This window comes from Eupeodes corollae, chromosome 1, assembly GCF_945859685.1.
Source record: "Eupeodes corollae chromosome 1, idEupCoro1.1, whole genome shotgun sequence".
NCBI lineage: Eukaryota > Metazoa > Arthropoda > Insecta > Diptera > Syrphidae > Eupeodes > Eupeodes corollae.
In genome coordinates, this window is record NC_079147.1 from 116,761,694 (window position 1) to 116,875,900 (window position 114,207).

The 114,207-nt window shown below is 32.5% G+C and overlaps 1 protein-coding gene across 3 annotated transcripts; it reads right to left on the reverse strand.

The window, feature by feature from the left end:
• Nucleotides 1–3,924: 3,924 nt before the first annotated feature.
• Nucleotides 3,925–112,891, reverse strand: LOC129954222 (cell adhesion molecule Dscam2). Of its 3 annotated transcripts, none has more exons than XM_056067981.1 (34): nt 112,601–112,891; nt 97,014–97,119; nt 96,430–96,658; nt 93,323–93,465; nt 91,616–91,777; nt 82,837–82,986; nt 82,647–82,767; nt 79,394–79,511; nt 73,100–73,323; nt 70,898–71,025; nt 59,729–59,829; nt 59,110–59,314; nt 55,037–55,168; nt 51,991–52,140; nt 51,157–51,302; nt 50,960–51,095; nt 50,763–50,882; nt 33,908–34,060; nt 33,234–33,756; nt 32,954–33,164; nt 32,585–32,840; nt 32,353–32,496; nt 29,306–29,614; nt 27,311–27,466; nt 26,687–26,866; nt 24,898–25,272; nt 24,446–24,571; nt 20,250–20,559; nt 19,579–19,742; nt 19,181–19,432; nt 14,319–14,540; nt 13,888–14,086; nt 6,028–6,270; nt 3,925–5,102 (listed from the first exon to the last, which is right to left on the reverse strand). In XM_056067981.1, the coding sequence occupies exons 2-34, from the start codon at nt 97,045–97,047 to the stop codon at nt 5,051–5,053; spliced, it is 6,174 nt and encodes a 2,057-aa protein (XP_055923956.1). In that variant the 5' UTR covers nt 97,048–97,119; nt 112,601–112,891; the 3' UTR covers nt 3,925–5,050. The 3 variants fall into 3 exon arrangements, with proteins under 3 accessions (XP_055923956.1, XP_055923957.1, XP_055923958.1); XM_056067982.1 differs by having other exon boundaries at nt 111,942–112,891; XM_056067983.1 differs by lacking the exon at nt 3,925–5,102 and having other exon boundaries at nt 6,139–6,270; nt 13,879–14,086.
• Between the last annotated feature and the right edge of the window lie 1,316 nt (nt 112,892–114,207).

Consider the following 114,207-nt stretch of genomic DNA (forward strand, 5'->3'; position numbering starts at 1 on the left):
ATATTAAAAAAAAATCTACTTTAAATCTTTGTTTCAGGTCTAATATAGTTTCAGGACATTCATTCGCATAAAGTCTTTTTCCCCGTTGAGATCACAATGATAAAGCTTGAGGAAACATATTTAGTATTGCTAGCGAGCTACTAATACGCTCGGTTAATTGAACAAACCTACCCATATATTTTTTTTATCGTGCATTTCAACAGGTTATGCGGGCTCAGATTATAACAATAACTCAAGATAAGCTTTATGTTACTTTATTATAAAATCTATGTAATTTATTGAACTATCACGAATTTCTTTAAAATCTGTAGCCAAATACTTGTCTTTGATGAAGTAAACTATACATAACAAAGAAGGCACGTACAAAAGCCATGCTGCATAGAAGAAGATGATTTATAAAACATGGGCTGCGTGATACCAACGCACGCCCGGAAAGGCCTGAGGAGCAATTACAATTTATGTACACATTTAATATCAATAAATCACGTTTACAGTTATGCACCTTGCTACTTTGCTCAATTTTGTAACTGTAGCAGCGATTGCTAAAATCGATTTCCTGGATGTCGTTCTAGAGCTTAATGAAATACAAAACATTGTTAGCGTTATCTTACTGTACGCAAATGCGATCCAGGTTTGTGTCAGGCATGCAAAGCGGATCAATTTAATTTAACGAAAATAAAATGCAAAAATATAGCGTACAGGTGAAAAAACAAAAATATACTTATTTCTCTATAAACCAAGTCAGTTCAATTCCAATAATCACCTGCTTATGGTACCACCTTATGTAGCTGGATAAGGTAGATATTTTTCTCAAGGTAGACTCTGAATGTTGTGCTGATATTGTTTCCGATATGCGTTATATCCCGAAACTTTTCAATAATCTTTATTCCTGTAAGGTTCGGATAGGAGTTAAACATTGAAACGATTAAGACTCGTTGGTAAACGATCGCTGTCCTATCCATGGAGGGTAGTGAGCAGTTTCAGGCAAATAGAATCACCCACATGTATACTGCTTCCGAACCGATGGTAAATTATAAAAGTCTCCTCTACGATTCATATTGATCACAAAATCAACAAATTGAATATTTTATTTAACACCTTGATCCTTTATCAAGGTGTTCAATAAAATATATTATTAATTTAACTTCCACACATAAGTAGCTCAAACTCCTCAGGACGGAAAAGAATTTTGTTTAGGTAACTTGTTTGTTTTATTGATTTTACCTTAAGCTCGTTTTTTAATTTCTCTAATTTCTCCAAAAAATTATGGAGCTATAGGTTATTTTGAAAGTTTGCAAAGTAACATCTTTCTTTAACTGATTAGGCTTATCATGTGGGTACCCTCAAACTCGATCGATATCGATTGTCTATTCCGAAGTTTTCATTTTCTTATGAAACTTTTTAAAGACTGGTAGAGCTATTGAGGGGAGTGAACACCAATCTTGTTTCTTTTCAACAGATATGGGATTAGAACTCTATTTTCTCCCCTAAGAAAGCTTAAAAGTTTAATACATTCAGCATCGCTCAACAAAAATTTTTATTTTATAATTCCTTTTCCTTTCATTGAACATTTTTATGAGAACAGTTCCCCATCTTAATCTTTTTTCGAGACACTAAAGCTGTCTCATCATGCACTCACAATTGCTTCTTTTTACCAATAGTCCGTACTAATCGTGTAGTTGATTGTCAAATGTGGGAACTCCGTTTGGGCTGGAATGAACATTGCAGCGCCATGACTATTCTTATTCTGTCCCCCACATGGATCGTAGTAAAATGTCCTTTCAGATAAGTATCCGTAGTAGTAGGCTTTTCGGATGCTTGAAAAAACATGAAACGATTTCGTTACCTCCTCTTGTAACTTGGCATGTATACCACATGTAGTCCATTGATACTTTTGTAGCAGATGCGTGCATGTTAAGTTACTTTTGCATTTAAGGATGAATAATATACATATATACATATGTCATGTCCATTTCAATCTCTTTTTCTAAATAAACAGTAAGGTACTTGGCCTACACAACACAAGTCGTATCTGTACCGGCAGCGCACGACAGTTCACAAATCTTAAAAAAATTTTATTCAGTTCTACGAGTCATAAAGTAACGAACCACATTAAACACAATAAACTATCGAAAATCTGAACAAGCTTTAAAAAAAATGGTTTTATGCCGCAAAACAACACAACACATACATTAATATATGGTAGTTCTCTTTTATAGAAAATATTACCTTGAAGAAAAATATAAGGTACTTTTTTTTTTTAGTAGAAAATGACGACTTGGGAGTTTTTACTAGATGTAAAAAAGTATATCCATGTTTCATTGATGGACAAGAAAGTATGGGCACAGATAATAAATTTATTATCTGTGGTATGGGTCTGCAACCTAACGACTTTAACCTTCCGGCCAGCACGTTCGCAGTGAACAACTAGAAGTTGTGTTAACAACATCGGCTCTTGATCATCAATGACAAACTTAACGAACTCCACATTGAAACTAGCATATACGATGAATTCACTGACGAGACTTAAGGCCTAACTATAATAGACTTAACCGAAAGTAAGCTTATGTCAAAACCTAACGAAAAGTTATCGTCAAAACAAAAAGTAACCATAATGAATTCAAGTAACTTAAGCAAATTTGATATTTGCTTAAGCCAAAGCCATTTAAATGGCTCTTGCGTAATTGCGCGACAGTTAGCGAAATTTAACGAAACTGAGCAGAACGTCTATTAAGGTTAGTGACATATTAGTATGCGTACCTATTGGTTCGTTTAATTAAGCTGGCTTAAGCTCGGTTAAGTGTATTATAGTTGAGCATTTATATACCTTTAACACATTGCATTGACGTGACTATTTTTTAGTAACTCCGGACTTACTTAAAAACTGACTAACTGCGACACGCGGAATGCAATGCAATTCTACCTCCTCGTAGTGCATTCTGGGATATTTTAAATGAATTGCTTTACTCGACTCACAAAGATGAACTTATCATTCGACTTTGTCCTGAAAGTAAAAGTTTTAACAATCTCAAAAAGTAAAAATAAAGAAAAACCTTTTTCCTTGTCTGAGAATTCTTGTTAGAAATAAGAGTCTCGTGCGTATAGAGAGAAGAAACACTATATAACCGCATTAACTGGATTATAATCACAAAGGTGAGACAATTAAGTGGGGGAGGCATGGTTCCCCCTGCAACTCCCAGCTTGGCCAACTTTAAACTTTGGGTTGAGTTCATATTCGACTATTTTGCAAATTTTCTTTTAAAATTAAAGAAACTTTTGGGTTGAAGGAGTATACTTTGAATATTTTTCAATTATCTCAAAAAGTAGATAAAAAAGAAGACGTTTTCAATGTTTAGTAAAAATAAAATTAGTACAACATTTATTCCCTTTTTATCGGTGTCCATAATCATGAGGAAAATAATACTCAAAGTAATTTTCCAATTTGTTTTTTTTTTCATAATCTTTGACTTTGATATCAAGTTTTTCAAAAAGTATTGACTGACAAAAACCTTATTTCAAACTGATAGTACATATATTGTGACGAACAGGCTTTTAAAAAAGTATAATTAATATCTGTTTGTGTCGAGCCGTATATTATGTATGTATGTAAAAGATATTATTCCAAATATCATAAAGGAATGGAGAAAACAATTTGAAAACAAGTAAAATACATTATATTTTTGTTACTAAAAGTACAATATATCGTTTGGTACTTACTATAGTGAAGTAGTAATAGCTCTTTTGATGAAATTTTGAATACCATATGTTTTCAGTTCGTTGGTTTGTTTTTGTTTTTAAAATATAATTTCCAAATTATTTGGTATTATACATACATACATATATAAGCACCTACTTACCATATCGCTTATAAATAAAATAAAGTAAACTATATTAACAACTCATGCAGTTCATAGATACAACCAATAATCTTTAAATTCCTTTTATTTTGATATTCGTATTATACAAACTTTAAATACATTATGATTTAAACTTATATTAAATTATGTTAAATGGTGAGTTGTCACTGTTAGAAATTATGGATTAATTGTTCTATGGATTATGACCTAGATGTAATTTAACATTAATACATACATACATTTACGTTTTCATATAAAATTTGTTATTAGATTATCTGAACCCAACTACGTTAAATTAAATTCATAGTAAGGTTTGTCGAGGCATGAATCAAAGACAACAAGATGTTGGCAATAAGTTGGTCACAGGTAGGCAAGTAACCATATATAAAATGATGTTGAAATTTGTTTTCATGCCAAATGTAGAAGTAAGGTATCAGTCATTCCTTCTGTTTACAACTAGGCCACAAAGCTACTACACTACAACAAACTAAAAGATATCACTCGTGATATCTGGGCAGTGTTTCATTTAATTTACATATAAGTTATTGTTTATTTTAAAATAGTTTTTCTTATACCAGTACGTAATGTTAATAGGATGGTATTAATCATATCTTTAATTATATAAACGTAGTTTGTTGTTGTTGTTTGTACAGTCTCCTTTTTCGATAAAACAAATATTAGACAAGGGCCTTGACTAATTTTTATATATAAATATTTGCAATTAAAAATTAATTTCGTTAAATATATTAAAATAACTATATTTCCTTAGCACAGATAAATGTTTTAATAATAAGTTTCTTAAAATAAAATTATTTTATTATATTCTAAAAACTTAATGAAATAACCAACTAGTTTGTCGTGATAGTATAGTACAAAAAATCGTTTGAATTGGTTTTAAAACAAAAAGCGGTCAAACTTATAATATTCTTTTTGAAAACTTTTACAAACTATCAAAAGTTTGTGTGGAAAAAGAATATTGTAAAAGTGTATTATGTAAGCATGTATACAAGTTAACTATTCTTTTTTATAATCTTATGATGTTTAAACTCCCCTTGTTGAGATTTCAATGATATTATGTAGTCTTGAATTATTTTAAATTGAAAGTACAATAATTTCAGTAGGTAAAAAATATAGTTTGTAATACTTATTGTATTTAATTTTACACAGTAGAGTAGAGGCAATCTTTCCTTTATTTAAACATGAATAGTGTACTCTTGGCGCTCTTGTTCCTTTTTTTCATGATACCTGTAAAGACAAAGAAAACAAACATTTAAAATAAAATCATGTTATTCAATTTTGTTTTTAGTTTAGGTTGCTTTATTTCTGCAATACTTATTTTAGAAATTTTATAACAAGTTATAACAGATGATTTCTATTTGAAGTAATAAGTCAGTTAGTGGCTGCTAGATTGACCTAAATTTCAAATTTAAACTTCAAATATAAATTACATTGTACTTTAGTATGGTAGCACTGGTGATATCATAGTTTATCTCACCGAACAAATCTGTAAAGCGTAACCTTCCCCCAACGCCACTATCCATGGTTGAAACTTCATCTTTTGGAAACTGATCACCTACTCCTCTCCTAATTGCTCGCAATATGTCTCATCATTATAAGAATTGAGTGCGGGAAAAAACGTATTTAATTTGACTTTGACTCTATTAAAATGAAGTTAATAAAGGGATTTTAGTTGACCAGATAAAACACAAATACAACAAATGTAAAATGAACACTTCAAATGTCATTTACATAGGTTGCTTTGAATTTTTCAAAAGGGTCTGTTCATGTTTTTTGAGTTTTTTGCGAAAGTTTCTTAACTTCAATTAACTTTACATTGAAAAATGAAAGTTCGTGGTTTGAGAAATGTTTCTTTTATTAATGTTTTTGATATAAGGGTGTTTCTTATATAAACACACAATTCAAAATAAAAATATGTGGGGAAGTATGTACACGGTTCTTTTTTCAAGTTTCCTTTAAGCTAGGTTTACTTATAAAAAATCTTCGAAACTCATGCAACAATGTTGGTTTTTGTCCTTACATTGGCGCTACACCCTTCTGTACAGTGTACAAAATATGTTAATTTTAAACACATACAGAATATAAATAATAAATAAGAGATGTGACCCATTTACAACTTTAATTATTTTACTTGAAGTGAAATGCAACTTACCTTGCCAACAGTGAGGTTAATTCCTCCTTGCCCATTTTCTGTAACTGCCCATCCTTATTCTCCATCACTCTCTGCACTTCTAAATCTAACGCCAGTTGTTCTCTTTCACATTCTGCCTCACTGAACCCTCGAGAGTCTGTAAATATTGAAGGTAGAGGGAACCCCGAATGGTTAGCATTACCTTCTTTGGACGACGCTATAACAACTACTTTAGCTGTCTCCGAATTAACCTCACTGTCTAAACTGAAGGATTTGAAGAGTAACAGTTGAATACGCACAATCAAAGATGTAAAAGAGAAGAATAAAATTTTGAAAAATATTTAGAAAATAAAATTATTATAAAAGTACATTTTTTGTGTATAAGTTTCTACTAAATGCAAACATAAGCTTAAGATCATCGCACACTCGGTTTTGAAAAAGATTTCCTATACGAGAACAGATTGAATTTGTTATTAAGAACTTTTCCGTCAAAGATGATCATTGTAATGAATGATTTGTGTCAGCGTTGCCGCCAAAAAATAAATTTTCGTGCCACGTTTTTTGAAAAACCTGCCATTTATGAAATGTTCGTGCCATACAAAAATAAAACTCAAGTTGTTCTTTAAAAATAAATATAAATTGAATACTATTACTATTAAAAAAAATCACTGCCTCTATTCGTGCATGAGTAGGTACTATTATTAAAAATATGTATAAATAATATAAAAATATAAAGACGTAATAAAGCTTTGTTATAATAAGTTAAATAAATAAATTAGCTGAAGGTTAAAATTTTGACAATTATTAGGCCTAATAATTTCATTAAATGACATTATAGCATTAATTGTTTTGTATGACAATTTGTTTTAATATTATTTAGCCTTAAAAACACTCGTTTTGTTGATGCACTTCCGTGAGGCAAACTAAGAACAATCAACATAAATTTGGAAATATTAATGAACATTGCTTCATCAATTATATTTTTTTAATTTATACAACTTAAGCCTAAACGTGTTTAAATCTTCAAGAAAAACGCTATCCCAATCCAAAAAAATTTTCTTATAACATCTTTCTCGCACTATAATAGATGAAAAAATTCTGATATCAAAATATTGAAGTGTGGCAAAATATTTTTTATGTTTGGATTATTTTTTAAACGCATTTATAACATTAACATTAAATAAAGTTTTCTTTTAAATTCTTGTGAAATTTTTTTATAGAATATTTGATAATCTTTTAAAACATTTAATTTTTCGTTAGTCTCGAAATTTCGAACCTCTTCTGAACATTGAATTCCTAAAAAAATGTCATCTATTGGCTTACAGTTTTCAATTTCATAGCAAATATCATCTTCGTTTTATGAAGAATTAACATAATCTTTTTTTAAAATTTTTTTTAGGAAAATTTGGTGAAAAATAGTTATATTTGAAATTAATACATTTATTTTTGGGGCTTCGCTTTGAAATGACAATAAGTTTGTCTGTAGAAAGTAGAACGTAAACCAAAAACTTGAAAGACGATTTTATTCTGTTATCATTTAGTAGGTCAAGGAGTCTTTTTGCCTTTTCACTGTTTTCTTCTTTTGCAGCAAGTAGAAAAAACGAGACAAAACCATCCATTTTTTTAACAAACATTTAATGCACAAATGAAAGCCAGAGAGTTGAAATCATTTTTGGAATTTTGTTTTGTTTAATATTGAAATATTCTTGAAAAACTGCCATTTAACTTTGCCGTTTAGAACTGTTTTTTAAAAAACTATATACACCTCTGGCTAATTCATGTATTTCTTTCGGAAAAGTAGAGCACGCATTGGAAATACATATTTGCAACGAATGTAAAGTGCAACTGCTTGAGCAAATATTGAACTCCCCCTTTTTTACCAATTAAGTTTGATATGGGAATATTATAAGTTTCTAAAAAATTAAGTATGGTTCTTGATAAACTGTTCGTTTGATGAATATTGACACTGCGTTTACACTATGAGTTTAAATTTATGTAAAAGTGTCACCGTGCCACGAGAAAATTTCCGTGTCAAAATGGCGAGATCGTGCCACAACGCTGATTTGTGTTTTATGTCACTGTCAACAATCTTCAGTTTGTGCACCTTTTGAGGTTATCATGGTTGGATGCATAAATAATTATTAACTTCCCATAGGAAGTTATTGTAATGGGTCCGATTTGTCAAATTGAAAATTTTGACATTTCTCGACGTTTCAAGGTCAATAGAGTCGAAATAAAAGATTTTTAGAAAGATGTCTGTGCGTGCGTGTGTACGTACGTTCGTACGTCCGTACGTCCGTACGTTCGCGACGTTTTTTTTGTTGTCCATAGCTCAAGAACCAGAAGAGATATCGACTCCAAATAAATTTTGTTATACAGATAATAAGGCAGAAAGATGCAGAAAGGGCTCTCAAGAAAATTGCGTGGGTGGTTTTTTTACCATAGCAGTTTAAAAAAAAGGTGAACATTTTGGTTAACCCTAAATATCTTACGAACCAAAAACGTTAGAGACTTGAATTAAATTTTATATAATAAACTTTAACGTGATCTCAAAGACGTATATTTTTTGAAAAAAATCTATCTAACGGTTTTTTTTATAAATCAAAAAAACTGAAAAAAAAATTTGTCACCTCCAAAATTTAACGACTAAAATATAATTTCATCTCCAAAACAATTTTGAGCAACGGAGAACAATGTTTTTGAAATCTGACAAAATTTTGAGAAAAATCGAATTGACAGTTTTTTTTATAAAAAATAAAAATCTAAAAAAAACATTACTCAAAGTTGGTAAAAATTGAATATCGATTCAAATATCTTTTCAAAAACTTGAAGTTTAGGCTTCGACCTTATTTTATCTTATAACAAATATTGTTTTCAACATTCGATAAAATTTTGAAAAAAATGGAAGTGACAGTTTTTTTACAAAAAATAAAAACCTAAAAAAAAAATTAATAAAAGTTGGTAAAAATTCATTTCCTACTCAAATATCTTTTCAAAACTTTTGAATATTGGCTTAAATTCAATTTTATCTTTCAAAAAATATTGTTTTCAACATTCAGTAAAATTTTGAATAAAATCAAATTGATAGTTTTTTTACAAAAAATTAAAAACCGAAAAAAAATTATTAAAAGTTGGTAAAAATTGATTTTCGACTCAAATATCTTTTCAAAACTTTGAAATATTGGCTTCAAACTAATTTTATCTTATAAGAAATATTGTTTTCAACATTCGGTAAAATTTTGAGAAAAATAGAATTGACAGGTTTTTCTACAAAAAATAAAAACCTAAAAAAAAATGTATAAAAGTTGGTAAAAATTGATTTTCGACTCAAATATCTTTTCAAAACTTTGAAATATTGGCTTCAAACTAATTTTATCTTATAAGAAATATTATTTTCAACATTTGGTAAAATTTTTAAAAAATTCAAATTGACAGTTTTTTTACAAAAAATAAAACTCTAAAAAAAAACAATACTAAAACTTGGTAAAAATTTACTTTCGGTTCAAATAGCTTTTCAAAAATTAAAAATATTGGCTCCAAACTTTCACAGAAAATATTGTTTTTAATGTTCAGTAATTTTCATAAAATTTTTTCATAAAAAATAAAATCTACAAAAAATAGTACGCAAATTTGGTAAAATTGATACGAGTACATATTATAGACAAACTTTTAAGCAAGACAAATCGACAGGCGGGATGGGAAGTTATCAGTGTGGGTCGCATCCCAGCCTCTTTTTTTAATTTTTTAAATAAGCCGCGTTAAATTAATAGAAATTGTGGTGAGTTCTACACCGCACTCACCCCGAACGTTTTGCCTCAAATTACATTAAGCGTGGTAACCGGGAAACTGCCTTAGAGATGTTAAGAGCGCCCTTGTACAGTCAAAAATGTGTTTAAAAAATAATTAAAAAAATAAATACGCAATAATAATACATATACAACATTCTTCGATAAAAACTATATTTCCAAATCTATACTGTTAAATTTAGAGTCAATCAGTTGAAAATTAAATGAGTTATGAGTCAAGCAAACTTGAAAAAGGCTATCGGCATTCTTGCGATAGACGCAAATTTTGAATATACAAAAACCATTAGTTATTGTGAAATACCTTTTATACAAGAATTTGAAAACCGAGTACTAAAAGTTTTTTTCCTGGACATAATCTTTTTGCACAGTATTTTTGAGGGTGCTTCAAAATAAAAATTATAAATAAATATGTATAAACAGTCAATTAAAAAAAAACAGTCTACCTAGTGACTTACGACTCTCAACCATTCGTGTGTACAGGATTAGCGGTCCTGTATCAGACCGCATCAATCTAAGAGGTGGAATAAAGCCGTCGTCGTTAGGTTAGAACGCCCGAAAATTAAATTGTTGGTTGAAGACATAGCTCTAGCAACGTGACCTCGAACGAGTTTTATCACGAAATTGTCAATTCCGTTGTATGGACCCTCGCTCAAACAACCGAAACTTGTCCATCTAGGAAGGGGCAACGTTGAACCACACAGGACAACCATAACCGATCATCGGCCGTGTAAGGGCCATGTAGCAAATAATCTTCACTCTGGGGTCAAGCTGATTGCAATAAAACAGTCGTCAAAGCGAAAGCTCCTCTGGCCCTGGTCAGAGCAGCATTTATATGTTTGTCAAAATATAAATACTGATCTAACCAGATAACGAGGTACTTCACTACACTTTTGCTCGCTAATCGCTGCCGGTGAAGATCAACGATGACCATCTTGCGCCATACAGTCCAACGCACTAACCATCATGCCACGGGAATTGTGACCAACTTTAAAAAATTGACATTTTTGAACCTAACAAAAATAAAATATGGCCATACAGCACTGGAAAAAGTGAAATAAGGCCTCAATTTTCAATTTGGTTTTAATTCGCTTTAAAAAACGAAACAATAATAGTTTAATATTAATTCCATTTAATTTTTTGAAGAAATAGGAAAAAATCAGAAAGTAATGTCATCTTTTTTTCTCTTCATGCTAAATTCATCATTTATCCAACAATTCTGCCATTATTAAAATAAGTTCAAAATCTATCTTGTATATAATATTTCAATTACCAAATCGGATCTTATCACCTGCGTACATATGATTGTATACATACATATTGCCTTCCATAGAACTATAATAATCGAAAGACTAAAGCTTTAAGTCGAATGAGTGTTTATATAACTTACATTGTTTATGAATATGGGTAAATCTAAATCAATGTTCAGAACCAGTGCTCCACTATCGTAAACGCCTTTATTTTATTTTTCGTTCTGTAATAGTTGATGTTAAATGTTACTTATGTTTTGTATTTTGTGCGTATGTTAGGCTATAATTGTATTATGTTCTTACTAACAACTAACACATGCACTTATGATAAGTAGTGTAAAAGAAAAATAATTTATAATTATATTGGTTTGTATGTTTGGCTAAAGCAGTTGACGCAATCTCACTTCCAGAGGGCAAGTGCGTCTTTTGTCTATTTCCTGTATGTGTCTCGCTAATTAGGTGACCGATATCTAATTGATACATTTAATTCATAAGAAAAACATGGTTTTGAAATACTGGAAAATTTCTTCTTCCTCTTTAAACTTGAGGAACTTTAAAATATTTCATTAGTTTTTACATTTTTTAATCAATATTTAATAATAATTATTCTTACATCAAATTATAATCCCTTTTATTTTATACATAACTGTTAGTACCTGTTTCTAGAAAAAAAAATAAAAAAGAGGCTGGGATGCGACCCACACTGATAACTTCCCATCCCGTCTGTCGATTTGTCTTGCTTAAAAGTTTGTCTATATGTATTTTTACCAAATTTGCGCACTATTTTTTATGAAAAAACGGACTGTTGGATTTTTATATAAAAATTACTGAATATTGAAAACAATATTTTCTCTGAAATAAAATTCGTTTAAAGCCAATATTTAAAATTTTTGAAGAGATATTTGAGTCGAAAATCATTTTTTACGAACTTTTGTTAATTTTTTTTTCGGTTTTTAATTTTTTGTACAAAAACTGTCAAATCGATTTTTTTCAAACTTTAACTGAATGTTGACAATAAGATGTTTTAAAAGATAAAAGTAAATTAAAGCCAATATCTCAAAGTTTTGAAAAGATATTTGAGTCGAAAATCAATTTTTACCAACTTTTATACATTTTTTTTTTAGGTTTTTATTTTTTGTAAAAAAAACTGTCAATTAGATTTTTCTCAAAATGTATCCTTATGTTGAAAACGATATTTCTTATAAGAAAAAATTTGTTATAACCTATTATCTCAAAGTTTTTAAAAGATATTTGAGTCAAAAATCATTTTTTACGAACTTTTGTTAATTTTTTTTTGGTTTTTAATGTTTTGTACAAAAACTGTCAAATCGATTTTTTTCAAACTTTAACTGAATGTTGACAACAAGATGTTTTGAAAGATAAAAGTAAATTAAAGCCAATATCTCAAAGTTTTGAAAAGATATTTGAGTCGAAAATCAATTTTTACCAACTTTTATACATTTTTTTTTTAGGTTTTTATTTTTTGTAAAAAAAACTGTCAATTAGATTTTTCTAAAAATGTATCCTTATGTTGAAAACGATATTTCTTATAAGAAAAAATTAGTTAGAACCTATTATCTCAAAGTTTTTAAGAGATATTTGAGTCAAAAATCATTTTTTTACGAACTTTTGTTAATTTATTTTTTCGGTTTTTAATTTTTTGTACAAAAACTGTCACTTCCATTTTTTTCAAACTTTAACTGAATGTTGACAACAAGATGTTTTGAAAGATAAAAGTAAATTAAAGCCAATATCTCAAAGTTTTGAAAAGATATTTGAGTCGAAAATCAATTTTTTCCAACTTTTATACATTTTTTTTTTAGGTTTTTATTTTTTGTAAAAAAAACTGTCAATTAGATTTTTCTCAAAATTTTATCAGATATCAAAAACATTATTCTTCGTTGCACAAAATTGTTTTAGAGATGAAATCATATTTCGGTCGTAAAGTTTTGGAGGTGACAAATTTTTTTTTTCACTTTTATTGATTTATAAAAAAAACCGTTATATTGATTTTTTTCAAAAAATATACCTGTTTTGTGTCACGTTACAATATATTATATAAAATTTAATTCAAGTCTCTAGCGTTTTTGGTTCGTAAGATATTTAGGGTTAACCAAAATTTTCACCTTTTTTTCAAACTGCTATGGTAAAAAAACCACCCACGCAATTTTCTTGAGAGCCCTTTCTGCATCTTTCTGCCTTATTATCTGTATAACAAAATTTATTTGAAGTCAATATCTCTTCTGGTTCTTGAGCTATGGACGACGAAAAAAACGTCGCGAACGTACGGACGTACGGACGTACGGACGTACAAACGTACGTACACACGCACGCACAGACATCTTTCTAAAAATCTTTTATTTCGACTCTAGGGACCTTGAAACGTCGAGAAATGTCAAAATTTTCAATTTGACAAATCGGCCCATTACAATAACTTCCTATGGGAAGTTAATAAATATCATACTCAACAGTTCTTGGATTTTAATGATCGAGGTAAATATAGAAAGGTTTCAATTGTATGCAAAAAATCCTCCAACAAAAATTATATTTACTGGCTATAATAAAATTATAGCGGAGGCGACATGGAAGGTTTTCGAGGAATTGACAATTATTCTTATTTCTGTAGGTAAAATGTTGACAATATTTGTCTAACAGTGCAATTATGACATATTTCGGTAATCTCGGCTTCTTAATATTCAGTCAATTAAATGTACCTAGGGTGCGATGTCTTTTTTATTAAAAATGTTGCTTTGATGTTGCATTTTTTTAAGTTAAAATAAATAAGTTTACTGGATAAATGTTGGTTGGGGCTTAGGTACCTGAACTACCTGTTGTTACTTCCAGGGCAGACCAAGTCCAAAGAATGACCTTCTTTTGTGTGTTCAATTAACTGGTGGTTTCGGGATCCATGGGATCGATTTGATCGTTTCTCAACTCCACTTAAGTGGAGAGGTGTATTAATTCGTCGGTCAACTGGTGACGATTGGTCATTGTTTGATTCTGTACTGGAATCGGGTCGGAAAATATCTGTAAACGAAATTAAAGAATAGCATTTACTCAGTGCGAGCTATTTAAGCTAAGCACAATCATGTAGACGTAGCTGAAGTTCTTTGATAGGAAAGAAAACAGTCAAGAAGGCTAAACAATTTCAAGTTCTAGCTGGAGCTGTTGTTATAAATTTAAAGTGTCGTACGAGTTGAGTAGACTACATTTACATTTTCACTGATTTTACAAACAATATGATTTGTAATACACTTACCTCCTCCCCTTGAAGATTTTACAGGAACTCTGTATGTAGGCATATTGGAGAATTCAGTACTGGGACTTACACTGGTATCTGATTCAGAGCCACAATGGCTTGGGTCGCTATTAACTCTGCTTTGGCCTTTTGTGCGGGTGCCACTGCGACTCGATTTTTTAACGTGCCCCTGTGAAGAAGCTCCCGCCACCATTGTCATTGACTTACTAAGCGTTGAATCATCTTAAAAACAATTGTTCTCAGCATTAAGAAATTATATGAAAAATTAATAAATAAATAATTATTTGTACACTTCGTATTAAATAAATACATAATAAAGTATTTTTTTGACTTTTACTCGAATATATTTCACCAAATTTCAAATTTGTCATTTAATATAGTTTTATAAAGCGTGTATTTCACCATAGCAGAAATTAAGTCGTAATATTTATTTATTTCAATACATTATACCGATACGCTAACGTAAACTATGCTAATGATTAAAGGCTTAAAAATTACTTAACACCTTCATTTAATCTAAACAGTTAAAAAGCATTGTTTTTAATTTGAAATTCTTAAAATTGACATTTGATGAACTTACAATAAAATTTATCTAAGAGGACTAAAATCTATAAGAATGGTTCTTTCAGTCGTATGAGACGAATAAGAACCGATGGTGATGATATTGTTCCATTTATTATTGCTGCAGCTAAACAAAATTGTAAGAATTTTGTATGGTTTGCCAACGGAGGAAGATTAATACGAGTGAACCTTTGTAAATAAGGGAACAGAATATTTCCACTAAATCAAAGAGGAGAACCGAGACAAAAACGCAAAAACCTTCTCTGAATCGCTTCAATTCTCATTTGGTGTACAGAATAATAAGATGGGCATATTCTAGAATTGGCCTCACAGATGAAACAAAAAGTAGCTTGAGAACAAAAGGATCACGGAAATCGCTACCAAATCGCTCAATGAAGTCAAGGACTCTATTTCCTTCTTGAACAACAAAGCAAATATGCTAAGTAAATGAAGGTTTTAGACTCTTAAACTACTAACACCTAATTTGTGATGTTTTAATAGAGAAAATAAATTTACGAAATTTGTTCAGTGTGTAAGAATAGGAAGCGGGTCAAAACAGTGTATTCTGTACGATATTAAGGTGTTCACTTTTTTACATTGTCAAAACGATTTTTATTTTTTTTTTAGCGCTATGTGGTATTTTGATCATACATTTTTTTTGTACATACAGTGTTTTGATATACAGTATTTCAAAAACAGTATTATGAACTATACCGTATTTTGACGCCAACCCCTAGGACTATTCTGCAGGCGTAATTGTATGTGTAGTTTTTCCTAAAGTTTGTTTCTTCTACAAATTTATAAAAATGCGATGCGACGAGGTTAAGGTCGCGTGTCAAAGCATTAACTTTTTATTCATTTTTAAAATATAATTACTTTAGCTTCGTTTCAAGGACATTTTATATTATTTGAAGAAGAAACACACTTGTGAGAGAAATTACAAATGAACTGCTGAAAAAGAAAATAATTTCCCTTTGTAAAAAAATACAAAATTGTAATCAAATATTTTTACACCAAGCTTCACAAAGTATTACATTACACATTATGTTTTATGAAATTATTATTATGACTTTTTTAAAAAGTTCTTCGAAGTAATACTTCCATTTTACACATTTTCTTAATCGCAAGTATAAGATTTGAAATTTTTTAAAGTCATGTTAAGAAACATTTACAAAATTCTTGATGTTATATAACAAATATTCAAAATTTTAGGTACCGCTTTGTACCGATTGTAAGCAAACTATACGAAACTCAAGGCCAACAGAGAGACAGCTTTCATAGAATCCAAAATAATAAAAACATTGGTCCAAGGAAGAAAATAAAAAAATTAAAAAAAAGTTTGTCCTTGCTCCGGGCATCTGAACCACTCAAATTAATATCAAGTGGTTGGCGAATTAATTGGTTTTCGTGGGCGGTTGTACCATAGAAGTTTAAAAAATGGCGAAAATTTTGGTTAACTTCTAATATCTTACGAAATAAACTTGAATTTTTTATAAAATATATTGTAACGCAATACCAAACAAGCATATTTTTGTGCAAAATAACGTTTTAAACATCTGGTAAAATTTTGAAAGAAAAAAACAAATTGACAATTTTGTTTATAAAAAATAAAAACCTAAAATAACATTTCTCAAAGTTGGTAAAAATCAATTTTCGAATCAAATATCTTTTCAAAACTTTGAGATTATGGCTTCCAACTAATTTTATCTTATAAAATATTGTTTTCAACATTCGGAAATTTTTTGAAAAAAATCGAATTGACAGTTTTTTGACAAAAAATAAAATATAAAAAACAATACTTAAACTTGGTAAAAATTGATTTTCGACTGAAATATCTTTTCAAAACTTTGAGATATTGCCTTTAAACTACTTTTATCTTTTAAAAAATATTGTTGACAACATTCAGTAAAATTTGGAGAAAAATCCAGTTGACAGTTTCTTTTACAAAAAATAAAAACCTAACAAAAAAAAAAAAAAAAAAAAAAGAGGCTGGGATGCGACCCACACTGATAACTTCCCATCCCGTCTGTCGATTTGTCTTGCTTAAATGTTTGTTTATATGTACTCGTATCAATTTTTACCAAATTTGCGTACTATTTTTTGTAGATTTTATTTTTTTTATGAAAACACGGACTGTTGGATTTTTATATAAAAATTACTGAATATTGAAAATAATATTTTTTGTGAAATAAAACAAGTTTGAAGCCAATATTTTTAATTTTTGAAAAGCTATTTGAGCCGAAAGTAAATTTTTACCAAGTTTTAGTATTATTTTTTTACAGTTTTTTTTTTGTAAGAAATCTGTCAATTCGAATTTTTTAAAAATTTTACCAAATGTTGAAAACAATATTTCTTTATAAGATAAAATTAGTTTGAAGCCAATATTTAAAATTTTTGAAAAGATATTTTAGTCGAAAATTAATTTTTACCAACTTTTGTTAATTTTTTTTCGGTTTTTATTTTTTTTGTAAAAAAACTGTCAATTCAATTTTTTTCAAAATTTTACTGAATGTTGACAACAAATTTTTTGAAAGATAAAAGTAAATAAAAAATTAAAATCAATATCTCAGAGTTTTGAAAAGATATTTGAGTCGAAAATCAATTTTTACCAACTTTTATACATTTGTTTAGGTTTTTATTTTTTGTAAAAAAAAACTGTCAATTCGATTTTTCTCAAAATTTGTCCTAATGTTGAAAACAATATTTCTTATAAGAACAAATTAGTAAGAAGCTATTATCTCAAAGGTTTTAAAAGATATTTGAGTCGAAAATCATTTTTTACCAACTTTTGTTAATTTTTTTTCGTTTTTTATTTTTTTGTACAAAAACTGTCAATTCAATTTTTTTCAAAATTTTACTGAATGTTGACAACAAGATTTTTTGAAAGATAAAAGTAAATAAAAAATTAAAATCAATATCTCAGAGTTTTGAAAAGATATTTGAGTCGAAACTCAATTTTTACCAACTTTTATACATTTTTTTTAGGTTTTTATTTTTTGGAAAAAAAACTGTCAATTCGATTTTTCTCAAAATGTGTCCTAATGTTAAAAAAAATATATCTTATAAGAACAAATTAGTAAGAAGCTATTATCTCAAAGTGTTTAAAAGATATTTGAGTCGAAATCATTTTTACCAACTTTTGGTAATTTTTTTTTGCGGTTTTTATTTTTTGTACAAAAACTGTCAATTTCATTTTTTTCAAACTTTTACTGAATGTTGACAACAAGATTTTTTGAAAGATAAAAGTCAATTAAAGCCAATATCTCAGAGTTTTGAAAAAATATTTGAGTCGAAAATCAATTTTTACCAACTTTTATACTTTTTTTTTTAGGTTTTTATTTTTTGTAAAAAAAACTGTCGATTAGATTTTTCTCAAAATTTTATCAGATGTCAAAAACATTATTCTTCGCTGCACAAAATTGTTTTAGAGATGAAATCATATTTCAGTCGTAAAATTTTGGAGGTTACAAATTTTTTTTTTTAGTTTTTTTGATTTATAAAAAAACCGTTATATTGATTTTTTTCAAAAAATATACCTGTTTTGTATCACATTGCAATATATTATATACAATTTAATTCAAGTCTCTAGCGTTTTTAGTTCGTAAGATATTTAGGGTTAACCAAAATGTTCACCTTTTTTTTAAACTGCTATGGTAAAAAAAAACCCACGCAATTTTGTTGAGACCCCTTTCTGCATCTTTCTGCCTTATTATCTGTATAACAAAATTTATTTGAAGTCGATATCTCTTCTGGTTCTTGAGCTATGGACGACGAAAAAAACGTCGCGAACGTACGGACGTACGGACGTACGAACGTACGTACACACGCACGCACAGACATCTGTCTAAAAATCATTCATTTCGACTCTAGAGACCTTGAAACGTCGAGAAATGTCAAAATTTTCAATTTGACAAATCGGACCCATTACAATAACTTCCTATTAGAAGTTAACAAAAATGGATATTAAAGTTCGGTTTTCTATTTTGTATTGAAAATTAATAAGAGCATTGAATTAAAAAAAAAAACCGAGCACTATATTATTAAATGATATAAAATTTTGAAAAGAAAAGTAATTTTTTTTTAAATTTCGAGCTCAGAAATTAATTTTTAAAAAACTGTTCCCTCAAACAATTTGTTTTCTCTGTATGTTTAAAGGTTTAAGCCTCTTTGGTAACCTTATACCATAATCACCCTGTATGAAAGACAAACAAAATGTCTAGCCTTAAGGAAGTATACAAAACAACAGAAGTGCATAATACAACAAGAATGCACTTGCTAATTTAAAAAGCTAATAAACTCACCATCTGTATTATAATATCGTTGCTTGTGCCAACTGGATTTGGATTTAACGTGGCCAAAACCCGAGCTCGATAATATTGGATAGGCAGTCGCATTCAAATTTTCTCCCTCCGGGTGGCCGAACGTTTTGAACTGCATTGTGTAGTCCAAAGTAGAGGGCGTTACTCCCCGAGTTGGTGTCTTCGTCGGGTTGGAGGCACCTGTTCGGCCTCCATTAACACTGAATGTAGCATATGGCGATATCTCATACATTTCTAAATAAAAGAGTTAACAAAATCGAAATAATTTTACGCATCATTAAATTTTCTTGTGGCTCATTTTTCTGAAATTCGCTATGTGTAACACTTGTTAAAAAATATATATTTATTCATAAATCCTTGAACAGGTGGAACATTTATACCTGAATCGTTTCCCTTGTCTACTGTCTTTACCGGAGATGCACTGTAGACTTGCTGGTTTCCTCGATTATCACGATCTTCTTTGTAGTCGCCCGGGATTGCTCTTGATTCATATCCGTCGGAAATTGGTGCGCACAACGTCCTTCGATGCTTTATTATCAACCCACTGAATTGTGTGAATGTCATCGTTGTGATGAACCCAATATACAAGCAGCCAAATTAAGTACGACGACGACAGCCATAATGAGCAGCAGGAAAGGAAATGATACGAAGAAAAAAGAAATCCTATTAACCCCAGAGGTAAAAAGAAGTTGGGACGTAGCATCATTGTTGCCGGAATTAATAAACAACTTAACCGGGAATAAGATGAAAATGGGGAGCACAAGGCACAAAAAAGAATGAACAATGAAGTAAAACTTCGTTTGTTTGGTTAAGTCTGGTGAAATAGTCTATGACGGATTCCAGAATTTTAATTAGAAGATTACCTTGCTGTGTGTAGTGGTACTAGCATATATATGTAGGTATGTACCTAAACCACACAAATATTATTTCCGTATTAGGGATCCCATAAATAATTCTCAGCAGAATGGTTTGAGCATGAGAAATCGTTTTGTATCCTTTGGGACTCAGGGTGGTTTTTGGGAAGCGAGAAAGCAAACACACAGTTACTTACACAATAATGATGGCGATGGTTATGATGATGATTACAATCAATGTTGAAAACCAATCATTGGTAGGATTTACATTTATTAAATTGTTGGCCAAATCCGCCTCCGATGGAAATACAGGTGGTGGGGGAATTTTAACTCCGTCTAGGTTGGTTGTGGCAAAGTTATAGTGTTCCGTGGTCTTACCGGCATCATTTGTTCCTGAAATACGCAGTTGATACCATTTAGACGGCAAAAAATCGCAAAATATTAAATTTTCACGATTCTCTTCAGCGTTTGATATGTCTGATGTTACAACTGTCCATCTGATGTCGCCTGCATGGAATGGGTTTGAAATAAAAAAAAATTATACCAAAATGTAATTAATGAAATATTGAATTTTGTGGTTGTTTTAATGAGTATTGGTGTATGTTAAAATACAGAAGGTAGTAACCAGGGTGGTTTAAAAGGGGTTTAATCCAATATATCCCACAATGAAACCGCATAGAGTGAAATACTTTTTTTTCTCTCGGCTACTATGAGGAAAATAGACATCACATGCTATTTTTTGTTCTTTTGACCCAATTTAAACTTTCCAATAAGATACGCTTCATGAAAATCTCCCTGTTTTTTTTACATTTTCTATACATTCTTCCATTAAGTAAGTTGTACCTGTAGCTTGAAAACCCGAAGATTTACCCTCACGTTTTAAGACTCAAATAAGAGTTAATGAGTTAACTAAACAAAGGCTGGGATGTAAATTCTTTTAAGAGCTTCCTATTGGTACCAGGTTAAAAATTTAAAATAGTATAATTTATGTAACCAGTCTTTTTATTATCAAGACAGCCTAGATTTGCAATCAAAAATTTAAGTTTAAGCTGTTTGATGAGGGTATATTTTCGAGTTTCATCAATACATTTCTATAGGAAAGCGCTGCCTTTAACAAAAAGGTTAACAATACTATTTCTTTCGCATAAAACAACTTGGAAGTCAAAATCTTCTTTTATTCTAAAGATATTTAATTTAGTTTTTTTTTTAATTAGATATATTTTCTTGAAACTATAAAGTCATCTCATAAAAAACATTTTTTTTCAAAATTCATTGTTTTCAACATTCAGTATTTCATACAAATTAAATTACAATACAAAACTGGTAAAAATTGATGTTCGATTCTCAATATTAATTGAATAAGTTAAGGTATTGACTTCAAAGCGGTTAATTCTGTGTTCAATTTTTTTATTATCGTAAGATAATGGTCCTAGAAAAATCCAATCCGTATTTTGTTTTTATATAAAAAATATACACTTTCAAGAAATGCTAGTCAAATTGCAAAAAATGGATTTTCGAATAAAAATCTCGGGAGCAGAAACTTATTTTATTGTATGCCAAATATTGTATCTAACTATTAATTAATTTTTTAGACAGATTAAATTGACATAATTTTCGAATCAAGTATTAGCAGACCATACAAAGATAATGACTTCAAATTTTGAATCTCACACAAAATATTTTTATTAATATTTTGTTTAAGTCTAAGACAAATCGACAGACGGGTTGGATCAAAAACCATGATTTTAATCTTTAAAGTTCTTTCTGCATTTTTATGTGATATTATCGGCATATCAAAATGTATATTAAAAGTCGATATTTTTACTGGTTCTTGAGATATAGTTGACGAAAAAAGGTATCCTGATCAAAAAAACTGAAAAAAATAAGTGTCACCTCAAACACATTACAAAAAAAAAATTATTTCATCTCAAAAATAATTTTATGCAACCAAGAAAATCTCGATTGAACAATTTTTTTTACAAAAAATAAAAACCTAAAAAAAAGCATTATTAAAAGTTTTTAAAAATTGAATTTCGGCTCGAATATCTTTTCAAAAATCAAGGACATTGGCTTCAAACAAATGTCATCTTATTTCTATTTTCAATATACAGTAAAATTTTGAGAAAAATCTAAACTATCAATATTGTGAAATGCAGGGTTATTGATATAAGGAGCACTAAAAGGCTAGTGCGAGTAGGTTAGGTTCAGACATGCCAAAAATCGAATGGAAGGGGAAGTTTAGTTCTGCAAGTTCAGGAAGGATTTTGAATTATTATTTTTGAATGAAATGTCCACAAAAAGACTTTTTAATTTAAAATTATTATTTTTTCAAAAGTGTATGTGCAAGGTTTTTATTTGAAAATTCAATTCAATTTGTAAGTTTCAAGTTAAAAAATTATTTTTAAACAACTATTCACCCATCAGCTTTATTTAAAAGTTAAGTTAAAAAATGCATTTTTTTTGAAAATTGTCTCTTCCACGTAAAAAGGGGAAAGTAGACCTCTCTAACGAAGAATTTTTTTCATGTCGCAGGGCAGCCATTTAGCACTTTATACGAATCACACTGCATAAGTAAAGCTTACATCTTCTTCAAATTATAATCAACTCTGTAGTCTGATTTTTATCTCTGAGAAAAAAAATTGAGCAACTATAGAATTTGATTTGAGAGAATTTTTAGTTGATTGATATTTGGCCTAAAAACATTAATTTAAATCTAGAAGTTGAAATCATAGACACACCATATAAAGACCGGAATCTTTCGCACCCATATTTGTTTACATTGTTGTAAATTGCTGTGGTGAGAACTTTAGATTTGATTTTAGCTGTCAAATGACAAAATGAATTCCAATATTTGCATTTTTAACCATTTTTGATAGGAAAATACGAACATTGGAACTCACTTGGACCAATTTGCATAGTTTTGACTTGATTTAAAAACAAGCTAATAGACAAAAGTGTTGGCTTTAAAAAAATTTATAAAATTTAGTTGTAAGTATTACCATTATTGTTTCCATTTAACGTACATATGTTTTTAAATTGCCCCTAATGCCTAATGCCATAGTGAAAAAATGATTGTTTTTAACTGTTCAATACAAATCCGTCATTATTTGTCGACTGAGTTATTGTGCTTTTCCCAAAAAATGCAACAACTAATGTCGCCGTAGCCACTAGGTGCCTTCTATAAAGAATTTCACATCACTCTACTTTATTTTCGTGGTGAATTGACTTTAGCTGTGGGGAATTGATGTTACAATGAAGGGTGCGTGAAAATTAACGTTTCAGTTTGTAGGCAAGCCAGAATGGCAGATTGGTTTCCGGTCTTTATATGGTGTGTCTATGGTTGAAATTCTGTGTGTTCCACATTTATGAAATGGCCACTAGACACTTGGGGTTGTGACCTCTTTATGGAGTATGGAGAAAAAAGTGTAACAAAAAGAAAAAAAGTAACATAGTAACAAATACAAACAAATTAAGAAAGGTGTAACACTTTTGTTACACTTGTAACATTGTGGCAACGCGCGCTGGTTCTATTACCATTTTACCGCTTGTACACCTTGCGAAAGAAAAAAATAACGAAAATTCATGTATACCGGGCGATTGGTATAAGGTGTACCAAAAGGCTAGAGCGAGTAGGTTATGTTTAGACATGTAAAAAATCATATGTGATTGTTTAGTGTTAAATTTTCAAAAAAAAATTGAATTAAAATAGACAAAAATAATAAAACTTACATACATTTACAGATCCATTTTAAAGTGTTTTGAAAAGCCAGAAACCCACTCTTGAATTTTGTATTTAAATAAAATTGTCAATAGTTTTTGAAAAATTAATTTTAAATTTGAAACTTAAACGAGTTGGATAGACCCTCCATTCTAAAATATTTTTCTTGTATTAAACCAACCTACTTGCTGTAATCTTTTGTCTCAAATTAAGTCTTTCGTTAATTCATCCGAGGTAGTACTTCATGAAGAGATAGAATCTTTATATTTATTTGGAGCTTTTCGGTTGTATATTGATTACTTGTGGTTAGGTAGGGTATATAGGGTATTTTTTGGGGAGAAAGAGGCGATTTTGTATTTTGGTTATATTTTTTCAAAATAATTTTTATTTTCCTAGTTAAGCAAAATTAAAAAAATTGCAGAGTAATTTTCAGTGAGATGCCACTGTTTGTGGCCAAACAATATGTTTTTTTTTGATTTTGTCAAAAATGTCCAAAAATAGTGGCTTCACTAAAATTGTACGAGGCCTCCATCCTACACGGAGTTCTAAGAAGATTTAGTGTGTGCTGTATGTATCTAAAATATTACTTCAACTAGCAAAAACTCCATTTTGAAAAACAATATCACCGAAAATAGGAATAAAATACATTTTACAAGTGACCTAAAAAGAACTCACCTAATGGACGATGTTCAATAGCAAAGTGACTAATTGGACATCCACCATTGTTCCATGTTGCCAGCTTTAAATTAACGCACGTTGCATTGGTTACGATTAGTTCGTTGCCATTTGGAGCCTGGGAAACTGTAAAACAAAAGAAAGACCGAAAGCAAATATCAATATAGAATGTATGCATGTTAGATACAAATGTAAATTTAATTGGAATTGCGGGCGAAGCAGGAGAATTGAATGTTCCAATAAATGTTTGAATTTGAAAGTCAATGACCGCGTTAAAGCCACCAACAAGCATTCAGTTCCAGGTTCAGATATAATTCAAATCTACCCCCAACATCAATTGAACTGATTAATCAATAATAATTTAAATTGACTCAACCACAAAATTGAATTGCAGTTTATGTAGATATGAGTAGTGCACTCACAATGTGCAGGGTCTTTCACATACAACTCACCTTTTCCCTTGGTCCATACGTTAATCTCCTCACATGCCGTGCCACTGTCTACAATGTTATGAGCAGACATTTTGATTATGTATTGGTTGCCGCACTTCAGTCCTGTTATTGTATAAGCAGTATTTTCGGGCGTTAGTTCAATGGACGTCCATGTACCTCCAACCATTCTATAAGATATTGTATAGCCCTGAAGGGGTGCTCCCCCGTCTTCGGGAGCATCCCAGCTTATTCGTATACTATCTGCAGATGCGTATTGTACAATTATTTGAGGGGATGCTGGTGGTTTCATTGAAATCACTTGGTAATGAATTTCATCGCTGCCAAAAAGGTTATTTGCTGTGCAGGAGTAGTTTCCAGAAAGGCTACTTTCGATACCTATTTTAAAAGAAGTTTATTACAATATTAAAAAGTAATTTAGGTTTTTGATTCTATAATTCGTTATCATAATTGATATTACTTTATTCGTACTTGTATAAAATGAAATATGTCACAAATTGTTCCTTTTCTGAATCTCTCAATTTTGTATACAGAATATCATATGCAGGCACACATTTGTATATTAATTAGTATATAAATAAGGGCGACTTAAAAGAGCGTTTTTGATGATAAGAAAATAAGATGAAAGAGTTATCAAACTTTCTTACTTCAAGGATCGAAATGTCTGAGAGTTTATTTTTCTAAATACACTTAATAACTCTCGTTTTACTACTTTAAATACTTTTTATTTCATAGTTTTTGAATATACAATATGTACAATACAACGACATACATATGTATTTTTGAAATGTACGAAAATAGTATATAGTGCTGCCATCTAAAGCTGTGGATGCAGCAAGAATAGTTGATTTAAGAATATTAAACTTGTATGGTAAAAAAACCACCCAATTTTTTTAGAGTCCTTTCTGCATCTTTCTGCCTTATTACCTGTATAGCAAAATTTATTTGAAGTCGATATCTCTTCTGGTTCTTGAGCTATGGACGACGAAAATTCAAAATTAATTATTGTTAGAGAGCGCGTGTGTGCGTGTATATGTACGTTCAGGCAGATATCTCAAGAACAAGTAGGATCTATGCTAAATTTGCTACTCCAACTTCTCTCAATTAAACTCATAATTAATCCTTTTATTTTTAGACTAGGTATAATAATTTCATTACAATTCTCAACATTCTTTTATTATAAAGTGCAATTCAATTTAATTTTATAATTTTTCAATGATAGGTAAGTGTTTAAAAGTAAAAATGAAATTTTTATTTAAATTAATATTAAATATTTTTTAATACTAAATATAGAAACATCGATAATAATATGATTGTATTTATATAGGACGCTAACACAACTTATCAACTCAAAGTGATTGTGTAACAAAATACTCATGCATATCACATGTAGAGTCTATAAAATAAGGGTTTTGCCTCGAAATAAGAGATATCAACCTGGAAATTCGCTTACACATTCTTGTAAGTGTTATAAACAATACTTAAAGTCTAATAAAATTTCGTGTCTGCGTCGTGCGAGTGGGTTGCCAAAAATTTGGCGGCCACAAACAATTTAATTTAAAACAATTGTTGGGCGTTGCCCACCAGTTTTAATTTATTTATTTTGTTTTAGGAATTGGTATGCAGACACAAGATTTTATGAGACTTTCTACAAAATTATTAGAAAACCAATAGAAAGGAGGTATAAACAAATCACCAGCTTAGTTTCTTTCATTCCGGGGTTGACCTCTATTTTCGCCTTATTTTACTGCACTGGTATGTGTACAATACGTAAACATATAAGTATACTTACTATGTATTTTTAAGTTTCCTTCATTTGTAACCTCATAGAAAGGACTAAATGTTACCGGACGATCTCTTGTCAACCATCTTGCTCGAGGAGTAGGATTACCCACAGCCAAACATTCCAAAATCAAACCTGTTCCGACAGCCTTTCGTATTGTTTGCCCGAACGATGCTATTCGTGCCGGTGCTGCAAAAGAAAATTATTGGAAATGTTATTCTCTCATCCATTTCGCATGGCTGTACATGAATATAGCTAGGATGTTAGAAGCAACGTTGCTTTTCCAATAAAAGGTTCAAGTTTATTATGGAAGGGTATTCTGGGACGGAAATGTGACGTGGTTTTCCAGGATTGTTCTACTGAGGAGCCTTTCCGAGTAAATACAAAATTGTTTTGATCGGGATTTTGAAATTGCATTCGAAACCAATTTGAATATTGGCATACACATTTTATTTGTACGTACGAGTACATACGAGTGTTCATTTTATTGATGCCTTGGGCCATTTGAATTCAATTTTGACATCCCATTTGGATTTGTTTGAATTAGTGGCTATAAGGGGATCAGACAGGATAAGGCAGAGAAGGAATTGATGTCATATAATGATAAAAGAGAATGATGCATTCCACACTTACCTCGTGTATTAGTTGCTTGGGCGACCACTGACGTTGGCTCACCTTCCCCCACGGATGTTGAGGCTGAAACCCAAAACTCGTACATTTGGTTCTCGACAAGGCCTCTGGATTCGAATGTTATTGGATATCCGTTCTCGTCCACCCGAACCATGTGAGCTTTATCCGGTCAAGAGATTGGATGAGGGTAGATTAGAAATAAAGGAAAGACAGTGAATAAAAGCATACAAATAATTTATTACATCATTTTATAGTTTTTACAAAACAGAATGCCTTTTATTACTGTTTGGTTGATTTGCTGATAATCAGAATGATCTATTGATTACATATTTTAGTAAGTAGTATGATTTAAGTTATTTATTCCACAATATATGTACATATGTATATGATTGTATAATATAATTCAAAGTAAAGTGATTGTACTGAAACATTGCGTACTGATTGAACAAAATGTTTGACCCAGCTTAAATTTTATTGCGCAATATTTTTTTCTTACAAAGTAAATTCTTGATATTGTCTAATATTTTTTAATAAAGGTTGGTTAAATTTTGGGGTCGAAGTTGATTTTGAATACAAATTTATTTAAAAAACTATTGTAATTTTTTTTTGTTATGATAATATTGGTATCCGAGCAGGTTTATTTAATTTGAATTAATTGATGCCTAAATATTTTGTTTCGGATTTCAATGGAACTATTCTATTTTCAATTCACAAGAATAATTTCTTGCTCTCTTCAACAGCTTTTCGGTATCCTTTTCGATATGAGTTTCTGACACAGGTGAACCCACATTTTTACCTCACTAATCTCCCTGCGAAGGCCAACGGTGTCGTTCTTTGTAGTAGCATCTTTAAGTATTTGTTCAAACAATTTACATAAATCCTTGATGTTCATGGAAGATGAAGCTCTTTTTATTAAGTATTGGTTAAGGGACACACCCAAATGGAAGTTTATTCTTTGCACTAGACAATATAAAAGAAATTACGGAACGGAAATAAAAGGCTCGTGATTATATTATTCCCTACACCGTAAATTATTTAAATTTAAGCTCTTAGTATGAATGCAAGCTGTTAGTTAAACCAGGGAAAATTATGATCCCACTGTGACGCTTTAAAGTATAACGAAAAAGGCTTAACTCACTACAAATTAAATTTTTCTGATTCTTAAGAAATATTGCAGCAACGAAATTTAAAGATCTTCAAAGGCTTTTCCGATTCTCTTAAATAAAATCAAATTGTTTTTAAGACTTGCCACCATTAAGTGGGTAATAACTTTATATTTTCTTACTGACACGAAAAACAACCTTTACCTTCTTTCTTCCAGTCTTTTCAAGAATATTTTGTTGTTTATTTATTATTTAATTGAATTTTGTATTTCTTGTTTTCTAATCTGGCCTTGTTTTATGGAAATAATTTTAATTAATTTTCCAAAATATAAAATTAATATAATTGGTAGTCGTAGTAATAATAATTATAGTTGCCATTCGTTGTCTTTTGCAATTTGTATGAATTTTTACATCCTTACCCAACACCATATGTAGGTACCTGGTGTAAGTAACGCATGTCATAGATCGGAAAAAAATGATATTCCATTCTTGATGTTGATAAAAACAACTGATATCTTAAATGCATTTAATTTAAATTGACCAATAAGGGGTATAGTTTTTTGTTAAAAGAATCGTCGACCCATCAAAACAAATTTCAGTCCAGAGATGAATATAAATCATTTAATTATATTAACCCCGACATAAACCAATCAATTCAAAGAGCATATTATGTAACCTTTAGGCGCACACATAGTTGTTCGTCCTCTTTTATAACTAGAACTGCAAGGTTTTTACGTAAACACATGAAGGAACATCATCACAATATTGTAGAAGGAAACCTATATAGCCAACAACAAAGCTGCTGATGCTTCCCTTGCTACACGTTCAAGCAAACAGTTTCGAAGAGTACACATTTGTATATAATATAGTCGTATATATAACGTATTATACTAACATTTTGCTTGTCCCTTGCGTCCAGCCTCCCTCGAATATACCGTATAGTGCGATATTATTCCGTTTCGATTCTTTGGTGGAAGCCATGAAATCAAAATAGAGTCTGCTGTTAGTGCAGCTGCTTTTATGGCAGAAGGTGCATCTGGAACATCATCCTCTGTCTGGCAGTAGATTGGATTGCTTGCCAAGCCATCACCTGATGAAGTGTACGCTAGAACTCGTATGGAATAGTTTGTTGCTTTGTGCAATGTATGCAGGTATGTTTCTAAATTGGATGTTCTTTTAATTTCCATTTTTGAAGCAAAGTCGTCTACGAAAGAAAGATGAAAGTATTGGTGTAAGTTTTGAGTGAGTTTGGAAGTAAAAAACAAAATAGTCCAAGCGGCGATGTATTATTTAGCTATTAGCTCATTAGGTTATCGAATTATGTAGTTCAATCGATAGAACCTTATGACATATTAAAAAAGTATACCTGGATATATTTCAAAACATGTATTAGCAGTCCTAGCGGCAGGTCAAAGGGTCAAAAGCAAGCACTTTTTACTGTGGATTGGGTTTGGGGGTTTAGGCGATAGGGGCCATTTTATACAAAATTGACTTAGAATCTAAAAAAATGAGGCTGGAAAGCTACCCACTCTGATAACTTCCCATCCCGTCTGTCGATTTGTCTTGCTAACAGGTTTGTAGGTTTTTAATAACAATATTTTGCATAGGTATGATGAAATAGTTTGATTTCAAAATATATTTTTGAAATTAATTTGGAATCAATATCTTCTATTATTCACGAGATATTGAGAATCGAACGTACATTTTTATCAATTTTGCGTACCTACTATATTTTTTGTACATTTTAATTATTTATGAAAAAATTGAAGGTTGGATATTAAAAAAATACTGAATGTCGAAAACATTGTTCTTATGAGATAAAATTAGTTTGAAGGCAATATCTCCATTTTTTTAAAAAGATATTTGAGTCCAAAATCAATTTTTACCAACTTTTAGTAATGTATTTTTTTAGGTTTTTATTTTTTTTATAAAAAAACTGTCAATCCGATTTTTTTTAATTTTTAGATTTTAATTCATTTTTTGTAAAATTACCCCACCCCTTAAACGAGGGGAGATGGACCCCGCGTCTATAGTAAAAAGGGCTTGTTTTGACCCTTCTACAAACAAATGGAGGAATAAACACACTAAATAGAAAATTAAGGTTCACGAATTTGTTATCGCTTTATAGTAAGTTCTCGAAATTGGAGATACCCAGCTGTAAGTCTGTAAATACTTGTATATTGACACCTTAAAAGTTGTCTCAAAACCTAATATGGGAGCACGCATCTATTAAATTTCAAGGTCGAAGGTCACAAAAATCGTTGTTTCTTTGCGTTGTAAGTCACTAGGCCGGGTTGGCTACGAAAGACCGCAGATTAAAATCTTGTTCACAAAATCTCGCAAACTAAAATCTCGCAGACTAAAATCTTGTTTTTTAGAATCTCGCAATCACAAAATCTCGCTTCTGCAAATCCCGCAATTTTAAAATCTCGCAAACTATAATCCCGAAATTTGAAATCTCGCGTTTAAAATAAAATATTTATTTATTCGCGCGCGCGAAAATTGTACAGTTTTTTTATTTAATTTAGTTAAAAAAAATGTTTGTTGTTTGTAATAAAAAACATTATCGTTTAATTTTCTGTTAAATAAATGCAAAAAATAGTTTAATTGCTATATAAACATTAATCACTGGTTGACTTTTTCTAATATGCGAGATTTTGCACTGCGGGATTTTGTAATGCGAGATTTCGATAGTGTAAGATTTTTTGACACTAGCAAGATTTTCAAAAAAAATGAGTGATTTTGTGTTTCGAGATTTTGAAAATGCGAGATTTGAAAATAAGTTATTTTGAGAATGCGAGATTTCGTTATGCGAAATTTTTTCAAATTTGCGAGATTTCGTTAAAAGTGATTTTGGTCTGCGGTCAAAGGTAGTGCTCCCACTAGGCCCTAGTTTTCAACGGACTGTTGCGCCACCTATAAATAATATCGTTCAATACATTTATTTTTATTAAAATTAAAAAAATGCAATAAAGGTTACAAAAACTACAATTTATAATTTTAATCATCGTCATCCTCTTCATCGTCGTCTTCCGGCTGCTGGAAAATTTCAAACTGGTCTTCATTATCGCATTCAACGACATTTGTCTCAAGTTCTTCTATTTTTTCGCGATCAATGGATCCATCTTTGTTATAATGTCGCTCTGATATGGTAAAGCATTAAGACAGGCTTGTCCGTAACTTTGGCCACAAGCTAAAGAGCTAAGGAAACGTTTTCCTTTTTTTTCCTTTTTAAATAGCGAAGAAGTTTTGTCACAGCCACTTGATGCGTGCAGAAATAAAATATGTCTTATGGAATGAGAATAATTATCAAAAGATATTGTAGAAATGCACCTGACTCTGATAAGAAAATACGAGGAAGTGGGTGGTAAACTGCTTAAACTTTATACTGTACCGTATTGCTATAAGAAGCAGCAAATCCTAAACTAGATAGTAAATGGGAATATAATTATATTATGATTTAGATTTTTCCCCTTATTATTTTAAATGTTAGGAAAAAGATTAAATGCATGAAGAAAATGATAAATTATAATGTAATAGTTAACAAAAATTAACAAATATTTACAAATATTCAAGTATTTACTAACTTACAGCTGTGTATAGAGCATTTCGAGTTTCTTACATAATTTAAGCTTAAATGACTGGACTATTACATAATACCACAGCTTGCCTAAACTTATACTTTTTCTATATTAATTATTTTCCTCTTGTTTCGTTTTCTTTCCAGATTTTTTATTAGGTTAGGAAAAGTTTTAATTTAGGCAAGAGGTATGCAATATTACGAAATGTTCAAGTATGGCGGTTTGCTTCTATCTATTCTAAATATTTGAAAATTTTTCATTAAAATATAAATATATAATTCTAAAATTATTACCGACATCCATACATCTAAAAGGTTTAAATTTAAATAAATAGCTACTAAATTTAAAAATAGTAACTTACTAAGATCCACGCATGGCCGGTATAAAATCTTGTATCCTTGTATGATACCACCATGAAATTGCAATAATGGTTCTAACCAGGATATCTTTAGACTCTGAGAAGATAGTGCAGTGCAGTTGACTGTTTGTGGTGCAGCTTCCGGAACTTAAAAAGAACAAATGATATGAAATCGTTAGGATTTATTATTTGTTGGCTGAAAAAAAATGGATATATATATTTTAATGAGACCTACCCCCTTCTAGAGTAGTGCCCAGGACTGCTGAACTCCATGGCCCCGAACCAAAACTGTTTAGGGCACGCACCATTACTGCATATCTTGTATATTTTCGAAGATTACGAATAGTTGCCTTCGTGGTGGCCCAACCATTAACGACGACAGATTTTAATGAATTATTAACCACGCTAATGTAGTTGATATTTAGCTTTTCCTCAGTACAATTTACCGTGTACCCGATGAGTTCCCCATTCCAAGATTCTCTTGGAGGTATCTTTATTTTGTAATTACAAATTAATGTAATGTGAAAATTAATACTTATATATGTAATGAATGCTTTATGTACATATGTGTATGTTTACATCTACAATGTATAAATTGACAAACCTGCCATGTGACGATAAGCTCACTTTCTCCTCCAGTTTGAACCTGAACATTTGATGGTGCCTCCGTTGGGGCTTCTTCCTGCGTTTTAAGCACTATTGGTTCTGTAAACTGACTCCTTTCAATTTCATTTATTGCTTGCATACGAATAAGGAACGTAGTAGCTGGAGTAAGGCCCGTTACAATAGCATTTTCCCGTAGGTCAGTGTCATAGCTACCAAAATGTTGACTTTAATTCCAATGTAACCAAAACAAAAGCTCCTAAAAATAAAGGATACGATACCTCTTGCTGACACTCGTTGAGGGTAGAGTGACGTTAATTATATTTGGCCCATTCCATTCGTTTTTGGCCATGCCCAAGGCTGAATGGCTCTGGAGATATTTCAACGGCTGATATTGTACGAGATAGCTAAGAACGGGGGAATTACCATCGAAAGGCCGACGCCAGGAAAGCTTGACCGTTCGACTGCCTACTTCAAAAACCTCTAAACTAGATGGGATGTCAGGTCGCTCTTGTACGGCAAGGAATATAATTTGTTCACTTCGCCCGTAAGGATTTTCCGCTATGCATTTGTAAAGTCCAGAGTCATGTCGGTCCGAGCGAGATATAGACAGCTGAGAGTCAACACCCTTGTCTGTTTTCATTTCGGCAATACTGAATCGATAGTTGTTTAAATCGATGCGACCGTTGTTGTGCGTCCATGAAATAGTTATGGGTTCATCGCCCTTGGCATGACATTGTAGAGTAACTGGATCGTTGCGGCGGGAAGAAACATTACGCGCAGGTTGCTCGAATCTAGCAGGTTCTGTTTGAGGATTATATTTGAAGGTTACAGTTTAAGATAATTTGATTTATTTTAAAACGAACAAATATTTATGTATATTAAATGAAGAAGGAGTATTTACACAATAATTTGTATAAGATTTTTCAAAATGTGTGTATGTAAATATGCTTACCATTCACGTTAATGCGAATTATTTTCTTTAGACCAGCACCGATTTCATTTGCAGCCTGACACATGTAATATCCTTCGTCTACATCAGTTGCTAAATTAAGTACGAGCGAGTTATTTCGCATGTTGAGCGGTTTAAAATCCTTGGATTGTTTTCCTGAGCAAAAAATATTTGTTAACAGTAACCTTATGTGAAATTGAAAAAATACTGAGCTTCCGAATAAATAACATGAATAAAAGAACCGAATATTAGAATAGCGGGATCATCCACAATTTTATAAAATTGCTTTTGAGTAAAAATATTCGCAAGATAATTTTGTCAAAGTTCATAATTAACATACAAAATTTAAACTAACAATAAGGAGTTAATATCTTATTATTCTTCTTCTTGCATTATTTTAAAAGTTTTCTCCTTTTTATACGTGATATTTGAAAGATAAATTTTGAAATAATTGTACCCTCAGCTCATACGATTTTTTTTTCATCTTTTAGTCCAAATAATACAAGAACAAAAAAAAATTGTCCCTTAGGGTTAAGATCGTTAATAAAAGAAACAGACAGAAGAAGGATTTGCGATTTTGTGCTTGGCGCTCGTGGTTGGAAACTTTTATTTTATACACATATCACCGAATAATCAGAACAGCTCAATTAAGTGAAAGGCCTCGTTCCAATCAAAAGAAAAAGTTACTGAACAACAAAATATTACGTTGACTTCAAATAAAAGGCGTTTTTCACATTTTGGTATAGTTTAAAGAAAAATCATCACTGAAAATACAAGTTCTAGGAAACACTTTTTGAAAATGCTTCATATCTGTCCTAAAGACAACAATTATTATAAATTTGAAGACACACTCTTTAACCGATTTTAAAGATAAGCCAACATAGTTCCGAAGGATTGAATTTTATTTAAATTAATCAAACGTAGACGAAAATGCCTTTTATAAGATAAAACAATTTTAAAACCAATATCAATATTTACCAATTTTTAGTACCAATTTTCTAAAATTTCTACCAGATATTAAAAACAATATTAATAAGTACATACAATTATTTTGGAAGTTATACCTTTTTTTGTTGAAAAACATCGACAATATTAAATTTTTTTTTTTAGTTCTTTTATTTATAAAAAATTATTAATTCATTTTTTGTTCAATATTATACTGTTTAACTATGAGGTCACTTAAAATGGTCTTCAACAAGGATCGGTGAATTCGCCGATTCTCTCCAGCATTTACACCAGCGATCTGATAGGAAGTCTTACAAAGGCAATTGAGTACGCCGAAGATCTAATTGCGTACAGAACGGCCGAAAGGTTGAGGTTATTAGAATTCTCTTGCAGCGTGATTTCGACAAGATTCAGCGATATTGCGGTGACTGGAAACTGAAAATAAATGTCCGGAAGTCGGAGACAATTCTGTCCCGGACTCCGATGGATAGGGCCACGAGGGATACGTGTAAGAACTGGCGCAAGATGGGCCAGCCATTAGCAAGCAAAAGTGTAGTGAAGTACTTCGGTATCTGGTTAGATCAGTATTTATATTTCGACAGACATATAAATGCTGCTCTGACCAGAGCCAGAGGAACCTTCGCTCTGACGAAACGGCTGTTTTAGAGCAGTCGGCTTGACCCCAGAGTAGGGTGTACATAACGTGTTTGAAAAAAAGAGAACATTTTCAAAAATTCAAACTTCTACTGTTATACTCCGCCCGCTCACCTCACCATCATCGAAATAAAAGATATGATCAAATGTTCGTTTCATAAAAATATATATTTATGAGAGAAGCATTAATTACAAACTAATAATAATAAATAATAATAATTAGTAAAACTGAAATAAATTAGGTACCTGCACTACATAGCATATGTATATTAAATTTATTTATAGATAAAAAAATTCTTAAAAGAAGTTAAATAAGTTAAATTTAATTTATTGCTAGAATATTTTGTCATAAAAACAGCAGAAAAGATTGGGTCACTTTTATTTTTGTATGAATTCAGGTCTAGATAATATTTTTTGCGTTTAAATAAAATAAATAGGGTGGCGCAACATTTCGTTGTGAACTAGGGCCAATGATTTACAACTCTTAACCATTCCTATTAGCGAGTAATGTTGTCAGAAATGGAGGGGACCTACAGTTTATATGCTGAATCCGAACGGTCAATTTGAGAAAGCACTTTTTCATGACAAGAGTTACTCTTGGAGAATTTGTCAATTCCTCGCAAGAGGCAGTACCCCTGAAAAGACTTTAGATGACATAGGCAGGGATTGAACCCAAGACCCAACGCACTAACCATCATGCCACGGGTACTACTATTTTTTGCGTTTAGATTGATGAAATGTCAAATAGAAATGGAAAAACAGAAAAGAAATACAACGAAAATTGGGTGGTGAGTGTATGCAGACGGTTAAAAGAGTACATTTAGAGTTATTTTATAGGACACTTCAAAGTTTTTTTTTAATGAAAAGGGAGTAAGCTACTTGGGTTCAGTAGGGCTGTGTCCGAAGGACCGAACTGATAGGGTGGAGCAGGAGAACCAGTTTTGGTGGCTTCAATTAAAAAAAAAATATCAGGTCACATTACAAGATATACAAACATTTGCATGGTCTACAGATTGTCGCTTGATACAGAACTAATGGAGCATAGATCATTGGTGGTAGGAAATATTATAGGATTTCAAAAAATATTGTTTAGTTCATTTGCATTTATTGAGATTTTAGTATGAACAAAGTTAAAATAATTATTAAAAAAACATTATACAGTGGTTCACAGTTATTTGATACAATAATTAGAACAAAATAAAAACCAATTAATTACCAAAGTTTATAACAGCACATACAAAAATTGTACGTAGGCTTATAGATTCATACTCAAAGTATAATTATTATAATCATTAAATGGGTACCAACATATACCACATACTTACTCTTTTCGCTACAAAAAGTAGCAATTGATCAAAACAACACATCACAGTTTAATTGATACGCGTATAATTTAACCTACCTTAACTTTTTATTTGCCCGCAATTGGTTGTTGTTTTCTTATTATTATTGTTGCTATGGGTATTTGAAACTGTTTTTTTATAATTTTTTGTGTGATATCGTGAAACGTTGTATCAATTTTAGTCTTTTTAATAAAATGGGTCGTAGAACAACTGTTGAAATCCGCGAATTGGTTATTCAGCATTATAAAAGCGGAAAATCTGTCCGCAAAATTGCCGAATATGTTGACCAACCCCATAAACGGTGCAACATGTAGTGGAGCGGTTTGTTCATGAAAATCGCACCAAGGACAAAGGAAGAATTCCACGAAACAAAATTTTCAATCTTGCTGATGAAAGATTTATCGTAAAAAAAAACTTGCTGCTGAGGTTCATGAAGAATTAGGGAAATCTTGTAGCGCTGAAACCATCCGTCGTGTGCTTCGCGACCATGATTTTAGTGGGAGAGTTGCTCGAAAGAAACACCTAATCAGCCAAACAAATCAAAGAACCCGTTTATCTTTTGCTAAGGACCAAATCACCAAAGACAACAGTTTCTGGGATTCAGTTTGATTTTTTTCCAAGTGATAAAAAGTTAAAAATTCGTTCGAATTTTCGATTTAACCAGGACAACGACCCGAAACACAGATCAGGAATGGTGCAGACCTGACTGATTTGGAATTGCCTCCACTTGATGACGAAACCGGCACAGTCACCTGACTTTAATGTCATCGAAAACTTATGGCCATTATTAGACAACAACATTTGAAAACACAAGATTTCGGACAATAACGAACTGAAAAAAATAATCTTAGAAGAATGGAGAAAAATAACACCGGAAGTGACAAGTAAGTTAGTAGATTTTATACTCACAAGACTGCAAGCGGTTGAAAATGCGAAGAGTTATCATATATTAAACTGCCACAAGAAGCTCTTAATTTTTAATTTTTATATAAAATATCTTTGCGAATTAAATAAGCTGTGACTTACAATCAAGCACTGTATCAAATAAGCTGTGAGCCATCATTGATTCAATAGGTTTTCTGATAAGTCGTCTTCTTCATCAGTCTCTGGTAAAACATCAACAATAACAATGATTTCTCGGTATTTCTGAACATACATACCTTTCGTGGATAAACTTCTTCTTGATGAGCACTTCTAAGTCATTTTTCTTTGGCCCCGATATTGGATAAATATCAGGCTCATCGAAATTTGCAAGACATTTGACTTTATTTCGAGTTTGGCACAAATCCAACGTATATGAAGGTGGTCAGAGGATGACTTAGAGAACAACAAAATGTTGGATCCGGATATTTTAAAATGAGTCTGTTCCCTTGTTTTTTCCAGTCGCGAAAATCATCTATTTAGTTTAATTACCTCTTCCTTCGATTTATACTTGAATTGGCAATCATTGTTATCCATTCCGTCGGCGTCTTAGTTGTTCTTTTTTGACGAATCACCTTATGGTCGCTTTAATAGAGTCAACAGGAATATAAGTATGTCCTGGCAGAAGAAAGGTTTGAGAGATTTCATATATGTTCTTAGCATTCTTTTAAAGAAACAAAAAATCATTGAGGCAATCTGACGATTTTTGTTTTGGCAGGAGCAGCTATCGCAAAACATTGCAATGGAAGTCACAGTTTGTCTGTCATCAGCAATAGTTATGAAGTTTAAAAAGAGAATGGAACAAATTTCATTTGCTCCCCGCATTCCATAAATCTCACCCCAAGGAAAAGCATAGCCATTATGAATTCCACTTTTAAGGATAGTCTCGTTATAATATGAGTATACTTCCTTGAATAATAAGCGAGCATGCTTTGCGTATGTGGAACGCTTAAGATTTTCTGTAGATCAAAACTAGCACACATGAATGATCGACAGTTTTTGGCCTTTTCCTGATCACTAATAACTTATTTTTGTATGTTTTGGGCTTCTAAACAAGAATTTTGTCTTTGTCCTCCAACACATTTGATTCAGGTGCTTCACAAAAAGTGCACTGCTGCTTTAATTTCTTCTGAAGTTACATTTTCCAGAACAGTTTTACCTCTTTTATTCGTTGCTGATATATTTAATGCAGTTTTATTCAAAAGCGTACAACACAACTCGACTCGAAATATTTAGGGTCTTAAGTAAGAATTGCATACAAACTTGTTCTTTCTTCCCTTCAAAGGTAATGAAATATTTTCTTGTTTCTGTTTTTTTTTTTTTTGGGAATCGTTGGTTCGTCGTCTTTTGTTGGGAACCTGTTCAACAGAAGACAAAAGCCAATCTATTCGCTGGATATACCGCAGCTTCCAATACAAATTGAAAACGCCTTCCCTTTGCGAATTTGTAAATATATACAGTTGGACTCAAATTTGAGCGTACACCATTAATAATTTTCAAAATTATTTCTTTTAAGTACCTAGTAAGATGAACTTTTTTGATAAATTGAACTGATTCAATTATATTGTTGATATTTTTTTAAATATATTTCAGGAAAATGTATCTTTAAAGGGCCCTAAAGAAAATTCTTTTTCAATATGATGAGATACTGATCGTGCGAAAAATAGCAGAAAACCCAAAGAAAAGTGTCCCAAAATTGACATAGGAAATCGCGGTACGCATCGAAAGACCTTGTCAACTGAAACCGTACGGCACGCGCGTTCTTCAAAAAAAAAACAAATTCAACGTTCGCAAGAGACACTTTTTTCAATCCTTAACAAAAAAAAGCGTTTAGATTTTGCTACAATGTTTCGTAATAAGCCACAAAGCTTTTGGAATAATGTTTTGTTCACAGATGAAACCAAAATAAATCTTTTTGGATCGGACGATAGACAAATTGCTTGGAGGAAGTCCAACACTGAGCTCAGTGTTTGCCCAACGGTAAAACATGGAGGTGGTTGCATAATGTAAGGGGGTCTATGACTATGGCGGATAATGGCTACAATTATTTCGAGTTCATAGAAACCATCATGGACAAACATAAATATCTTGAATCCTGAAGCGAAACATGTGTCAATCCGCCAAAAAATTAAACTTATCAGGAATTTTTACTTTCTACAAGACAACGACCCTAAGCACACGTCGCTTATTGTGAGGGAATGGTTGCTCAACAATACAAAAAAAAACCAATTGAAAACTAAAATCTGGTAGGTGGTCCTACCAAATATTGAACATTTCAATTTTTTATTTTTAGTGTTTTTGTTAACCTTTCTTGGCTTTTAGAAAAATACTTTAGTTTAAATGTACGACCAATTTTGTGTAACCAAATTGATTAGTTTTTAAGTGTTTTTTATCTTTTCGAGGTTTTAAATCGCACTTTAAGTTTTTTTAATTATGTTGAAAAAAAATTAAAAAGCATGATGAAAGAAAAAATAAAATTATTACTTTAATTACATCAGTAAAAACAAGATATCTTTTTTTTTATTTGGTGTACGCTTAATTTTGTTAGTAATTGTACCTATATACCTTCTTTATTTGGGGAAGAATTTGCATCAGTCTCAAAGGGCTTCTCATCCTGATTTGGATAGCGTTGACGAACTTAGCACACAGGGTGGAATAGTTTCCAAATGCGTTACATTAGAAATAAAGATTATTTACCGTATTACTAGGCATAATTCAAATACCACGTTAATACGTTAATCCCCTTAATTTAACTAATTCACGTTGTTCATTCAATTTGCTTTTCTCTACCAATTGCAGCATTAGTTTGCCTCTTGAAGCAGGCAAATAATTTTTTTTCAAACCAGAGAATGTAATTGAATTATTTCCACTAATTTTAAAAGCAAAAACTTTCTTCTACAACAATTTTATTTTCTAAAAGCCTCGTAAGACGTAACAATAAAAACAAATAAAATTAAAATAAATTCCGAAACTTAAATTAGTTTCGCTCCTGTATTAACTTCAAACAATGCGGCAACTAAAACTTTAACATTAACAATGAGAAAATGAATAATGCAATTTTTAAAGAAATTTGAAATAGGTTACTAGATTAATTATTAATGTTGCTGACTACTAGATGAAATTGTTAAAGCAAATGGAAAACATAAAACAATAGAATAGTAGAATGAAGTTAAAAGAAGTATAAAAGCAGAATTGTAGTTGCATTATTAACCATTAAATCTAAGAATTTTTCAAAACAACTGTTATTTGTATATAAAAAAGTATCAAGCGACAACAGATGGAGCAACTTTCTGGTGGCAACATGTTCTAGGCGACAATATCGGTTGAACTAAGGCCATCTAACACCATTTTTTTTTATTGAAGTTGGGTTGCTTGAGACATAATTTGACTAGCCGATAATGCGAATTATAGAGAGCAACATTATTCCAGGGAAAAAATTTGGCTGTTGCCACAATTTTTGTGTCTCTATTTTCTTTGTTTACATGAAAGGGAAGCAAAACCCAGGCCAAAATATGGTGCTTAAATTATTGTATAATTCCTCATCAAAAACTCAATTGAGATATGGACGAGCAAATTTGGTATCCCAAATGGAAGAACATACGTACACACGCACACAGAGACATCTTTCTAAAAATCATTGATTTAAATTCTGGGGACCTTGAAGCGTCGAAAAATGTTAAAATTTTCAATTCGACAAATTGGACCGATTACAATAACTTTCTATAGAAATTTAAAAATATTGATAAATATGTACATACATACATTACATGACTGCCACATAAAACTGCAATTCACAGTTGAAACGGAAATCAACAACACTATACTATACTTGCACATGAAACTACTTAGAGCGAAACACAAAACAAAGTTCTTATGGGCTGTCAACAAAACCGATGAAGTATAAAATCAATAGCGTTCAAATTCTAATAAAATTATCGACAACGGCCAGCCACAGTTTCACATGAAAAATAACAACAGAATGATTGCAATACTAAAAATGAACAATTATAGTCAATGGTGAAAAACAAAATCTTCTACAAACATTAAAAATAAATGGACCTGGCAATACTTTCTACTCTATATTTTGTATACGCGGACTGAATGATAAAATCCTTTACAAATCATTAGACATATTAAAAAAAAAGAAGAGAAAGAAAGAGGAAAAACCATATTCGCACACAGATATAACTCTACGCTAAACAAAATACTCACAAACAACAAACTACCGAAACCAATGAGCAACACAATGTCGTATACGAAAATTCATGCAACAATGCAGGGGGTGGAATTTTTGACATTGTTTCTACTGTCGAATACTCTTTTCAAGACTCACAGAGCACCAAGCTGATATATACGAAAGAAGCGAACACCATCAACTCTAGCGCGGCATATACTCGTACTAGAGACAGTGCTGGCCTCCTACTACACTCGTAGTGTTTTTGCTACATTTTAGTCCTGAGAAAACTTACTTCGCACTCTACAAAGTCTACACTTTATCTTACATTACAAATAACTGTATTCTCAAAAACAAATACTGTGTGTGCAGATTAAAATCTTAATCAATATTCTGTGTATGCTGAAAACATCAAACTCAATTCACTTTAACAATTCACATTATCGCGAACTTTTGACAGTTCATACTGATTTAATTTTTTCTTAAATAATTGCATCTAATATATTCCTTTAATTTTTAATTCTATTTAGAAAGTACCGTTTTAAAACTGATATGTGAATACTCGAATTCGTTTGCTAATTTATATTAATAAATTAATGAAAAATAAAAATTTATTTTTCAGGTGTAAGTCATAGGAAACATATGTATGTATGTATGTATATAGTTTGTGTTTATGTTGTGTTAATGTGCGATTTTATATTTAGGAGCAGGCAAATTAACGAACCTGAAAAAAGAATCTGGTGAATCTTGTGATGAGCCAAAGTCTTATAAACAATGATATAAAGCCATGTAGGTGGCTGCTTTGGGTGGATTAAGTGTAGGTATAAGGTATAAAGCAGTTGAAATAAAAAATGTCTTCGCCAAAAAAAGCGAACAAAATTATTATTCAAAACCTAGGGTTGAAATTAAGTGTGTTACGTTCTGCCTTCAGCATAATCTCTCCTTGCCTTTGACGTATTATTTGCCAATTTAATACAATCTGTTTGCCCGAACCGACTCCCAGTGCTGTCGTTTTAGAAAAGTCCAAAGCAGTACATTCCAAAAAAATTTGCATAATTTTTTGACAAAAGCAATACGCATAGGTAAATTGTTTGTAATAAATATTTATTTTTATTTTTCTTTATTAAAAAAAATAAGCTTGGATACATATCTACTTTATATATCTATGAACCTTTTAGTTAAATCGCTTAGTCTTTTTTGAACATTAATATTTTATTAATTTCACTTTTTTATAATAAAAGTAAATATATATTAAAGCTATATATCTATTATACAAAAATAAATGAATTAAAATAAAATAAAAATATCGCAGTTAATTTCAATTCATATTTGTGAATTTTTTAAACACATTATATTTTTTTATAGATACTCAACACAAAATTATATTTTAAATTCAAGCAACTAGAAACAATTTTGGAAGGCAAAAATCGTTATTGAATTTTACATTATTTGTATTTTGATAAAATTTCTTTAAATGGAGCCCACTCCATGGCGCTGCTATGCCTTATTAATTCCTTTGCCATTAAAAGTGAATAGACTGTGGATATCAGTAAAGTTTATTTTTTATCGTTTATCAAAGCTACTTGCGAATATATGCGCTCTGCACTTGCACTGCTATGCGGAATGCATAAAATGGACCCAACAAATATTTTTAAAATGAGAAACAATGGAGCATTTAATGCTTTTTTTAAGTTAAAGAATGCTCCAATAATCTTCGAATTTCAAATCTATACTTATCATTCTTTTATGTAAAAAAGCCCTCTATTCATCATCAAGGTCATCGACAAGTTCTTGAATTAAATTTGTAAACAATTGTATAAGCGGTGTAATTCCTGGGGATTTATTTTTTGGATCAATTATTTGCACGGCTTCTAAAACTTAATCTCGGAACTTAATTCTTTTTCTTATTTGCGTACATAACTCGATGTAGAAATCAGTACACTTTTTTATATTTTGTATAACTTCCCATAGCAAACTAAAATATTAGCTTGTGCGCCAAGGAAGATTTGTATGAACAACGAATTTGAAGAAGTAATACGAAAATGAAAATGCAGTACAAAAAACAAGTGTGCAGTACAGCAGTACGTGCCAAGATAAAGCAATACAAATATTAATTTTGCAGTACGTTCGACAGCATTGCCGACTCCCTTGCATCAGATAATGCATCTGCAGAGCCAGATTCAGGGGAGGGCAACCGGGACGGACACCCAGGGCCTCCACAAACGGGGGGCCCCACAACACAACAGAAACTTCGGAACATTTTTGTTTCAATTTCCAACTAGTAAGCACTGGTAAACTTCTTTTCCTTTCACCACCCTGCCACCCTGAAAAGAAGTGGCAAATACAAGGGGAAGCTGGCTCTAATTTAGGAGAAAAATCATTTATCGGCGTTTGTACCTTGTTTTAGTCATTCTCTGAATTAAGTGGGAAAGGCAGTACAGAGCGGCACCGAAATCTGATTGAAAAATTATCGTAGAAAAAAAGAGGCCAGTTTTTAGTCTTGCAAAAGCTTAGCGACAGTCGTTGGTCTTGTCAAGCTGAACCTACGAAAGCCTTAGTCAACGGCTATTCGGAAATCGAAGAAGCTCTAACCAGCATATCTTCTAATAAAGAGCAAAAAGACATCGTAAGGAATGAAGCAACGCACATTCTACAGAAGATGAGTGGTCTCGAAACCGCATTATTTGCAACATTTTGGAACGATATCTTGGAGCGATTCAACGCTACACACAAGATGTTGCAAGACCCGAAAATGATTCTTGAATCGGCAATACGTGCAATAGAATAACTGAAATCATTAGTGGAATCTAAACAAAATGATTGTGATAAATACGAGGAAGCAGCCAAAAAAATGTCCCATACTGATGAATATGTAGGTACAATCACGCACCCGCACCAGAACGAGAAATGTGAGGTTGAATCCGCTCGATTACAGGAAAGCAGGAGACTCAAATCTGTCAAACAAGGAAAAATACAACGTATCCGACTTCATACCAGTAATTGACCAGCTATCCATTTTTCTTACTGAAAGATTGCATGCCTATGAAGATATGGATTGCTGAATCACTTCTAGAAGATGGATGCTGAAAATTTTCATGCTGCAACAGAGGCATTGGTGAAAGTGTATCCGGATGATTTAGAGCCTAGTCTTGGTTATGAGTTGGTTCAATTTGTGTCTTTGATTGACTTATACAAAAAGAAAAAGGACTATGGAATAAATCAATCGCCGGAATTATTCCTAAAAAATTCTCGAAAATCAAAATTCAGAGCTACATTCTCAAATCTTGAAATTGCATTGAGAATGTATTTGGTTTTGATGGTAACAAATTGAACAGGAGAGCGCTCATTTTCAAAAATGAAAACTTTATAAAATAGGCTTCGAATCACGATGGGACAAAACCATCTACCGAAGCTTTCTCTCCTAAGCACTGAAAGCGATGTACTGCAAAAACTGGATTTCAACGATATCATCAACGATTTTTCGGCGAAGAAGCTCGAAAGGTTCCGTAAGTTAACCCTAAAAATTAATTTTAGATAATTCGTTTTTCCATTTATGTTTATAGGTATGTGTTTGTTCAATTTTAAAGGAAAATACTTGGTTTCACAATAAATTATTTATTAAAAAAAACTCGAGTGAAACAAATTTGTGGCGAGGGGCCTCCGCTTCATTACTGCCCCGAGGCCTCTGGACCTCTAAATCTGGCCCTGTGCATCTGTGATGCGGGAGCAGCGTTACCAGATTTGTTTGCGGTCAAATCGGGATTATGAAACCTTTTTAAAGAAAAAACCGCGATTTCCACTTCGAAAGCAGGACATGAAAAAAAAATAGGCAGATATTTTACTGTTACTTTTTCCTTTTTTTTAAATCCCAATTTATTTTGAAACGTAAGCCAGAAATGTTTGTTATGAAAAATACAAATGCAGACAAGATTATATATGTATATGAATATATACAGTGCTCCACAAAGCTGCGTACAACGATTACATATTGAAAAAAATAGCTATTATTCACAAACGATGAGTGATACATTTTTTTTGGAACGTATGTACATATATATGTATATTTCATTAAATAAATGTTTTGGTATATACTAATATAAATCAACTAAATATTCTCTATTAAAATAAAAACAATCGTCCACAAAAGTTTGCGTAGAAAATATTTTATACTTGCATTACATACTATTTAAGTAAACGTTCATTTTTTAGCAAAAGAGCTTTGTTTCTTCGGCCTTTGTTTGTGCTTATCACTTGTGAAAAATAGTTGTTTGTAATTTTTTTTCGAAAAAAAGAAATGGCTAATAAAGAATTAAGTTTAAGTGAACGGCAGTTGATTATTTATTTAAACTTAAAACAAAAAATGTCCTACTGGGAAATATCAAAAATAAATTCAAGAAGCCGGCCAACGTTCACAACGACCATAAATCGCTACAAAATCAAATTTCGGATCTGGCCGACCATCGAAGCTCTCTGTAAGAAATAAGCGTATAATAACGCGGATGGCGAATCCCTTCACAACGGCTAACTCAATAAGCGTACAACTTAAAAAACATAACAACATCCAAGTTTATCCAGAAACGGTAAGAAGAGCAATAGCTCAAGGGGGGTTAAAGTCATGCACACCCAGGAAAAAACAATTTTTCAATAAGATCAACAGGCACAAACGACTCTTGTTCAGAGTAAGTTAACAAGTCTCCGGACTTCTGGCCAAAAGTTATATTTTCCGACGAGTTGAGCCCTTAATCCTAAGTGCTTTATCAAGACTGTAAAGCACGGTGGTGGAGGTGTTATGGTATGGGGCTGTATGGCGTCTTCAGGGGTCGGAAAGCTGAAAATAATCGAAGGGATCATTGATCAATATATTTATATTGACATCCTCAAACGAAATTTAAAAACAATTGCCGAAATTCTGGGTATTGCAAACGATCACTATTTCCAGCAAGACATCAACACCAAACATACCGCACATAATACACGTATGTGGCTGGCATACAACACTCTCCACTTGCTACGATCCCAACCACAGAGTCCAAATATAAAAGCCATTGAGCATCCATGGGATGCTTTAGAAAGGAACCTCAGTTAAAAGAAGCCTTATTATCTGAATGGAATAATATAATATAAGTAGTTCTTATACAGAGAAACTTGTATAACCTTATAACCTCTATAAGCAAAACCGCTAAATAGAGGTTATAAGGGTGAAAGGATATCCGACGAAATATTGACACCAAACGTAATAAAGAAGAATAATAATTTTTCTTTTTTTCTTACGTTTTTTTCATATATTTTACGCAAACTTTTGTGGATAATTTTCATATTTTTTTTTGCTTCAATTTGTTTATTCCTGAATAAGGAATATTTTGTTTATTTATGATATAAAAAATCAAAACCTTGAATATAAAATATACCTTCCAAAATTTTGTATCAAACATCGCTTGTGAATTGTTATTCGTTTTTTTTTTTTTTCAATAATTCATCGTTGTACGCAGACTTTTATGGAACACTGTACTGTACATTGCTATGATAATGCAAATAAATAACTACGCATAAAAACGAATAATATATTTATATTTATGTGAAGATTTAACTTCTGCCAATATTTCCTTTTTATCTGTTAAACTAATACTTTAAGTATTTTGCAAAGGTCCTGTTTTCATTAAGGACAGAGAACATTTACAGTGTCGCACTTAATTATTGGCACAGCCAGCTTTTTAAACTTTGAAGCAACATTCTAACCCTTGGAAAAATGCTTTATTTACATTTTATTTTCGTTTGGCACATGCGTATTATATTGCTTTATAACAGAATATACATAAACCTAGAATGAACCAAATGTTTGGTCGTTTCGTGCTGAAAAGTGAATTTTTAGTAGTGGACCATTTCAGAATTATTGTTTGAAGTTAGGACGCTTAATTTGAGGGAAACTAACCTGAACATATTTTTTGTATTATTTTGTGCAAACTGTTGAAAGAGCTGGTGGCTATTTTGCGAATTGGTATTTTTAGACTTTTTAACTAGTACGTCTAAGGATGGTTTCATTAACTTAAATTCTGCATACAAGTTATCTATGGAAATGTCGTCCGACAAGTTTAATAAACATACAGCATTTTTAAATGTACATACATACATATCTATATATACGTTTGACAATTTAAGTAAAAATTGTTTAAGTTTTCGATGGTTTTGTTTTTTTTTTCAGATCCAACCAATTTTTACCAATTTATTTAGTTTTACTCTGTTAGCAAAAAAAAAACAATCCTTTTTCCTTTGAGCAAACTTTCAGAAAAAAAGGGCATAATGACTCATGCATTTCTGTTATGGCAATATCATTTCTTTGAGACTTTTTTATTAATATATACATATATATATTTCTAGACTTTAGATGACACAGTTAGGGTTTAAACACAAGACCTCTGGAATGACAGTCCAACGCACTAACCATCACGCCACGGGTACTAGGGACATACAATTTAATGCTAAAAATCGGAACAACCGGCGAAAATCGGGACGTCTTGCAACGCTGTGTGGGGGCTATAAATGGTGTAAGACCACAGCCTTATATTCATATATATTATCAGTCGGTTGTACGTACCACTATTTTCTTAAAGGGTCTTTAAAAATTCTTTACAATATTGATTCATCTATTTTTTTAGCCGCAGCAGCTCTCAGAGACAAAGAGGTTTAAATAAATTTCAAATGATATAATATTGATTAACACAAAATTTGAAGGCATTGCTTTCTTTGACAAATACTATAGACCGAATTTTTGACCAGTATCAGACCGATGTGTATTATTTTACTTTGTAGTATTTTAAACACAAATCGTCTATTTATAGTTCTATTGGAGACCTTTTGAAAAATTATTTATGTCTTTTCTTTTTTTCTTTTATATAAGATATACGAGTACCTAGTGCCTCAAAAAGAATTTTTCAAAGTGAAAATACTTAAGTACCTTTGATATTTGTAAATCAACAAAACATTTTTTATGTAAGGTAATTAAATGTTTTTGCAAACCTAGGGTGGAATCGGCTAATTTAACAAGTGAAAGGAACCTCACGCAACTGGAGACATCTAGCTAGGTACCGAGCTAGATTTAGAAGTTTGTTGGGTTAGACTCTAGTTCACATAGGACTGAATATTATGGTTAGTAAATAGAACTATTATGCCAGAGGTCTTGGATTGAATCCCTGTCTGTCCAGGAGTACCTAATTCTTGTCATGAGCCGTTCGGATTCGGCTTATAAGGTTCAATAGTAAAATTGTTGTTTGTTTTCTTATTTGATTTTTTTTTTTTGCAAATTACATTTATAATCACTTGCGGAAGAGGGGCAACTCGGACTAGACACGGGCACACAGGTGGCTTCGAATACACAAGAATGCATGACAAAGAGAAAAGCTGGTGCCTGGTAAAGTAAATCACCTGTGATCTCAGTATTTTTTTGTTTTCATTTATTTATTATTTATAAAATAATTTATTTTTTTAATGCTAAATTTAAAAATTAAAATTAATGTCAAATAAATAATTTTTAAAAAACGTAAGTTACAAATTTATTGACATGTTTTGAATGATCTAGTTTAATATCTAGTTCTATGAAAAAAAAAATACAGAGTAGAATAGAAAACATTTAATTACCTAAAAAGTGTAATAAGATACAGATAAAAAAATACGTAAAAAAAACATTTTTTCGAGTCCGTTTTTTTATCAAAAACTGATTACAATATATTTGAAATAAATTTGAATATTTATATAAGTTTGTTTAAATAAGCACCCTGCTAACTCTAATTAGATTTTGTCTATAATGGTATCTAGGTTATGTGTTTCCTTTCATTTGTATATTTCAAAATTTTAAATACAAAACTTTAGGCCACGTATATGCATATTTAGAAAACAGCTCTTGATATTTAATGTACATACCAACATACTCGTATATACCTAATTTTTCTCAATCCTTATTTTTTAAATGTAAAAACAACTTTGCACACAACCAACAACAAAACACAACCTCTCCCCTACCGCCAATTCTATAATTTTAACCAGCATTAAACCCCCTCTTCTTACAAAACCTAGGACTGCATATTATCGAGCCCTTCCCGCTATTTTATCATAAGTGACATTTTCAATAAAAAAGACAACTTAATTATTAAAATTTGCCAGTAACACATACATAGATCCTCAAAGGATATTTTCATGCCTTAACTTAAGCATAATTAATAATTTCCAATACTGACTATGGGTATAAGTTGTTTCAAGGACCAACAGTGATTTGTCGTTTACGATACAATTTATTTTGGCACTTACGATATATTGTCGGGAAGGGCTCGTAATGTTAAAGGGCTCCCATTAATACCAAATTTAAATTGAATAGGCAAGTAGTTTTGGTAATTTTGAATTTTCCCATGAACCAGAATGAAGATTTACCACTGTTTTCTTCATAACTTAACAGTTTTTTAATAGTATTAGAATTGAAATAATTTTTTTAATTGACACTCCAACCTAAAATTCATAAATTATGGCTATTAAATGTTTTAAGCTAATTGAATATTACGTACAAATATTAATTTCATTTATATGTTTTTAAAATAAAAAATGATTAACATTATTAAATGGCCTACCATAGTGCATTGGGGTACACAAATAGGGTGCGTGTACTCTTGTGTTATAAGCATGTAGTTACTAGCTTACGGTTAAGAATGTAAGTTGTTAATTTCACAACTTCGACAATAAATAAACATATGACAGTTTTTCAAAACTATTTAAAATTATGTTATCGCACTCAACCACTAGGTCTACAACACTCTTTTACATAAACTTGCAAACTTACCCTGTCCTTTAAACCATGTTATTACAGGAATTGGATATCCTTCTGCATTACAGTCTATTGATATAGTATTTCCCAACATAATAGCCGTATCCATGGGTTCAAATGACCAACGTGGAGCAACTGATTTTAAGATAAAATAAAAGCGAAAACATCAGGTCCAAAAAACTTCAAAGCTAGATTTTATAATTCAATAGTACCTCTAACTTGCAATTCAGCTGTAAAGTTAACTTTTGCAGCAGCATTACTGGCAAAACAAGAATATTTCCCACTATGCTTTGAGCTGATGTCCTTAAAAACTAATAACGAAAAAAATTCTTCCTTTTTTTCAGTTATCTGAGTAAAAAAGAGGAGTAAGCAAACAAAAACACAAAGCACACAATGTCAATTTACAAACCTGTAAGCTCATTGGTATAGACATATCATCTTTTTTCCAGCTAAAATAGATTGGCATGTCACCTGATGACACAGCACACGTAATTTGGGCTCTTCCACCTTCTTGTAGGTTCTTGGGGAATTTGAACGGCTCAATAACTGGGGGACCTTTTTTTATAGAATAATACCAATTGGGGTTATTTGTATTATACACATACATTTTTTTACAGTGGCGAGAAAAAATGAGGTAATGTAAGTATTGAGAAATCGTGAACAACAAATTAAAAAAATGATATCTTTTCAATGAACAACTGAAAAAAATTCTTTTTATTACGAAAGCTTAGGTATTTGTTGACTTATGAAAAGGATACAAAAATTTGCATCAAGAAATACATCACGAAAATCGCATTAATTGAAATTGCAAGTTTTTTTTATTTTAGCTTAAACCACTTTTTTAGTGGGCCAAACCCTCACTCCGCACTCTCTTTTGCATACTTTTAAGCTAGTTTTTAATATGAGCATGTGAAATATTCACCGACTACTCTTAAATTCGTACCCATAACTCGTTCAAGTTTCCTTGGGGTTTATCGAAAATTACCGGATTCAAATCCGGACTTTGTGTTGGCAGATTTTCAACCTCTCGCTATTTTTCTTAAAGTAAAAAATTGCAATTTTCAGAATCAGCTGTAATTTTTTTTTTTTTTTTCTACAAGACTGTTTTATAACAAAAATACATATTTAATTTTAATTCATTTTTCTCAAACATGTACCATCATTTTTGTTTGCCATTGTTTGTGTTTTGTAATCCTATTCCAATGTCAGAGATTAGATAAATGCAACAATTATTTAAACTTACTATTCACTGTTAGTTGCATATCTCTGCGGGACTCTTCCCCTGTACGACTTCGAACAATACACGTATAAAGCCCGGCATCTCGAGCCGGATCGACTCCTTTTATAACTAAATATCCCCCTTCTTGTATCGAAGTGAGAGCATAATGAGAATCTAAAGAGAAAGGTGTTAAATATAAAAATAGAGACACTTTGACAATTAAGGACTACATTCACATGAGAGCGACCGACAACCAATGAATATTTGTCCATTATGACATTTCTTTCACACGGATTGTTTTTTTTTCGCCTATACAGATGCACACTAAGGAATAGAATAATATTTTTAGGTTAAGACGCGAGAGTTACATATTTCCTTTGTACTTTGTATATTTATTTAAAATTTTCATTACTAAAAAAGGAGAAAATAAAGAAAAAAAATTGTTGGTCGCGAAATGCAATCTGATTGTAACGAACTGTCAAACTCAAGTCGCGTTCCACTTGAAGAATGAGAGTGCAAACTTTTTGTTTTTAAAGTTGTTTTTATTGCGGAGGTACATTCACGAATGAATTTCTAAATTTATATTTTTACTTGCGACATATAGGAACTACATATGGCAAGTTTTGCATTCGTACAAAATTTCGAACTCGAGATTTTAATCAAACATGATATTACGATGGTAGAGAAGTCGAAAAAAGTGGGTCCCGCGATTACGTCCGGTCTGTTTTGTCTGTCTGTCCACGCTCCTACAGCCTATTCTATTGAGTTCAAAAAGCAACGTTTTCAAATTTAAGTTTTGATACAATGCTTCGTTGGAACATTTTGAACTTTTCCATAGCAAATACATTCAATGTAGGTATTTTTTTAGATTTGTATTTTTAATTATAATGTGGGTTGTGGGTAAGTATGTATGTAGAAAAGTAAGTATTAAGGAGGGTAGGTTGGTGTTTATTAAGCAGGATTGTAAGGACTTAAGCCGTTTCGTGATTGGAGTTAAACCATGACCCAAGCTAGAATTACACAATCAACTTAAAGGGTCAACGCGTTGAGCCATGGCACCGTCAACGTTCACAGCCTCAATGCTTAAGACGTTGACCATCACACGATTAGACAAAATAATATTTACATATCTAAGCCAACGTTGTCTTTATTTGTTCATATTAAGGTGTGAAAGAATGTTAAAATTGGTACAATGTAAGCATATAACATAATAATTGTGTAGTTTTTAATTGTACTTCTACAAATGAAGTCATTTTGACGTCAGAGTCAACTCGTTGACGTACAATTCAAAACTTCACAATAATTATGTTATATGCTTGCATTGTACCAATTTTAACATTGGGTGAGCTCAAAAATGCAAATAGTTTCACAAGCCATGCCGAAAAAATTCATGCAATGCATTTATGAACAGAAAAACTAATGCAAGAATGCGGCAGATATACAATATCAAAAACCAGTTCATAAATGTCATCAAAGTAGGCGCATACAAAAAAAGAATGACAACAATAAGTTTTTTCTTTGATTTACGCGGGTTTTTTGTTTTTTAGTGTCTTAAACAAAATTCTTTAGTGTCTTAACAAAATTCTCTCAAAATGTCCAATAAAAATGTTTTATGAGGACTTATTTTTAATTTTTTGAATGGAACAAATTAATTGATTCATGCATATGAAGTAGAAATATTATATTTCAACTTATTAATAACAAATCATTTTATTTTTTGCCAAAAATTTAATTATTTTACCTAATCATCATTTCCTGCAGAGCGGCAAGAGAACCAAAATGACTGCAGGTTTGATCGCATTTCAGCTGTAATGCAGTGTATTTACATTTATGAACGCAAATCTTGCATTACTGCTGCACCTTAATATGAAAAAAATAAAAATAACGTTGGCTTAAATAAATATTATATGGTCTAATCGTGTGATGTTTAACGTCTTAAGCATTGAAGCTGTGAACGTTGACGGTGCCATGACACAGAAAATGTAGATGGTCTTATGACGGCAGGAAGTCAACGCGTTGACCCTTTAAGTTGATTGTTTAATTCTAGCTTGAGTCATGGTTTAATTCCAATCACGAAACGGCTTATGTCCTCACAATCCTGCTTATTACACAACAACTTACCCTCTTTAATACTTACTTTTCTACATATGTACCTACATACCCACTACCCACATTATAATAAAAAATAAAAATTTAAAAAAATACCTGCATCGAATGTATTTGCTATGGAAAAATTTAAAATATGGCAACGAAGCATTGCATTGTATCAAAACTTAAATTTGAAAATGTTGCTTTTTAAAATTTCAGATTTCACAAAAATAGAAAATCCAAAATCAAATGAATACGATTTCCTGCTAATAAATCTAAAACACATACAATTAATTATATTGTATATACATATACATACATAGCTTCTATACATTGATAGGTATGAATAAAAAAATCTCAGGTAACTGATTTTTGTTTACATTTGAGTAATTTATTTTATTTATTTATTTCAATATTATCATACTTACAGACGATCTTAGATTCCACACTTAATTTTCGTACAGGCAGCGCCCCTATGGTCCGCCTTCCGTAACAAAATTTTGTGTTTCGTGATAGTACTATTGTATGGTGACCTTCGTCACCACTATAGTAAATCAATCTTAATCGGTAGTTCAATCAGTTTATGAGCAAATGTAATACGAGTATTAATAAATGTCGAAATTGACAAATAATAAAATACCAAATTGTAAGTAAATTGGTCGATCACAATATTAATAATAAATTTAAAATATATCTGATCGACAAACTTAAATACATAAATTTAGAAATTTATTCGTGAATATACCTCTGCAATAAAAACAACTTAAGTAACAAAACGTTTGGAATCTCATTCTTCAAGTGTGGATTGTATATGGAACGCGAATTGAGTTTAACAGTTCGTTGCAATCAGATTGCATTTCGAGAACAACAATTTTTTTTTCTTTATTTTCTCTTTTTTTGTAATGAAAAAGCTACATTTATTCATTCATTCGTCGGTTGTTGGTTGCTCTAATGGGAATAGTCCTTTATTTTTATGTTTTACTTGACGTCAATTCGTGATGTCCCTTTTCCCATCTTATCTGTTCGATTGGATATCCTGAGAATGGACAGTAAATTGCTATATCATCGTTAGCCACTGCTTTGATTGGTCCTATTGCGCGAACATATGGAGGACCTACAAGTAATTTTAAGTTATAACTTGGGGTATAAACATTCGAAACTTTTTTTTTAAGTATGTACATAAGACCTTAATAATATGGATTACTCAAGTAAGAATATTTGGCATTAAATTTATAATAGAACAATATTATTGACTTAATTGTTGATATTCGTGTCAAATCTCCATAAAAAGCATTGACAATTTTTTAAATGTTATTTTTTTTATTATAATTTTCACACACTAAACCATTTCCGATTTATTTTGGGAAAACGGCAAAATCATATTTGTGAGCCTTTCTAGCTCTTGTCCTACCGTCAATTATATTTTAATACAAGAAAAAGTTCTAAGTTGCATTATAGCAATATTCTCCGCAAAATAAGCAAAAAAATTGTTTCTTTGAAACAGTGCGTGCTTGATAAAAAAACATAGCCGAAAATTCATCGAACAGCTATGTGTATTGGAGAATCTTTTATCCTCAATTTTACATTCCTAGAGGAATCAATTTTAACCCTTTATACTCTATGCTTCTACTGAATAAACACACAAATTGTATAGGGTTTGTTGTCCGTTTTTTTCTTAGCATTTAGCTTCAATGTATCATGATGATGCTTACCATTTGCTTGTCAGAAAGAAAATCAGACAAAATCATTCAAAAACTACCGCTATTATTTTGTCGTTTTATTTAGACGTTCCATATGAAAAAATACATTTATTTTTTCGTCAATTGTTGAGATTGAAAAAAATATCATTTTTATATTTTTGTATTGGTTATTTGTAGTATAGTGGTTACTCCACTATTATTCTTTATTACTTCATAAATACGGTCTGACATGGAATCGTTAAGTGGTCCAGCGAAATTTCAATTCACCCTAATCTAATGACTGCAACAAGGGTTTATCTGTCCTCAAACTGATGGCCAGACTAATACAATTTTCGTACCACATTCCCTATACGGGTTCATTTCGGGTGAGTATAGCGGCCATTGAAGCAATTCAACATTCTGGTCCTGTATCCAACTTTTGACAATCAACGTCGTGTGGATGGGGTCGTTGTCCTCTTGGAAATACCAGTCAATGGGTCCAAAAATGTTAGAAAAATTTGGAAAACATCTTTTCAAAATTCCTTTGTAATTAAGTGCTGTCATTTTTGACGTTTGAAACTGAAGATCAACAGTCCCATACTAGGTAACTGCTATCCATACCATGTTTCAACCGTTTTTAATGATCCACGCTGTTTATTACTCTGCGGACTGTTGAAACACTTGCACCAGTCGTTTCTTTAATTTTTGCAGCAAAATTGGAAGCAAGCTGTTGTTGCCATTTTTTTACCTTCTTTCATGTTTTTCCGTACGAACATTTTTTTTCTGAGACAAGAATAGGCAACCTTAAAACTCCGATCAATTTTGGAGCTACTGCACGCCCGGCCAGTCCTTGTTCTTTTAAAACATCAATTTTAGCTCATTCAACACTATACAAAGCTTTTGATATACCCTTTGTACTTTAATTTAGTATGCCAATCACCTCAAAACTCTCATACACAATGGAGATAATAACCTTGAATGAACGTGTGTCTATTTAGTTGACGCAAAAAAGAACTGCATTTTTCCAAATGAAACGCTTTGCAAGATAGCAAGGCAAAATAGAGTTACTTTTTGAATTATTCTACTATATTATATTTGTTTTCTCAACATCACAGGAAAACGATAAGCTTCATCAATGATACAATAAAGCTCAATGTAAGGAAACGATTTTGTATTCGATAAGAAAACCGAAATTTGTATTGTTAGTTTTAATATATGTACTATTCTAGAGTGACAATTTTGTCAAGTTATGTTATTGTCAAACTTTGACTTCAAAAAGAGGCTTTCAATATTTTGCCAAATACATACAATTCGAAAATTTAATGAAACGACGGGTGAAGTTGACTTTTAGCGTCAGCAGAATAAGTCAGAAACTTTTTGCTGTTCAATCTAGTGGTAACAAAGGAAGCCATCTTGGCCTTTTCTATTTACCCTGTCTATTAATGGCATAACTTTTCATTTTTGATGATGATATGAATTTTGTTTAAAATAATAAAGTCTACTCATGATTGTATTCTTGAACACAATAGTTTTACATTTAGGTATTCTAGAAAAAAAAGCCAGTAAGTGTATTTGATTATTGTATTTTGCACCATAAATTCTGTCACGTCTTCACTTTTAAGGTTTTAGATGTACATGTGTGTTCCAACTTCGAGAAAGTAAATGCTACGCTCTATTTTTTTTCTATGCAACTATGTCAAAGGAATTTAATGATTTCTATGTTATTCATTCTTTGAACAAAATTCGTCCTGAACTTCGATAGAACTGCCTATTGAAAGAATAAAGCTCTTAATGGCATGACCATACCAATCAACCTTAACTTCTTATTTTTTGACTCAAATCTTAATAAAATCGGATAAAAATCATTGCTTACAATCAGTGTTCAACTATTGTAAATGTCTTTTTATGTAAGATAAAAGAAGAAGTTTTTTTTACTGTTTTCTTGTTGTTAGTTAGACTCAATTTAGGCTGAAGTCTATTATTGCTTGCCATACAAATAATTGATTTGTTTGGATTTACAGATTATTTACTGATTTCTTTTGTTGCTGATCATAATGTTTTTGTGGAGTACTGATAAATAAAATTAACGGAAACGTGCCGTCTTGCCCTAGTTGATAATTCTAAGAACTTGCATTCTGATTAAATCGTAATCCGATGTTGATATCTATTCTGGTTTTGTATTCGCATGCAATAGAACAAGTATAAGTAAGGAGAGTAATCTTGTGATGGTGCATTACAGCTTTACATCCACTTACTTGTCTCTAGGATTACTTTGAATTACTTATTTTTTGTATTGTTTTATTAAATTGTGCCTTTTTGTATCACGGTCTTCGGAGTTCAAAAATAATGTTTAAATGAATTAGTGAAAAGAAATTATATTAGAAGATTCGACATGTTTTACGTTGTTGATGTGATGTGGATCATTGTGATAATAAAACGGAAGCTAAAATCAGTCTTCCACGAATTTATCAGAAATTCGTGACAGTGTTCAAAAAGTATGAAAATGAGAAAAAGTTGTTTGCAACAATAGTTTAAAAGTAGATTTACATGTAACTGCATCTTCATATTGCAAAAAATAAGATATTAGTTAGATTTTTAGGTCAAAACCCGAAAGTGAGAGAGAACCAACCAGTGGTTATTCTTTTTATTTCCTATAAAATATTAAAACTTTTTGATAGTAGCCTTCACGAATGTGAGAAAGCTGAAGCGTGTTTGTGATTCAGCCATGATGGGGTGTACGAACGAATATTAAGAGAAAATACTGACAGTGGTTAAATTATAAATTTAAGGGGCTTGAGTAAGTAAAAAAAGCAATTCTGTTTTTCACTGTTCATATCTTGTGAGATACAAAAAGTAAGAAACTGCTTGATCGATGATGACTTACTTAAATAAGCTTTAAAAAAACATTATTAAAAAACTAAAATCTAAGTATTTCAAAATCAGTAGACCAGTGAAAAATGATGGAGCTTATTTTTCAAAGCTTAGAAAAATATCTTTTATATTAGATACAAAATTTACAGTTATTTCGGCCGAAAAGAGAAATGTTGTTTTCACGACCACTAACTTTAAGTTCAGATATGTTAGATTTCCTATAAAAGATTGTTTTGCTACTTGTTTTATAAGCAAAACGGCGATTTTCATTTGTCAGTGAATACACTTCGCCAACAATGAGCAATTTACTTCGGGGTTAAGCTAGAAAATACCATGTTCTGCTCGCAAGGTCAGTTCCTGCTCTGGGACGATTAGACTTGACTATAAACCTTTGTGGAGGGTTTTTTTTAGCATATGAATATATTAAGCAGTTTTGCACATACATATATTATTTTTTTTTTAAATGGGAACAGTAAGTGGAAATAAATGTTTGCGCTCTACGTACCAAAAACGTTCAATCTTGCTGCATGTGTTACGCTGCCCATCGTGTTTGAGGCCATACACTTGTAAAGCCCTCCATCATCAGGTCGAACATGAGAAATATTTAAATGACTTACGACATCTCCAGACATGTCCACATATTGACCAATGGCAACTCTGAGCTGAAGTGATACATCCATAAGCGGCTGAGAGTCAAGGAACCATGAAAACTATTTAAAAAAAATAAGTATAAAAGTTTTGTATAAATATATAAATATTTATTTGCTAAATTACAAGTATTGGACTACATAAACTTTAAAATGGTGTTTGCAGGCACATATGTATGTAAATTTGGGCCCTGATACCATTACACAACTTCACCACAGACCTTCCATTTGACATTCAAGGATGTTTTAAAATAGATTTGCGTGCAACAAATCTATTTGTGGAGAGGAAAGATCTCCCATAAGAACTGTAGTGAACGTATTTAGTACAAAGTGCAGTATGTATTATATTATCAAAGATAATACTGTTTCAGTACTGTCTGATTTTCATTTCATCGTTTGATGAGTTTAATTAATTTTGGTAACGGCAGTTTGGGAACATTTATATAATAGAGTTAATAATCAAATAAAATAACATACCTGAGGTGGTGGAGATCCGCTAGCTGAACATTTAAGTGAAATTAATGGTCCAGGGCGTACATTTTGCTCAATAAATCTATAAATCATTTCTGGAACCGTATCTATAAAATAATAAATGTTTGCGGATTAAATATAGTCTAGGACAGATAAATTAAAATTGAAATAATTAATTCAATAAATTTTATGATTGGAATCAAAGAAATTAAACCATCCTTAATAAGTTATAGCTATTTGTACGCAAAAATAAGTTTTTTTCAAGAACAAAAGGTAAAATATTATTGAAAGAACCGATTAAACAATTTTATCTCTATGAAATTTGGAGCAGATGCATCATTTGGCATAAGCAAGAAGTTGTAAAAACTTCACCTCATTTTCACCTTAGGAAATTTAATACCTGTGTTGGTTGTTTTGCAAAATACATGGTTTCCGTTAACTTTGGAAATATTTGGCAGACGCGACGAAAAAGAAAGTGGAAAAGAACGACCGAAGAGAAGCCTTTGTTGCGGTAAAATTTATAGTAACATACCCAAACACTCTTTTAAAGGCTTTTTAATTTTATTTCAAACCACGAAGAATGAAAATCTGTGAAACAAAAAACAATAACCGTAATTTTGCTTCCAACTATCCTTACAAAGCACTATACAAACATTATTGACACGTCTAGAAAATGTGTTCCGGCGATTCACAGACGCAATCGCCCTCGAGATTATAATATTGTGGACGTTAATCAAAAATATCAATTAGTTGATCTAGGATATTGCATGTTATCTCACAAGTAGCATAAAGGCTTCTGAAATGTTACTTTCATTCTTCCTCTTGAGTACAGAAAAAGTGAAATGTCGACTTTCCGATAGAAGAAAATCAGAAGAAGAGTTGTTTCTTACATAGGTTTTTTGGGATTTTCTTTTTTGAAATTCGAAAAAAACACTATCTAAATTCATAAAGTACCTTTACTTCAATAAAATTCGTGATGAGTTTCCAAATCCATATTTGCTTTCTTCAATATTCGTTTTATATAAGTGTAGTATTTCATCAAATTTAAGAAAAATCTTTACAAGTTGTTAGATTTCACCAGTCTTGCAAAAATCTGAAAGAAACGCTGAACCATTTGATCTTAAACGGTTGTCAACAGAAAAAGGCAAAAACGGTTTAAAGTGTTTTTCTTTTTACAAATCCGTTTTCTAAACAGTTCTATCATGTTATATTCTAAAATACACTATAAAAATAATTTTGAAAACGAACATTTTAAAATATTGTAATGACCTTTCGTGTAACAGCGCAATCTAAAAGAAGCTACCTTTGACGAGTGAGAAAGTGGAAATGGTGGGGGCTGCTTCCCAGCAAAGTGTGCAAGATGAATATTAGCATTCACCTTAACCACGACCTAGAAAACAGAGTGTTAAGGCCATCTGTGAGCCAGGCACAACTGTAGCTCTGTCTGCAGTTTTGCCTCGCTCTACGAACATACCCCTTCTTTTCATAATACTAAACGAACTTAACGAAACTATATAATTGTCCGGCTTCTTAATTTTTGCCATGCTAAGCTTCGCTCTCTTCCAATTCTGCCCGTCATCCGTGCCACATTGTGAAGCAAAAAGGTTAAAAGTATTGTACTTAAATTATAAAACTTTTTGTATATATGTATATCTAAAACTTAATCTAAAAACACTAAAAATAAAATATAAAATTTAAAACTAAATAAATTTGTGGTATTATGTCGATCGTATAAACATTTGGTCCATACGAGACGGATTCTATACCACCAGTCATACTGAAATCGATCGCCAATTCGCAAATCCATCTACGTGAGGTTAATATAGCGTGAGCCTGATAATCCTAGTGGACAACACATATTTGTGCAACGTGAGGCTAATAACCTTCGTGGCTACACCACCATCTCTTTGGAGCAACATAAATTGCATTGAAGTCACGTCTGCGTCGTCATCGGTCACACGAGCCTCGTACTTAACCTAAATTACATTGTACTAAGTTACATACATTGTATTCACGAGCGCCTGCGTCGTCATCGGTCACATCAGAACATCAGTGACAGCGACAACTTCGTCGTACCACCACTTACGCCATTCGTGGAAGCATCAACCAGGTCATTGGTTATATTTTACCAATCAATCGTACCGTAAGCCACGTGCCACCATCCGTTCCATTATCTATCACGCCGCTATCCACATCATTGTCATACCATCACCAATAGCACCATAAGTCAAGTGCATCATCAGTCACGTTTTCTCTGACATCAGCAGCATTAAAGCAAAAAAAAAAAAAAAAACAAAAAAAACAAAAAGCTCGATACTAGCCACTTCATCTTCATTCCATCGGCCCTATCACCAAACTTGCCGTTAATCAATATCAAAAATCATCATCACAAACATTCAACAGTACAGTGTATCATCATCATCATCAGCCAAACCAGACCGAAGATCATCAGCAGCAGCCGTATAGTATTAGAGTCAGGTAATCATAAATCCAGTGCATACCTTCTTATAGATTATATTATTTTTATAATATATTTTGTATATCATAAATAATATATTTTGTGTTCTTAATATTTTCTTTTGATTAAGAAATTATATAAGCGATCATATATTTTGTTTCTTGATAAATTCTTCAATTGAGAATATATCCAAGTGATAATATAATCAACCGTATTAAACATTAAGACGTACATCGTCGTTGAATAATTACTCAAGTGGTATTTTTTATTATAATTTTTTTTTCTATTCAGACTTATTGCTCTTGCCATTTCCCTCTGTCCCCCGGGTGTATAATTTTTGTGCACTTGTTATCTAAGTCGAAGTACCAAACATAAACGACTGTACTTTTGTGTGTTTGATTAGCAAGAGAAGAGGCGCCAGTTTTTAAGTTCCATAAGTGACATTTCAAATATTCTTCTTACTTTTTTCCGTTCGTGAACCTTGATTTACTTGCATAATTATTTTGCGTTATAATCTGTTTCATTTTCTTACGTTTTTTGTAAGGTATTCGAACAAAAACATATTGCCGTTTGAGCTTTGTGTACAACGAAAATATTTCCTTTAATTTTTGTCTTAAATTTTCTGCAAATATTTGCATTTTCGCCTTTTTGTTGTTTGTGTTGTGCGTAAGGGTTGTCGTCTGTTAGTTTTTAACTTTGTAGAGTGTTATATTTGTTGAGTCATGAGTTTTCTCACAGACTTTATTCATTCAGCTGATCAGCTTGTAAAATATGCGGCGGCTTTTAGAGCACTTCCCGAAGCAAAGCATTCATTGCAAGCCTTGAAGGCACGAAAAATGGAATTACGGGATGTATGGTCTGAAGTTAAGTCTAAGTATTTTGAATGTCTTCGGCTAGGATCAGAATCCGAAAATTTTGACGCGGCTACCATAGAAGAGAAGTATACTTATTCCAACGAAACTTATATCAGCTGTTTGGTGGCAATTTTAGAATGGGAAGAAAAACTTACTAATGTAACCAATCCAGATTCTAATGCAAAAAATATAGCAGATGATCACACTACTCATTTAAAATCTTATGGTGTCAAATTACCAGTTTGTGATACCGAAACTTTCAACGGTGATTATCTTAAATGGCCAACTTTTCGAGATATGTTCGAAGCCATTTATATAAAACATCCTAGATTGGGGGAGGTAGAAAAGCTTTTCCATCTAAGATCAAAGACTACTGGAGATGCCTTCAGCATTGTAGAAAAATTTCCTCTGATCAACTCGAGTTTTCAGTTGGCTTGGGAGTCTCTGCGTTCCACCTACGAAAACACGAGAATCATTGTCAATAATCAAGTAAAGACATTACTCAATCTACCTTCGTGTCCTACCGATACAGGAAAAACTATTAAGAACCTTCAACGTCATATAAATGATTGTTTAGCGGCCCTTAAGGCCCACGGAATAAACACTTTTGGTTGGGATCCAATTCTTATTTACACTTGTTCTAATTGTTTGCCCCCGAATACTCTTTTCTTGTGGGAGCAATCTCTAACGGATCCTACTGCTATACCTACGTGGAAACAAATGGATAAATTTCTTAGTAATCGGTTTCAAGTTCTTGAAACAATCGCCTATGTCACTTCACCTGCTGCTTCGACCTTTGACAAATCAGTTAAAACCCCGAAAACAGTTCATCAACCAAAACAGCGAGTGAACACTTTTTACTCAAATTCTCAAACTTCGGCGTGCAAACTCTGCTCGGAGAAGCATCCGATTAATAAATGTGCTCAATTTCTAGCAATGACTCCCTCAGTAAGATACGACACAGTCCGAAAAAATAATATGTGCGGGAATTGTCTTTCAACAAAGCATAGGTCAAGTGCCTGTCCAAGTAAATTCTCGTGTTCAACGTGTCACAAACGACATCATTCTTTGTTACATTTCCAAACTAGCACAGAATCGCCTGTTTCGAATAGTGTTCTACCGAGTTCATCAATACCAATTGTTAGAGCAACATCAGCTCCCCCAAGTCATCCACCGTCTCAATTACAGTCCACTTCGCCACCATTTGTACCATCCATAACCGGTAGAACTCATGTCGCTTCATCGCACAAAAATGTTTTATTAGCAACGGCTCTGGTGAATATCATCGGACAAGAATCAAATCACTTGGTTCGTGCCTTAATAGATCCTGGATCTGAGGTTTCATTTATGCTAGAATCTGTCCAACGACGTTTAAATTTACCAACTTACCCAACAAATATCTCCATTTCAAGTGTTAATGCAACACACGCTGCTTCTTCGAAAAAGCTTTGTACCTTTTCTTTTCTTAATGGAGAAACCCCTGATGTTCCTATTGCAGCGAGCGCTATAGTTCTGAAGCAGTTAACCAATGATTTGCCAAGTACTTCCTTCTGGAATTTGGATACCACTGAACTAAAAGGTCTTAGACTTGCTGATCCCACCTTTAGTCGTTCTGCGAAAATAGATTTGCTAATTGGTGCGGATTTATACCCCGACATTGTCAGGAATGGAATACGACGAATCTGTGAGACTCTTGTTGCTCAGAACACTGTGTTCGGATGGGTTCTTCTGGGCCCCCTTCCTAAAACTGTAAATACATTTGGAACTTTCGTGACTGAGCAACAAACAGTTTCGTTAGATGCGCTCTTAAAACGATGTTTTGAATTAGAAGAGGTGCAAGACGGCAAACCTATTTTGTCAGAAGAAGAGCAATATTGCGAAGACTTCTATTCAAAAACAACATTCCAAAACCAAACGGACAATACGTAGTGCGTTTACCATTTAAGCCAAACTCAGCGTCTACACCGCTAGGTAGCTCTAGAGGAATTGCTCATAAGCAATTTCTTCGCAATGAATCAAATCTTACGAGAAAACCTGACCTGCAAGTTCAGTATTCCAAGGTTATGTCTGAATATTTGAACCTTGGGCACATGCGTAAGGTGAACCCTGATGAAGAGGTAGATAATGGAACTGCTTCCTCCTTTTATCTCCCACACCATGCCGTTTTGAAGCCTGAAAGTGCTTCAACCAAGGTTCGTGTGGTGTTTAACGCATCTAGTGCGTCTACTAGCGGTGTCAGTTTAAATGATCTTCTATACACAGGGCCAGTACTCCAACGGGATCTTACCTTTTTAATCATTCGTTGGAGATTTTTCAAATTCGTATTTAATGCCGACATTCAAAAAATGTACAGGCAAATTGCCGTACATCCACATGATACCAAGTTTCAACGAATTCTCTATAGATTTTCTTCCTCGCATACTGTGGAAGACTATGAGTTATTGACGGTAACTTTCGGCATAAATTGTGCGCCATACCTAGCCATTCGAACCCTCTTGCAGCTAGCTAAGGATAAATGCAAGGATTACCCACTCGCTTCACAAATTATCTCATCAGAATGCTACGTCGATGATATTCTTACCGGTGCTCATGATCTCCCAACAGCTCTACGAGCCCAAAGAGAGTTGATCGACCTGCTAGATTGTGGTGGATTCCCTCTGCGTAAGTGGACATCCAATACGACTTCTCTTTTGGACCATTTGCCTCCAACTCACGTTTTAAACGAGAACTTTGTCAAATTAGACAAGGAAAGCACCACAAAGACCCTTGGCATACAGTGGAATGCCAAGGAAGATTATTTTTACTTCGTCGCTCCACCATTACATCTTTCGGAAGCTCCTAGCAAAAGAGAAGTATTTTCTCAAATCTTACAACTGTTTGATCCTGCTGGGTGGTTGGCTCCCATCATAGTAAGAGCAAAAATCCTAATGCAACGAATCTGGGTAGAGGGCACACAGTGGAATAATATTATTCAAAGTGAAAGTTATGGAATATGGGAAGCTTTTGTCGAAGCACTCTCCGACATCCAAGAACTTCGGATTCCACGCTGGTTGGAGTATTGTCCATTGTACAAAATACAAATCCATGGATTCTGCGACTCGTCGGAGAAGGCTTTTGCGGCAGCTTTGTATTTGCGCGTTGAAAAACCTGATGGATCTATCAGCTCACATTTGATTTGTGCCAAATCTAAAGTAGCCCCTATTAAGCCTGTGTCGTTGCCGCGACTTGAACTCTGTGGTGCCCATCTTCTTTCAAAATTGGTTAAGGCTTATCTCCCAAATTTTCCAATAAATTCATACCAAACCCATCTTTGGACTGATTCCTCCATTGTACTTGCATGGCTCAATAAGCACCCTAGTACTTGGAAAACCTTTGTGGCGAACCGAACAAGCAAGATAATCGATAATGTGGGAAATACAAATTGGAAGCATGTCAGATCAGGCGAAAATCCCGCCGATCTTGCGACTAGAGGACTCACACCAAAGGAGTTACAGTTCAACAATCTGTGGTGGTACGGACCTAATTGGTTGCGAGAACCTCAAACAGTTTGGCCAAGTACTGAACCTGAACCACCGCTTGACGATCAATTAGAACACAAAAATGTTTCGTGTTTTGTAGGACAAGTCAATTGCAATGAGGTTTTAGAGCGTTTCTCTTCTCTTTCACGTGCCTTGCGTGTCTTGACTTACGTCTTTCGCTTCCGTTACAATTCCGTTAAAAAGCCTAAGACCGATATATTCCGACACAAGACTAAAGCTGTAACACAACAAGAAATGAATTTTATAAAAACTCGTCTAATTATTCTGAGTCAACAAACATATTATCCACGAGAGTATGAACGTTTATCAAATGGTAGGCCCTTGCCTGCTACGAGTAGTATTTTGTGTCTTAATCCTTGTTTGGATTCTAGTGGAATCCTTCGTGTAAATGGGAGGCTAACTAATTCTGCCCTTACATATGGTGAAAAATATCCCATAATTATTCCCTATGAATCTCATTTCGCCAAAATTCTTATTAACTTCATCCACAATTTGACTCTACATGGTGGCAACGCACTTATGATTTCCGTCATAAGAAGAATGTATTGGATTCCAAAAATTAACAATCTAATAAAGTTTTGCATACGGCAGTGTATCACTTGCGTAATCCACAAAAAACAGCTTCGCACGCAGATTATGGCAGCTCTGCCAACAGAAAGGTGTACGTTTTCGCCACCTTTTACTTATACGGGTGTTGACTTCGCTGGGCCGTTTAACATTAAAAGCTTTTTAGGTCGAAGCTGTCGCTTGACAAAAGGCTATGCCTGTTTATTCGTTTGCCTTTCCACGAAAGCGATTCATTTAGAGGCAGCTAGTGACCTCTCATCTCAAGTGTTCCTGGCAGCATTTGCTAGATTTGTTGCAAGACGAGGACTTCCTAAGGAAATGTTTTCCGATCATGGAACAAATTTCACAGGTGCGAATGTAATATTGCAACGCGAATTTAAGACCTTTTTAGAATCTTCGTCAAACGAAACTCGTCAAAAATACGGAGTTCAGGGTTTAGAGTGGAGTTTTATACCTCCCGGCGCTCCTCATATGGGTGGCCTTTGGGAGGCTGGGGTGAAGAGTTTTAAGACTCATCTTCGAAAACTTGGAGACACGAGCAAATTTACTTTTGAAGAATTCTCGACTATTCTCGCTCGTATTGAGGCGTGTCTAAACTCACGCCCTATTTCTCCAATGTCTAATGATCCGTTAGACCCTCTGGCCCTAACTCCAGGACATTTTCTCCGCGGCAGTCCATTACTCACATTCCCTGAACCATATAGTAATGTAAATTCTCTTCCTCTAATCAATCGATGGGAAAACCTTAAGTGCCTCCAGCAGAAATTTTGTCAGCGCTGGAAAGAGGAATATTTGAAAGAGTAACAGCAACGTTACAAATGGCAATTCCCTCGAGAAAACATAAAGGTCAATGACATGGTTGTCGTCAAACAAGAAAATCTACCTAGTACCGAATGGAAGATCGGACGAGTAATCAGAGTGCACCCGGGAACAGATGGAATGGTAAGAGTTGCGACTGTAAGAACTCCCCAAGGTGAAATCACTCGACCTGTAGTGAAGTTATGTGTTTTGCCAATCACTTAATTTTAGGAAGGGTACCACCAGAGTAAATGCTTCTTTTTACCGCCTTTTGAAAAATTGCATCTTTATTTTTTGTTTTGTTTTTACTCTTGAAGTAAAATATATGATATCGTTCAAATTTATATGTTATATTTATGCTCTTTTCTTAACAATATACTTTTTTTTTTTTTATCCATGCACTGAATTTATGGTTCCTGTAGATATAAGTTATCTTAAGCATTTATAGTTTTTTCTTTTTGTTGGCGCAATGCGTCAAGGGGGGCGGTAATGTTAAGGCCATCTGTGAGCCAGGCACAACTGTAGCTCTGTCTGCAGTTTTGCCTCGCTCTACGAACATACCCCTTCTTTTCATAATACTAAACGAACTTAACGAAACTATATAATTGTCCGGCTTCTTAATTTTTGCCATGCTAAGCTTCGCTCTCTTCCAATTCTGCCCGTCATCCGTGCCACATTGTGAAGCAAAAAGGTTAAAAGTATTGTACTTAAATTATAAAACTTTTTGTATATATGTATATCTAAAACTTAATATAAAAACACTAAAAATAAAATATAAAACTAAATAAATTTGTGGTATTATGTCGATCGTATAAACACAGAGCCTTACTTTACACTTTTACGCTCGAAATAAGATAGCGCAATGGCGATCTGGGAACCTCAGTTTAATGCGGTGTTATGTTGAATAACTGCACAGGTGCTGTTTTGGTTGACTTATAAAGGTTTCGACAACTTATGGTTTATCAAAAACTGAGCAGGCTTGGCATAAGCATACGATTGTTTTTTAAGCTTTATGATTGCATAACGGTAGAAAGTTGGATGTCAAGTGTCAATGTAACTTCTTCCGCAAAAGAAAAAAATCGGTTGTCAACTTTTTTTTACAAGAAATAAAAACGTACAAAAACAACAAAAAGCTTTAAAGAAATATTTTTAGACTCAAGTTAAGAGTACAAAAAAAATATTAAATTAAAATTTTCGTCTCTTACACAAAATACTGTTTTAAATATTTCCTTTCTCACCAGTTGATCGTGGATGCCGATTTTAAGCACAACCAGACATACTTAAAGATTTGGGATCTGGTATGTTGAGTTCTTCAAGCCATTAAATGGTTTTTTTTTTTTGGTATCAGATACGGTAGAGATTTGGGAAATATTGAGCGATTTAGAGCATAGGAAGGTAGAATTCATTTTGGAAGAACTTTTAAAATCAATAACCTAAGTTCTAGGGTGCACCAAATTAGTTGAGCATAAGATCAGGACGTCTACAGATCCGGTCAAACAAAGTTGCTACCTTGTTTCGCCCGCGATTCAAGAACGTATTAATCAAGAACTCCAGGGAATGATTCATGTCGTACTGAATCCGTGGACATCGCCTGTTTCATTTTTTTAGGAAGACATTTGGGATACACAATTCACCAGCGCGTGGCAAAGGTTGATTGACGATTTTCTGGGTCCTGATATAGCACCATTTGTCTTTTCATATTTAGATGACGTTACCATCGTCTCAAATTTTTTCGAAAAATACATAGAAGTTCTCAAAGAAGTTAAGGTAAGGAGAGGCCGATTTTCAAATGTAATAATGAAATATAATTTTTGTAGACCTTCTTTAGATTTTTTAGGTTGTGTAGTCTCGGAAAGAGTGATAGACATGATGAGGACTCCTGCACCAAAAAATGTAAACAAATGTGGGGACAAATGTGGATTCGTACCAAATTTTGCAACTTTAGTTAGACTTCTTACCGATTTATTGTTGCAACAGACGTTTCAGGTTGTGATATGAGTGCGTACAATCGAATGTGTTTGAGGATGGCGAAGAAACTGTTTATAGTTTACAACTATTGGTGACGCATCAGTACGTTAAGAACTAGGGCCTAGTGACTTATAACTCTCACCCATTCCTGTGTGCGAGTACTGTTGTCAGGGATGGAGGGGTCCTACGGTCTTAAGCCGAATGCTAATTTTAGAACGCACTTTTTCATTCTAAGAACTACTCTTGGAGAATTAGTCAATTCCTCGCAAGAACTGATGGTATAGGCAGGGATCGATCCCAAGACCTCTATCATGACAGTCCATCACACTAACCATGATGCCACGGATCTACCAAATAGACACTCAAATTTTCGTACGAATTGGCCAAGCCATTTTATATTTATATTTATATTTATATTTATATTTATATTTATATTTATATTTATATTTATATTTATATTTATATTTATATTTATATTTATATTTATATTTATATTTATATTTATATTTATATTTATATTTATATATTTATATTTATATATATATATTTATATTTATACTTAAAGTTTGTTTAATAATCAAAAAGGGATATGCTTGACAAGGATATTCGAAAATGCAACAATGCAATGAAATGTAGATTTTCCTTTTAAAATTTGTTGTGGAAATAAGAAAAATAAACAAATCATTTAACATGGATTTTCCCACCCCGAAAGTACTTTTCGGTATAATTTATAGGAGCACACAGCGGGGAAGGCTATGTCTCCGATATAAAGATGGCGTAGACCACGATGCCCGGAGCCTTCAAACTGGAAAGCATGTTGACGTAAAAAGTGGATTGTGTTTTGAAGTCAACTCTCCCTTAAATATGCTTAATCCAACATTTCTCTCTGATAGAGTTTGATTTCTTTTTTGTGTATATATATTTGTTTGTAATTTTGTACGTACGAGCGCCTTTATTATAATTGTCGCTGTAGTTGATTAAAAATACTTACCCCCTAACTTAAGTTCAGCCATAGCTTGGGCACTTGCTTTGTGGTTTCCAACCAAGCATTGATAAACTCCTTTGTCATTTCGACCTACATTTTGTACCATCAGGGTTGTCTTCGATAAAAGCCGCACGCTATAAAAAACAATCAGAATCAAATTGTTATCCTCAAAAGCGAACAAACTGCATAACAAAAAATTATAGCTTTTGTGCTAAAAACAAAAACTAATAATTTGTATTGTATTAAGATAAATTCTACATCTGAGGAATCTTGAATAAGAGAACATTTTTTCTATCACTGATTTTGCAAAAAGCGAACATATTTTAAATACTCATTTTGCAATAAAGGCAAAAGTTTAAAAAAAAATACATTTTACAGATGTTCAATTTGATTGAATCTGTAATTGATTAGTAAAAATATAATTTAAACATTTTGGGAATGCAACGGCTGTGATTTTTGTTGACATGTCATATCACCAAAAGGAATAAGCTCCAAATTCGGATGATGGCCTTCTTTCATTTTGTTTATTGGCTAACCAAAATGTCCATAACATTGAAGATAAGAAAGACTTAAGGATAATGGGTTTAAATAGATACAACAAAGGAGTTTGCAGTTGTCGCGAAATAGTTCTATGAAAGTAAAATTAATACAAAATTACTTATTTTTGGCAGAGGCTATCACTTACTAATGTTGCCTAGAAGATCCTATCCAACGTCCTGTATGAGCGTCTACAATTTGTCTGTAACATTTTTATCGGCACGTACCAGTCTGGCTTCAAGCCATGCAGATCAATGATAACCCTGTTTTCACATTAAAGCAAATCCTGGTAAAAACCAATGAATTTCAAGTCAATACTCACCATCTTTTCTCGAAAGAAAAGGGCACGCCATACAAGACTTAAAAAAAAAACTAATTTTACCAGTTCTACTCTACTGCAATTCGCGACGAGTAATTAGTTTCCTTAAACTTCTCTAATATTGGCAATAAAAAACTAGTTTTAGGCGCCAGTTACAGCTATCATTGAAATCGATCCGGAAAAATGTTTGAATCGATATTTAACGGTGTCACGGTGTTTCCCTTTGATTTGAAATGAAAATTATATACTGATCGATCGGAAATCACACAGAGCATTTTGTTTGAGAAAAAAGTGTAATTACGCATTTATTTTTCTCTTAAAATGCATTTTTCTATTTTCCGGACGGAAATTCATTTTCTTGAACAGCTGATACTTTAATGTTCAAAAGTGAAACGAATCGTTCCACTGATTTGTATTCCAATTTCACACAATTCTAATGAAAGATTTCTGTCAGTAAAAATTTGTCGGCTTTCAATCAGGAATGTTTTTTTGTAATGACAGAAAATGAAATCTTTAAACGACCTACCAAAAAAATCCAATGTTTGTTTTCAATGATGAAAACCAATGATAGCTATAACTGGCAAATAACCTTAAGTTTTCTATGTTTTTGTTTACAATAGATAAATTCTTTCATTTCTTTCATTCGTCGGTCATTGGTGTACATAAACATGAATTGCTTTATTGGACCATTGTTAATTTTGATCTTCAGAAAAGGTTTAAACTGTAAAAATCATAATTTATAAGTAGAAAATCGTGTAAAAATCTATTTAATTTCCCAATATATATTTTTCCTATGTGTAAAATATTATTTTATTTTCCTTCTGGGGCACGTTAAACTTTGGATGTCAAATCTCTTTTGTATTTTTAGAAATAAGAAGTTGTCTGTAAATAAAATTCAAAATGAAAAAAACGGTAAAAATTAAATAAGTTAACTAGTTTCAAGACCATTTTAAAATCAATCATAAGTTTGTTAGATAACTTGAGCTTTATGAAGCACTGCTTTTGTTTTAAAATGCCAAGGAGACCTGGCTTCCATAGGTTATCGAAGTCATTAAAATGTGCGACAGAGTTTGTAAGTACCCTCTATTTAATAAAATTCTTGTTTTTACATTACCTACACATTACAAATACTTTCAAAAATATAGGCAATACTTTTTTTAACACTAACATTAACATTCTTTTTAAATTTATTTTTCTATGTCAATTCAATTTATGTGAATAAAATAAAGAATCTAAAACTTGCAAAACATAGTGTTCAATGTCATATTGTTCACGGGTTAATTTGAATTAAATGTTGCTAACAATTTATCTTAAACAAATTAACAATTAAATACAAATACAATGAAACTCACTTATCTCGGCCAGTGCTGAAATTGTTGTCTTCCATAATTGGTCTACCATTGTGAAGCCAGTCGACGCTTTCTACTAATGATCCTGTCGTTGAACAATTGAATATAGCTGTTCCACCTGAATTAACTATTTGTACTTGCGGTAAGATGTGCACCGAAACGTACGACTCCACAATCAACTGAATTTCTATTCTTTGTTCTCCAAACTGGTTAGATGCTTGACATATCTGTTAAAAGATGTTTTAATTGAGAAAATATTATTAAATGATAAAAGTTTTACACATATCGGTTTATATTAACGGATTCGCTACTTGGCTTTAAAATTAAAGGCAATTTTTCATAAAATTATTATTTTTACAATAAATATATGCCTCATTTCTATTAAATATAAGCTTACCAATAGTCAATTTTTAATGATTTTCAATGTGTTGTGTAGGGTAAAGATATAAGTACTTAATTTAAACATGATGAAGAAAGCTAATGAGAAAAGTACAGGGATGTTCGGGAAATTATATTTAAGCCTATTTTAGTAAAAAAGTACAAAAGTAAAATATTCAAAACAAATTTCCTAAGAAATTTTATAAGGTAGATAACAAGTTATTAACTGAAAACCTACAAAACAGCTTAAACGAATGGAAACCAAAAAACAGAACTGACATCATAAAAAGCTTTTTAAAAAAATTTACTTTCTCATAAAAATTTAGCAACAAATTTCACACACCTCTTTTTCTCTCAAGGTAATTTTTGTTGCTGCACTATTTTTCATTGACAATTTGTTTACACTTAGTTGTGTGGTCGTTTATCAGTGCTGTGCGCTTGATTGGCTGGATTATTCTATTTTTACTGCATTATGATGGTATTTACGTCACTGAGAGGAAGCGTTTTAAAATACGAGTATGCTGCTTTTGATTGCAGAAAGCAGTGTTACCATTATCATTTTGATATTGCGATTTAATAGGTTGTGCAATATCAGGGTTTTTCATCAATATAAGGTCATATTACCATCTTGAACTGGAGTTCCAATCAAGGACCTAGTGTTTCAGTTTGGAGGTCGTGCTTTCGGATGATTTACTGACTACTTGAAGACAAATTTGGAAAAAAAGTTGTTACAAAACTGCGATGTTTACTATGGTGACTGCTACGGAGAAAAATAACAACGCCTATTTTTTTCATTGGAGCCAGACTAAGGCAACAAGTCTTGAGGTATAGGTGCAACAACGAACCCCTAATGACCATTCGCATCAAGGCTAAATTCGCAGATTAGTCTTATATCATCAATTGTTCTCATGCCCACACAGAAGAGAAGCATGAAAAACACCAAGGATATGTTCTTCGAGCTCTTTGACGAAGCATATAAATGGTGCCCTAGGTACAACATTAAAATTATCTTGTGAGATTTTAATGACAAGATAGGAAGAGGAGATATCTTTGGTGGAGTAATCGGGAGTTATGTCCGATTACGGGTTGAGGCTCGGCGATTTTCCTACGGGGCGAAACTTTATGGTAGCTAGTACGCGTTTTTTAAGATCAATCTACTTCAACCAGAATAACCATACGATCGACACCCTGGATATGCTCCAAACAGCAAGCATGCGCATAGCGGCGTTGCATATATAAGGAGGAGAATACCAACTTCTCATAAGGAAAGAAGAGAGAGCATTAGAAGTGTGCGGTTGAATATGTAGAGAGGCTCAGAAGCAGAAATGAAGTTCGAAAATTTTGTGAGCACGTGAAACTAAATTCAGAAGTGCATAAACCTCGTACCGAAGTCTGCAAAGACGAAAGTAGTATAGTAGAACCGCAGTCAATGCTAAAGATTTGGAAAGACCACAAGTACGATGAATCATTTAATATAGACGACGAAAGCCAATAATTCCGTCTTCTGATACGAAGTAAAGATAAGAATAGTCCTACAGCACAGAAGTGTTGCAAAATTTGAGGTAGGTAAGGACTTTGTCTACCTGGGCTCAACAATAATTAACCGCTGTTTTTTGGGTAAGAAATCAATTGATTAGTAAAGTTCTCTACCGAGCAACCAAATTGAAACTACATAAGACCCTCATCATCCCCGTTCTGCTAAACAGTGCGAAAGCATGGACTATGACCAAAAGCAGATGAAAGCACATTGAGCCGTGATCTATACGATCCTGTATGCATAAAAGATAAGTAGAGGAGAAAATGGATCCACTAAGGCTTCAAAAGAAGGATAAAAGTAAAGACTGACATGGCTAGGTCACGTAGCGCATGCAAACCAAAGATCCGACCTTAAAAGTTTTCGAATCCACACCCACAGTACAGCGCAGTAGAGGTAGGCCGAGCATCAGGTGGAGCGCACAAGTGACCTCAGTCAATTAGAAGTGAGTAACTGGAGACATCTAGCTAGGTACCAAGCTAGATGAAGAAGTTTGTTGTGTGAGACCCTAGTTCACTCATGAATATATTGCCGCCTTTAGTATGGATGTAACCCATTCACATACTTACTTAAGGTGGCGCTACAGTCCGGGGCGGACCTGGGCCTTAACCAACATGCATCTCCAGCCAGCTCGGTCCTTAGCTAGCTGTATCCAGTTTCGCATGCCAAGTTCGTTGAGGTCTTCTTCCACCTGGTTGCGCCACCTGAGTCGCGGTCTTCCTCTACTGCGCCGTCCCTCGGGATTGGATTCGAAGACCTTCCGGGCTGGAGCGTTGGAGCCTTTGGACTTTAATTCTACTAACTAAGTCAGTGTCGCTGTACAGCCCGTACAGTTCGTCGTTATATCTTCTCCTCCATTCTCCATCTATGCGTACGAGACCAAAAATCACCCGAAGAATTTTTCTCTCGAAGCATCCTATGACGCTCTCATCTTTCTTTGACAGGGTCCAGGCCTCAGCGCCATAAATGAGAACCGGGATGATGAGTATCTTATAGATGGTGATTTTAGATGCTCGAGGGAGGACTTTACTTCTCAATTGCCTTCTAAGCCCAAAGAAGCAGCGATTTGCAAGAGTTATTCTTCGCTTGATTTCAGCGCTGGCGTCGTTGTCTGTGTTAATAGCGGTGCCTAGGTAGACAAACCATTGTAACCCATTTTTTTCTTCAAAATTTGATTTTTAATTTCTATAAACTAATCGAGAATATTGAACTCAACATTACCAATATACCATTTTCCATATTTTAAAATAAAAATAAATCCATATATTTTTTAGCCGTGTATTGAAATTCTTATTTTGACAAAAGTTCCACGGTGACTTGTGTAGCAGTTGGGGTTTGTTTTGTTGTTTTTGGAGAAACATTTTCATTATCATCGACAAAAGTAGATGAATCAGCAAAAAAAAATAAAAGCCTTTGATGTTGTGAATTCATCTTGTGGTTGATGTTGTACAAGATTGATTTTTTTTAAGAGCTCTCAATAAGGCTTCTTTGTAGCTGATTTATTAAACAAAATATCAGGACTGTCCATTAGAAAAACATTCATAAAAACAACATATACTATATATGTATATAATATTCGTACTTCGAGAAAATAGGTATTATCTGCACCATGTACTAAGGCTTAGGTTATGTAGGTATTAAACAAAATGTTGGGTAAGCTAAAAAAAATTTAAAAATTGATAAATATAAACAAATTGGGTGCATCGTTTGAAATAATATATGTATCTAAATTTCTAGTTACAGATATCTACCTACCGACTTGAAAACAAATTTCATATCCTTTCATATCTACCAACAAATATAACATATCATTAATTCCAATGGACCAAAGTCTATGCAATCAAATACTATAGATTGAAAATCTTTCCTTTCCTACAAAAAGATACATACCCACCAATCCATGCGCTACATACATTGTAAACTAACACATCGGTCAATCGAAAAAAAATAAAGGATTCTTCTTTATATTATTGTCTCAAATCTTGAGTTTGAGAATCAAAGTGAATGAATAAAACAAGAGCATAATAAAAACAAATTATCGCTTGCCTTGCCTTGCCTTGGTCACAATACACGAAAAATGTATCATCTACGAGAGTGCAAGAGAAGGCAAAGAATTTAATCAAACTAAAAATATACTTTACGCAAAAGCAATAGCAAAGAACAGCAAAAACTTCATATCTTAGCCTTAATGGAGACCATTGCTGTTACCACAAAAGGAAATAAACAAAACTCATGGGGGAGTATTTCTTAGAAAGAGCTTTGATTTTGTAGGAAATATCTACTCTTAAAGCTTTTTAAAGTATGTACACCTTTTTCAATTTCATAGGTCTATCTTCTTCATAGCCGTAAGATTTCGGTTCGTTGATAATGAGTGCTTTAAGTGCATTGAATTTTCAAATTCGTTTCAAGTACTTCTGATTTTATAGAATTGCAATGTACTCTTAACTCGTTTTTTGATGCGTGTTTAAAACTGTCCACTTTTAACGATCCTATGAGCTTAACTGGAACCTTTCTTTAATTTCTTTGAATTATTTGTTTGGCGGAGTATCATCATCGGAGCATCTCATGTTAATGAAATGTTTATCCTTGGTTTGTTATTTTATGGAAAACTTAAACCACAGATAATCATATAATGACGTCTAAACCCCATACAAAAGTATGTCCTAAGAAAGGTAATTAGCTGACAAAACTACAAAAATTGAAGAATCAACAGCAACAACTAACAAAGCTTGAATGAATAGATAGAACCCAAAAGTAAGAACTTACAAAATAAAGAGCTTTTCAATTAAATTCTCATTCTCATAACAATGCACCGCACAAAATTTCACACTTCTCTTTTTCTCTCAGGGTTTTTTTATTGTTGCTGCACTACTTTTCCTTCTTTTCATTTTTCGCTTTCCTCCTTTTGTTTTGTGGATATTTTTGTTATATTTCTGTTTTTATTATTATTAATAAAGTTCTTAAGGTCAAATTTAATTATAATATGTCATTTTTTAAAAAATGTTTCTTTCGAAAATAAAATTTAAATAGATTTTGTTAAACCTTACAAATTGACTCAAATGTACATAAATTAGGCGTGCTTATCTACGTTGCTTTTCTTTTAAGAAAATGAGATAAGTTTAAATAACAACCAAGAAATATATCATTTAAAATGTTTTCCCCAAATTACAAAGAAAAAAGGATCTTCCACTATAAAATTGTGTCTCCTTGAGAACTCAAGTATGAAGATGTTTTCATTTTGAAGAATATTGTGTGCATTTCTTTTTCTCTCATATGTATATGTATTTTTGTTCTTGTATTATTTTGCTTAGTTTGCTTATTGTTATTCCTTCTTGGAACTGGCTAGTGCATTCATTATTTTATATGAATTTGAAATACACAATACGTAGGCAATTGAAATAATGAATTTGAGTTATAGAAAATGAAGACAAATTTAAAATGAAAATAACAATTTGTATGTGATGCCAAAAAGAAATGAAGTGTCTAAAATAATTCTTAAAATATGCTGTTAACTATTTTTATTTTAAATTAATTATTCATATTTTTGAAAGAAGAAATTTTGAGGTGATTTGTATCGTACATCCATAAACAATCTTATTTTAAAATTAAATTTTAATACATTTTTACAAATTTCAAATAAAATTTTAAAGAAGAATACTATAATTTTAAATATGCATCTGTTTTTAATTGCGACATAAGGGAACTTAGTATATGGCAAGTATTGCATTCGAAAAAAATGCCAAGCTCAAGATTGTAGGTAAAAACGACATTGGTAGAGAAGTCGAAAAAGTGGGTCTCCTTTTCCTTCCATCTGTCGCTTGTGGGTTGGGTTCGATATCCCGGTTTTTATATTCCCGTTTCTTAAAATCCGGTCTTTAATAATCCTTCTTTTATAATCCCACTTTTTATAATCCCGTTTTTAATAATCCTGTTTTGTATCATCCCAATTTTTTTAAACAACGAGTTTTGATTGAAAAATAGAGATTAGAAAAAAAATTAAAAAACGAACTATTTGTCTAGACTCATTTTATTGCAACCTTTAACAAATACAACATATCAAAAAATAAAAAATACGAAGTAAGGTAGTATTCTTTTGAAACAAACTCAAATACATTAACAAAGTCAACGATAGCAGTGAAACCGTTATTGAAAGGTAGATTTGCTGTAGGATGCATATTTTATAAAAGATATGGGCATGGCAGTGGGCGGTTATTTCTAGAGTTGATTCTCCTTCTCGAAAATCAATTCAGTGGTTCAGATTTTATGGAGTTTTTTCTGGTTCCCTTACCTTATCTCTTTTAAAATTATAGTTAAATTTTTCTTTGATGAAATGTTTACTTTTAAAACAATCTAATTTTAGAATTTTCTTATTTTTAATCACTTACCCATTTTCCAGAATCTCGATCATCGGCAGATTTTATTAGCAGGAGCGTCCTTGATAGAATAATTCTTTGCGAAGAAGGAATAGGGTATAATGCTGATGAGTCGGACACTCTAAACCACCTATTGTAAAGAAAACAAAGTACATGTACAGTACAGGAAGTATGCGTCAATTCTCATTAAATATTTTTCTCCAGTTATCTAGCAAACGCTATTAAGTTAGCTTTATGAGTTAAACAGAATCATTTTAATAATATAATTGAAGAGTGGGTATTCTAAATGAGCATACATATCGTAATGTAGATATGGCGCATGCATTTTCAATCATACTCAAGGGCCCTACGATGTAAATCAATTCTACATAACATACCTAATTGTGAACACACTTAGCGAAAGATAATTTGGGTTTTCCACAATTCGTTATTGTTAATTAAATTTTCGAACATGCAAATGGATGTTCTGTATTTCGGTTTGTTCCATTTTTGAACGCATTCAAATCAAATTTTGTATTTCTGTGCATTGATCTTTGATAGCTTCCTTCTGCTAGGAATCGGAGGGTTGCAGCAAGTTTTTGAATTGAAGAAATTGATGAAGATTTTATTTCCCTTAGAACATATAAAAAACCGTCTTAGCTCAATCTAAAATTACATTGAAAGCTAAAAAGAGGAAATCAAGAATTTACTTTATTTATCAGAAGAATTCTATATAATTTCCACACACTTACGTTGTGTCAGGTAAATCCAATATATTTGATTAGCCTCGCAAAATTCGTGTTCTTATTTTTTCTCTTGAATTCTGTTTCCTTTTTTTCAATTTAAATTGCCAATAATATTCCATACATCTTCAAAACAGCAAATATTTTACTTCAGAAACAAAATACAAATGGATGATCTTTCAGTCCTGACAGTTTTCGAAATCGATCGAATTGAATAACATTTCATTTTTAATGAAAACTAAAATTTCACTTCACTTTCGATCGAAATTCGAAATTTGGTCGTCTGTGTAGGTATTGAAACCGAATGTAGAACAGACTCAGTTTTGGCAACTACTTTTTTTGTTTTTATTGAAGAACTTGGTATTAAATAATCCGAAACTAATATCAGATTCTTGCAAGTTCTGAAATAATTGTTCTACATCAACAAAAAAATATCCTAAGAATTGTCATTAGGTGACAAAACTACAAAAATTGAAGAATTTAGAGTGACAACAACGAATAGAGACAAAGAGTTAGAGCCCGTTCAAACGATCCCGAATTGGCGGTTTTGCCGTATCGTCGATTTTACCGTATAAGCCAGTGTCAATATAATTTAAATGAGTATGTTCAGACAATACGGTATTTAACTGTATACGGTAAAATTACCGATTAGGTCGATTTTGTCATTCGGTTTTGTCTCTGCAAATCGTTTTCGGTCGTACGGTAAAAAACCGATTTGGCTCATCGTGGCAATGTATTTGCGTTCAGATGATTCGATATTTTGACCGATAGTGCGTCATTTTTCGTCTGGGCTACTGTCGAATAATTTATTGCTAGTATATAGTCGGAGTGGGTCGTCGGTGTAGGGTTGAGTACGGTGTACGGTAGAATTACCGTTCCGTCTCAACACTCCAACCGAAAAACACAGAATCGAGAAAATACCCGATATGGTGAAAATATCGAATCGTGTGAAGAAGCGACAAAATAAAAAGCTTTTCAGTGAACTTCTCCTCACAAAAATGAAGCACAAATAATTTTAAATATAGGGGTGTGCAAAATAATAGGTGTGTGCTAAAAAATATTCAAACAACCTTATAAACATTTTATAAGTTAACACAAACTCTTGAATTTAACACAAATTATTTGTTTGTATCCACTTATAAATTATATTCAACAAATAGTTGTTTTGATAAGAGGCATCTTTACATCACTTCACAAGTTGCCTATTGGGTTTAGGTCAGAAGACTTGGCCGGCCGCTCCATAACATTGATCTCATTTCTCACCACCGCGACCACCTAGCGGACATTTACTAAATCCAGAAAAATGGTCGAGCACTAAATCAGGAAAATGATGTTCTTATCTATGTACTGTGTTGTAGTTTTTTTTAGTTTTGGTCTTTTACAAACTTTTTACCACCATCTACACCGAATGAATTAATTTTTGAATCGTCAGACCATAAGACGTTCAGCAATTTTGTTTGCTCCTTACAAGATGCTGCTGCTCGTAGGGCTTGATTTAAACCAACGAATGAGAGTGACTTAATTATAATTCAGAAAAATAAAATCTTTTCGTATCAAATGTTTTCTTTAGAAAATACAATTAAAAGAGGTTTAAACTAATTAAACCAATTTTAATTGTATATATTTTTGTATCTTAAAACAAAAATAAAGAAATACAAATTGTTCTTTAAGTATCGTACAACGATTTGAATAAATATAAACAAATATTAGGTCAGACCAATTTTAACCTTATACATTTTGATGTTTTTCAAATCCCCAGAGTATGGTGTCCATTTTAACTAATGCATATTAGCCATGTAGTGGAAAAATTAAGACGTTGCGTTGTAGAGAGTGTGGGAAACAGGAACTGGATTATTTTCTGACGATTTTAGTTGTACCTTTATTTAAAAGAATGGTTTAAGTACGCCAATTTTAATTTTGTCCATATAATTACGGGTTTTCAAATATAGTTATTAACTACCCCTGGAATTCCGTTAATTTTCCGAAATTCAAAGGGTAGGAAAGTTCTTGATCTTGATAAGCTTCTTTTATACGGTTACCGCTTTTACAATTGTAAAAAAAAGTCCTACATTTTGTATGCCGGACCGGGACTCCAACTACGGACCCTCCGATCTTGCTCTATGAGCAGTATAAGAAATTGCTTTGTTAAAGCTAGTATACTTGCTAACACAAACGAAGTAAATTTTAATAATGTAAATGTTGCTGTACGTCTTCTGACTATCACTGTTTGAGATTGACTTTGACTGACACAGTATTTTTCACATATCAGATTGTTTCTTTTAAGAAAGTCGAAAAAGAAACAAATTCGGTCCTAATACGAAATTAATGTCTTTTTGTTTTGCGCGGTCACATAAAACGTTTCATTGGTTGGTTTCATTGCTTAGCAGTATTAAATCGTTATGACAACTTTTGAAAATACTAGCAAACTCGAATATCGTAATTTCAAAAGTTGTTGTTATGTTGCTTCATTGTTAACAGACATATTATTTTTCTTAACAAAACAAAGAATTAATTATATACAAAAAAAGAAAATAAATACTTACGTAAATATTGGAAATGGATTTCCTTGAATGTTGCAGGGTAAGTGCACGTCATTCCCTCTTTCGATATAAACTTGAAGCACTGGCTTTTGAGTTGTACAAGGAGCTAAGTTTTTACTTAATTCTAAAAGGAAGTACATATAAAGAAGATAAGATAATATAGATGAAAAATAAGTTTATCAAAGAAATTAACCTTTAATAGTAGGTGTTATTGAATCACTTCGTTGACGTTCACCGCTTAAGGTATTAGTTGTGAGGCACCAGAATTTTACTAGTCCGTCTTCAGCTCGAACAGATCGAATATAGAGATCACCTGACGTAGAGAGCACCACATATCTGCCAGCTTAAAATTATAACGGAGTAATACTGTCAAAGTTTTATAGAATTTCAGGTTCTAAGCTGCGTTTAAAATATACAACGAGAAAAATATTTTTCATACGAATACTTTGGATTATGAACCACTCAAGTGTGCGTATGCAAGATAACAGTTTGCATATATTGAGTTTGAGGTTTTAAAAATAAACTATAAAAAAACAGCTCTATAGACCAATTTTATTTTTCAAATATGAGTGTGTTTTGAATTTATAGGGCATGCAAAATTCACAGAACCAGAACCTTCGGATAGAAAACAGGGGATTGGATGTGACCTACACTGATAACTTTCATTAAATTTTTTTTTGTAACAAGTCCATTTTATTTTTATTGAAAGAGTAGATATGCAATAAACAGTTTTAGTTTAATATATATTTAAATGAAAATATTGTCTTTAAATATTACAAAACACTTACAAGAATATTTCTATGGCATATAACAACTTGAAAGTCAGTCTCATCTTTTATTCTCAATACTCGTATATTTATTTAACTTAAAATTAATTTTTAATTGCTTTTTAGTATGTTTGGTTTCAAGTTTATATTCAAATCAATTTGACCAATTCTTGGTAGTAATTATTTTTCTCAAAATTTCTTCAGATAGTGAAAACGTTATCCTTCTTTGCATACAATAATTTTGGAAGGAAATTATTTTTGATTTTTTTTTATCTTTAAAAACCTTACTAGATTCGTTTTCAAAATTATACTACTTCAGTAGCACGTCATATTATAGTAAAATTTATTTAAGATGTTAAATATTAGGGCCAAACAAAAATATCACTTTTTATTCAAAATGAAAAAAGCAGCAGGCGATAAGCAGTATGCACCAACGCATCCGCAAAACATGGTCGGAAGAAAGCATGCATGGAATTTCAATATAGTTATAATAGTCGGATCCTCAAGAAAGGAGACCTTGTGAACTGCGGCAACTACAGAGGCATCAGTCTCGTGAACATCACAAAGATCTTTTCCGACGTATTATGTGAACGTCTTAGCCGTTTGTCAACAACCGGATAGCTTCATTACCGTGTGGCTTCCGACCAGGGAGGTTCACCGTTAACCAAATATTAAAATTACTGCACATCTTGGAAAACACCCAAGTACTTTAAATCGATGCCAACCATCTCTTTATCGATGTCAAGGCCGCCTATGACAGCATCTATAGAGAAAAACTTTCAAACTTGTCTATTTTTGCAGATGACGATGAAGAATTCGCGCTGCTCTAAAAAGGTAGAAAAAGATCTTGCCGATGGTTTTTGACTGTCTAGCAACTTCTTGAACATCGTTCTGAAAAATTGTCTAAAACTCAACCGTCAACACTAGAGGCACAATCTTCCAAAGGTCAATCCAATTATTAGAATACGACGATAATATTGATACATCAAAGCGTGTAGTGGTCTGTTTTTAAGCATAACGATGGAATTGTTGTATGATCTGTACTTCTCCTTGCATAGTAGCCTTACGTGCGTGCTAAATCAGTTACCATAGGAGGTGTTAGGTAGAGTAGGGTGTCCAGTGCCCCAGATGGGGTCGTGCTAAGCGATCCGCTTATAGATATGCAAGCTGAACGTAAGAATGTATTTACTTTGCCACGGCTTATAGCTTTTTCTTAAGCAGTCCACCATACCGCCACACCGTACATTAAAAACAGTCTGATTACCGATGTGTATAGCCAATACGTGATTTGTGGTTGTAACTTGTAAGCTAAATGTATTACCAATAGTTTTTTTTGCAAGGAAAGAGAGCTACATTAGCTTTTTGACTATTTCTTTCTTGTACATTGCGTTTCCAATTTAGGTTTTTGTCTAAAATAAGACCCATAGATCATTCGAATTTTGTATTCCCTCCAAAATGGGCCTTAATCGGTGTTGTGTCTACAGCGATTGGCCCAAAGTAATAGTCTGTCTGAGGCATTTTGTAAGAGTTATTTTAAGATGCTTTCCTGAAACCCCTATAGCAACTTCATCCGCATAGACAATCGCTCTAAATCCTCTGAACCCTCCGCATCCAGATCAGTTAGGATTTCATTTACCACTAGGTTCCAGAGGAGTGGCGAGAGAACAACACCTTGCGGTGTCCTTCTACTAACGAATCTTCTGCCAGAAGATTTGCCCAGTTTTAAGTTAATTATTCTGCTAGTCAGCATTAAAAGAATTAACTCCCGAAGCGAACTCTCTACATTTAGAGATGTTAGTGCAAATGTGATTGAAGATGTGTCCAAATTGTTAAAGGCACCTTCGATGTTAAGGAAAGCAACCATAGTGAACTCTTTATGATTAAGGGAATATTCGATAGTGTGTACTAAGGTGTGTAACTACTTTCCTTTATAGTAGGCATGTTCAGACGAAGACAGAAGTCTTATATCAACACTTGCGCTTAAATGGATATCAATCATTCTTTACAAGGTCTTAAGAAGGAATGATGATAGACTTATAGGTCGTAGATCTTTAGGATTGACTTGCGACCATTAATTTGGTTTGGGTATTAAAACAACTTTAACTTCTCTCCATGCCGAGGGAATATGGACCGGATATAGACAGCTGGACAAAATTGAATTGGTGCAATAATGTCCGAAACTTTTTGTAGTTCAGCCATCTGCATTTTTCAGGTAGCTTGCCATCGTTGGACTAGTTGAAAGAATTTGCCATAGCCTGGAGGCTTCAGAAGTTTCTTCTATCGTGCCACAGAAGCATTGCCAGGAAGATCGCTTAGATTTCCTTAGTGTCTTTTTACAAATCCTTAGGGATTCTTTGGATTCTTAGTGAGAGGCTATTCTTATGGCTATTCTTATAGGTTAAGGAGTTCACGAAGTGATCGCTGCAAAATGAACCTAAATGAAATGATTTTTTTCTAAGCATGTTTCACTTGTAGCAGTTAATGAATGACTATATTTTAAACCAAGAGACCCCAAACATCGGCCTCGAAGAGAAAAGAAAGATTTTTCATACTAATGGGATACGTCTACTGGTACATCAGGCAGTATTATCTTAAACACCAATCTATTTTTTACCATAAAGCGAGGATCGTGTTAAACGGAGGGACAATGTAGACTGACAGTGGGCGGTAGACAACTTGGAAGAGCCAGTTCCAAACAATGCCACTTTTACCTTCATTCTAGGATAGCATAGGGCTAGAATGAAATGTTTTTCCAATGATTTACCGAATGCGTAGTCTAAAGTTGGAGCTAGCAAGACAGTAGCGGGTTATGTATGACGGGAAGCACCAATGCATCTTAGTGTTTTACGGGAACTTTTGTCTATCGTCCCCAGAGGGGTAAAACACTTGCCATCAATAACCGGACCAGGCACAAATTTTCATCGCCGATAGTGCCAAGCAATATGTTCACATACTTTTAGGACTGCAAACGAATATTGGGTCAAAAAGGAGCGCATACTAGAAAGCATGATCTCTCTGCTGAAAGTTGGGGACTTACGCTTCCGAACAATCATTACTAAGTTTTAAGTTTTTGTTAAGTTAGTTATAAGTTGCTAACTTTTAGTTAACGTTTTAGAGAGTTTTGAAAAATTAAAAACGACACAAAACTAAGAGTCAAAACTTTAATTTACCGTAAGCTAGTGGTCACCATTTCAACAGCGCCATTTTTATGGAAATGTGCAGTCAGATTTAATCCCATAAGTTTATCCAAGTCCATTTTATTTTTATTGAAAGAGTAGATATGCAATAAACAGTTTTAGTTTAATATATATTTAAATGAATATATTGTCTTTAAATATTACAAAACACTTACAAGAATATTTCTATGGCATATAACAACTTGAAAGTCAGTCTCATCTTTTATTCTCAATACTCGTATATTTATTTAACTTAAAATTAATTTTTAATTGCTTTTTAGTATGTTTGGTTTCAAGTTTATATTCAAATCAATTTGACCAATTCTTGGTAGTAATTATTTTTCTCAAAATTTCTTCAGATAGTGAAAACGTTATCCTTCTTTGCATACAATAATTTTGGAAGGAAATTATTTTTGATTTTTTTTTATCTTTAAAAACCTTACTAGATTCGTTTTCAAAATTATACTACTTCAGTAGCACGTCATATTATAGTAAAATTTATTTAAGATGTTAAATATTAGGGCCAAACAAAAATATCACTTTTTATTCAAAATGAAAAAAGCAGCAGGCGATAAGCAGTATGCACCAACGCATCCGCAAAACATGGTCGGAAGAAAGCATGCATGGAATTTCAATATAGTTATAATAGTCGGATCCTCAAGAAAGGAGACCTTGTGAACTGCGGCAACTACAGAGGCATCAGTCTCGTGAACATCATAAAGATCTTTTCCGACGTATTATGTGAACGTCTTAGCCGTTTGTCAACAACCGGATAGCTTCATTACCGTGTGGCTTCCGACCAGGGAGGTTCACCGTTAACCAAATATTAAAATTACTGCACATCTTGGAAAACACCCAAGTACTTTAAATCGATGCCAACCATCTCTTTATCGATGTCAAGGCCGCCTATGACAGCATCTATAGAGAAAAACTTTCAAACTTGTCTATTTTTGCAGATGGCGATGAAGAATTCGCGCTGCTCTAAAAAGGTAGAAAAAGATCTTGCCGATGGTTTTTGACTGTCTAGCAACTTCTTGAACATCGTTCTGAAAAATTGTCTAAAACTCAACCGTCAACACTAGAGGCACAATCTTCCAAAGGTCAATCCAATTATTAGAATACGACGATAATATTGATACATCAAAGCGTGTAGTGGTCTGTTTTTAAGCATAACGATGGAATTGTTGTATGATCTGTACTTCTCCTTGCATAGTAGCCTTACGTGCGTGCTAAATCAGTTACCATAGGAGGTGTTAGGTAGAGTAGGGTGTCCAGTGCCCCAGATGGGGTCGTGCTAAGCGATCCGCTTATAGATATGCAAGCTGAACGTAAGAATGTATTTACTTTGCCACGGCTTATAGCTTTTTCTTAAGCAGTCCACCATACCGCCACACCGTACATTAAAAACAGTCTGATTACCGATGTGTATAGCCAATACGTGATTTGTGGTTGTAACTTGTAAGCTAAATGTATTACCAATAGTTTTTTTTGCAAGGAAAGAGAGCTACATTAGCTTTTTGACTATTTCTTTCTTGTACATTGCGTTTCCAATTTAGGTTTTTGTCTAAAATAAGACCCAGATCATTCGAATTTTGTATTCCCTCCAAAATGGGCCTTAATCGGTGTTGTGTCTACAGCGATTGGCCCAAAGTAATAGTCTGTCTGAGGCATTTTGTAAGAGTTATTTTAAGATGCTTTCCTGAAACCCCTATAGCAACTTCATCCGCATAGACAATCGCTCTAAATCCTCTGAACCCTCCGCATCCAGATCGGTTAGGATTTCATTTACCACTAGGTTCCAGAGGAGTGGCGAGAGAACAACACCTTGCGGTGTCCTTCTACTAACGAATCTTCTGCCAGAAGATTTGCCCAGTTTTAAGTTAATTATTCTGCTAGTCAGCATTAAAAGAATTAACTCCCGAAGCGAACTCTCTACATTTAAAGATGTTAGTGCAAATGTGATTGAAGATGTGTCCAAATTGTTAAAGGCACCTTCGATGTTAAGGAAAGCAACCATAGTGAACTCTTTATGATTAAGGGAATATTCGATAGTGTGTACTAAGGTGTGTAACTACTTTCCTTTATAGTAGGCATGTTCAGACGAAGACAGAAGTCTTATATCAACACTTGCGCTTAAATGGATATCAATCATTCTTTACAAGGTCTTAAGAAGGAATGATGATAGACTTATAGGTCGTAGATCTTTAGGATTGACTTGCGACCATTAATTTGGTTTGGGTATTAAAACAACTTTAACTTCTCTCCATGCCGAGGGAATATGAACCGGATATAGACAGCTGGACAAAATTGAATTGGTGCAATAATGTCCGAAACTTTTTGTAGTTCAGCCATCTGCATTTTTCAGGTAGCTTGCCATCGTTGGACTAGTTGAAAGAATTTGCCATAGCCTGGAGGCTTCAGAAGTTTCTTCTATCGTGCCACAGAAGCATTGCCAGGAAGATCGCTTAGATTTCCTTAGTGTCTTTTTACAAATCCTTAGGGATTCTTTAGATTCTTAGTGAGAGGCTATTCTTATGGCTATTCTTATAGGTTAAGGAGTTCACGAAGTGATCGCTGCAAAATGAACCTAAATGAAATGATTTTTTTCTAAGCATGTTTCACTTGTAGCAGTTAATGAATGACTATATTTTAAACCAAGAGACCCCAAACATCGGCCTCGAAGAGAAAAGAAAGATTTTTCATACTAATGGGATACGTCTACTGCTACATCAGGCAGTATTATCTTAAACACCAATCTATTTTTTACCATCAAGCGAGGATCGTGTTAAACGGAGGGACAATGTAGACTGACAGTGGGCGGTAGACAACTTGGAAGAGCCAGTTCCAAACAAGGCCACTTTTACCTTCATTCTAGGATAGCATAGGGCTAGAATGAAATGTTTTTCCAATGATTTACCGAATGCGTAGTCTAAAGTTGGAGCTAGCAAGACAGTAGCGGGTTATGTATGACGGGAAGCACCAATGCATCTTAGTGTTTTACGGGAACTTTTGTCTATCGTCCCCAGAGGGGTAAAACACTTGCCATCAATAACCGGACCAGGCACAAATTTTCATCGCCGATAGTGCCAAGCAATATGTTCACATACTTTTAGGACTGCAAACGAATATTGGGTCAAAAAGGAGCGCATACTAGAAAGCATGATCTCTCTGCTGAAAGTTGGGGACTTACGCTTCCGAACAATCATTACTAAGTTTTAAGTTTTTGTTAAGTTAGTTATAAGTTGCTAACTTTTAGTTAACGTTTTAGAGAGTTTTGAAAAATTAAAAACAACACAAAACTAAGAGTCAAAACTTTAATTTACCGTAAGCTAGTGGTCACCATTTCAACAGCGCCATTTTTATGGAAATGTGCAGTCAGATTTAATCCCATAAGTTTATCCAACGGCACATCAGAAAGGATATTCTGACACCATTTACTACAGAAAATATTCTTAGAAGCGACATTATGACTCTACTTAATGTTGTTTTCATCAAGACAGCCTTGTTAACAATTTTCTAAATGCAGAAGAAGCTAATGAAATCGAAATAAATAAAATGCTTCTAAGTCTGAATCCTAATAAAAGCCCGAGTGCTTAGGAATAAGGTAATGCAACATTAAAATCAATGCAAGCCTACTAACACCATTGTTTCAACAAATTGTGAACAGAAGTTTGACACAAGAATTCGTTACGAAAATTTTGAAGACTTCAGTTTTTCTTCCTTTCTATAAAGTAGGAAAAAGACTGCAATTCATAAATATAGGTCTATTTTAATCTTACCCGCTATTGAAAAATATTGTTGTAAGGCGGACACACAAAAAATATAAAAAAAAAACTGCTTGCTGCAATCCAATCATTATGGTTTTCAAAAAGGTAAAAGGAAGGTAAGACTTCTTGGTGACTTCTGTTATGGTATTAACATGAGTCTCAATAAAAACCGACACGTATTAGTCATATTCTTAGATTTCAGCAAGGCATTTGACACGTGGAGTCACGATAAACTTTTGGATGTCCTCTAAAGAATTGGCAATAGGGGAACTCTTTAAAAAAAATATGAAGAGAGCTATTTATAGGAAGAACATTTAAAGTCACTTCTTCCGCTTTTCCATATGCAGACGATATACATAACTATTGTGCTTAGACATACGTACGTGTATTGAAACTGAGATTTTTACGATGCAACAGAAGTTTTATGAAGGCACTAGATGGTGCCACGACAACAACCAAAACAAAAATTATGCATATTCTTTCACCAAACAAAAGGAGTAAATTAATATTTTCTTTAAAAATCCTGAAAATCCCGACTTCAAGAAAAAGTGATGCTATTTAATTAGTTAGATCAATCAAATACCTTCGATTAACAATAGATGAATGCTTTCTGTGGCACACGCATATTACTAACGTAAGGCTTAGTATACGAAGGGCTATGTTTGCTTTGTTTTATTTGGAAAGATATTCAACAAAATATGTTTAAAAACAGCTTTACTATTCACTTGTTTAATTGCAAATATTATTAACAAAAACCGTCTACATTTGACGTTCTTGAATGTGGAAAATATGTTAAGTACGAATACTACGAAGATTTAAGATTCCAGCAATCTATTTCACTTAGTCTAAACACTTAAGAAGACGAGGGCAAGGTCTACTTGAAATACCAATGTCATACAACAACTACGAAACACTACAACTTAAATATATGATAGCACCTATTATTAGCCAACTTCCTACCAACCTTAAAAATATTCGCAACTCTAAAAACTTAAACAAATTTAAGAACCATACACTCATAAAAGTTAATTAAAAAATGTTTAATATTACAACCAATCAATTCAAATACTATGAAACTTCAATCACCTACAGATAAGCAAAAGCTTATTGTAACACAACTATAATTGTAAGACTTATAGAATATGAATTAATACAAATCTAAAAATCATGCCTTGTATGTTTCGACAAATATTGTTTGGAAAATTGATGCAATTGCTATTTATTTTAGTTAATTTTAAATTTTGTTTATTAGGCTCACTTACCCACATCAGATTGATCCGGGAGCAGAACTTCGTCGCCTCGATTCCAACTTGTCACTTTAACATATTGACGCACGTAGTCAGGTATTGTGCACTTAATCAGGGCTGAATTTCCTAAATATGCCTCAGTGTTTTCAACTCTTATATGAAAGTTCCGTCTCACTACTGTAAATATTGAAATGAACAGAATAAACGTACAAATTGGATGAAAGCAAAAAATGGAATATCAACACATAAATAAAGTAATCCCGATACATTCTTCTTTGTAAGTATTAAATGAAAAATCGAACTCTCCTTCATTCCACTTCATTTTTACCAATTTTCTATTTACGTGATGTGAACAAAACATTAGTTATAAAGAGTTTTTACATCATTGCAAGTTGTGGAACTCATTTTTAGGTTCTTTTTATTTGCTTAGTGCACAGTTTCTCTTTCTTTGAGAATTTTCCGAAGCTTTCGATGTGTTAACCATTTTGCTTTCCTTAAAAAATTACGTGTTGAGTTCAACGTTTCTCCAGTAGCTGTCAAAGTTATTTCTTCGTACATCATTGAGAGGAAACAAACCGTATGTGTTAAAAATCAGCTTTCCTCCCGATTAAACAAGTTGCTTACATAATGCCAAATGCGTCTAAGCGTTTAATGCCAATAACATACGAATCTATAAAAGTTGCCCATAAAGGCTTGAAGAAAACTGCGTATGTACTATAAACGAGGAGCTTCAATAAATTTCTACGTGGGCAGTAAGTAATAGTTTCATCCTAACCCAACAAAAAGTTACCTAGCTTGTCCTGTTTTCAAACGGTACCTCTTAGATGAATCCCTTTCGAAATATTAATCACTTCAAAAAACTTAGGTATACGAGTAATATTCAACAGAACGCTTACATGTAACAACCATATTAATTTTATAGTAGGTAAAACATATCTAGTTCTTAGATCTCTATGGGCCGTGAAGCAGTTTAACCCATTAAGAACTAAAATGGTTTTTGAATGACACTAGTCATTCAAGTTCTAACGAATGGTAGGAAAATTTACTAGAAATTTGATTCTGCGAGCAAGAAAAAGTTTGAAACAGCTTTTAATAGTACCATTCGGATATTTTCGGCCTAAACAAATACGATTATGTCTCACAGTTGCCTATGGAGCTCCTCAGTATTTCATTTGCAAACTTCATTAAGTTTCGTACTTAAATATTCTTAACACTATTATAATTACAAGTCAGTTTCATATGAACAAATTTTTCAGCATCAAACAACGTTTTCAAAACTAAATTAATATTATCAGTATTATTATTATTACTTTCATTATCATTGTTATTTCCCTCCTCATTGATCTCATATCTAGAGAAAATAGAAGTAAGTAGTTTTAAATTTCAGAAAGGAAACACTTCTATAATCTCCGCTGTTCAGAGATTCAATTTTTGACAAATTAATTACACAAACACATTTTGCATCAATAAGTCTGGGCGTGTCTGTATGTCTGCAGCATTTTTTTCCTATGCAAAATGATGCCGTTATTTGTCGGTTAAGTTAAAAAACAAATCAATGGACATTTTTGTTTGTAAAAAGACTATTTTGTTTGCCGTACATATGATTGCATGCTTACGGAAAACGGAAATGCCTTTAGAAACCATTTTAATTAATATAGCTTTTTAAAAATACGTATAACTATTGATATATTTTTTTATGACAAGAAAACAAATCATATTTACCGGATTGCACACGAACATTACGACTCAATATAGTTCCAGCATCGTTGCTAGCCTTGCATCTATACACTGCCTCATGCACATCTGTTCGGAAGTACTGTGCTAAAAATGGTTGGAAGTACAGGGTTCCATTTCCTGGCGTTTGTCTAAAATGTATAATAAAAATGTAGGTACACTGAGATAAATAAATAGATACAAACAATCAACATCTTCATTTATCCAAATAAAAGGACTACAAATAGTCTGTTAGGGTTAAATATATACCATGTGTCATTATATGCCATATGTCAATCAATCTAAATTCAGGATATTTAGGGGTTAAAAACCCTACAAAACACAAACTTATATAAAAAAAATAGGTGTGTATTTGTATAAATATGACAAAACAATGTATTTTCTTCCTGCAGCGAAAAAATTGTCTATATAATCAACAAGTAGTTAAATATTTGTGCAAAGTATACAAAAATGAGCCTTATAGCGTTATCGATAACGTACATCAACCTGCGGTGCGTAAATTCAAAGGAATTAAAGAGAGTAGCTTTCAATATATATAACTTCAACAAAAGTTGAAATTGATTTTTAGTTAATTTTCCTGCTATAACCGTTGACGATGCTATTATTTTAATCAAACGAAAAACTACGATATCGTAGTACCCGTGGCATATTGTTGAAGTGTCATGCCAGATGTCTTGGGTTCAATCCCTGCCTGTGCCATCTAAAAGCTTTCCTTTTACGGGTATTGCCCCTTGCGAGAATTGACAAAATAAAAGGAAAAATTACAAAAATTGAGAAAATATTTGTATTTTGTATTTAGAATGTGTTACAGGTAGATAATAGATTAATTGTAACTGACACACGATGCATCGACTGTAAGTGAGCTCCCCGTGGTAGATTAGTTATCTACCAATCTGTCCTGCATCATACTGAACCTGTCGAAGAAAAGAAATGTCTATGGTGGAATAAAGAACGCCCTGAAAATATAATTGCTGAATGAGATCATAACTGTGGCAATATGACGCGCGTGCGTGACGTTCTTACGTCTGTACGTTCGGGATAGCATTTTCTCAATCAATCAAATAATAACATTGCAAATTATAGGACAAAAATTAACTGGGTTGTTAATATACTTTAATAATTAAAAAAAAGGGAAAATTTTAGTTGTTAACATAAATTGAAGAAGAGGATATTGGCAACATTTTGTTTCAACAGGACGACGCTATGTGCCACACAGCCGAAGCTACACTCGATGTTTTGCGCCCTGTCTTTGAATTGACGCTTTAAAGGATAATATTCGTGAAGCCATTGGTGAAATAAAGCTGCACACAATCGATAATGTGCAGGCTACTGAATGGCCAGCCGAGGCAGCCATTTGAGTGCTATTATTTTCCATTATTTACCAGAAGGATTGTACTTTAAAAAAAGTGGCTGAGATGCGACCCACACTGATAATTTCCCATCCTGTCTGTCAACTTGTCTTGCTTAAAAGATTTGTTTGTTTTCGTGTTTTGTTAAAAAAAAAGTTTTCAATTGAATTATTCTAAAAAAAATTTAAATTAATAACAACATTTTGAATATGATGAAATAGTTTGATTTCAAAATCTATTTTTGCCGACGAGATTTTTTAGTCGTTAACCGATTTTTACCAATTTTAGTAGCATTTCTTGTTTTGTAGATTTTATTTTTTTATAAGAAAAGGACCTTTGGATTTTTATCAAAAAATCACTGAATGTCGAAAACAATATTTTATGTGGGGCAAAATTAGTGCGAAACCAATATTTTTATTTTTGAAAAGATATTTAAGTCGAAGTCAATTTTTAACACTTTTGTTTATCATTTTTTATTCATTTATTGGTTCATCTGTTAACCTGATAGACTTCATACCCTTACTAGTCATTAGCTTTATGAGTTTATTATATTCTTACATTAAATGGAGGTTTTTATTGTTTTTTCCTCCGGTCAAAATTAAAATTATAGTTATGTAAACCTAATTGAAAATTTATAAAACTTATATACATACTATTTTAGCTGAAAGATACATTGTATCAAATCACTATATTGTAAAATGTGCGGTAACAAACCATTGTAAAATTTAAACAAAAATAAAAAAACTGTCAATTCGATTTTTCTCAAAATGTCAAACAATTTTAAAAACTTTTAGAAATGTTTTTTTATGTTTTTATTTTTTCGTAAAAAAACTGTCGATTTGACTTTCTCAAAATTTTACCATATGTTAAAAATGTTATTTTTCGTTGCACAACATTGTTTTGGAGATAAAATAATTTTTTATTCGTTTAATTAGGTGACAAATTTTTTTTTCAGTTTTTTTTTTTTTTTTTATTTATTAAAATTTCAAAAAAATATACTTGGTATCACGTTACAATATATTATATAAAATTTAATTCATTTTGGGTTAGTGAGATGTGTAGGGTTAATCAAAATGTTCACCTTTTATATAAACTACTATGGTAAAAAAAAACCATCCACGCTATTTTCTTGAGAGCCCTTTCTGCATCTTTCCGCATTATTATCTGTATAAGAAAATATATTTGAAGTCGATATCTTTACTCGTTTTTGAGATATGGACGACAAAAAAAAAAACGTCGCAAACGCTGACGTACGCGCACGCAGAGAAATCTTTTTAAAAATCTTTTATTTGGACTTTAGATACCTTGAAACATCAAGAAATCTCAACATTTTCAATTTCACTAATCGGACTTATTGCAATAACTTCTTATGGGAAGTTAATAAAAAAAGAAATTTGAAAAAATATTCATTAGTTTTATTTTTATAGCATGTTGAAAAAAAATGTTATTTGGCGGGACCTTTAATATATTATATTGTATTATATTATACCTATTATAATATACTATCAATTGAAAACTTCAATAAAATATATTATAACAACTAATTTAGAATTACACCATTGCAGCATGGTTGACAAAATTCGTATTCGAAATTGTTCAATCAAATGAAATTAAATTTAAACCCCTTTGCATTGACGAAAATCACTTTTGACTATGAATAATGAAGACATAATTATTATTTCTGAAGTAAGTGTAATTATGATAATAGACAAAATTAAAACAAATACTTTCTACTCATTTTCTTACCTTAAGCCGGAAACTGGTGTCGCTACTGAACCGTCCTTCATAATCCAAGTGACAATTGGTGGCGGATTGCCATGTGCTGTGCAAGAAACCTGAGTTCCCGTATCGTTGCTAAATAAAAGATTAGGTGGTGGCTCCTGAATGAAGGTTGGTACTCGTAACCCGTTGGTAGCTTTGCACTGTGGTGTTATTACTCCCAAGATAATTATAAGTTGAAGAAAAACAGCAGCATCTATCGGAGGGGATGTTTAAAAGTTAATTGCTATATTTAAGGAAGCATAAGAAGAGAAAAGGTGCGATATAAAATGATCAAAGGGCTAAAAGGGAAAGGGTTGGTTCAACTTCTACTTTAAAGTTCGTGAATGCGTTCTATAGCGTATTGTGTTTGGAATAAGCAGAATAGCTAGCATAAGCACGATTATATCTAAAAGAAACCAAACATTGCATTATAATAAGACCAAAATAATCCTAGGCAATTACTTTTAAATTAATGTTGAATCTGAGAGTGGAACGTACCTTAATTGTGGAGAACAAATTGCAGTCAATTTTAAACTTATTGACATTTATTATTTTAATGGTAAACTCACCCTTTGCCAAAATCACTGCTACAGTTGAAATCATTGCTCTACATTTGCAAATTTGGTTAAATAACTTTTCCAAAGATAGGAGCTTTGATGGGATTTTTCAAAACGTCTGTAAAGAAAAAAAACGTACTTTAATAATACTAATTATAAGGAAAATCGAAGGGACAATAGGACACTGCATTAACTTTAACGTAACTTTCGAACTTATTTTTTTCTATTTTGTATTATATCGATCATAAGTTTTTGATTTTTATTTTTTCGTTTTGTAAAGGCAATCAAGTTTTATGGAAACAATTCAAAAATGTATAAATAATGATTTTCCCCATGCAACGACTAGGGAATCCATTTAAATTAAGGTGTTTTCAAAAAAATTAATAATTCTCAGAAGTGAACTCAGAATTAAAAAGTACTCAATTACCAAATTGGACAATCTTTCTATATTTTAACCTTCATACACAATTTTTAAAAATTATTTTTGGTGTTTGTAATTCTGACATTTTGTCATTGAATATATGTGAAATAGAACAAAAAATAAGGTGCAGAGCCATTTGACAAGGCAACAACAAAATATTTACAGCCCAAATTTTTTTAAGTGTGCGCAGCTTTTCGCTGTTTTCAGATTTTTCATTTTGGTCATCTTCGACTTAAACTTATCTTTTTAGCTTTAATTTTGCTGTCATGGTGTTAATAGCAAACAAGTGTATAGTTGTGATATAAAAAACAGCCTCTATAACTTCATTTAAAAACTAACAACAATCACCATTCTTAATTCCATTCTTAATTTGTTGATAATTTTGGGTAAGTTCCTTAATGTAAAAATGCAGCAATACTGCAAGATTTGCGTTCATAAATTTAAATACATTGCATTACTGCAGTCGGTAATTTTGTTCAAAAAAACAGTATGATAGCTGAAATGTGATCAAACCTGAAGTCGTTTTATTTCGGATGCCGCTCTGCAGGAAAATGTTGGAACAAGATAAGTAGGTAAAATAATTGAATATTTATTAAATTTTTTTCAAAAATAAAATTATTGGTTAGTAATAAGTTGAAATATAATATTTATACTTCATAGAAATAAATTAATTAATGAATTTGTTCCATTCAAAACATTTTAAATGAGTTCTAATAAAACAATTGTATAGAACATTTTAAAAGAATTTGGTTAAGACACTAAAAACCCAAAACCCGCGTAACTCATAGAAAAACTTCATTATTTTTGTCATATTTTGTTATAAGCGGCTTCTTGGATGACTTTATTGAATTGGTTTTTGATATTGTTTATCTGTCACATTCTTGCAGTAGTTTTTCTGTTCATAAATGCATTGCACGAATGTTGTCGGCATGGCTTGTGCAACTGGTTGCATATTTGAACTCACCCTTTATTTCCATGTTTAGTACTTTTTTCATGAAATTGCCTCACTTACCAAACAGAGAGACAGACCCCCTTTGCTATAGTAAAAAAAACTTGCATCAAAGTGGTGTTACCATTTTTTGACTCCACAGTTATCATATCTCAATTTTCCTTTAAAAACTAATTGTAACAAACATACAATTATATATACAAAGGTATTATTAGCCTGGGAATTCTATCAGAATTATAACCAGAATCTCGCAATATTTAATTCGTGAAATCTTCTAATTGGAATCGACGCAGGATGTTTCTTATGCATGCGACACGTATGAGGTCCCCCAATTTTTTGTTGAATCGCATAACAAGGGAGTTGACAGGGGATGGTGTAGATAAAACAAAATTAAATATTCCCTTTTAAACAATCAAAATATATGATACATAATTTCAGGCCCATCCTAAAGGAATTTAAAAATTTAAACAAATAGCCCTTTATATAAAATTATGTTTTTTTTTTGAAGAGTAAAAGGTAAAATATTTCACAAAACTATTTCAGTTCAGGTGTTTGTTTTTTAGGGAGAGTGGTGTATGCAGCATAATATCCATCATATTTTTCAGTGCCTTTTTGACAGAAACATACAATTTACTTAAAATGTTTAAGTTTCTATTGCAACCGAAAATCAAAATTGATTTTATTTTGAAAACTTTATATTAAAATAGACAGAATATTTGTTTCCACGAGGTGATTGAGTGCTTTTCTAGAAGTAAGATCTTACCGCAGACGTCTGCACATCACGTGAAGCTATAAACTTTAAAGTTCATATTACACACGCACCACGTTGACGACATATGAAAGGAGGGGTGCCTGAGTGGAAACACCTCTCCCCCTCGCTCGTTTGCTACCACCAACAACTTTGCACTGGAGTTGGAACCTAATCTCCAGTTGAGTTACTAGGCACCCGATGTTCACCACGGTGAGATGAGAGTAGGAGTTGATAGACAGAGGTGGGTTTTTAGAAATACCTAGAAATATCCCTTCAATACACATGTCTACCATTTGAACTTAAGGTGGCGCTACAGGCCGTTGTGAACTAGGGCAACACCGAACAAACTTCTCCATTTAGATCGGTCCCAGCTACATCTCTCCAGTTTCACGCTCTAAGCTAGATGAGGTCACTATCCACTTGTGCGCGCCACCTGATTCGCGTTCTTTGTCTACTGGGTTGTCTTGTGGGTGTGGATTCGATTACTCTCCGGGCCGGAGCATTGTTTTCCTTGCGCTCTACGTCAGCCACCTATCTTACTCTTTGGACTTAATCCTTATTTTGAAATCTACGTCGCTGTACAGCCCATACAGCTCGTTGTTCCAACTTCTCCTCCACACCGCTTCTATCCATATATGATCGTAGATCATGCGAAGAACTTTCCTCTCGAAACGACCCAAGGTGCTTTCATCCGCTTTTGTTATGTCCATGCTTCTGCTCCATATAGCAACACAGGGATAATGAGGGGCTTATATATTTCTTTATTAGCCCAAAGAAACAGAGGTTAGCAATAGTTATTCTTCGTTTGATCACAGCGCTGGTGTTGTTTTTTGTGTTCATAGCGGAGCCTAGTTAGACAAAGTCCTTACCTACATCAAAGTTACGCCTGTCGATGTTGACGTTTTAACCGAAACGCCAATCAAAACTTCACTATATCATGTACTTTGTGTTGCCCTCATTAACCGTTAAAACCATTTTTGCTAAATCTGCATCTGTTTGTACCTCAATACTCACAAAAGCCCTATTAACATCACTCTGAGTTCTGTACTATTCATTCAAGGACGATGTTAACGAAAGTGCTTGACAGCGCGTCAATTTGTCTGAAGCCTTTTTTAACGTCGAAAGGTTCTGTTATGTTGTTTCCAACCTTTATATAACGTTATTAACTGACCAAAAAACAATTTTCTTGATTTGTACTATTTCAACTTCAAGCTCAAATCTCTCGAATATCTTATCCCCTAAACCGATTTCGAAGCAAAAGCTTTCATTTGATACATAACTTTTGCGTGTACGCACTGCGGCCAAACTTTTACGGAAAGTAGCTATTCTCATTGAAAAGGTGAATTTCCACTTATCTGTGCTTCTTTTAATAGTATTCTAAACGTTTATCGACTGTTATTCCGGGTCCGCCACCATTGCATTACCAACATGCTTATGCTTGTCATGGAAGAGAAAACTTTCAAGTGGGTACTATTTGCTTTTAAGAATTTTAAATGAAAATGGACTTTTCTAAACAAAAAACAAAATAAAAGCATTTCACGTCATTATATTCCTGTGGCTTTTGAATCATTTAATAGTCGTCACCTTTTTCGTTAACACTTTGCATCGGAAAGCAGGTCTGGTGTTGGTTGAGTTTTGAGTGTGCACACAGTTATTATCCTTGCACCGAGATCTTCATCGCCATTAACGTCACATCATATTTATCGCCTTCATACAGCAATATCGTAGCTTCCGTTGCATTCATCATCGTTGCCGTCTCTATCAACAGCAAATGGGTTTATCTCGAGTGAACACCATCGGATTTTGAAAACAGGGTGGTTTTCGGCTTAGGGGTCGAGTGTTGATTGAGTGGGGAAAAAGTGTATGAAAGGAATATAAGGCCATAGCTTCTTGGTACTCATTATTTGTTGCAAGGGTGTAGGATGAAAAATGCAAACAGTTATTAGGTAACACTTCAGATGTGAAAAAATTGTATGGTTATGAGTAGAAAAGAACTCATTACGTCCTGTGTGCATATGTTATGATATATGTCCTATACTACTGCTGCTGTACACACCTCACTGTTTATACGCCGCAATGCTCGGTGCAAGCACTGTATTTACGTAAAGAAGCTTACATCAGAAATAATCATATAGAGATGTCTCCCGCCTATGGAGAAGATTGACCTATGAAATTAAAAAAGCTGTATTTTAAAAAGCTTTTGAAATAGATATTTCCTAAAAAAATCAAAGCTATTTCTAAAATGTTTTGTTTCTGTTTGCTATTCTATCCTTGAAATTCCTTCCATGAGTTTTTCTATCTGTTTTTAATATCTCAATAAAAGAAAGAGATGGAGTTTTTGTTGTACTTTGCTATTGCTTTTGCGTGAAGTACCTATTTAGTCCTGGTTTCAGTCTTTCCTTTCCTTTTTTTATACTCTCGCAAATGTTTGTGTTACGACCACGGCTATTTTTGCATTTGGAGATTATGATTTGCAAGGTCGACCAGGATTTTTTTTTCATTCAAGGATGACTATGATCAAAACCTTAGCGGATCAACACTTTTAATCATGTCACACACTTAACATAGAGATTAGCTTTTGAGCACGGCATACAAATGTTCTTTAATGTTCTCTAAAGGAGGCTGACAAAATTTAATTAACATAATGTGTATCTTAACCTAAAACTTACATATTTCAAGGGCTAAAGTGACGACTTTAGTTATTTGATTATTTTAGAACACTATTGTCGAGCAGGATACGATCTTACGATTTAATTTGGAGTACTCTCAGAAATGTAAAAATTGCAAGATTGCAAAAGTTTCCTGAATGTGCCATATTTAAGAGCTTAAATACGACAGTTAAGAGCATTTTTGGAGCATTTCACACAATAATATAAGAAATTATGTTGAATCGTAGCTATTTTCCAAAGATGTTATAATCTGTTCTTGTTGGCATTTCTAAATATGCAAAGAACGCTTCAAAAATATAAATGCAAAAACCCATAAAATGAGAAAGTTTACCAGAAAAATGTAATTTAATTTTTTGTAGGAAAGTAAAACAGAATCTGATATGAAAAATTGTTTTATATGATTTTCTTACGTATTTTGTTCGGACTCAATTTCCGGGTTATCAGTCTGTTTACTCGTAGATTAGAGCTGGTGTTAAGAAAACAAATTATAAATCCTGGATCAGCCAATTGATCAAGAAAATATTTGAAACAAAATGTTGTGAGTTTTTCAAAAAATAATTTACTCCATATTTGCGAACCATAAACTGTCCAACGTATACAACTCCAACTTGCCTCATCACGAAAACCACATTTAAAAATATTCAAAATATGATTAGTAGCTAAATAAAATGGTAAAATAGGAAGAAGATATGCATTTTTCATTTACACATAGGATGATAACGTTGTAATTTAGGGTTAAGACATGTTCCCTTCTTAAAATGCTTGAATTTTCCCTCCGAACATGAAATGCAATGCTGTGAAGTGAAAATGAACCTATTAAGTTTGACAGGGATCTTGACAAACATCTTTTAACACCAAAATGTACATTCCATTTGGAGAAAAGTTATATCTACATTAGACACATTTATTATTTATTTTTCGAGTAACATTAAGGCCCACAGAAAATATCTAAAGATATTTTATATTTGAAATTTGAATGTCCCTACCAATTGGCATATCGTAGTTCGTGAGTCTTAAACATTCAATCATTCAACAATGCTTATAATGTAGTGTGTAGGTATTTTATTTTTACTAGGAACTATATGATAAGGATTTTAATTAGTTGGTGACGTCATCTGGTTGAACCTCAACGTTGACTGTGTAATTATAAGTTTTAGATTAGTGCTCCATATTCATTTCCCGAAATTGTCATATATGTTATGTATATTAGGTTATTTTTGTTTGGCGTTTTCATGTGGAAACTTACAATATTACCCGAAAAGTTGATCTTTCAGTATTTTGAACTCGCACACGGCATTTCAAGTTGAACCATACAAAAAACACTTGTCGAAACAGCTCGTAGAGAAATCGGACCTAATGACTTACAACTGTCAACCATGTATGCTAGTAATGTCATGGATGGAGGGGACATATAAAACAAAGTGAAATAAGCCCAAATTTCAAGGCACTATTTCAATTTGTAAAGTTTAATAAAGCCAATTTCCAACAGTTTGTTGTACTACATTTAAACACAGTAAAATAAAGAAGTGGGTTTGAGGGCGACAGCATTCTTCCTCGCCATAAGAAAAAGTTAATCTTCTTTATCAAAATAATTTGGTCTGATCTCATTTTTTCAAAGTGAAGTATGTCCAACAGATGAAAATTGGCTTTATTTCACAATTGCAAAAGGCAATAATGCCAATTTTTGAAAGTTATTCTCACTTGGCCTTACTTCACGGCACTCAGTTTGTTCCTAGACTAAATCCATAATTATTTCTTTCTTGGTATACCAATCTGCCCCTAGCACTTTGGAAATGAAATTTACAATCCCATATACGCAGAATACGGTAAAAAGAATTGTTGGGAGCTATTAGAAATAATTTTTAACCAAATTCCATTTTGTTCAGTTCAGTTCAGTTCAGTTTTTATTTAATAAACGCTCTTGACCATAATATACAAATTTCTGGTTAATTATGATAGTATTCTTCTTTAATGTGCCTTTATCTGTTTATACATTTACTGGGTCACATCACATGACGGGTTTTACATACATAGAAGCATCATTGAGGTCATCTCAAAGGTCATCTCAAAAAATTTTCAAATAACATTACTAAAAATCTTACAATCAATAAATGCAACCCCCTTCTTATTTTATTATTGCTATGCTTAGTTGAACCAACCAAATTGAAAAATATAACTGTTTTGTGTTTCCACACTTTTATAACAAGTTATTTATCAAATAAGTATGTAATCAGCAACATGGTTTTATACGGAAAAGATCGACACTTACAAATTTACTCGCATTAGTGCTGAAATACCCTGAAACTCAGTCCAGCGCTCGACTTTATTTACACTAATTGTTCGAAAGCTTTAGTTTCCTCCTGAATTCATCGAATGGAATTTTATGGATGTTATCCAGTTAAATTTATAAGTTCTTTCTCCAACCTTTTCATTGCCAAATCAGGAGTTCTCCAGGGTATTCATATAAGACCACTATTTTTTATTTTAGATGTCAATGAGGTACGATACAGAAACACATTTATCTCCGGGTGATATCCAAATATTTAGTAACATTAAATTTCTAAACCACTTTTTACTATTGCAAGAGTAAATTAAAAGTTTTTTTTTATTTTTATTAATGCAAAGGAATAAGTCAAACCTTAACCCTTAAAAACAACTTCTAGTTCAATTGATTACAAAATTCAATTTCAATTCTTACTTCATTTTTTCAATTCGTATTCTACAGTAACATATTTTGAGAAATTATTACAAAGCATGGCAATATGCCGTAAAGAAAATACAATGAGAAAGTAAGATTTTACAAATTAGTTCTAATTTGTATCGATTGGTTTGAGTAATCTTTGAAAAATGCAATATTGTTCTGGAGCATCTTCTAATAGAAATTTAATAATTTGGTTGATAAACCTATTATTAAAAGCTTGTAGATTAATGATTGCCTATTAACTGTGGCCAATGCAGATTTCAGTCAACAAAAAAAATATGTAGTCATTTTTTTGTAACAATTAATCGCTTGGCCGCAGTACTTACCACAAAGATTTGATCAATAGTTGAAAGGTTTTAACGGCATCAAGATGGTAGCTACTTTGTTGCTACCAAGCAACCCAACCCAATTCGTAAGCCTAACGTACCTAAAGTAATTGTAAGAAAAATTTTCCAAATGAGTTTAATACGCAGTTAAAGTTTGGCTGACCCTAGACTTTTCTTAAAAACAGTTAAAATTTTGGAGGAACTAATGTTTTTAGGAACTGTATCTTCACTATATTAAAGAAATTTAAGATGCATTCTAAAAACTCTGAAATGACATGTTTATAGAACTCAACTGAGAAACCATCATGACCAGACCCTTTGATATTTTTTTTGTTGGAAGGATGATTTTCTGAGATGAAGACATTTGGGATGGCGAAACTAATTTTTGAAATCGTACCTGTTAATAAAAATTTTTCATAAGAAGTCGCGAGAACATTACCTCCAGTGAAAGTGTATTATTGTTGTTCTGGCAATTTAAAAAGCGAAAAGAATTCCAAAAAGATTTGGAATCTTTACACATACTAAGTTTCAAAGCTTCGTTTTATAGGTGTTTATCCTTTTTTTGAGTACAGAGTCGTTTATATCCTTGGTTTGCTTGCAGCTCCGTCAGGAGGGGGGAAAAGGACGGGAGACCCCAGGGCCCGTAATATTGAAAGCAATGGGGAGAGTGTTTTTTTCAATATACTCACTACTATCAACGTACCTGTTCCCACTATTTTTTAAGGGCACGGAATTCCTCTCGACGGCCCTATTTGCTTGCAGACATAATATTATTGGTACCAGGATTATTTGTTTTTCTAAAAAGTTTAACAGAAAAATTATCGTAGTAAGAATCTAAGCTAATAGCTCCTATGTATGAAAAGTTTTCCATATATTGATTTAGCTTTCTGATGGAATTATTATTTTGTCTCTCCATTTCAAAGTAATATTGTTAATTTGTGGCTGTTAGTATCAAAAGCGTAAGTGTAGAACAGGTTGGTGCGGAGAGAAATTAGCTGCAAGAACTCCAAAGTTTTTGTTTTAATTTTAAGCGTCTTTATCTGCTTACTGTCTCTTTACTATATGGTAAAGTTAAACTGACGAAATGGCTTTCACGTTTAGCAATTGACAAATCCATATACGACATCTGTACTATTGGTCTATTAGTATAAGTCTTATAAGAGCAGTGGGTGAAATGGTCTAGTCTGCAGTTGGGAATTCCAATCAATAGGTCAGTTGAAGCTTGTTTGCTTTGTTTATTTTCACGAAATGTCACTGTTAAGACATTTTTGGATGCCAGTATTTTAATAAATTGTACATCAAATCCAAAAGCTAATCAAAGACAACATTGGCGAACCACTGTGTTCAGAGCAACAATCAACTAGACAACTAGACTTTGAGGAGTTTGATGTACTTCAGGCAAAGAGACATTTTGTCAAGGAGGTACACTCTTATTCTTAAAAACTTCATTAACAACAAAAATATAACACATTGAAATTCTAAAAAATACCCCACGCAAAAGTTGCATATAGTTATAAAACCATTTTTAAGAATTTTAATTTTTTTTATTTTCACCACGGGTCGCGCAAAGCAAAAAAAAAAAAATTATTTTAAAAAAACAAACATTTTTTTTTTTTTATTTAGTGTATGGGGTTTCCTACAACTTTGAAATGTATGAACGAGTTTAAGAACGCCCTATTTTTATAAAACAGACCTTTGTTATTCTATTTTCTTTTTAGCAATTTTCTATTTATTAGGTACCTATATTTTAATTCATAATAGAATTTGTTGGGTTTTGGTATAATGTTCTCCATAATCAATGTTTCTGAAATGTTTCTTTCGTTATTATTATAAATTTTATTTCTGCACTTCTGCAGTATTACAAAATTTAATTTGAAAAAGAATCATAGCTTCCTTGCACCGTTGCTAAGTGTTCCTTTTAATTATTTTCTACAAACATTATTGTTTTAAAAAAAGTAAGTTGTTGAGATGTACGTCGTACGATTGCCTTGAAAATCGAAAACAATATTTAACTGGATTTTTTTTCTAGAAATTAAAGTCAGAATGGATACTATTACTCGCTCACAGAGAAAAGTTTGCCAAATATTTGGAACAGGGAAAATGTTATCGATGCGCCTGTTGCCAACTAACGAAGATGTTTGTCGCCACATTTTCTTCCTCGAAAAAGAAGAAATCTCCTTGATGAAGAGAATATCACTCACAGCTTCGAAAATCATGCAAATCTACGTTATGTCTTCAATTCCAACGGTCGGTAAGTTCAGTGTTGAGAAAAAAATTAAAAAATTAAACGAGAAAAGGACTGCACTTCTTAAAACACCAAAAAACAGAACGTCAGGTGCATTTGAGCTGCAGTTAAGCGATTTTAAGAACGATGGTAAAAAACTCTTTGACATATCAGCTTGTAAGTGCATTGATTTGAAGTGCTGCTCCTGTTCAAAAGAAAAAAAAGTTCCTCAAAGGACTCAGAGAAAAATGGCCATTGGGACAGTCAATGTTATTGAAACCAGTAAGCTTCAAAAATCCCTTGCAAGAAAGTTGACGAGTTCTTCAGCTTCAAGCTCTTCCAGCAAGCCGACGCAATTCATCGCTGAAACAGACGATACCGAAATCTACTCTTCAGATGCCGAATCTGTTGTGATTTCAATGCCACTAGAAAAAAAAACACGGTTAGGCAATGACGCTCTTTTCAACACCAACCGAAAATGTCTCTCTAATGTTGCGAAGGTGGCAGACAGACTCAGAATGTCTGACAAAGCAACAGCAACAATGGTAACAGCAGTTTTAAGAGACTACGGTGTTATCCATGATATGGATCAATCAAATATTGCTGACAGAATAAAGTAAGGAAAGGTCAAAATCAAGGAAGCAATTGATTAACGCATCTATCCGTGAACCCTTAGGGATCTATTTTGATGGTCGCAAGGACTCAACAAAAACGCCTCGTGGTAATGTTATTGAAGATCATATCGTATTGATTGCAGAACCAGAATCCAAGTACCTTGGTCATATTTTACCAGAAAATGGAAAAGCCGAAACTGTTACAAATGCCATAATCCAGTTTCTTGAAAAAACTGGTTTCTCAATGCACAATATTAAACTTATTAGGTGCGACGGAACCAATGTAAATACCGGGCTAAGAGGTGGAATTATTCGGCAAATTGAGATAAAAATTCAACGCCCTCTGCAATGGTCTATTTGTATGCTCCACGCAAATGAACAGCCTCTTAGACATCTATTTGAGAAGCTTTATGGAAAAACATCTGAACCAAAAGCTTACTCTGGTGATATTGTCAAAGATCTAAGGAATTGCAAAAATGTATGTGTTGTTCAGAATCAGGCAGTTCAAATTAACTTACCTGATCTCCCGTTGTCTTGCCTGAGCTCGGATCAAAAAAATTTGTATGAAATATTTAAAGCTATCAGCAACGGTGTCCGTGAAGGATCAATTTTTGAAAAGAATCTCCAGAAGAAGAAGTTTATTCTGTTATGTGGTTTGAGATAAAATCTCAGCCTTCCTTCGTATATGGTGCCAAGCACTTTTTGTAAAACAATTAAGTTGGCAAGGTATTTGCCAGATGATTTAAAAAAAGTAGTACATGCTGTCTTCGCTCGGAAAGGATATTTTGGGTAGTGTGAAAACATTTTAATAGCTATGTTGTTTGGTGATCGCCAAAATATTCGAGAGCTAGCTCTTTGCCGTATACTTAAAGCAAGAGAAGCATCCAATTGCATTAATGATGCAGAAGTTGTCCGACAATTTCAGCATCCAAACTTCCTTTTTGAAGCAGATGAATACTACGAGTTGATAGATTGGTGGCAAATTGAAAGAATACGTTTAACTGAACCTCTTTTACTAGGGTTTTACTGAAGAAGACCTTTGGGACGTTGTGCAACAAAATGAAACCAGTAAGTCAAATCTTTTAAAACAGCTTCCATGCCACAGCCAAGCAGTTGAAAGAGCGGTTAAGTTGGTGACTGAGGCTTTCTAGACTGTTTGTGGGTTTAAAAACAGAGATGGACTTATTATAAACACTTTGTCTCGAAAAGAACTGCCATATTTAGAAACAAAAAAAAAATTATAAAAAATAAAAGTTAAAAAAAAAAAAACAAAATATATACATATAAATACTATCATGTTTTTTTTAATAATAAGATGAAAACGACCTTTTTTTAAATTAAAACTACTACCCAGTAGTGCCTACGTGAATATTTAAAGGGTTTGCCCGACCCCTTGCGGCCATTTTTAAACAAAAAAAAATAATAAAACCAAAAATAAAATCTAATAAAACTACCCAACAAAACTTTTGCAAAACTTGCGCGAGGTATGTTTTTGTTAGACTTTATGTCCTTTTTTAGTTTTAAATTGCGATGCGTGACCCCTAGCGTTTGTTTTCAAAACTAAAAATAATTGTTTTTGTTCATAAAATGATCAAACAAATTTTTTGCTGGGAGTAAGTTTTTCAAATAATTTGTCAATTTTTGTTCGATTAAAATTGCGATGCGCGACCCCTAGCGGTCATTTTGGAAACTAAAAACAAAAATTAAAGTTATTAAAATAACCCTATACAACTTTTGCAGGGTGTATTTTTTTCATATCCTTATTTTTTTTTCATATAAGATCACTCCACCCTAATGTGTATCTTAACCTTAAATGTACACATTTCAAAGGCTAAAGTGACGACTTTAGTTACATATTAAATTATTTTAGAAAGCTGTTGTGCACCAAGGTTTAGTCTAATTATTATTTAATTTGGTCGTCTCTCTACATATATGAAAAAATTCCAAGATTTCAAAAGTTTTCTAATCATGCCATATTTAAGAGCAAAACACAATTGTAAGAGGGTTTTTGTTGCTTTCACGCAGAAATGTAAGAAATTTTTTTGAAACTTAGCATTTTGCAAAAAGAATATATTATTGTTTATTTGTTGCCATTTATATTAATGCAAAAAACGCTACAAAAGTTCTCAAGAGATTCAAAGTTTTAAGCCTTGTGTTTTTCATTTGGACATTACTTTAACATAAGTATTTTTTTTTTCTGTTTTTGGGACATTTATATTCTTGAAATTCGTGTTTCATCTTTATTCTAGAACATCTAAAACAAATTCACTTTAAAAGTAGATTTATTTAATTTTTAAGATCTAAAAATGTGACCCGACTGGATCGCTAGAACATGCTAATTTTGTCAATATTTCGTAATATTTCCTATATAAGATCTTAAAACTTACCGGCAAAATTAATTTTCTCAAAAATTTAAATGCTATTTTATTTCTCAAAAAATCAAGATTAACTTAATTTTTTTTAGTAAATCATTTGAGCGCTTTTTTATATACACAATTCTTAAATTTCGTCTTTAAAATATTTTTGGTATGCAGTTATTTAGTGCTTATACAATTTAAAAATGTCCACTCCTTTATAAGATATCAAGTTTTGTGAAAAAAATGATTATTTTGTTTTAAATAAAAAAAAAATAAAGACATTTTTGATTATCGAAAATCATCATCAATTTGATAATTTGATTATCGACAAGAGCTTGCACTGAAAGAGAAGATTATTGAAATCGGTGGATTAGTTCTTGAGAAAACTTAAACACATAATAACGTTTTTATGAGGGGTACTTTTTGGGAGCAATACCAAAATATGTTGTTCTTGTAGGAAGAAGCAGATTTAAAAAAAAGTATAGAAAATTAAAAAAAATCTGCTGTTCTTTTTCGTACTAAAAAAGTGAAAAAAAAACGCCTTAAGCTAATCAGCTGAAAACCTTGTGCCTTAATTTGCACAATGGCTTAGGCTGAAGGGGCCAGGACAGACAGAAGGACGGACGGAAGCTATGGACCCACTTTTTTTTTGACTTCTCTACCATCGTAATGTCATTGATTCGAAATATTTTTACGAATGGAATATATTTTTCTTATAGTTCCTGTTTATCGCAAGTAAAAATCACTTCAATGTTATCTTTTTATATATGTGCATCAAAAAAAAAGATGGAATTGAAGACTAGTTTCAGGAATTTAAATGCAACTCAATATAAAATTGAGGATTCACCTGAATATTTGCTCTTTTTCCTAGAAACACATTTTATGATAAAAAGTTGTGAGTTTGATTATGTTTCTAAGTTGAAATCTTAAAAAAAAATTAGAACAAGACATTTAAAGAAGTTTTGAACATTTTATCAATCCAAAAATCTCAAATTTTTTAACTAAGGCAAAATTTTAATACTTAAAACTTATTATTATTCAACAAAAAGTTACAGTAGTTTAAAATGTTTACATCATCAAGCCAAAAACGACCTTAGGTAAGGTTTTAGTACTTAACATCAGAAGTACTATATTTTAAATTTGACTCAATTATTCGAAGATTCAAAAAAAGTATCAGATGTTTTATGCGTCCAAATCATACCAAAATCGCGTTTTTATTAACTTAAGAAATACATTTAGTACTAAAAGCCGATATAATTTTATTTTGTCAAATGGTTGAGTGATTATGATGTAAAATACATCCCAAAACTCACTTAATCATTCAAAGAAAAGAAAAAGTCACAGAAGTTTAAATGTCCAAAAATGATGATATAATTTAAATTTGACTAAATCGGGTACGACGATAATCCTGGTTATGAGTTCTTCCGTTAGTATTCCAATGGGTGCCGACGGCCGGCGGCGACTGCACACAATTCATTACCAGATTTTCATTTTGTAATTTTTTTTTAAATTCATTACATTGTATTCAAATGGTAATCAACATCATGAACTTAGGTAAAGTAAACAATATAATATGTACGTCCAAATAAGTTATCCTGTAGTTATTTTAACGTCGACCATTGATCTGTAGTCGTTTAACTGACGAACCTTATTATTCAAAAATCTTTTAGAGTGATTTCTCCTCATAGTACCTATCCAAATAAAAAAGAGGACAAAATATTTCAAACATAATTTTCAGAAATAATTTAAAAAAATTAAAATTTGTTAAGCCTTCTAAAATAAGCCATACCAATCCATGAAAATAAAGCAGACAGTGGCTATGCGCAGAAGGTCAAATAATAGTTTCATTGGTGGAAAGGTTGAATAAAGTTCTTAATGGTTTGTAATATCATCGTTTTGAGTTTTTATCATTCTGAGATTCTACATACCTTTTTTATCAATTCTAAAATTTGGCGCTCAATGTAATGGCCTAATGTTAATATCTATAAAAAATCCTCATTAAGTGTGTTTAGGTTTGACTTTCCATATTCATAGTCTTTCGGAATGCGAGGCACATAGAACTAAGAAAAACTAGGTATACAACACACGAACGATTCAATGGAATTTTTTAGATCAGTGTCTATCATTTCTTGGAGTTAACAGAACATGGATAAAATATATCTTCCTTTTGTCAATTCTTGCTTGTGTTTCGATAATAGTTTCTTTCTTTTCCAATGTTACTATATATGTATGCTGCTACATATTTACTTATAGTACCGACATTGATTCGCTTTATTGGTGACTCAAAGTTTAGAAAAGGGATTATATAAAAAAAGGGACGATGCACAAAAGGTTTAACGATATCATTTTAATCTTGGAATACGCACGATAACTTTTTAATAAACATGGATTCTAATTGGTAATTTAAAAAAAAAAAAACCGTAAACCGGAAGAAACTGACTGTTAGATTTAAAAAGTATAAAAACTATTTACACAACAAATTGAGTACGGATTACCAATTAATTAAGCTAAAATTTAGACCCTCTCTATTAATTATTTTACTATGAATGATAATGACTAGAACACATCACAATTTACTTTAGCTTACATGAACTTTAAACGCACTTTCAAACTACCCCAAATAAGAACATCACTGAAAGGTATTAACTTGATTGCAAATGCCAGGGGCTATGGGTGGATGGTGTTATTAAAGTGGAGACAAAATTTCACACAACCTTATCTGAATGATAAGGGGTAGGTACGTATAAGTTGGGTTGGCCAAACCTTATTGGTATTCATTGACCCACACTTTCACAATCACAATACAAAAGCCTTCTAAATAAACTGTATCAATACTATTAGCAAAGCAAGTCTGTTTATCTATTCGGAGATAACACGTCCAAACAGTTTGAAAAGCCGGCAGTGACTGAACTGAAATGAAACTAAAATGACTGAATCTTAAAATGTATCTTCTTTTCTCTGAAGCAGTAAACTCAGAGTTTCAGTAAACCATTTCCTCGTTTTTGTACACCAATTTTGTATCTCTGGTGACTTTACTTGAAAATCATTCAACCTAACTCATTGTATTGGAACTAGAGGACTCTGTTGGCATCAGACTCTCTTCGAAAAACGTTGGTAATGTTTTTATCGGTATAGTTGTTGTATATTTCCTCTCTCGGCAAATATCTCGTCCTGCTTTTCTCTCTCTTCGTTCCACCCTTACTCGAGTAGAAACTCGAAAATGATACAATATTCATAGACTTCTATAATAAAACCCGCCTAACCCATACACTGAAAATGTGCGATTTATATTCAACCCTGCCACCTGTCATCCATCACCCCTTTGGTGGGTAGCAAGTGGAATGGAAGTGTAAAAGCTTAGCTCAGTTCGGTTTTGTGTGTGGCATTCTCTCGTCTGCCTGAAAAATTACGATTGCAAACCCCATCGTCATCAGACATCACCTTAACCACAGAATACCCTGAATATTTGAATGGAACTGTATTGCTTTATGCACAACAAAACATCACCATATGAGCCAAAACCAGTCAGTAGTGCATTCGAAAATTCGAAGAATGGGGTATGTTATATTATGCACGTGTATATGTAACAAATAGTATCGAAAATGATACCTAGTTGGCGGTGCGGCGCGCGCGGCGCGGCGTTCAATTTCTGGTATAAAAACTTGATTCATCTGAAAATATATGTATATTAAGGAGATGGGGCATTTTTGGACCATGAGTGTGAAGATAGGTGGCCTTTAGAAGATTAAAATTGTATATTGGGAGTTTGAGATAATTGCTTTAATTGCATTTTTTTGCGACAAAAGCTCACAACTTCCGAAATATTGCATGTAAGAATAAAATGACTTTGTTTGCAATTAAAAGATAATAAAGTAGTCTTTTATCATCATATCAATACTACTTTTTTCATTGAAAAGTCTTTTATTTGTATGTCTATCGTTCGGACATCTTTTGATATAATTTTACTTCTGACTTCCTAAAGCAGATGTTTTAGAATATTATATGGTTGATTTGATATACTCTAAATTGCTATTTATTGACTTAGCTTGCCGTTTTTCGACAGAAAAAAACTTCTAAGAATGAGTTTGATCTCACGACCGGCTGATAAAATGTATTCGAAGGATTGATATATGTAGATGAATAATTTGACCACTCTAAAATATTTATACAGTTTTTCTATATTCCTTGGATGCT

Bases quoted from the DNA above. Each gene is read 5' to 3' on its own strand.
- LOC129954222 (XM_056067981.1), bottom strand. From the start codon at position 97,047: ATGATTTCAACTGTAGCAGTGATTTTGGCAAAGG. The intron at 93,466-96,429 runs GTAAGAAAATGA...TATACATTTTAG, and splicing joins ACACCAGTTTCCGGCTTAAG to ACAAACGCCAGGAAATGGAA. The intron at 27,467-29,305 runs GTTAGTATAATA...GACCGGATAAAG, and splicing joins ACGCAAGGGACAAGCAAAAT to CTCACATGGTTCGGGTGGAC.